Below are 144179 nucleotides of genomic sequence, written 5' to 3' on the forward strand. Positions count from 1 at the left end.
CAGACTCCAGACGGGAATTTCCATGCTAACTGCCCAAGTTGCTTGGCTCCGGCAGGAAGTGAAGCAACTTTCCTCATCCGCGGCCCATCAGCGGGCCAGAGCAGGCCTTTCACCTTTTACCTGGTCCGTGCGCCCAGGCCCCTGGGATTCTCCGTGGGAGACAAGGGCAGGGCGGGTCGCAGTCTTACAACACAACATGGCTCTCCCGATTGTTTGTAAATCACTGTCCACTTCTCGGTTCTCCAGTCTCTCGACCAACCCCGCGTCCCCACCGAGGAAAATGACGTTTTTCCTGAGCAATCCTTTGTGCGGAGCACTTCTAAGGCAGATTCAGTGCGCTGGAGGTTAGGACCTACCGGCAGCCTTTGAAAAGCAGATGCTTAGAGGGGTCGGAGGGATAGGACCAGCCGATAGGGCTTTTTTTTTTTTGCCTTGTAGGCTGTCGACCCGGGTTCAATTTCAGATCCCCCGAGCACCGCCAGGGGTGAATCCTGAGCACAGAGCCAGGAACAACCCTCCCCCTTCCCCTCCGCCCTCCCCCCCAAAAAGTAGATAACAGAGTTATTATAGACTCTTTATTGGAGCCGTTGGTAATAAGCCAAAAGGACAATCTGGAGTATCCGACTTCCCAACATCATCATTTCCGATGATCATCTCCGTCTCGAATCCTCGGTTCTGCAGGGAATTGGTGCAAATAAAGCCGAGAAATGGGATGGGGGGGCGGGATAGAAAGTTGAGGGGCGTCCTCGGGCAGCACGCTCCGCAAACCTCTCCCAAGCAGATGCTCGCGCCACCGGAGGGAATCCCCCTCGGACCCAGGCCCTCTCCACCCATCCCCACCCCACCCCAAACCCTTCCCACCTCGCCGCGTCTCCCCGAGCCCGACCTGCCAGCCCGGAGCGCGCGGCGGAGCGAACCATCCCGGGGACCGCGCGGGGGTGGGCGTGCGGGCGGCGGGCGGCTGCACGGCGGGGCCTCGGGGTCCCGGGGATGCCGCCGATCCCTCCCTCCCCGAGTCCCCGAGGAGTCCTGCGTGGCGCAGCTGGACGCGAGGGGGGCACCTCGTCGCATCCCCGCATCCCCGCGGCGACGGGAGCGCCGCGCACCCCCGCGGCCGCGCGGGGGTGGTAGCGGCCCGAGCGCGAGTTTCCCGGGCCGCGCCGCTCGGCTCCCAGGCGCTGCGCGGCGCTGCCGGGGCGGGGGGCGGGTCGACGCCGCGGCGGGAGGAGGAGGGACAAAGGGGTGGGTCTCCGGGACCTGCCACCCCGACGCCCGCGGCCGCAGGTCCGAGACGGGGACCGATCGCGCGCGCCGGTGGCACGAGCGCGGGAACCGCGGCCGAGATGCCGGTGCGTGGAGACCGCGGCTTCGCCCCGCGGCGGGAGCTGTCAGGCTGGCTCCGCGTAAGTGCGCTGGGGAGCGGGGTCCGGGGGGCTGCGTGGAGGGCTGCGGGTCCCCGGAGCTGGGCTAGAGTTGGGGGGCAGGGGGCAGGTTTCACCCGATTGGTAGGAGGTGGGCTTTGTGGCCTCCTCCCGAGCGCGCGCGTCCTTTCCGCCGCGCTCCGGCAATCACACCTGGAGTTGCAACTAAGTTGCTAGTCGGGGCAACTGTTTCAAGAAACTTCCTCGGGCGCTTGGCCGGCTCCCGGGGGAGACGCGCTCCGGAGCCTGGTTTGCCGCCCGCTCGCGCCTTTGTGTGTTTTTTTCTTCCCTTTCCCACCAGCCGCGCGCGCTCTCTCTCGGCTCCTTGCAAAGTTTACAGGCATGTGCTCCCGAGACCGGCTGACAGTTCTGGGGGGTGGGGGTGGGGGCGGGGGTGGGGGGTGGGGAGCAGACAGAATCCTCCTTGCTCCCTTGAATCAGTTGCTTCTGCAGTGTCGGTAAAAGAAGTGACTTTCACTGGGCATCAGAGAGCGCAAAGTTTATTTATTTAGTTTTGAAGACGCTCCCAGGAAAAAGGGAGTGATGAATGAATGTTTTCTGCTCGGGTTGGTATCTTTTTACCTGTTGCCAGATTCTCTTCTTTGAGGTCTCCCGTGTGTTGACTTTCCACTTTCACACAGTAGTTGAAGTTATAAATAATCTGGGGTTTGACTTCGGGGTTTTTAACATTCTTCAAGTGTGGACGACGACGTCGGGGAGGAATACTCCAGGGCTTAGTAATGGAATACCTCCTCCCACACCTCTATTTTCGCTTCACTTCTTAGGAGAGCAGCTTCCCTGGCAGCTGTCTGGCCTGAGTAATGGCTGTGGTTTCCCCGAGTTCTCAGGACAGAGTCACCCCGTCATAGAAACTGCGCTCTGAGTCACGTACCCCGCCACGGGAGCCCTCGCCCAGGAGAGAACCTCTCCTCAGCTCTTAAGTGGTCTTTGCTGGGCGATTGGACTTCACTTTGGGAGAACAAGGGGGTTTTTTTGTTTGTTTATGAGGAATACTTTGGAGTATGACAGTGGGTGGTGAGAGCTACCTCACAGATTACGGAAAGAGATTTTTTAATTTTGTGGGATGGGGATGCCATTCTTGGTGGTGTGCAGGAATTAATTTCTTGGTGGTACTCTGGGGACTCTGGGGTGTTGGGGACCCACTAGGGGCCAGCCCCATGCAAGGGAAGGACCTCAACCCCTCAACTGTCTCTCTGCCTTGGAAAAAGAGCTTTTAAGCCAAGAGTTAAGTTTGAGAAATTGTATTTGCTGTGAAGGACCGTTGTAATATCCTGTAAAGAGAACGAAGCTGGAGCATTCATTACATTTTCATGAACTGCTGCATTTTATTGTGGACCATACAACTGGGTTAGAATGAACACTACCACCTAGTTTCTTAAACTGTGTAACTGAATGTGGAGGTTGTGAAAAACTTGTCAACGTGAAAGTTTCTGGACGAAGCAGTGGGTAAAATTTAATTCAGAATCAACCTTGTGGTGAATCTGAGGTGTTTTTGGCAGTGCTCGTCCATTCGTCTTGCATTTCTTGGGAGAAAAAGTGGGAAAAGTTACTGTCACTGTCCTCCCGTTCATCCATTTGCTCGAGCAGGCACCAGTAATACCTCCATTGTGGGACTTGTTGTTATGGTTTTTTGCGTATCAAATACATCACGGTAGCTTGCCAGGCTTTGCTGCGCAGGCGAAATACTCTTGGTAGCTTGCCGGGCTCTCGGAGAGGGGCAGAGGAATCGAACCTGGGTCGGCTGTGTGCAAGGCGAACACCCTACCCGCTGTGCTATCGCTCCAGCCCACAAAGTTAAAAAGAAAAAAAACCCACTTCTATCACGTAGACTTCTTTTTTTTTCTTTTTCTGCGGGGGGGGGGCCATACCTGGCAATGCACAGGGGTTACTCCTGCCTCTACACTCAGGAATCACTCCTTGTGGTGCTCGGGGGACCATATGGGATGCTGGGAATCGAACCCGGGTCAGCCACTTGCAAGGCAGTTGCCCTACCTCCTGTGCTATCACTCCAGCCCTTATCACATAGACTTCTTGAGGAATTTTGCACATAATTAAGAATCTGTTAGTCTCCGGTTAGCAATGTGAACAAGATACAGCTTTCCCTCTCCTGGAAGCAGAGAACAGAGGAAGTTTTACTTTGAGGAAAGAGTTTTGTGGATTATTTTAAGGGACACACCCATTTGTGCTGGCTGGGGGGGGGGGGGGGAGGGGGGGGCTACTCCTGGTGATGGAGGCAGAAGCTTCAAGCTCAGGTATTCTGAATGCAAAGCGTTTGCTCCAACCCTTTGCGTCATCTCCTTTGCTTGGAAAAGTAGCTGTCAAGCAGTTTCTTGAGATCTTTGCTTTGTCTTGGGGCCACACCCGGCTGTGTTCAGGTCTTACTCCAAGAGTTTACTCCTGGTGGACTTGGGGGACCATGGGCAATGCTGGCACTCGAATTAAGGCTTGCCCCACGAAAGGCCAGCGCCCTGCCTCTCTCCACTGTCTCTAAAGCCTTTTTCTTGAGATTTTTCAGAGCTGCTGTCTGAGATGATTGATGAAGGAAGATTACCTCCCCCACGTCCTGAAAGGCAGCTGTTGCTGTTTCATGTTAGGAAACTGGCAAAAGGACTTTATCTACTCTGGGTGCTGTGAACTGGGTACTTTGAGCCTGTTTTGGATTTGCAAACTCACTGGAGGTTCTGGGGTTAGAGGCAGAAGTATATAAGACACAAGTGTTCAGGGTGGGATTGCCTGAGAGGTAACTCCCTTCCGGGGATTCTTCTCTGTGCGGGATGGGTTGGCATTGCACAGAGAGCTCACCATGTAAGGCAGCGTAGAAAATGAAGCGAGTGGCATGCCCAGCAGCTCGGTTGAGTGAAGACTGAGTGAGATGATGGCGGATGTCTGGCATGCAGTGAGCTATTAAGTGGAAGCTGGTACTGCAGGTCCTTTGAATAACATCCTGTCCAATGGGGAAGAGAAACATTTGAGAACCTGGCTTGGGTAGATGTCATTTCACTGGAAGTTGCGGTTTCCAAAACGCTGTGGCCTGTGTTTTTTTGTTTGTTTTTTTTTTTTGGGGGTCCTTACCCCATGATGTTCAGGGTTTACTCCTGGCTCTGTGCTCAGGGATCATTCCTGGTGGGATTCTTGGGGTCATATGTGGTGCTGGGGGGTTGAACTCAGGTCAACAGTGTGCAAGGCAAGTGCCCCACCCACTGTTTGATTGCTCTAGTCCCCTCTGTGGACCGTGTTGAGGGAAGATTTGCTGGAATGGTGAACTGATATTTTCTAAGTGGGTAAATGCAATGGAGGCTAGAAGTGAGGTTGCAAGTACTTTCCAAAGGTGTCGAGGCAGGAACTGGGAGAAGGAGAAAGAGTTATTCATGCTCTTGGATGGCCGTGGATGCCACTTAGACAATTGGGGATGGTGTGCTTTTATTGAGGTACTTTTATTGATGATTCATAATAAGGTAGGGCTTCCTAAGTCCCTCCCCTTCTTCAGTGGGAAATTGTTGAGGTCAGGGGATGCCCAGCGTGTTAGGTGATTGGTTGGATTGGAGGCAGCAGCTGAGGACACCTCTCTTTAGGGCACTTGCTGCAGCCAGTAGCCTGCTTGGAGAACTTGGAGTAAGTGAGAACCAGTATCGAAGCTCCTTGTCTTACTTACCAGGACCCAGAACTTTGAGGGACAAAAAAGTCAGAGGAATTCCTAAGGTGAGAGTGACCTGATTTTCCCTTCAAAGAAGAGAATTAGCAATTCTAAGATCAGTTTCCCAGCAAATAGTCTGTCCCCCACCACCCTAACCCGGGGAAACTTTACCTTATTCAAGACTGTTAGACTTAAGACTGCATTTTTTGCATCACTCCCCGGGGGATCCTATTTGCAAGAACTTCTCTGTCCATTTGTTTAGAGATATCCAGTTCTTTTGAGATATCCAGTTCTTTGTCTGTTGGATCACAAAAGGTCCGCCCAGCCAAACATTTATCTGCTGGGAGATAAGTGTCTGGGAATGCGAGGGAGAGGATGGAAACCCCCGACAGTCACTTCAGGGTTTAGCCAGGCTTGCTGTCCCTAAGAAAGATTTCTTTATAAATGACAGGTACATCCTCCAAGCGAGGCAGGACTAGGCAGGGCCGCTTTGGTCATTGTGGTGTGCGAGTGAGTCGCTGGTAGTTTATAAAGAGTCACGTGGGCCTGGAGGAGTGCGGGGAGCGTGGGAGTGGCGGGGGTGGGGTGAATGGCATGGAAGGGTTGGTAATCACTGCTGAAACTTTCAGTCTCTTTCAACATCCTTCCTCCCAGGATATCTGCCATTGGAGAATTCAGTGCCTAATCCCTAAAACAAATCCCATTAAGGAGATGTGGCTACAGATTAATTTATTCCCTTTGTGAGCAGACTCCCTCATTGATTAGACTCTGAACCATCCTCGGGGACCCAACCTCTGACTGGATCCAGCCAGACTTAGTGTTGAGAGACATTAACAGCACCAAGGTGATTTGGGATGGGAAAAGGTATGAAGGTGTAATTGCAGGCATGATGTGTTGTGACTCTGTGTGTGTGTGTGTGTGTGTGTGTGTGTGTGTGTGTGTGTGTGTGTGTGCGCGCGCGTGCATGTGCAGAATGATTATCTTGGGTTTTTTACAGAGTTAGTATCTTGATCTTAAGCACGTGAGTCAGGGTCAGAAACCTCCACAGAGGTAAGGTCTAGCATCAATTTAGTGAGTTGAAAGACTTCAGTGTTTAGGGGTGGGATAGTCGAGTGTTTACCTTGCATGCAGCCCACCTGGGTTTCAACCCGGGCATCTCACCCTTAGCCCCTCCAGGAGTGATTCCTGAGTGCAGAGCGAGGAATCACTCTGAGTTGGGTGTGACACCCTTCCCCCCACCAAAAAAAAAAAATAGTGTTAAAAAGTGTTTACATGAACATTCTTAGAATTTCAAAAAGAAAACTTTCCTAAATTTATTTGGAGCCTATTCTGCTCTTTTAGGAATTTCTGTGGTGATCGATCACCTTGAATTTGGAGATTTAGGAGAGTCTGGGGTGTCTTTGCCATAACAATTTTTTTCCCTTCTGCTAACCTTCAAATGAACTGTCTTGCAAAACAACAAAAACAACAACAACAACATATATTTAGGCATTCAAGTCTAGAACCTCTAGTACTGGCAAAAGCTAGCTCTAGGTTTGAATGTACCTCAGAAAGTTGTAGGGGCCAGTCAGCTTGCTGTCTGCATATTGTATGAGAGACTGGGTTCCCAGCTGGATAGTGCCTGGGTAGGAAATGATGCTTAGACCTTAGCACTTGCCTGCTGCAGCCCTGGTGAGCCAGCAGGGACCCTCTGTGGCTTCACAGTTTCATTCTGGTCCTAGGAGGACCGGTGTGGTCATCATCTAATGAATGGCATTGCACTCAGCATTTCATCAGCCTTGGTGATCTCTGAGCTCAGGAGACTGGAGACCAGTGGTTTTCAGCCACCCATTTCCTGGACCAGTCTCAACCATAGGCATACGAAGGTTGGATACTGGGCCAGAGAGATCGAATGGGGATGTGGTGCTGGCCTTGCCCCTTGGGTTTAATCTCGATATCCCATAAGGTCCCTGAGAACCACCAAGAGTAAGCCACTGAGCATGGCCAGGTGTGGCCCCCAAACAAAACATTAAATTAAAAATTGGTTGGAAACAGCTGGTCTGCCACAGTGGTTATTAACTGCGGGCTTGAGGACCATCTTCATAGGACCTTTGTGCAGCCCACTGGTTGAAAATGATCGCTGTTGAAAATGGTGGCCATTAAGAGTACCAGATGTATCCATGAGGCATGTTGTCTGCCATTTTGCTGATCTCCACCAAACAGCATTTTCCAAAGTGTGTTTGCAGGCTTAGGAGGGACATAGTTCTGTATTTCAGTGACTGAATATGAATACTATGTGTCTGGAATTGAAAAACAACAAAGCCAGTTGTCAACTCATGTACTTCTTGGACAGATTGCTCAGAATGAATAAAAGAGAAGATTGAAGAGAAAAGGAATTCGGTGTATTAAATTTATTTTTGGTTTGGGGGCCACATCCTGTAGGAGTCAGGGCTCTCTCCTGGCTCTGCACTCAGAGATCACTCCTGGTGAGGCTCAATCGCAATCACAACCATCCTGTTATTCGTCGATTGCCTCGAGCAGGCCCCAGTAACGTCTCCTTCGTCCTAGCCCTGAGATTTTTTTTTAAAAAGCGCCATATTCAAGGCTCTTTCAGAGTTAGGAGAATGACACCCTTCATTGTTACTGGTATTTGGCATGTTGGGTATGCCACGGGGAGTTTGCCAGACTCTGCCATGTGGGCAGGTTACATTCGGTAGCCTGCCAGTTTGTCCAAAGTAGGAATGAGATGGTAAGATGTCGCGCAGCCGCGAATGCGGCCGCACGCTTCGGGAGCTGGGTTTTATAGTCTCTGAGTCTTGGCCATTGATGGGATTACACGGGCGCCAGGGGGCCTGTTGGTGGGTGTGACCCCCCCACCACACCTACTGGAATTTGGAGGATCTGGGTGGAGGATGCTCACCTTTTTGGTGAGGCTCAGGGGGAGTATATATTGTTCCAGAGATCCAACCTGGGTCAGCCACATGCCAAGCAAGTACTCTACCCGCTCTCTGTCTCTCCGTCCTGACGTAATGATCGTAACTATGATTGGAGGTAGTATAGTTAGGAAGCTCTCTGTGGCTTGCCAGTTTCTCGTTCTTTTCTTCCTCTGAGCCATTCTGTAGTTTTGAAGGCCTGGTTGGTGCGTCATCCCAGATAAGAGAGAGTGAAAGGAAAGAACTTTTGGCATATCACTGGGGGATATCATTGCTGGTGCGTCTCACCTTGTGACACATAAGAGCGGAGGGAGAGTCTGAGCCCAAAGGCAGGTCAATGCGTTTTTACTTTGCGGGGAGGGGAGAGGGATGGTGGTGTGCGTCTAGGCCATACCTGGTAGTGTTTGGGGGAACCATATGCCATGTCAGAAACTCATTTTTGGAGTGAGCAGTTTGCAAGGCAAGTGCCTTAACCCCCGTACTATCTTTCCAGTCCTTGAATTTCACTTCTTGTAAAATGGCCAGGAGCCGGAGAGATAGTATGGGGGGGGGGGGTTAAGTCATTTGTCTTGCGTTCAGACTACCTCAGTTTGTTCCCTGGTACCTCAGTAACCCCCAGAGCACTGCTAAGTATGAACTGAGCTCCCACCACACCCAAACGACAAAAAGTTCTATAATGGTTGTGGCCAACCTGAGATTATTTTTCCAAATGTAGCATTTGTTGGTCTAAGACTGATATTAATTAGGACTCTCTTAGGAAATGAAAGTCTTTTGGTGGGGTGGGGGAGGAAGCCACACCCAGCTGTGCTCAAGGATTACAGAGAGAGAGAGAGAGAGAGAGAGTATGCTTATGGGACCACATGTGGCACCTTGATTGAACTGGGGTTGGATGCATGCAAGGCAAGCACCTTAACCTCTGTGATATCTCTCTGGCCCTGGAATTGGAAGTCTTTTGTGTTTAGGCTTTTGTTTGTCTGTTTGCTATTTTTTGGGGTCACACCCAGCAGTGCTCAGGGCATACTCCTAGCTCTGAACTTAGGGATCACTCCTGGCCAGGCTCTGGAGACGAGGTGGGATGTTAGGGATTGAACCCGGGTCTGTTGTGTGCAAGGCAAGAGCTCTGGCCTTGAAATTGAAAGTCTTGAGGTGGAACAAATTGTACACCTGTCTTGGTCTAGAAAGATGCCTTCTTGAAGTTCAAGGTAGGTAAATAAAAATCTAAATGGAGAACACTTTGTTTCAGTCACCAAAATTGCCATGTGTTATGAGCTCCCAGTGTTCATGAGGAATCCTAAGCCTGTCGTTAGTAACTTGTACTTTAGTCTTTTTAAGTCAGTACAGATATTTGTTTACTGCTTGTGCCAGAGAGTTAAAGTTAAATCAGGGCTTTCACCTTGAAAGAACAATGTATCTTTTTCTTAAATCACTTAACCCACTGCCCGTGTACTATACAGACTGTAGTAAGACATATTTTAGTGTTTTTATAGGAATGTTAATTTTAACTTTCAGACCAGGATTTGGTCTGGTTAGAATATTTGTGGATTATAGTTTCTACTGGTGTTTCTCTTCCCCAGTTGCTGTGTGTGTGTGTGTGTGTGTGTGTGTGTGTGTGTGTGTGTGTTGGGGAAATACTGGAATGACAGTGCTGTAGTTTGAGATCATCCTCTTGAGAAAGCAAGCTATGTTTGTTTTAGGAAGTTGGACTGACCCCAGCATTTCAAATTGCACCATTAGTCACAGCAAAGATCTTCGGTCCCATCTTGAAATTTTACCTGTATGGATGCGTAAGTGTGGGCTTCAAAATTAACTCACATGGTGATTATTGTTTCTTTTGCAAACTTTGATCAGCTTTGTAAGATAAATGCATCAAGTTGGGCGGGGGGGGGGATGGCATCTTTCAAATCCTTAAATTATAGTGTGCCTCATCTGATTGATACCCTCTCGAAGCTTAAATATAGAGCTTCCCATTTCTCGTTAGTGACATTTTGGCTCGTGCGTAGTCTGAGGTGTTGGGGAGGGGAATCCATTATGAGAGAGGTTTATTGGGATAGTGATTCTTGCTGGGAGAAAACAGTTCTTTGTACTTAATAATAAAATCCAGTTAAAGCTTTACCAGTGTGTGCAAGCAGAGCTGTGATGCGTATGAGATGCTTTGAGTGGAAGGTGAACAGAGGGAACCGTGCTTTCTCAGAGTGCGGAGTAAAGTGAATGAACTGTTTCAGGGCTTGCAGCACCTTTGTTCTGAGGAGGAGGAGGAAATGTGCCTCAGATGTAGCTGTTTGTTTCTATCCTTTGAGGGCCATTTATTAGCAAGTCTTACGGGAAAGTGGCCTAAGTTCCAGGTTACTGGTTTTGATTTTGTTTCTTTCCTCTTGGAGCTATACCCAGGGGTGCTCAAGGATTACTCCCGACTCAGCTTGGCGCTGCCCCTGGCAGTGCTCTGGGGGCTTTATAGGGAGGTAGGGGTTGGCTCTGGGCCTCCCACATGCAAAGCATGTGCTCAGGCTGCCTAGGTGCCTCCTGCTTGTGATTGTGGGGGTTCTGCTTTTATTTTCATGGCTTCTGTCACAAAGAGACCTTGGGGGGGGGGGTCGGTTTACTGTGGCTGGAGTCTACCTTTCGTGGTGGATATTCAAGTTGCCCATTTTCAACACCTGGAAGACTTGCTGGATATAACTGGCCCAGCAGAATGAAATTATTTGCGGGATTGGGGGAATTCACGAGCAAAACAACCCGTAGCTGTTTTTTGAACAGATAACGAATGAATCGTTCAGAAGGAACTTCCTGGTGAGCTCATTTTTAGAAACCTGGTTCCTCCCTTACCCTTCTTCACTCTGGCTGAATCAGCCCTCTTCCCTGTGATTGGGCACCGGGCACATGCCAACATTTATTAGAGCCCTTATCACGTCTACTCCATGCCAGTCACTTCCTGGCAGCCTCTGCCCCTCCCGGCCTGAGTCATGCTCCCAGTCCCAGGAGCTGGCTGGGCATCACACACACACACGTCCACTAGTGTTTCCCTCGCTCAACTTCTAGGTGGGGGCCGGACTTCTTGTGTGAACCCATAAGAACGGAAGACTCATTGAGAATTCAGAATTGTGGATTCCTGGTACTGATATTTGCAGAGTGGGTGATTTTGTTTGGGTAAGGGAAGGGCATTGTGGCTTTCCAGATGGACCGTTTTGCTGCACCACTCCTGAATGAGGCGTTAGCTAAGCCATGCAGTCCTTGTTCTCTGTGTCTTGTAAGGCAATGAATAATACCTAACTCTGAAGTCTTTGATGGTATTTAAGATGTGAGGGTTCCAAATGTCTTGATAGCGCCTTGATAGCATTCTAAGCAATTTCTACTGGCTCTTGGCATCTGGTCATGTGCTAGAAGTTCTATAACAACTTAACTGCTTGCTTTCTCTTTCTTCCCCTTTCCTCTTTCTTTCTTTCTTTCTTTCTTTCTTTCTTTCTTTCTTTCTTTCTTTTTGGGTCACACCCCGCGATGCACAGGGGTTACTCCTGGTTCACACACTCAGGTATTGCTCCTGGCGGTGCTTGGGGGACCATGTGGGATGCTGGGAATCGAACCTGGGTCGGCCGCGTGCAAGGCAAACGCCCTACCTGCTGTGCTATCTCTCCAGCCCCTCTTTTCAAAAAAGATCCAGTTGGTTCTCTCTGCAAGGCAAACGGAGCCCCAAAGTTCCTGATAGTTGTTTAACTCATGAAACGGTAGACAGATGTATTATTCAGTTGCCGTTTAAATAATGCACCGGTGCTGGGTTCCCTGCTCTGCTCTCTAACCCAAGCCAGCAGCCACAACCAGCTTCCAGAGTTGCTTGAGAATTATTCCTCTTCCGTTTTGCCTTTTGCAGCCAAAGCTGCGGAGTGGGACCTTCTTGCAGCCTCATTCCCGTGGGCTTCTCTCCCAAGAGTGCAGTGCTGGGTAGTACAGTCTGGAAGGCAAGGTGGCCCTTTCTGCTTGGTTCTTCACAAAGGGGCTGCTGGGTAACCCCCCCCACAGCAAGTTCCCGGTCTCCCACAGTCCCCCTGAGTTTCAGCGTCCCTGGAGGCACGTCTGAGTTTGTCAGTCTCCCTCCGGGCAGGAGAGCACTTTGCCTGCGTCAGGCTCCTCTGTTTCGTGTCTGGGTGAGTTTTAAGAGGTTGAGTGAGATTTGTGGCATCTCAGACGCCCGTTGAAGTTTTCCAGATATGGAACCGGGAACACTTGATCTTTTCCTTCTGGTGTTATTGCTAAGAGTCCAGAAAAAAAAAAGACAAGTGGTGGGGACACATTGAAACGAAGAGGCTCCGAGTTCATTGTGGAGATCTGTGGTTCCCTTTCCAGCAGAATCCAAGTGTCAGTTTGAATCAAAGGTCTAGGGGATAGGCCGGAGAGATGGTACAGTGGCAGGACACTTGCCTTGCCTGGGTGGACTCAGGTTCGATCCCCAAGCACAAACCTGGGAACAACCTCCGAGCACCACTGGCTGAGATTCCCCGGGGCACCAAGAAGTCTGGGAGAATATTAGTTTGCACAATTTTAGTCCATGCACAAACTTGCACCTTGCAGGTGTCTTTTCTCAAAAGGCTGGAAGAAGCAAGGGAGGGAGACTTAATTTACAAGAGAACGGTGGTAAAACTTGTCCCTTTCCTGTCTTTCTTTATTTTGGGGTAGGGGCCACACCCTGTGGTGCTCAGGGCTGACTCCTGACCCTGAGTTCAGGAATCGCTCCTAGCAGGGCGCAGGAATTCTGTGTTAGGCAAGTACTCTATCCTAATGCTATCTCTTGGTCCTTCCATGAAGCACTTTCTGCCTGAAACAAACAAAAGAAAACATTTGGTAACTTTCTAGCTATTTCAAAGTTTTTTTTTGGTTTTGTTTTGCTTTTTTGGGTCACACCCAGCGATGCTCAGGGGTTACTCCTGGCTCTGCAAACTCAGGAATTACCCCTGGCGGTGCTCAGGGGACCATATGGGATGCTGGGGATTGAACCTGGGTTGGCCGCATGCGGTGCTCAGGGGACCACATGGGATGCTGGGGATTGAACCTGGGTTGGCCGCATGCAAGGCTAACGCCCTACCTGCTGTGCTATCGCTCCAGCCCCTATGTCAATTTTTTTTTTTTTTTTTGCTTTTTTGGGTCACAGCCAGCGATGCTCAGAGCTTACTCCTGGCTCTGCACTCAGGAATTACCCCTGGCAGTGCCCACGGGACCATGTGGGATGCCAGGGTTTGAACCTGGGTCGGCTGCGTGCAAGGCAAACGCCCTACCCGCTGTGCTGTTGCTCCAGCCCCTATTTCAAAGTTTTAATTGGAAGATTTAGGTGGCTGATGCCGACTCCCTGGCAGAAGAAGGAAGCCCTTCCTTGGTCCCCCTATTTGTGTGCGTCTGCCTGCCCACAGGAAGTTGGGAAGCCGTTCCCAGACCTCAGAGCTCTCAGACATCCGGGAGACTCACTTCCTCGACTCAGGTCTGTGGCCCCGGAAATGCCAGGGAGCTGGAGTGCTGGAATGACCGGTGCCACTTGCAGCTTCTGGTAGAGCGGAAGGAAAACAGAAGGCATTTGCCGCCTTCCTCTGCCTGCCCCCTTCCAGACTTCAGGGGCTTCCAGCAAGCAGGGGAACCGGGGGGCTTCTGTTATCTGGAAGAAGGGAGCACTGTGTCCTAGCCTGAGCCACAGTATAGAGGGGAGGGCACTTGCCTGGCATGTGGCTGACCTCGGTTTGATCCCCGGCCTCCCGTATGGTCCCCTGAGCACAGCCAGGAATGATTCCTGAGTGCGGAGCTAGTACGTGTCCCTGAGCACAGCCAGGTGTGAGCCTAAAACAAAAACACAGTACCTGCCGCTCCCCGTGCATGTCCCTGTCCCTGCTTCCCCAGGGGTCTCGCTTTTTCCACCTTCTGCTCTGCCATCCTGGGTACTTCTCCAGAGGAGGGAGCCCGAGGAAATTCCCACACGCCTGTGAATGAATGTCCAGGCTGAAAGGGACCTTCATTCTAGGAACTGCTGCTTCCATGTACGACTCCATGAAATGGGGGGAGTGTTTTCTTTTCTGAGATCAACCTAATTTATTGGTTTTTAAGAGCGTCAAACATAATGCATTGAAATTTACATACAAGTGGTACAATATGGAAAGTATCATGCTAAGCGAAATGAGTCAGAAAGAGAGGGATAGACATAGAAAGATTGCATTCATCTGGGGGATATAAAGTAACAAAGTATGAGATTAATACCCAAGAATAGCTGAGATCAGCACCAGGAGGATTACTCCATAACTTAGAGGCCAGCCGGGTATCCTAGAGGAAAGGGCAGTTCAGATAGAGAAGGGAGCACCAAATAAAGGGTGTTTGGAGGATCCTCCCAGGAGGGGAGATGCATGTCGAAAGTAGACTATGGACTGAACATGTTTGCCACTCAATGCCTCTTTTGCAGACCACAACACCCGAAAGGAGAGAGAGAACACAGGGGATTGCCCTGCCACAGAGACAGGGGGGATGGGGGGATGGGGGTGGGAGGGATATTATCCATGGTGGTGGAAAATGGGCACTGGTGGAGGGATGGGTATCTGATCATTGTATAATTGAAACCAAAGCACAAAAAATTGTAAATCTACAACTTTAAAAAAAAATAAAATACAATAAAGGGAAAAAAAAACATAATGCATGGGTCTGAGTTATGTATAAAAAGGGTATCAAAGGGTCGAAGAAGATGGTCTCCTGACCGGTCAGTGGTTGGAATCAACCACAAGTATGTGTGGGACGGAGGATAGGTAAGGTAGAGAAGAGACCAGTATGACAGTAATAGCTGGGAATGAGCACGCTGGACATTAACTGAGTTTGAAAAGCAGATAAAGGGATATACCTGATGACCTTTCAGTATCTGTATTGCAAAGCACAAAAGGAGAGAGAGGGGCCGGAGCGACGGCACAGCGGGTAGGGTGTGTGCCTCGCATGTGGCCGATCTGGATTCGATCCCCGACATCCCATATAGTCCGCCAAGCATCGCTAGGAGTAATTCCTGAGTGTAGAGCCAGGATTAACCCCTGAGCATCGCTGGGTGTGACCCAAAAAGAAAAAACAAACAAACAAAAAAAACCAAAAGGAGAGAGAGTCAGAGACAGAGACAGGGACAGAGAAAGACAGAGACAGAGAGAGACCGAGACAGAGAGACAGAGAGAGACAGAGACAGAGGGAGACAAAGGGAGAGAAAAAGAAAAGGGTCTGCCATAGAGTCAGGCTGGAGTGGGTGGGGGGTGATGGGAGGGAACCTGGGGACACTGGTGCTGCGAAATGTACCCTGGTGGGGGGACGGGTGTTAGTTAGAACACCGTATGACTGAAATCTAATCATGAACAGCTTTGGATGGGTCTATGTCGCAGGGATTTAATTAAAAAGTCTTAAAAAAGAAGGTACTCTCCTCCCCCGAGTCTTTAACTTTATAATCTTCTATTTATTTATTTTGGTAGTGAGTGGTGGGGTTTTGGGGCCACACTCAGGGCTGAGGGGCTTCCTCCTGGCTCGGCTCTCATGGGTCACTCCTGGCACTGCTCAGGGACCCTACTGGATGCTGGGGTTCAAACCAACATCAGCCACATGCAAGGCAAGCACTCTCCCCACTGTGCTGTCTATCTCTCTGGTTCCCTTCCTTTGTATTTTGCCAAATATATTGGAAAGAGATTAGACTTTTTTTTTCTTTCACTGTTATTCTGTCAATCTCATCCTGTTATTTGGCACTGGTGCTTTTATTTCTTGCTTCTGTCATGAAATACGGCCTATAATGTACCGTTCCTGAGACATTTAAAAACCTTGAATTGATTTTGGCAGAAGTCTCCCTAGAAAGGGGAAAGATGTGGCAAGGATCTTTTTTACTCTAAGATGCCAGAAGACTCCATCTCATGCATATCATCATCCCAATAACCACGATCCACTTGATTTCCAGTGACGTTAGTGTTCTTTGGAGGCAAGCATCTAGAAACAGTCTCAACAAGTGATTTGTTGGGCTAGAGCAATAATAATACAGTGGGGAAGGCACTTGCCTTGTATCTGGCTGACCCAAGTTTGATCCCTGGCATCCCATCTGGACTCCCAAGCAGTGCCAGGAATAACCGCTAAGCATTGCTGGGTGTGACCCCCAAACCAAACAAAAAAAAAAAAGAAGGAAAGAAAGAAAGAAAAAAACAAAATACTTCCAAACCAGCGATTTGTTGATTCACATTTTATTTTAGGTGTATATTTTTTTGCCACTTCCGAACGTCCTTTTTACAGGGAGAAATTTGAAGCAACAAAGAAAACAAGGGCTGAGTATTGAGATAAATGCAACCAGTAACTTCATTTTGGCCCCCGGGTTAGCAGCTAGAGTCAGCTGGTTCTCTGCGAAGCCTGCTTAAACTAGAATGTGCTAGAAATATATTGACAGAACCCCCTTCTTTATCTCTCTTTTTTTTTTTTCTCCCCAGACTTCTCCAGTCGGCAGGGACTAACAATGGGTGTCCAAACAGTTTACAGTGGCTAATACAATGGACAAAGGCCTTCACTGTGTGGAGAGTAGAAAATAGAACTAACTGGGAGCTTCCGAAGGGCATTGCCCTAATTCATAGCTGTGGCAAAGTGATTGGTGTTCACGTCTATGTTGTGTTTCTCTTGGGGGTGCCTATAAATAGCCCAGTTTGTATGGCCCAGCTTGAAGAGTCGACATGTGGAGCCACTTTGTATATTTTTAAAAATATACTCTTTATTTGACAGTTTCATTTGAAATGAAAGGAGGGAAAAATAGGACCCATGTTCCAGCATGAACTGACTGTCTACAGCAGTTAGAAAATAAAGAAAGACAGGTGGCTGAAATTGTGTTGTGCCCTTTGTTCCCTTTCTGGGACCCCCTTGCCTGCAGGAATTGGTCAGGAATCCCCTTTTGTAAAGGTAAGGAACCCAGTTGAATGGCTCCATGGCTCCAGAATACCTGATTTGCAAACATATGGCCTCAAGTTTAAACCCCTGGTGTCCCACATGCACCGAGAGCAATCCTGGCCACTCATGCCACAAGTGATTTCTGGCTACACTGAAGATTATGTGACACTGGGAGCAACCCACAGGGAGCACTACATCTTTAAAAAGATAGCGAGCATCATGGCTAAGAATGTATGAGACCACTACATTGAGCCCTGCTGAGTCTCACAGCCATGACTGTTTTTGGGTGGGGGACATCCAGCAGTGCTCAGGGTTTACTCTAGGCTCTGTGCTCAGGGATCACTCCTGGCAGGGCCCAGAAACCATATGTGGTGTGGGTTGTGGGGTGGGGGGAGTGGATTTGAACCATAGTTGGCTGCATGCAAGGTTGCACACTGTGCTGTCACTCCAGAACTCCATGACTTCTGGTAATCACCTGTAAGTGTGACTCTGGGTGAGCATTTGTGTGGTCCCCAGGGACCACAGTAAGAGTGAGGAGAACAGGTAGTGAGGGAATTAAAGAAAAAAAAAATCAGTGGAGTTCATGCACAATTCAATCAGCTAATCAGTGACTGAATAAATAGCAGTACTCCTACATTAAAAAAAAAATCTTACTTTCTATTATAAATAATAAATTAATTTTTTTTGTTTTTTTTTTTTTTGCTTTTTGGGTCACACCCGGCGATGCACAGGGGTTACTCTTGGCTCTGCACTCAGGAATTAACTCCTGGCAGTGCTCAGGGGACCATATGGGATGCTCGGAATTGAACCCGGGTCGACCGCGTGCAAGGCAAACGCCCTTCCCGCTGTGCTATCGCTCCAGCTCCATAAATTAAAATTTTTGATCAGAAAAAAAAATCGACTTTCTCTCTGGTCTTCTAGAAAATGTGGGGAAGTCAAACTGAGCTCAAACTATAGGTGGTTACAGGCGTTGTATTGCTGAGTTTCTAAGTATCGTGTTTGTGACTGGCTTTGTCCTGGTAATGCGTTTGCAATTTCTTGTTGCCACTGAGGGAATATTTGCATTGCCCCCTCTTTTGCCTGTTTGGAAGTTGGGAGCACAGGGGAGCAACATTTGTCTCTTGTCATCATGAAGATGGAACTCACACGGCCTCTGAGCTCGCTCCAAGGAAGTGTTGGTGTTGCTCTGCGTTGTATTAGAGCCGGGGCTGGATGATTAAATATAAATGCTGTCCTGGCTGGATGACATCCCAACAGTGGGCTGTCCTGTAGAAGCAGCAGGAGCCTCTCACTGCCTGTTCTTTGACTCGCTGGGATAATGATTTATGCAGCGGGGTGCCCTGGAGACCGGGGTGCTATCATTCTGATCTGCCTCTGGTCTGTTCCAGCTTGTATCTATCTATTCGCTTCATTTGTGAGATTTGCTGCTTGGCACGGGTCTATACTGGGGACACGGAGTGCGTCATAGGTGGGTTTTACTTATTTATTTATTTAATTTTTTTTTTTTTTGCTTTTTGGGTCACACCCAGCAATGCACAGAGGTTACTCCTGGCTCTGTGCTCAGGAATTACCCCTGATGGTGCTCAGGGGACCATATGGGATGCTGGGAATTGAACCCGGGTTGGCCACGTGCAAGGCAAACGCCCTACCACTGTGCTGTCGCTCCAGTTTTTATTTATTTATTTTTGCTTTTGGGGTCACAGCCGGCATTGCACAGGGGTTCCTCCTGGCTCTTGCACTCAGGAATTACCCCTGGCGGTGCTCAGGGGACCATATGGGATGCTGGGAATCGAACCCGGGTTGGTCATGTGCAAGGCAAATGCCCTACCTCCTATACTATTGCTCCAGCCCCCATAGGTGGGTTTTAAACCTGAGTTTTGGTTTGCTGGGTTTGGGGCCACACCCAGAGGTGCAGTGCTCTTGAACTATTGCCAGCATCAGCTTGGGGGTTGCTCCCTGCAGGAATTGGGGTGCTCCTGGGAGTGACCTCCAAGCACTGAGCTAGGAGGAGCGCCTGAGCACTGATGGGTGGGATGTGAAGACCCAAACAGAAGAGGGGGGAGGGTTTGCATCTCAGTGACATCGCATGTGCATTTATCAGTGAGGCTCTCGGATCTGCCGGTGGCTCAGCGCGGTCCTGTGGGGGAGGAGATTTTACGCCTGGCTTCAAAAATACTAGAATCATGTCTCATGAGAGTCTGTTGGGGCATCCACCGCCTCTGGTCACACATGCCGTGTTGGCCTTCCATATCCTTCCTCCTTCCGCCACACCCAAACCTTTTTTCCTATGGTTTTGTTTCTTAAGGCCACACCCCGCAGTGTTCAGGGCTTACTCCTGGCTCTGCACTCAGGGATTACTCCGGGACAACTTGGGGAAACATGAGAGTATCAGGGATCAAACCCAGGCCAGCTCTGAGGCAAATGCTCTACCCCCTGTACTATTACTCTGTAACATCCACCCCCATCCCGTTGGGAGATCAGAGACTCAAAGCTTTTCTAATTTATTTTTTGTTTAAGGACAACACGTGCTTCCTCCTGGCCCTGTACTCAGGGATCATCCTGAAAGATCTCAGGAGACCGTCTGGGGTGCTGGGAATCGAACCCAGGTCAGCCGCATGCAGTGAAAATGCCCAACCTGCTGTACGATCACCCTAGCCCCTAGAAACCATAGTTTTGATGTGGCTTCCCTGTTCTTTTCTTTGCCAATGCGCGTGGTGATGAGATTCGCATGGAGTTGAAGATTGGCTCTGGGATCCTCTGAAGCAGGCTGTGAGCCCAGGCCGGGAGTGAATGGCCACTGTGAACGTTCAGGCTTCAGTTCGGTCAGCTGTCACCAGAGCAGGCCCAGGGTGACCCAAACCAAATGCCGTCCACTTTGAATTGAACTGCTTTGGGAAAACAGACGTATGAACTTGGGAATCTTGGTGATTGAGATAAAGACAACAGGCATAGGGCGTAGCATTATCCCCTGCAGGGAGACCTCACAACCCACTGAACAGAGTCAGCCGCTGCTGCTTCCCCACAAGTTTGCATTAGAGGTTGGCAGGTCACACGACCAAGAAACAGGCGGGCATTTTCAGAGATAGGAGGAAGGACCCCCCCGGTTTATTTATTTATTTATTTATGATTTAAAAAAAATTTTTTTTGGCTTTTTGGGTCACACCTGGCAATGCTCAGGGTTTATTCCTGGCTCTGCACTCAGGAATTACTCCTGGCAGTGCTCAGAGGACCATATGGGATGCTGGGAATTGAACCCAGGTCGGCCGCGTGCAAGGCAAACGCCCTACCGGTTGTGCTATTGCTCCAGCCCCCCCCCAGTTTATTTTTGCATGCGGACTTGACCTGACTTAACACCAGCACCCCAATGCTGTTCATTCAGAGCTTTTATAACTTGTTGGAAAAAAAGAAGCATCATTCAGCATCTGTTATGGTCGCTAACCTGTACAGTAATTGGTACAATCTGCTTTAAGTTCCATACAAGCATTTATGAATTGTTTCTGGGACCTTGTTCCTGATCAAGCCACCTAATCAAACTCGCTTCCTCTGTGATGATGGTCGTACATTGGTGATTTACGACCGATTCATCTTTGCTCAGCTCCTAGAATGGGTTATACAGAGTTCCTGCTCCTAATTTTTCTGCTTTATAAGCACCCATTTTTTTTTTATAAGCAGATACAGCCAATGAATTAATAATGCCTGTTTGGTATTTTGATGGTAGCATTTTCTTTTAATGTCTACCGGCTAAAATTGTCCTTACCTTTAAAAATAGTTTTATTAGATCATATGAGTACAGGGGTTAGGTTTTGGTCTAATAATAGTTTTATTAGACCGCTAGTACGGGGGTTAAGGTACTTAACTTGCACGTAGTTGACCCAGGTTGGTCCCTGTAGCACATATGGTCCCTTGAGCATTTCCTGTAGTGATCCCTGAGCACAGAGCCAGGGGTAAGTTCTGTGCACCGCTGGGTGTGACCACAAAACAAAACAAAATCTTAACTGTGTTGTGAAAATCTCTATATAATGGTCATCAGCAAGCCTAACTATATATGCAAGGAAAATACCCTGCTTGCTATACCTTAGCCCCTAAAACCATAGTGCTCTCTCTCCCTCTTTTCTTCCCTCTCTCTCTCTTTCCCTCCCTCTCTCCTTCTCTTCCTCCCTCCCTTCCTCTTTCTCTCTACTCTCTCTCTTTACCTCTTTTCTCTCTCTCTTCTCTCTCTCTCTCTCTCTCTCTCTCTGTCTGTCTGTCTCTCCACCTCATGGATATATTTATTTGAATTCTCCATGGTTGACTAGCTTAGTTCCAAACAACTGGTGTTTTACTTACTGCCTGGGAAAAGTTGAAAAAAAATTTGAGATTTCCCATATAATCCACGGTCATCGTTTCAACGTTTTTAGAGAGGTGAAGCAGAGGAATTTATGATGTGCCTTTGTTTTGTTTACCTTTGGGGCACATGGGCACACTCTGGTGGAGAGGGGCCACTCCTGGCAGTGCTCAGGGGACAGATGGTTCCAGGGATGAATCTGGGGCCCCACTTGTGAGGCACATGCCAGCTTCCTGGCTTCCCACTGATGTTCCTTTGGCTCAAGGCTTTGGGCTGATGTCAGATACTGGGGTGACTGCTCCCCCAGCTCATGCTCTTTAACTGCTTTTGTTCCCTGGACTATTCCAGACTTCTCTATCCTAAACACAGGGCCCTTTGAGGGAGGAAACTGTCCTGTGTCTATTCGTCTTCATCTTAGAAGTCTGACTAGGTGCATAAATGCAGACCAAATGCAACCTGGTTGCTGGATTTTTTTTTTTTTTTGGGTGGGGAGTTGGGGGTGGGGTGCACCAGGTGAATTTCAGGGGTGACTTCTGGTTCTGCACTCAGGAATTCCTCCTGGCAATTCTCAGGGGACCATAGGGGATGCCAGGGATGGAACCTGGGTCCGCCGCTTGCGAGGCAAACAGCCCACCCTCCGTACTGTGACTTAAGCCCCATGGTTTTAAAATTTTATTTATTTATTTTATTTTTTTGTTTGTTTTATTTGGGGACTGCAGCCTGTGGTCCTCAGGGCTTACCCTGGTCTCTGTGCTCAAGAAATCTCTTCTGGTGAAGCTCGGAGGATCTTCTGCAGGGCCGGGATTCGAACCGGGGTTGGCGAAGGGCATGGCTAATAACTTGGTCTTATTTCTCTGCCCCTCCTCCTTTCTCCCCTCCCCACCCCCGCTGCCTTGTTTTTCTGGGGCTGATCTAATAAAGGGGGGAGGCCCCTCCACCCCCGCTCTTTGCAGCACTTCAGAGCTTAGAAATACCTTAGTGTACACAGGCTTCCTTGATCATCACCAGAAACTTCGATGTTTAGAGGATGTACGTGTGGGAGCGCAGGTCGGGGACGGAATGGGTGGAGAGGGCTTGGCGTGTGGGGTTCTCGCCTGGCACCGTCCCAGCTCCTCCGGGGGAGCTGGGGGCTGATTCATCCTGGCACAGGCCGGGCAAGTCCTTCCTGCTTCTTCCTTCAGTGCACAAGCGGGTGGTTGTTCCTCTCAGAGGAGCCCGTAGGACAACCTCTCAGCCCTGTGACTCACCCTGTCTTTCTAGAATGTTTGGTAAACATGCCACAGGCAAGGTGCCCACAAGGCCCAGATGGGTTACTTATCTGCTCCCCAGGAATGGGCTGCCAGGAATGGAACCTGCCTTGCCAGGGAGGTCCCTGAGAAAGACCCCCCTAAAAGGGCATCCGTGTGCACCACCGGGAGTGATCCCTGAGTGCAGAGCCAAGGGTCGGCCCTGAGCATGCTTGGATGTCTCTCAGCCACTCCCCCCTCTGAAAAAAGGTGGGACCCAGTGCCAGGGGTCCCCTCTTCCTTCCTCCCAGCCAGTGTCCAATAGACTGTGAACCCTGGTCCGCATTTCTCCCCTCTTCTTAGGAAAGTGAGGGATTGCGACTCACATATCAAAGGAGGGGACTGATTTATGTTTGAGGAAATACCTGCTCATTTCTTCTTTCCATTTTTTTCTTTCTTTCTACGGGGGCAGCAGTTTGCATCATGCCTGGTGATGCTCAGGGGTTATTACTAGCTCTGTACTCTGTACATCACTCCTGGTGGTGCTTTGGGGACTATATCGGATGCCAGGGATCGAACCCCGGTTAGCCATGTGCAAGGCAAATGCCCTACCAGCTGTGCTATTGTTCTGGCCTCATCTTCTTCCCATTTCCTTTTTTTTTCCCCATTTTTTAATTTCTTTATTTGGGGGGCAAACCTGGCTGCACCTCACATCCTAAAATATCTTTTAAGCCCCAGATGTAATTTTACTTGTACTGGTTTATATATTCAAATGTTTAAATTATTTGAATTTTTTTAAAAAAATTAAATCACCGTGAGATACACAGTTACAAAGCTGTTCATGGTCAGGTTTCAGTCATGCAGTGTTCCAACACCCGTCCCTCCACCAGTGTATATTTCCCACCACCAAGATTCCCTCCCCTGACCCACCCCTCCTCCTCTCTCTGTCTCTCTGTCTCTCTTGGTCTTTCTTTCTCTCTCTCTATTTTCCTCTCTGTCTCTGTCTCTCTCCTTTTGCGCTTCCTGTTTGTTTTTTTCTTTTTTCTTTCTTTTTTTTTTGCTTTTTTCACACCCGGAGACGCACAGGGCTTACTCCTGGCTCTGTACTCAGGAGTTACTCCTGGCGGTGCTCAGGGGATCATATGGGATGCTGGGAATCGAACGTGGGTCGGCCGCGTGTAAGGCAAACACCCTACCCGCTGTGCTATCCTCCAGCCCCGCTTCCTGTTTCTTGATGGTAATTTGTTGCTGTTGTTGAGGGTTGAGAATTCTTTAGGTATCTTGGATGTTAACCCTTTAGTGTATGATGTGCAAATATCTTCTCCCAATCTTTTATTGACTTTATTCCTTTTCAGTGCAGTGTTTTAGTTTGATATAGTCCTGTTTGTTTCTTTCCGCTTTTGTTTTCTTCGTCAGCGGGTGCATTTCATGGAAGATTCCTGATGTCAAGGTCCTGGAGAGTTTTCCTCTGTATGTTTTACAGAGAAATTTGAAATCAAGGTCTTCAACCCAATTTGAATTGACTTTTGTGTATGGTGTGGGTTTTATTTATTTATTTATTTTTGGCTTGTGACCAGTTTCCCCAGCACTGTTCTTTTCTTCAAAAGGGAAAAATGTGTTTAAAAAAATTAGTTTATTTTGGAGGCCATACCTGGTGATGTTCAGCGCTGATTCTTTGCTCTGCACTAATGGTGGTGCTCAAGGGACCCTATGGTTACTGGTGATTGAACTAGTGATTGAACTGGTGATTGAACCCTGCAAGGGAAACACCACACCCACTGCTAACCGTTTCCTCATAAGCCAGTGGTCCATGCATTTGAAGGTGTTATCTCTGGGCCCTCAGTCCTGTTCCGTGTTCTGAGAGTCTGTCTCTGATTCTTTATCTTCAGAGATTGAAGTAGACAGGGAGATGGCCTACAGGCACAGGAAAAAAATGTGCATCGTTACCGAGTACCAGGGAAATGTAAATCAAAATGACACAAGATATCACCACCTTACGGAGCGATAGCACAGCGGTAGGGCGTTTGCCTTGCACGCAGCCAACATGGCCGACCCGAGTTCGATTCCTCCACCCCTCTCGGAGAGCCCGGCAAGCTACCGAGAGTATCTCGCCCGCACGGCAGAGCCTGGCAAGCTCCCCGTGACGTATTCGATATGCCAGACACAGTAACAACAAGTCTCAAAAATGGAGACGTTACTGGGCCCGCTCGAGCAAATCGATGATCAACGGGAAGGACTTTACCTTTACCTTTACATCAGTGAGAATGGTTTCTATGAAAAGAAAGGGAGAGGCTGGAGTGATAGCACAGCGGGTACGGCATTTGCCTTGCATGCGGCCAAACTGGATTCGATTCCCAGCATCCCACATGGTCCCCTGAGCACTGCCAGGAGTGATTCCTGAGTGCAGAGCCAGGAGTAACTTCTGTGCATTGCCGGGTGTGACCCAAAAAGAAAAAAAAAAAAAAGAAAGGGAAAACAATGAATTCTGGCAGAGATGTGTGAAGGAACTACATTCACTGCTGTGGTGACTGCTGTATGCTTTAGATACTTTGGAAAATAATGTGGAGAGTTTTAAAAAATATTACAAATAAAACTGGCATATAACCCAGTCATTCTGTCCTGGGCAGATATCTACCCCAAGTGCCCCAAGAACATGTTTATTCGCAAGGACATTTGCACACCTGTTCATTATAGCACTCTGTGGTGGCCAGGGTCTGGAACCAAGCCAGGTGCCCAACAGATGAATGAGTCAAGAAATGGGTACATCTAGACGTGATGGGATGGAGAAAACATGAAAGTCATTGCAACTTGGATGGAATTGGAGGATGTTAGGTTTAAGTGCAGTGTGTCCAGAATGTAAGAGGTAAATGCTGTGGCTCAAAGGATCATCTCCAAAGCCAGCAAACCCTGAGATGTGACCCATAGATCTAGGAGCTGGGTGGGGGGGAAGGGAAGTCCGTGGGATAATGATGATTGGTGTCATAAGTCTGCAGCTGTAAAACAGTGGAGTTCAGTGGTATTATAAACTATGATACAATAATAATAATAGTAACGAACCCACTTGTTCTACTGGCTTGCATCTTTCTTTTTTCTTTTTCCCTCCCTTCCTTCCTTCCTTCCTTCCTTCCTTCCTTCCTTCCTTCCTTCCTTCCTTCCTTCCTTCCTTCCTCTCTCTCTCTCTTTCTTTCTTTCTTTCTTTCTTTCTTTCTTTCTTTCTTTCTTTCTTTCTTTTCTTTCTTTCGCTACACCTGGCCATGCTCAGGGTCCATTCCTAACCGCGCCATTTGGGAATTATTCCTGGAAGTGCCCGGGGGACGATACGGGATGCTGGGCCAGTGAACCCGGGTCAGCCTTACCTGCTGTTCTGTCTCTTCCAACCTGTTGCAACACACTTTTCTTACTTTTCCTCACAGCAGAGACCAAGGAGCCTGCCTGAGAAGACCCCCCACCCGCCTCCCCCTTCCTTCAAGATAAAGTCTGACTGTATCTTGCTTCTTACGAAAACAGCCCCCTCTGTGCCAACCGGTCCGTTCCTCCCCAGTGCACTGCATTTCCGGTTCCCACGGGCCTCTGAGAGGGAGACTTTCCCCACTCTGTCCAAGGAGACCAGCCTTTCTGCTCTCCCTCACCTCTCCCGTTCCCTTCACAGCAGGCTCTTAGTTCTGCACTTGAAGGCGGCCTCCTTCATTTATGGCTTTGTGCTCTCTGGAGGCAGTGGCCATTATTTATTATGTGCAAGGCTTAATCTGCTGCGCTCAGTATAGAGCCTGGCACCCCAGAGGTGCTTCATAAATATTTATTGAATGAACCGATGCCAGCCAGATTCCACCTGCTGTGTGGAATCTTGACCCCTGGAACTCTGGCTTCTTAAAGCATTGCTCTGCCTTGCTACCGAGGGCCAGTGCCCCTTGCTTTCAACAGCGGTGCCTTCCGGTTTCCAGGTCCTTCTCAACGCCTTTGAAAGTCCCACCATGCCCAGAGCAGGGGTCGATGACCTTCTCCCGTGTTCAGTGATTGATTGTACCATGTTGTGGTTTTCCTTCTGCCATTGACCAAGTGTCCTTTCCTGCTTGCAGTCTCTCCTTGAGCTTTATGCTGTTTGAAACGGCACCTCGCTTCTTACAAGAGCTATAAAGGCAGGGTTTTGTTGTCCTTGTTTAGGCTCTTTTCCGATTTCCTCCACATGACATTTGTGAAGTTTCTCAGGCTGAAAGGAAACCAGCGTTTTCCATTTCTGCATCCTCCCGCCACCTAGTGGACGATATCAGTTACTCGGCAGTGATCTGGGCTGATTCCTGAGAAGCAGAAGTTCCACTGGGTGGAATGAATTGGCGGACGCCGGACTGGAGATGGTGTACAAGTTCTGACATTTTATTAAAAATTTTTATTAGTGAAACACCATTTAGGTACAGTTGTAGATTTACAAATTTTTGTGCTTGGGTTTCGATTATACAATGATCAAGTACCCATCCCTCCACCAGTGCCCATTTTCCACCACCATGGATAATATCCCTCCCACCCCCATCCCTCCCATCCCACCCTGCCTCTGTGGCAGGGCAATCCCTTGTGTTCTCTCTCTCCTTTTGGGTGTTGTGGTCTTCAAAAGAGGCATTGAGTGGCAATCATGTTCAGTCCATAGTCTACTTTCAACATACATCTCCCCTCCTGGGAGGATCCTCCAAACACCCTTTATTTGGTGCTCCCTTCTCTATCTGAGCTGCCCTTTCCCCTAGAGTGCCCGGTTGGCCTCTAAGCTATGGAGTAATCCTCCTCTGACATTGTTTTATTAGGTTAAAAAAAATTTTTTTTTTGAGCGAGACGTTCCAACATTGTTGAATTCATAATAATAATAAAAAAAAACTCACGTGTTGAACCACGGGCTGGAGCGATAGTACAGAAGATAGGGCTTTTTCCTTGCACGTGGCCCACCTGAGTTCGATTCCTCCTTCCCTCTTGGAAAGCCTGGCAAGCTACTAAGAGTATCCGCCCACACGGCAGAGCCTGGCAAGCTCCCCGTGGTGTATTCGATATGCCAAACACAGTAACAGCAAGTCTTACAATGGAGATGTTACTGGTGCCTGCTCCAGCAAATCGATGAACAACGGGAGGACAGTGCTACTGTGGTACAGTTGAACCATCCCTGAAATTTCCCAAGTCACCAGAGAAGGGAGCATGGTGCAAGAAATGGGGGAGGGGCAGAGCGTCTTCCACACCCTCTCTGGGCAGTCAGTCAGTTTAGCTCAGTTTATTTAATAATGACATGCTGGATACCTGATCAAAGAATGAGCACTTCTCAGTCCAGAAACAAGACTGCTCCAAGTACCTGGAATTTTTTTCTTTAAGTGTTATTGTGAGGGCCAGAGAGAAAGCTCAGGCGTTCAAGTTCTTGCTTTGCATGTGGCTGACCTGGGTTTAATCCCTGGCACCACATCAACCCCCAGACATAGAGCCACGATTAACCTCTTGGTAGGGCTGACACACAACCCCCCCGAAAAATGTCACGAGGGACCAGAGAGATAGCTCACAGGGCTGGTCCACATTCTTTGCATGTTGGCAGGACCAGGTTTGACCCCGACATTGCAGTCTCCTGAGAACCGTTGGGAGTGACTCCCATGCACAGAACTAGGAGTAGCACTGTAGCTCTGTCCTCCCATTGTTCATCGATTTGCTCGAGCGGGCCCAATAACGTCTCCATTGTGAGACTTGTTGTTATCGTGTTTGGCATATCAAATACATCACAGGTAGCTTGCCAGGCTTTGCCGTGCGGGCGAGGTACTCTCGCTTACCTTGGTAGCTTGCCGGGCTCTCCGAAAGGGACAGAAGAATTGAACCCAGTCGGCCAGGTCTGCCGTGTGCAAGGCAAACACCCTACCTGCTGTGCTATCGCTCCAGCCCAGAACTAGGAGTAGCCGTTAAATATTACTAGGTGGGGGGCTGGAGCAATAGCACAGCGGGTAGGGCGTTTGCCTTGCACACGGTTGACCCGAGTTCAGTTCCCAGCATCCCATATGGTCCCCTGAGCACCGCCAGGAGTAATTCCTGAGTGCATGAGCCAGGAGTAAGCCCTGTGCATCATTGGGTGTGACCCAAAAAGTAAAAAAATAAAATAAAAATAAAAAGTGTGAATATTTTAAAAAATAAATAAATATTAGGTGGAACGACCCTCCCCCTCACCCCACCCCCCCACCCCGCATTTAGAAGACTAACTTTGGGTGTAACTCTCATCGGGTTTGTTGTTGGTTTGGTTTTGAGGCACACCCAGTTGTGCTCAGGGCTTAGCTCCTGGCTCTGAATTCGGGGATGACTCCAGGTGGGTACCTGGGGACCCTTCGGGACACTAGGGACTGACCCTGGGTTGACCGTGTGCCCAACAAAGCCTTTTTTCCCTCTGTACTCTCTGGCCCCTGCACATTCAAAGCATCTTCATGTTCCATGTCAGGTGCATAGCCTAACCCGACATAGCCCCACCTCAAGCTGGGATGTGGGGGCTTTGCTAGACAGGCCCCCTGCTTCCCTTATGGAAATCTCAGCTTCCCTGTGCGAAATCACAGGCCACTTGAGCTCCAAAGTCTATCAGTGGATCCCAGGAAGAGGCTGGCCGTTCTCAGGAGAACTGGTACTGGCAGCCCAGTAGCCCAGGGCAAGGTGCTTTCAACTGCTGCATCTGTCCCCTGGCTCTGATAGGAAGGGCACATCTTTATTTATTTTTTTTCATTTTGGGTCACACCAGGGGTTCCTCCTGGCTCTGCACTCAGGAGTTACTCCTGGCGGTGCTCAGGGGACCATACGGGATGCTGGGAATCAAACCCGGGTCGGCCGCGTGCAAGGCAAACGCCCTACCAGCTGTGCTGTCGCTCCAGCCCCAGGAAGGGCACATCTTTGAGGCTCAGGAACTCCTGGTGTTCTGGGGCTGAACCAGGCACCTGAAATAATAGGGCCACGTCCAGTGTGAAGCATCCTCTGATGGTGCCCTTGGGTCTGGGGTGGGACAGTTTGACCCTCTGTGTCTCACCCTGCTATGACCAATCCCGCTGCCAGGATTTGGCTGAGCTGCTCTTGATAATTGGTTTCCCACCTTGCTTTTTGACAGAGCAGCTTATTATTTTCTTTATCTTGGGACCCATCATGGGGCAGTGGCTGGTTTGCATGTTTGTTTTTTTCAAAGGGAAGCTCTGTTTCGAATGTGCTGTGGGCTTGGTCACTTTAAAATCACAGACGGGAGGGAGGTGTCTGGGTGGCCAAATTAGCACCTTCCTTTTTGGCTTATTAATGGTGCCTTTGTAATTGCGAATAAGAATGACCTGTTTTAAATGATAATTATACTTGATGGTATAAAGCGCACCTGAACTGTAAACATAGAGGTCTTAAATATAATTATCACTGGTTTTTTTTTTTTGCTTCATATCTTATGAAAATAGACATGTGGTGATTCAGATTCAGGCTGTGAGGAGCTGTGGCCTCCGTGTAAAGTTCAGTTCCTCAGTCCTGTACCAGGCCATATATGTATTTGGGGGTAGTTTGGGCCACACCTGGTGGTGCTCAGCACCTTTGAGGGAGCGCCTTATTTTACTTTATTTTAATTAGTGAAACACCATGAGGTACCGTTGTAGAGTTACAAATTTTTGTGCTTGGGTTTCAGTTATACAATGATCAAATACCCATCCCTCCACCAGCGCCCATCCTCCACCACCACGGGTCCCAGCATCCCTCCCACCCCCCATCCCCCCATCCCACCCTTTCTCTGCGGTAGGGCATTCCCTTTTGTTCTCTCTCTCCTTTTGGGTCCTGTGGTTTGCAAGAGAGGCATTGAGTGGCAATCATGTTCGGTCTTTAGTCTACTTTCAGCATGCTTCTCCCATCCTGGGAGGATCCTCCCAACACCCTTTATTTGGTGCTGAGGGAGCACCTTTTGAGAGAGATACACAGTTGACTGCGTGGATTGACTTTGTGCAAAACAAGCGTCCTAACCCCTCTCCTGTCTCTCCATCTCACTCTTTCTCTGAAGACCTGTTTTGTTTTGGGCCATACCCGGTGGTGCTCAGGGCTTCCTCCTGGCTCTGAGTTCAGGAATCATTCCTGGAAGGACTCAGGAGAGCTTATGCAGTGCCAGGATCAAAACTGGATCAGTCGCATGCAAGGCAAGCACCTTACCCTTCTGCACTATCGCTCTGGCCCCAGAAAACTTCCTCGTGTTTTGAGCAGCTTCTAATGTTCACAGCACCCTTGACTGGCTGAGGCCCAGTATGTATCCAGCTGGGCCCTGCCCTGGGCGTGCTAAGGTTCTGCCAGCATCAGCACTTTCCATGTGAGCAGCACGCTTGTGTCCCCAGGATCGAACGACTCTGGCATCATGGTAGTCTGAGGCTGTGCTGTGCAGTGGGTGCAATTCCCACTCCTGTGGGCTTGGGCAGATGTGTGGTGACCTGGAGCTTTAGTAAGTCGCTTTGTTCAACTTTTTCTTTTTTCTTTTTGGGTCATACTCGGCAATGCACAGGGGTTACTCCTGGTTCATGCACTCAGGTATTTCTCCTGGCAGTGCTCAGGGGACCATATGGGACGCTGGAAATCGAACCCAGGTTGGCCGCATGCAAGGCAAACACCCTACCCACTGTGCTATCACTCCAGCCCCCTCAACTTTTTTTTTTTAAGTAAAACAAATTTTATTGGAGATTTTTGGAAAGGAGGAGGAGGAGAGAGAGAGAGAGAGAGAGAGAGAGAGAGAGAGAGAGAGAGAGAGAGAGAAACTCAAGGAGAGAAGAACATGGTGGAGCGGGGTGGGGGGAAGTGCTTGGAGTGATAGTACAGTGAGTTGGGCATTTGCCTTGCATGCAGCTGACCTGAGTTGGATCCCCTGCATCCCCTATGGTCTCCCAAGTGCAGAGCCAGCAGTAAGCCCTGAGCACCTCTGGGTATGTCCCCCAAACCAAAATAAATAAATATTTTAAAAAAGAAAAAGATAAAACACAGGCTTCTCCAGATGACTGGTTAAAGAAACTTTGGTACATTTACACAATGGAGTACTATGTAGCTGTTAGAAAAGACGAAGTCATGAAATTTATATACAAGTGGTACAATATGGAAAGTATCATGTTAAGCGAAATGAGTCAGAAAGAGAGGGATAGACATAGAAAGATTGCATTCATCTGGGGAACATAAAGTAACAAAATAGGAGACTAACACCCAAGAATGGCCAAGATTAGTACCAGGAATTTTACTCCATGGCTTGGAGGCCAGCCACACATGCTAGGGGAAGAGGGAGCTCAGATAGAGAAGGGAGCACCAAATAAAGGGTGTTGGGAGGATCCTCCCAGGATGGGAGAAGCATGCTGAAAGTAAACTATAGACCAAACATGATTGTCAACCCATTGCCTCTTTTGCAAACCACAGTACCCAAAAGGAGAGAGAGAACAAAAGGGAATGCCCTGCCACAGAGGCAGGGTGGGATGGGGGGGGATGGGGGTGGGAGGGATACTGGGATCCTTGATGGTGGGAAATGGGCACTGGTGGAGGGATGGGTACTTGATCATTGTATAATCAAAACCCAAGCACAAAAATTTGTAAGTCTACAACTGTACCTCATGGTGTCTCACTAATAAAAATTTTTTTAAAAAAAGAGAAAAAAAACACACAGTCTTCTCCAAAGGCAGAGAGGGTCTCCTACACACACCCCAGCATTACATATGAAGCATGAAAGTCCACCTCTCAAGAGGGGAGATGCGGGCGCCACATGTACCCTGCCACGTGGGCACAAGCAGCACATGGGCTCAGGCAGCATATGCACCAACATGTGTTTTTATTTTCGGGGTCTCCCAAGCAATGCTCCGGAGACCTGGGCATTCTTGACCAACTGGGCTGTCAGCTCCAAGCACAGGTTTGAGGACATGGTGTTGCTTGGACCCTGTGGTGCCAGGAGTTACCCAGGCCACCCTGGCAGTGCTTGTGGGCCTCCAAGGGCCACACTGGTGATGCTTGAAACACCATATGGTGCTGGGATTGAATTGGGCTCAGCGACATGCAGGACATGCACCTTGACCCTTGGACTATCTCTTCGGCCCTTGCAGGTTTACAATTTCCTCTTTGCACTCACGTATCTCTCCCTCCCTCTAACTCAGGCACCCCCTGACCTTGCCATTGTCTTCAGAGTTTTGCCTTCCCAGACCTTCATTTAGAATCAGAATCAGACAGTGGGATGCCCGGATGTCCACATGTGGGTCTGGTGTGAACAGGCATTAACTCCGCTGGCCAAACACTGGGGGCCCACTGGCTGGCCCCTTGCTAAGACCAGGTGAATTCTCGAAGAATTGGCCAGACTGTTGTCCAACTGTGCAGGCGCAGTTTTCCATTCTCACCGGCAGTCGGTGTGTTCAGTGTTCTGATTTGGGCTCTACTAGCTGTGTAAGACATCTCACGGTGCTGTCCCATCATGGTTCTCTGGGACTGGAGTGCAGCACGTAAAACACTTGTCTTGCATGTAGCCAACCTGAGTTTGATCCCTGGCACCTTCCAGCCCTAACACAGAGCCAGCAGGATGCCCTGAGCACCAACAGGTGTGACCCCTCTAGCTCCCTAAAACAAACAAACAAACAAAAAAGTAAATTGAAGTCAAGCAACTTTTGTGTACGCGGGGCAGGGATTTTGGCCAGATCAAAACAGGAGGATCCTCCCAGGATGGGAGATGCATGTTGAAAGTAGACTATGGACCGAACATGATTGCCACACAATGCCTCTTTTGCAGACCACAACACCCAAAAGGAGAGAGAGAACAAAAGGGAATGCCCTGCCACAGAGGCAGGGTGGGATGGGGGGGGGGGTGGGAGGGGTACTGGGATCCGTGGTGGTGGGAAATGGGCACTGGTGGAGGGATGGATCTGATCATTGTATAATTGAAACCCAAGCACAAAAATTTGTAAGTCTACAGCTGTACCTCATGGTGTTTTTACTAATAATATATATATATATATATATATATATATATATATATATATATATATAAAACCAGGTGGGAATGCAGATTGATGGTGTGGCCCGGGGGTGCTGGTGGTGCCACAGGGCTACGACCAGCCCTGCATGGGGTGGGGCTGGGATCTCACCTGCAGAGTCTGGTCTTAGCCTATGAGCCTCCCCTGGCCCTTTATGTCCCTGTATGTCTGCCTTATATACCTGCTTTCTTGAGAACCCAAATCACATTATTATCATTCTTTGGGGGTGCTCCCAAGCAGAGCTCAGGAAGTTGGGGGCCACAGGCATGATTCTCAGCCAGCTGGGTTGTGCCCAGTAATACCCCGGGACCATGTGCTGCTGGGACTTGAGCCGAGAGCCAGCCAAATTCCAGCTCCCAGCATGCACCCTCACCATAGTTCTGTCTGCCGATCTGATTATTACTATTATTATTTAATTATTATTATTATTATTTTTGCTTTTTGGTTCACACCTGGCGATGCACAGGAGTTACTCCTGGCTCTGCAGTCAGGAGTTACTCCTGGCGGTGCTCAGGGGACCCTATGGGATGCTGGGAATCGAACTTGGGTCAGCCGCATGCAAGGCAAACGCCCTACCCCCTGATTATTATTGTTTTTAATGGGGCCACACCCAGGGTGGGTAGAAAATGGGCGGCCTGCATTGTTGGGGCGCAAACTCTGAACTTGACCCTGCTTGGTGTGTGCTCTACCCCTAGAGCTATCTTGCCTCCAGCCCTGCTTATGCCTTCTCAGGAGAAAAGTCTGTGAAGGTTTTTTTTGTTATTTTTGAAACTGGGTAGTTGTTGTGGTTATCGTTTTTCTTTCTTTCTTTTTTCTTTTCTTTTTTTAAAATAGCATTCTCTGTTATTTTGGATTAATTCTTTATCTACTGTATCCGTATAACTATTTTCTTCTAGTCTATGGTTCCCCCCTTTCTCTTTTCCTCTCTCCCTCTTCTCTCTCCCTCTCTTTCTCCCTCTCTCTCCCTCTCTGTCTCTGTCTTCCTCTCTCTCTCTCTCTCTCTCTCTCTCAGCTTTTTTGGGTCACACCCAATGATGCTCAGGGGTTACTCCTGGCCCTGCACTCAGGAATTAGTCCTGGCGGTCCTCAGGGGACCAGATGGGATGCCGGGGATCGAACCTGGGTGGGCCATGTACAAGGCAAATGCCCTACCCGCTGCACTCTCTCTCTGCCCCCTCCTCTCCTTCTCTTGCTATTGTTGTTCACAGAGCAGAATTAACAATTTTCACTAGTCTTATTTGGTTTGTCAAGATTGCGTGGCTTATATTTTCAAGGTGTAAAAAGGGAATGAATTGGGCCAAAGAATACAGTGGATAGGGTGCCTATCTTGCATGCATCTGACCAGGGTTCAATCCCCAGCACCCAGTACACTCCCCTGAGCACTGCCAGAAGCGATTCCTGAACACAGAGCCAGGGGAGTTACTCCCTGAGCACAGCTGGGGATGGCCCAAAAACAAAAATGGGAAAGAATCATCTAGGGTTTGGGACAGGCTTAGGGTCAAAGCATTTATGTATCTGACAATTTTGACAGTTGTCAGTGGTGATGTGATTTATTTATTATGGGGAGGGTGGGCTATATCTGGGTGTCCCCAGGGGCTGTTCCTGGCTTTGTGTTCAGGAGTGACCCCTTTTGGTCAGGATTTGAACCACAACCTACAGGGTCTGTGGGATGTAAGACAAGCTCCATTATGCCCTGTCATGTAATAGCTCTCCAGCAAATGTATTTTTCTTTTTCTGGAGGTGGGGGAGGGGGGGAGGTACCCCCACCAATGCACGGGGCTATTCCTGGCCCTGCTCAGCAGTGACTCCTCCTGGTGGTCAGCGTTGGGGATCCAACCAGGGTCTGGCACGTGCAGGGCAAGTGCCTTCTTCTGCCCTGTGCAGGGATGCACCGTGGGCCTTCCTTTCTTAGCGCGTTCACACAGACGCGGTTATTAGGGAGCCTTTGCCTAACTGGTTCTGGAAGAGCCAGAAATAAAAATGCAACCAGATTCCCTCTTCTCATTAGAGAAGATTTCCGATTAGGTTGGCGGAACCCAACCCCACGGAAATGGCCTTGCTTAACAAGCAGTCCTGAGTTGTCGCGTGATTAGATCCTTTGCTGGTCTGGATCCAAGCCCCAGCCACCTTGCTTGTTTGTGAAGGCTGGGCAGGGTCGTGGGGAGACTTTTGGGACCACACCCAGTGGTGCTCGGGGCTTACTCCTGTGCTCACTTTTTTTTTTTTGCTTTTGGTTTTTGGGTCACACCTGGTGTGCCTGGCTCTGCACTCAGGAATTACTCCTGGCGGTGTTTGGAGGACAATATGGGATGCTGGGAATCGAACCGGGGTTGGCCACGTGTAAGGCAAATGCCCTACCCGCTGTGCTATCGCTTCAACCCCTCAGTGATCACTCTTAGTGGGGCTTGGAAGTAGTGCCAGGGACTGAACCCGAGTTTGCTGTGTGCAAGGCGAGTGCCTTTAACCCCTGTACTGTCTCCCCTGCTATTGCCCTTTCTAGTGGACAGTGTACTTGTGATGACCCGGGTCACATAGGCATGCACCCGGCTGGGCTGACGGCAGATTGTGTCGTGGCCTGCTCAGGGATGTCTGCTGGCATGTTCAGCGGGGGCGCTGGATGTGGTTCACAGACACCCCCTCCCCCCCCCCAACTTTTAGCTGCTGTTCTCATCAGATCACACTCCCTTGTGGTGGTACTGTTTGGAATTGGTTTTGCAGTGCTGGAGAGGTGTTTTTTTTTTTTAAAAAAAACTATTATTATTATTATTATTATTATTATTATTATTTGCTTTTTGGGTCACACCTGGCGATGCTCAGGGGTTACTCCTGGCTTTGCACTCAGGAATCACTCCTGGCAGTGCTCAGGAGACCATATGGGATGCTGGGAATCGAACCCGGGTTGGCCGCATGCGAGGCAAACACCCTACCCACTGTGCTATCACTCCAGCCCCTATTATTATTTTTAATTAAAAATTTTTTTATTGAATCCCTATGAGATAGACCCTTACAGATTACCCTTCATGATTAGGTTTCAATCATACAGTGTTCCAGCACCCATCTCTCCAACCAGTGTACCCAGTGTACCCAGCACTCGTGTACCCACGTTCCTTCCCATCACCGCCCTTCATTCGTGGTATATAAAAGTATATAGTAGAAGACAGCTACCCAAGGCCAGGGAAAACAAGGGCTAAAAGGACTGGTCAGCAAACATGATTGCCACCCATTGCCTCTTTTGCAAACCACAACACCCAAAAGGAGAGAGAGAACAAAAGGGAATGCCCTGCCACAGAGGCAGGGTGGGATGGTGGGGTTGGGGGTTGGGAGGGATACTGGGATCCGTGGTGGTGGGAAATGGGCACTGGTGGAGGGATGGGTGTTCGATCATTGTATAATTGAAACCCAAGCACAAAAATTTGTAAGTCTACAACTGAACCTTATGGTGCCTCACTAATAAAAATTAAAAAAAAAAAAGGACCGGTCAGTGGTTGGACTCTTATCAAAAGTGTGTGTGGGTTGCAGGGTAGATAAGATAGAGAAGGGAACAGCATGACAGTGATAGTCGGGGGCGGGGGGGATGGGGGAGTCCTCAAGTCACTCCTTTGAGGACAGAGCCACATTGCCTCATGGTAGAGTCTGTGTACACCTGGCACTTGTGTGGTACAGTACAGGGAGTAGGGTGCTTGCCTTGCATGTGGCTCACCTGGGTTCAAACCTTGGCTCCCACATGTTCCCGCAAGCACCACCAGGAGAGATTCCTGAGCACAGAGCCTGGAGTAAATCCCTAGCACCACTGGATGTGGACACCCCCAACCAAAATAAACAAATAATGAAAACTCAGGACCTTCACTAAAGGAGACTTCACAGAGCCTCAGGGTGCAGTTCTCAGAGTGTCTTCCCTGCCTCTGAGTGGCGCTCAGCTGTGATGCCTGTTATTCAGTCTGCACATTGATGTCCGTGGCCGTGGATGCCCGTGCTGAGGTCAGCTCTGTTGGACCCCACGATGCGTTGGCAGTGATAACTGGTGCTCTCTTAGCAGGAAGCACAAAGGTCGCACGGAGTGGAGTCCTGATTAACTTGGCAGCAGTGACTCTCAGCAGTGATGTCAGGGCCAGGAGGGGGCCACCCTGTTTGCAGAAGAGGGTCGTCAAGGTGATTGGCTCAAGGACGTAGAGCTTTCAGAAATGTCTAGAGAGCTGACCCGCACCCCGGTGTGAGAGATGGCCTGTGGGAGCTTTGGGCATTTCAGATTTCAGTCCTCCCCCAACCCCACCACAACACAGACACACAATCACACAGTCACAGACACACAGAGACAGACAGTCACAGACTCACAGACAGACAGACAGACAGACAGACACACACACACATGCACACACACACACACACGCACACACAGGTTTCTGGGCCGGGATTCTGCAGGCTGTTCTGATGGGAGTTTGCCCATGTAGCTTGTAAAGCAGCCCCAGTCTCCTTGTTTTCATCTAGCCCTGGAATTGAGTGGGTGCCCAAGGTCAGGCAGAGCAGGGAGGGTAGAGCCTTGGCAAGAAGGCTGTTCTTGGAGTGCCACTGCCTTTGCATTTCAGCACAGCTATTTCAAAACTACAGATTGTGTTTTTTTGCTTTTTGGGTCACACCTGGCAATGCACAGCGGTCACTCCTGGCTCTGCACTCAGGAATTACCCCTGGCGGTGGTCAGGGGTTCAGGCGACCATATGGGATGCTGGGAATTGAACTCGGGTCGGCGGTGTGCAAGGCAAACACCCTCCCCGCTTTGCAGTCGCTCCAGCCCCATGCATCTCACTGTCTTTGTCCAGAGAAAGCTCCATGGGCCAAGGGCCTGCAGTGTGCAGAGACCCAGGTTCGAGCCCTGACCCCACTTGTTGGTTCTCCAACATTGCCGAGAGCCACCGCAGGGCGCAGGGCCAGGAGCAGTCTGGTATGGCCTCCAACATACCCTTTGTCCCCCAAGTCAAGACAAAAACCATGTGGTGTCTGCTCTGTGATAGCGGGCCCAGTCTCCACATTCACTCTCCTCTGCGGGTGCCGTGGTGCTATGTGATGTGAATGAGCGAACGCTCTCTGCTTCCTGGGTGCCACTCTGCCCCCCCTCCCCTCCCGCCACCCCACACATATGCCCACCCCCTCCAGCATGCAAGGCGAACACCTTAACTCCCGTTATTTGCTTTCTTTCCAGATTTTTCAGAAACTGGCTTCTCATACCCCCTCGCTCCCCAGCCCTGCAGGGGTAAAAAGTCAAGACCGCAAGGGACAGAGGGCTCTTTGTTCTTTTATCTGCTGAGTTTACAAAGAGGTTCGAGAAGCCAGTCCTGTCCAGGTCACGTCTCTGTCCACTGTTATGAGCTCCTTATCTCCTGGGCTGCAAGATCTTTTTTATCCTCCTGTGTGTTTAACAGCAGTTCTCTTCACCTGAAGCACTGTCAGCTGGCTTATACTTTGTGTGTGTGTGTGTGCGCGCGCGCGTGTGTGTGTGTGTGTGTGTGTGTGTGTGTGTGCGCGCGTGTGTTTATGTATATGTACATGGAGGTATTATCTATGCCTGTCTATGTGTGTGCTCATGCATATTCATCTGTGTGTGTGTGTGTGTGTGTGTGTGTGTGTGTGTGTGTGTGTGTGATAGTCTTTATGAATATCCCTTCTCTAAGTGTTCTTCCCCATAGTCCTGCTCTGGAATGCCTTACTAAGTTAAGTCTCTTGAACTTAGCTCCTGAAACATCCCTCCTCGTTCTGTGTCCATGGCGTTGCTGTGGGGGTACTTTCTCGCGCAGTTCTCTTTCTCTGTCCTGGGAGGGCGGGCAGAGCCGTCGCTGTGCGTTGGTGCTACCCCAGAGTGCTTTCCCCCTGCTTTTCAAAGGACTCAGCGTGCTCGCAGCAAGGATGTGTCACTGCCTAGATGACAACAGGGCTTGCCAGGAATGTGGGCCACTATTGTATCCGCCTTATGTAACCACGTGGACCGAGGGCCGTGGGTGAGCTACGGGGTGTGGGCAGTGGCCCGGCGGCTGATCTCCAGAGGCCATGAAGACGGCTCAGGCCCTGCAGAGGCTGTGGAGGCAGGCGGTCAGGAAGTTGGGGAGATTCAAAGACCATGTGAGTGCCCCTGCCGGCTCTCCCCTTTCCTTCCCCAGCCTCTCTGCAGGGTGGGCGGAGGCAGCCAAGCCCTCGTACAGGACCCCTTCCTCCTCAGATGGCATTTTGCTCCTGGCAGCTTTCCACGCACTACTCCGGGGGCCAGATGAAAGGAAAATTTTTTTTTTTTAAATATGCGACTTATTTTTAGCAGACGTGTAGAACGGGTCATCTCTGAGGGAACTGGTGACTCGAAGGCTGTCATGTTCCAGGTATCAGCAACCTGTAAGCACCATAAGCTCTAGTGTAATAAGAGGGGCGGGGTTGGGGGCAGGGGTGTTGTATGCAGGAACAATTTTGGCTTCCTGGCAGTTCAGAAATCTCTCTTCTTAACCCTGCATGCAGGCTTCCTTTTTTTTTTTTTTTTTTTTTTTTTGCTTTTTGGGTCACCCCCAGCGATGCTCAGGGGTTCCCCCTGGCTCTGCACTCAGGAATCACTCCTGCTGGTGCTCGAGGGATTATATGGGATGCTGGGGATCGAACCCGGGTCGACCACGTGCAAGGCAAATGCCCTACCCGCTGTGCTATCACTCCAGCCCCCAGGCTTCTGACTTAAAGAACTTTCTCTGCACATTTTCTTTCCTTCCCTCCCTCCCTTCCTCCCTCCCTCCCTCCCTCCCTCCTCCCTTGTAAATTGGACAAATGTAACATGTAACACTGTGGCATGGACAAGTGCTTGTTTTAAATTTGTTTTGTTTTTGTTTTTTTTGGGGGGGGAGGGGGCACACCTGGAGGTACTCAGGGCTCACTCCTGAACTCCTGGCTCTGTGCCCAGAGATCACTCCTGATAGTGCTTGGGGGACCATATAGGTATCGGGAATTGAACTCAGGTCAGCCACATGTAGGCAAGCTGCCTACTTGCTGTACAATCTCTGAGTCCCCAGTTTTTTTTTCTTCTCCTTCTTTTTTTAATTGAAAGAAATTGAAGAGATGTGGGGGGGTGGGATGAGGAGGGTGGAGAGACAAAGAAACAGAGACAGAGAGAGAAGTGTTTAAGAGGAGAGAACATGATCTTCTTCAGATGGGGAAAAAAAGCAGGCGGAGAGAAAAATTCAGATTCAAAAGAAAACACAGACTTGGAGGAAGAGTCTGACTTGGGATCTTTATCAAGAATGTCCCTCACTGACAGATTCTGATTAAACTTTAGCTTTAAGACTGTCTGGCCTTCCTCACTGAGATGAAGCAGCACTTTGTGGACCTCAAAAACTGCCTATTAGGAGAGGGAGGATCACGAAGAGGGGCTTTAAAACTAGTTGGGGGGTTGGAGAGATAGTTCGGTGGGTTGCTTTGCGTGTGGCCTTGCAGGAACTTGGTGGTTCAGTTGCTTGCATGTGACTGACCTGGGTTTGATCCCTGGCATCCTGTACAGTGCCCTGAACACCACCAGGAGTAATTCCTGAGTGTTGAGTAAGGAGAAAGCCTTGAGCATCGCTGGTGCAACCCAAAAACAACAAAAAAAAGCTGGTTGGCTTTAACATGCTTTCATAGTTTTTATGTGAAGTGCTGGGTTTTTACCCATTTGACTAAGCTCTTTCAAAAGAAGGGAATTTTTTAACAAATATTTTTGGGAAAAGATGAAATAATTGTTTTTGTCTTTTCCACATCCTTCTTGTCAAAAAGTGCTGGGGAGGGGGGCTGAAGCAATAGTACAGTGGATAGGGGGTTTGCCTTGCACGCAACCGACCTGGGTTCGATTCCCAGCATCCCATATGGTCTCCCGAGCACCGCCAGGAGTAGTTCCTGAGTGCATGAACCAGGAGTAATTCCTGTGCATTGCTGCGTGTGACCCAAAAAGCAAAAAAAAAAAAAAAAAAAAAAAGTGCTGGGGATGGAACCCAGGTGTCATGATGCAAGACCCTCCCTTCAACCACCAGCCACATCCCTGGCCCTGTAGGCCCTTTAGAGTTTTGTCGAATATACACACATGTACATTGAAACTGTATTTAGACTTCTAAATAAAATACTAATTTTGTGGTTTAAAAACATAACAATTTGTTATTTTAACTTTTTGTCGTTGCTGTTTTTGGACCATACCAGTCAGTGTTTAGGACTTACTCCTGGCTTTGGCTCAGGGTTCACCTTCGGTGGGGTTTGGGGCCCATATGGGGTCCCCCCAAGAAGATCAAACTAGGTCAGGTGCGTGAGGTAAGCACCCTACCCTCTCTGCTAAGTAGTCCTACTAGCGTGTTTTCCATTCAACACTGTGTTTGACATGCATCTGTCTGATGGAACCTGTGACCACAGTTGGTTTTCATTGTGGTATGTCTTTATGGAGGAGTGTGGTGCAGTACCTGGCTCTGAGCTCAGGGATCATGCCTTGTCAGGCCAGCTGTCTTATGTGCAGTGGTGCACATGTCCAGGTGGGCAAGAACGTCTCTTAGCTACTGTGCTATCTCTCCCACCCTGTAACAGTGATCTTAATAGTCAATATTTCATGCTTGGCCCAGAGCCATCGTACAGTGGGTAGGGCACTTTAGATGGTCACTTGAGCTCAGCCAGAAGTAAGCCTTTAGCATCACCGGATGTGGCAAAACCAAACCGAAACAAGAAGAAGAATATTTCATGATCTACTTGTCCATTCTTCTCCAGATAGCTACTCGGTTGCTTCCAGGTTCAGGCTAATAAAGACTATGAATTCTCATGGTGTGTGACCCCGTGCACACATTCATGTTTCTCCAGGGCCTCTGCCCCGTGAGGCTTTGCTGCAGCATGGCATGGGACATGCATATTTGAGCTCTGACTTACGTAGTCTTTTTGCAGCTGCAGAGAACCTGAAGATTGACAGCAGCTATCTGCTGGGTATTCAGCCCGGCCCAGTTCAACCCAGCCTGGCCCAATCCAACCCACTGGGACCGAGTGTGGTGGCCTAGTTGGAAAGGCAGGTGCTCAAGCTTTCAGCTTGTCCTGGAGCTGATATTCTCAGGAATGTGTGATTACGTGGAGTTCTGTGTTTCTGAGAAAATAATACAATCATCAGTGAGGACAGACATTACTGGGCCCGCTTGAGCAAATTGATGAACAACGGGAGGACCGACCGACCGATCAGTGAGGACGGTCAGCAGTTTGCTTCTGGGACACACTTGTGGTTGGTAAACAGGACTTTGGCTCTTTTATTCACCAGCATATCTCAAGTGTGTTACACAACACTTGGCACTTTGTGGATACTCAGGAACATTTTAAAATTATTTTTGGTTTGGGGGTTGGAGCGATAGCACAGTGGGTAGGGCGTTTGCCTTGCACGCAGCCGACCCGGGTTTGATTCCTCCGTCCATCTCAGAGAGCCTGGCAAGCCACCAAGAGTATCCTGCCCGCACGCACGGCAGAGCCTAGCAAGCTCCCCGTGGCGTATTTGATATGCTAAAAAAAGTAACGAGTCTCACAATGGAGACGTTACTGGTGCCCACTTGAGCAAATTGATGAACAACGGGAGGACAGTGCTACAGTGCTTTGGGGGTCACACCTGGCAGTGCTCAGGGCCCACCATCCTGGCTCTGTGCTCAGTCCTCCAGCAGTGCTGGGGATCACCCCAGGGTCATCTGTGTGCAAAGCAAGTGCCTTAATTAACTCTTGCTATTTCTCTGGCCCCTTCAGGAAATACTATCGAATGAGTGAGTGAATAAATGGTTATTTGAGACCTCTACAACGTGTATCAGCTCTATGGACAAAATACAAGTCATGGTGTTTTGTAAATAACTCTCAAAAGAGTTGTACTTACTTTTACTTACTTACTTTTATGACAGTTTTCTTTCTCTTTTTTTGTTTTTTTTTTGTTTTTGGTGGGAGACACACCCGGCAGTGCTCAGGTCTTACTCCTGGCTCTGCACTCAGGAATCACTCCTGGTAGTGCTGGGGAACTTGATGGATTACCAGGGATTGAATTTGGGTCTGCCGCATGTAAGGCAAAAGCTTTACCCACTGTATTACTGCTCCGGCTGTAAGGACGTGTGTGTGTGTGTGTGTGTGTGTGTGTGTGTGTGTGTGCGCGCGTGCGCGCGCGTGCGTGTGTGTGTGTGTGTGTGTGTGTGTGTGTGTGTGTACGCATGCGCGCTTCCTGGTAGGGTTTGAAGATCAAACCCTGGGCCTCACATGTGTGAGACATGTGCTTGACTGTGTAGCTCCCTCTCCCACCGAAATCAAGATTTTTAATTTATCATTTGTTTTGGCAGAACAGCTGTTCTTTTCAAAGGATGATGTTGATGTTAAAAGTTTATGCCACAGCTGATGAAGCAGGGGTTAGAAGAAGCCGCTTATATTCTGACGGTTTTCATCTCAGTCAGGGACATCTTTTGGCTTAAGATCCGTTGATTGAAAATGTGATTCAGTTCTATTGTCCTGGTAGCCAGAGGATTAGGGGATTAATTTGCTCTTACAAATCTAGCTTAAATTATTCCTATTGGCATCCCAGGGGTATTTAAAGACCATATAATTGCATTTTGGAAGAATAATGAATTTTATAAACCAGGTTCATTCTACTCAACACCTCTTTTTCTTTTTCTTTTTCTTTTTTTTTTTCCTTTATGGGTCACACCCGGTGATGCACAGGGGTTACTCCTGGCTCTGCACTCAGGAATTATTGAGCGGTGCTCAGGGGACCCAGGGGACCATATGGGATGCTGGGAATCGAACCTGGGTTGGCCATGTGCAAGGCAAACACCCTACCCGCTGTGCTATGGCCCCAGCCCCTGCTCAATACCTCTTTTTGTGGCTAACTGGTAAATTTCTAAAAGGTTTTATTTATTTTGCTGTTTTAAATTTATTTTTTGTTGTGTTTTGTTTGTTTTGGGGCCACATTTGGCAATTCTCAGGGGTTACTCCTGGCTTTGTATTCAAGAAACTCTCCTGGTGGTGCTCAGGGATCGATCATATGGGATGCTGGGGATTGAACCGAGGTCAGCACCTGCAAGACAAGTGCTTTTGCTGCTATACTATCTCTCCTATCTATCTATTTATCTATCTATCTGTCTGTCTGTCTGTCTGTTTTTCTGTCTATCTATTTTGGGGATGTGCCCTGGGCTTCAGACATACAAAGCATACACTTTAGCCCATGACTGTCTTTGTTTTATTTATTTTATTAAAATTTTTTTTTCACTCCTAGTGGGGGCAGATATGACATCCAGCAGTGCTCAGGGCCCACTCCTTGCTCTGCTAGGGGCTCATTCATGGCAGGGCTTAGTGCTGGAATCGAACCCTGAGCCAGCCATGGGCAAGGCAAGCCGCCCTACTTGCTGTGCTATCACTCTGCAGTCCCCCCCTCCTTTATTTTTAAAATTAAAACAGCTTCTAAATGTAATGTGCTCACGTGAAAATGTTCTCTCTGTCACACAGCTCCAGGGTAGATGTTTTGGGGGACGGGGTTTGGCGCACTGAATGCTGGTGCTGATGCAGTGCTGGTTTGGCACGCTGAGGATGCAGTGTGGCTCAGCCTTCAGTGCTGGGATGCTTAGGTCACTCTGCACGTGCTGGGGACCTCCAGGGCTGCACCCAGCAATGCTGAGGGACCATGTGTCGCTGAGAGTAAAACTCTGGGTCGGGAGCCTGCTAACATGGTCTCTAATCACTGTCCTCTCTCCTGACCCTGCTCTGGGAAAATTTAGCATTGTTTCATAGTTATTCTAACAATCCTCCCTTCCTCCCTCCCTCCCTCTCTCCCTCACCTCCCCAACCTCTATGAGAGCCGGGATGTTTTGTTGTTTTTTTTTTTTTTTCTCTTTTGGGTCACACCCAGCGATGCACAGGGGTTACTCCTGGCTCTGCATTCAGGAATTACCCCTGGTGGTGCTGGGGCGTGGGGAGGGGGGGGAGACACACGACACCATATAGGATGCTGGGAATCAAACCAGGGTCTGTCAAGTGCAAGGCAAACGCCCTACCCACTGTGCTATCGCTCCAGCCTCTTGTTTCATTTTACCCCCAGTGGTACTGTATATGTATGTGGCTAATCTCTTACTGTCATTTCAACAATTAGAAGCAGCTGTAAACATATTTATGCATGTATCTTTATGTTGCTTTGCTGATAGAGATTAATCAATTCCTAGAAGTGGAATTGATTGATCCGGGGGCATGTAACTTGTACACCCTGGCATATTAACTGCTGATTGGTCACCTGGGAAGCTTGTACTAATTTTTATTCCTACTTCTTCCACCAACCTGGAGACTTGTTCTCTCTCTCTCTCTCTCTCTCATCAAAAACAGTCATTGTGATTGGAAAAAAAAACTGGAATGAAATTGACAGAACCTTAATTATTTTGGATACCTGAATATTTCATTGTGTCAATTCATTTAACCTAGCTGTCACTCCATTTTGAACATTTGTATATCCTTCCAATTTTTGATAATACTCAGTCCTATGGGCGATTGTCCTGGTATTATTTAATTCCTTCTTGATCATTTTAAAAGATAATTTTGGTGGGAGGGTTCTGTGTAATGTTCTTTAGCATGTGGGCATGCTATAGCTTTATTCAAAAAGAGTTGGAAACTCTTTAATAGCATCCAGATTAATTCACTGTTGAAAGATGCTAGATATTGACCAAAGAGACAGTTCAACATGGGCCTGGAGCGATAGCACAGCAGATAGGGCGTTTGCCTTGCACGCGGCCGACTGGGGTTCGATTCGCAGCATCCCATATGGTCCCCTGAGCACCGCCAGGAGTAATTCCTGAGTGCAGAGCCAGGAGGAACCCCTGTGCATCACTGGGTGTGACCCAAAAAGAAAAAGAAAAAGAAAAGAGACAGTTCAGCAGGCTGAGTGCACACTTTGCACGCACAAACCTTGGGATTTGATCCCAGGCAACCATTCTGAGCATGATCCCCGAGCACTGAGTCAGGAGTAGCCCCAGAGACATGCCTATCATGACCCAACACAAATCTAAACAAAACATAAAACAACCAGAAAAGAAGGGGAAAAAAAAGATGCTGAGTTTATGGTATAGTAAGATAACTGAGAGGTTGAGCTTGGAAGCCAGGCATGTGTGTGTATTTGTGTGTGGGTGTGTGTGGGGGGGGGGCGGGGGTGTGGGTGTGGGTGTGTGGTAGGAGGGCGTATATTTATTTTTCTAAGGCCACATTGAAAAGGAAGTGTGTGAAAAATCAGGAGGTGTTTCCCAAATAAAGGATGTTTGGAGGATCCTCCCAGGAGGGGAGATGCATGTCGAAAGTAGACTATGGACTGAACATGTTTGCCACTCAATGCCTCTTTTGCAGACCACAACACCCAAACGGAGAGAGAGAACACAGGGGATTGCCCTGCCACAAAGACTGGGGGGATGGGGGGATGGGGGTGGGAGGAATATTATCCATGGTGGTGGAAAATGGGCACTGGTGGAGGGATGGGTATCTGATCATTGTATAATTGAAACCAAAGCACAAAAAATTGTAAATCTACAACTTTAAAAAAAATAAAATAAAATAAAATAAAGGGAAAAAAAAAAAGAAAAATCAGGAGGTGTTTCATAGGAATGAACCAGGATGATCAAGTCTGGTTCCTAAGAAAATTCAGCTGGGTGTGTGTTTACTACACTCCTGTGGGGGGGGGGGGGGACCTTCTTATTTTTATTTTTTAAATTTAATTAATCTTTATTTTGCTTATTTGGGGGGGTCACACCTGGTGATGCACAGGAGAGAGAGAGAGAGAGAGAGAGAGAGAGAGAGAGAGAGAGAGAGAGAGAGAGAGAGAGAGAGAGAACGAGGACAGATCTCCTGTTGTGGAAGAAGTAGGAATAAAAATTAGTACAAGCTTCCCAGGTGAAAAATCAGCATGTTAATATGCCAGGGTGTACAAATTACATGCCCCCTAAATCAGTCAGTTCCACTTCTAGGAATTGATTAACTTCTATCAGCAAAGCAGCATAAAGATGGACACACAAATATGGATACAGTACCACTGCCGGTAAAATGAAACAACAAAACATCAGGGCTCTCATAGAAGAAGGGGGGGGGTGGAATGAGAAGAATAAATATGAAACAATGTTACCTTTTCCCAGAGCAGGGTCAGGAGAGAGGACCCTGATTAGAGACCATGTCAGCAGCTCCTGACCCAGGTTATAGCAGTGCTCGGGAGGCCATATGGGATGCTGGGACTCGAACCTGGGTTGGCTGTGTGCAAGGCAAACGACCTACCCATTGAGCTATCGCTCCAGCCCTGCCGGTTGTTATTCTAAATGTTGTTTTTCTGTAATTTAATCTCTCTCTCCCTGTTCTCAGTGTTTCTTTCTCTGCAGTGATAAAATTCCATAGACTTTTCTTTTTCTTCTGATTATCTCATCCTTCTTGAAATTTGGAAATCTTTCAGTTCTGGAGGTGTTATTGTCTCCTTGGATATTACATTTCTCCACCTACAGTTTGTTTTTAATTTTAAATTTTTTTCAGGAACTCTTAAGTGTACATTTTACGATTTTCTTACTCTTTTTTTTTTTTTTTTTTTTTTTTTGCTTTTTTGGGTCACACCCAGCGATGCACAGGGGTTACTCCTGGCTCTGCACTCAGGAATTACTCCTGGCGGCACTCAGGGGACCATATGGGATGCTGGGAATCGAACCTGGGTCAGCCGTGTGCAAGGCAAACGCCCTACCCGCTGTGCTATGGCTCCAGCCCTGATTTTCTTACTCTTAACTTCGCTTTCTTATTTCCCGTTTAAAAGAAATGTTGTATGCTACATTCTTGGTAATTCCTTCTTCACGTCTTTTTTTTTTTTTCCAGATCACTACATAGTATCTTCATTTGTATGTAGTATTTAGTTAAGACCTTTTTTGGGGGGTGGGGGTGGTTGGACCACTCCCAGAGGTGCTCAGGGGTAACTCCTGGCTCTATATTCAGAAACCACTCTTGGCAGGCTCAGAGACCATATTGTGTGCCAGAGATGGAACCCAGGTTAGCTGCATGCAAAGCAAGTACCTTACCTCATTCTACTTTCTCGCTAGTGCCCAGTTAAAGCCTTTAAGAAAAAAAAATTATGTCATTATATTTTAGGAAACAGGGTTATAATAGTGTTAATGTTTAGGCATACCAGGTAATTGTACCTCCTCGACACCACTGTGTCAGTTCAGACCTGGTCCATCTTATCATCCCCCCACACCCCTCCTTACTCCCCTTCATCCACCCCTTGCCCCTGTATATCACGCTGCACCCCGCCCCCCAACCCCACACTGTTTTATAAGCTGAGTTTTATAATTTAGGGTCCAGGGGTTGTCACTGATACTGTCGGTTTCTTGTTTTGTCTCTGTATATGCCATAGTTGAGTGAAATCACCTAGTATTTGTCCTTCCTCGACTTACTTTGCTTAATGTGATGCCCTCCAATTCCATCCTCACTGTCACAAACTGCGTGATTTCATCTTTTCTTACAGTCGTTTAGTTCCCCATCATGTATGTATATCACAGGTTTTTTTTTTTAATTTTTATTAGTGAGACACCATGAGGTACAGTTGCAGACTTACAAGTTGTTGTGCTTGGGTTTCAATTATACAGTGATCAAATACCCATCCCTCGACCAGTGCCCATTTCCCACCACCATTAATCCCAGTATCCCTCCCTCCCCCCACCCCCCGCCCCCAATCCCACCCTGCCTCTGTGGCAGGGCACTCCCTTTTGTTCTCTCTCTCCTGTTGGATGCTGTGGTGTGCAAAAGAGGCATTGAGTGGCAATCATGTTTGGTCTATAGTCTACTTTCCGCATGTTTCTCCCATCCTGGGAGGATCCTCCCAACACCCTTTATTTGGTGCTCCCTTCTCTATCTGAGCTGCCTTTTCCCCTAGCGTATCACAGTTTCTTTATTTTAAATCTCCACTCTTCTGTTACTGGACCTTTGGGTTCTTTCTATATCCTGGCTATTGTACTAAGTGCCTCAATGAACGTAGGTATACATACATAGTTTTGAATGAAAAGCCATTATTTATTCATCTTTAAAAATTTAATTTCCTTTTTGTTAGATTGGTTTGGTCTATTTTCATGTTCTTATGCTTTCTCATCTTAATTTCTTGTGATAAACAGTGTACATTGCACGTTGGGGGGGGGGCGACGACTCTAACATATTTCCACTATTTACAGTTTTTGATTTTGTACTTTCTGTTTGTGACAGTATCGAAAATGCCATTTATTGAAAAGTGAAAGTGTTTGAGAATTGCTAGCATAAAATTCCTAACAAAAATGTCAACTTATTTTGGTATATGGAATACGTGAGTTGGACTTGATATCATGGCAATTTCCATTGTGCTAGATTTGAAATCTAGCTTGTGGCTTTCTCTAACCTGGTTTTGCTTGTTTTCAAACAGACTCCCGGCATGGAAGAGCTGATTTGGGAGCAGTATACTGTCACCCTACAGAAGGTGAGTGCTTCCTGTCTGTGGGGGGACTGCACTAGTGTCCTGGAACTTTCAGAGCTACAGCATGTAATTTCTTTCTTTCTTTTGAGGGGAGGTGGTGTTCCTGGTGATACTCAGGGCTTACTCCTGGTCCTGCACTCAGGAATCACTCCTGGCAGTGTACGGGTTACCGTATGGGGTGCTGGGGATTGAACTGGGGCAACCGCATGCAAGGCAAATGCTCTGTCCTCTGTATTCAGGCACTTCCCATTCTGTAGGATGTCTTTATTCCCCGCTCCCCCCCGGACAATATAAATTATAACTGGCAACTACTGGCAAGCTCCCCGTGACGTATTCGATATGCCAAACACAGTAACAACAAAGTCTCCAATGGAGACGTTACTGGGCCCGCTCGAGCAAATCGATGATCAACGGGAGGGCCTTTACCTTTTACCTTTACTAAAGTGATAACAAAAATTTGTCTCCTGTGGTTTTTTTCTGGTTCACCTATGCATACGATCGGCGGTTTTGGAGGTTCTATACTGGCTTACCCATCTAGATAAAGCAGGTTATGGAAAAAAAGAATAAAGATGGAGAGAAATGAAAATATTCTGTACTGTTTTAGGACATTGAGGCAGCATCTCCAAGTTTTATCTTTCTGTTTTTTGGGCCACATCTTGCTTTGTTGAGGATTTATTTATTCCTGGCTCTGTGCTAAGGAATCAGTCCTGGTACTCTGGGGCCCATATTAGGTGCTGGGGATCAAACCTGAATTGGCCGCATGCAAGGCAAGCACCTGACCTGCTATACTATTGCTCTGGCCTTGCATTTTCCACACTAAAACCAACCTTATAGGATAAATATAGTTTTATAGGCCTATTCAAGTTCTCCTTTATTTAATTAATTAATTAATTAATTAATTTTGCTTTTTGGGTCACACCCGGCAAGGCACAGGGGTTACTCCTGGTTCGTGTACTCAGGAATTACTCCTGGCGGTGCTCAGGGGACCTTATGGGATGCTGGGAATCGAACCCGGGTCAGCCGCGTGCAAGGCAAATGCCCTACCCGCTGTACTATCACTCCAGCCCCTCTCCTTTAATTTTAATTTATTTTTTTCCTTTAATTTTTTAAAAATATTCTTCCCTCCTCACTCTTGCTAAATTGTATATTTGTAGGATTTATCTAATTCATACACTCTGCCCACTGTACTATCTCTCCTGGCCTTCTATTTCCTTTCTGATTTGCAGGTAGAAAAGAGTTTAATGCTTTGTTTTGTCAGGAGATCTTAGAATTATAAGTTTATAGTCCAGATTTGGCTTTAATATTCAAAATCAACTTTTAATTTTTTTGGCACTATATTAAAACAAACGCCCCTCCCTCCCCCACCTCCAGCCTACTTGAAGTTAGAGGTAGCACTGCCCTCCCGTGGTTCATCGATTTTGCTCGAGCGGGCACCAGTAACGTCTCCCAACAAAGTGTGAGATTTGTTGTTATTGTTTTTGGCATATCGAATATGTCATGGGGAGCTTGCCGGGCTTTGCTGTACGGGCGGGTAGCTTGCTGGGCTCCCCGAGAGGGGCGGAGGAATCGAACCCGGGTCGGCCATGTGCAAGGGAAATGCCCTACCCACTGTGCTGTCGCTCCAGCCCAGCTGAAGTTATAGGTATACCTTAAAAATAGACTGTTAGCACAGGTGTGTGTGTGTGTGTGTGTGTGTGTGTGTGTGTGTGTCCCCTAAAACAGTCTGAGCAGAAGAGGTTCTGACTGGTGATGGGAGTGAGTACGGGAACCCTGTTTCCCAGCCCCGTGTTAACGTCATTCTCTGCTCTCTGACTTACTCGGCTCACACAGGCTTTGAGGTAGGGCATTTCCCTGTCAGCTCTGTGAGTGTTTGTTTTTGTTTCTCCTTTGTCTCTGGCAACTTTTGCTTCTGTGATACCTCTGGTTCGTTCTTTATCAAATGCTTGTAATAAATCCTGAAAGCCACTTACATTTTTTTTTTCTTCTCCTCCCTCCCATGAACAGGATTCCAAGAAAGGATTTGGAATTGCAGTGTCTGGAGGCAGAGACAACCCCCACTTTGAAAATGGGGAGACGTCCATCGTCATTTCTGACGTGCTCCCGGGCGGGCCTGCCGCTGGGCTTCTGCAGTGAGTGTTCTTTCCCCTCTAATCCCAGTTCCTCCCACAATGCTTGTTTGACCAAGGACAGGCTACTTTGGGTGATGTGCACTTTTTATTTTATTTTATCTTATCTTGGGGCGGGAGGCACACCAACGATTCTTAGGGTTACTCCTGGCTCTGCACAGAAATTACTCCTGGTGATGCTCAGGGCACCATATGGGATGCTGGGGATTTTAGGAAGGTGTACGTGGTACTGAGGATTGAACCCAGGCCTCATGCTTGTAAGGCATTCACATTCTCTTTTAGGAGAGATGGGTGGCCATTGCACCCAGAGGTGTTGGGGGCTGCTTCTGGAAGTGCTTGGACCTCATGGTGCTGGGGATCCAACTCAGGGTTCTCACATGCATTGCACATGCTCCAAATCTTTGAACCCTCTTCTCCCTGACCCCAAACCAATCTTTAGAACAGCAGAAGTGGGAGGAGGGTGGGCAGAAAGCTGGCCCAGGGGGGCAAGTACATGTGGGGGTCCAGTGTTTGATCCCGGCACTCTGTGGGCTCTCAAGCATTGCCAGGAGTGAGTCCCAGAGCACAAAGCTGGGAGTAGACCCCTCCCTGAGTACTGCTTAGTGTGTCCCAACCCACCTACCCCTGATAAAAAGAAAATAAAAAATAAAGGGAGTGGAAGTGCCAGGGTGGTGCCTGTCACCTGCATGACAACAGAAATTTGAACTCATATCTGTCTGCCTATCTGGTGGCAAGGCAGGCACCAGTCCAGTAGACCCTGCACCGTTAACATTCATTTTAATTTATGATATCTAAGAGTTTAATGTGGATACTGTGCCTCGGTGTTTTCCGAAGTGGACAGTACCACCCTACCTCCTGCGAGGGTGCTGGAACAATCGGGGGGGAGGGGGTGTAGTAATGACCTTGGGTGCAGTAGGGATGGGGAGCAGGGCGATGGGTCATTCACTTAAAGAAGGTCGATTTCCCATGAGATGCAGATTTTTTAATTAATTAATTAATTAATTTTTATTAGTGAAAGACCATGAGGTACAGTTGTAGACTTACAAATTTTTGTGCTTGGGTTTCAACTATACAATGATCAAATACCCATCCCTCCACCAGTGCCCATTTCCCACCACCACGGATCCCAGTATTCCTCCCACCCCCGAAACCCCCCTCTGTGGCAGGGCATTCCCTTTTGTTCTCTCTCTCTCCTTTTGGGTTCTGTGGTTTGCAAGAGAGGCCTTGAGTGGCAATCATGTTTGGTCTATAGTCTACTTACAGCATACTTCTCCCATCCTGGGAGGATCCTCCAAACACCCTTTGTTTGGTGCTCCCTTCTCTATCTGAGCTGCCCTTTCCCCTAGAATGCTTGGCTGGCCTCTAAGCCATGGAGTAATCCTCCTGGTAAGAGATGCGGATTTTTTTTTTATCTGAAAACAAGCAGCCAGTCAAATACAGTTTGACACCCCCCCGCCTCCCACCTTCCTAGCTTAATGATGATCTGATTCATTGGAGGGTTGTGAAAGTTTAGAGAAATGTACTCCACAGGAACCCAGGTTTTTCAGGTGCTGGCCTTCCGGTATGAAGAGAGCATCCCATTTTATTTCTTTAAATAAATGAAATAATTTGGGAGGTTTGTGTTTGGTGTGGAAGCCACGCCAAGCTCTGTGCCAGGGGACCATGTGGTGCTAGGGCTCACACCAGGGCTTCCCACATGCAGTATCTGCATTTGTGCAGCTATTGTGTGGATTTTTGGCTTGGAGATATTAATTAACATTTTAAAAGATGCTCCCTGGGGAGATAGTACAATGGGTTGGGTACAATGGGTTGGGCACTAGCCTTGCTCGCAGGCCACCCAAGTTCAACCCCCAGCATTATATATGGTTCCCTGAACCCTGCCAGAAATGATGCCTAAGCACAGAGCCAGTAAGTAAGTAAGTGCTCAGAGTTAAGTCCTGAGCACTGTTATGTGTTGCCCCTCTGACCCCAAAAAGATCCATGTCTGCCTCCTTTCAAGTTACTTTCTCAGAGCAGAATCTAATGTTGATTATGAGTTTTCTTGGTCAGGATTTAAGTTATCTCTGTTCTTTCATGAAAGTCACTGATCTTTTCGACAGAGGAAAGCAATATAGAATTACAAAATAATTTTTGATCGATTTCTTGGGGAGGGGGCCACACCCAGCAATGCTCAGGACTTACTCCTGGCTCTGTATTCAGGACTCACTCCTGGCAGGGATCGTCCAGGTTGACTGCATGCAAGTCAAGAGCTTTGCCTGCTCTAGTATCGCTCTAGTCCCTTAATATAATCTTTTTGTGTTCACCTTAAACCTGGCTAATCTATCTCCAGCACCCCATATGGTCCCCTGAGGCCATCGGGAATGAACCCTGATTGCAGAGCAAGGAGTAAGCCTTGAGCACTGCTGGGCATGACCCAAAAACAAACAAAGAAACAAACAAACAAAAAAAAAAAACCCCAAACAATAATCTAATTTTGAAATCGGGTAAAGTAAGAGTTAGGTTTCTGTGACTCTTCCCTTCTGCTTCCAGATTTCTTTCAGAATCTTAGATGAAGGCCAGGTATGTAGCTCGATGCTAGGTACTTTACCTGGGTTCAATCCCTGGCAGCACAGATAATATAAAACAACATTAAACCGAGTGCCTTCAGAGCCTGAGGCAAACCTGGGATCTCTTCTCCTCTAAACATACAAGGGAATAAACATGCATGCAGTGGGTATTTCTGTGCTTCCTGCCAGGCACCTTGTATAAAGAGGGCGGGAGTTGTTTCTGTGCCTAGTCTTTGACTGTGACAAGCCACCTTGGGGTCCCCTGTACTCTGGCGGTCTCCCCTGATGGTTTCCTGTAAGCTGTCAAAAATCCATCTATAACACTAAAAGGTCTACCCAGGGGGCTCCTGTACCCCTTCCTGAGATGGAACACACAAAATATAAGGTCATCCCATATGGAACACAGTCACTCTACCACTAAGTCTACTGCAGAATCCACCATTGAATCTACCACTGAGACAGAGTTCAGGCCAGCTTCTTGACTGATTAAGCCTTGGAGGCATCCAACATCAAACGTTGCAGTTCATTTCGCTGCTTCTTTTCCTTCCCCCAAGACACGGTTTCCAGCGAGGAGATGGTGGTGCCTCACGTCTCTCTCCTTTCATTGTTTGCAGGGAAAATGACAGGGTGGTCATGGTGAATGGCACCCCCATGGAGGACGTGCTACATTCGTTCGCCGTCCAGCAGCTGAGAAACAGTGGGAAGATTGCTGCCATCGTAAGTGCTCGAGGGCTCAGCTTCTGTCTTCTGGTGCCACGCGCTTCCGTGCCCGGATGAAAGCCATCACGTGCTTTGATGCACATGTGACACAGTCCTGTGGTCGAGAGGCCAGTTCCCTCCTCAATGTTTTTGGAGGTGTCATGACATGACGTCAACACCCCCCATCCCAGTGCCTTTCCGGTCCTACGGATTGCCCTCCCCTTTCCCATCTTTGTTGCTGTTGTGATGGGAATTGGAGAGGGGTGAAGGGAACATCCATTATATTAGTTCTCACCCAGGTCCCACATGGGGTTTCAGGGCTTCTACACTCCACTGTGTTGCCCTGGGGGGGTGGCGCACTTTCGAGGTACTGCATCACTGTGTGCTCGCTGTGGCTTGCATTCTGGGAAGTTGCAAACTCAGTTTGTGAGCCCCTAGACATGGAGGTGCCAGAACCAAACCCAGGGCGTGTGGGTGGTACTAGGTTTGGAGCTCTCAGCCTCATGCTGGCATGGCAGATGCTTGGGCCACTGACCCATCCCTGAGCCCCTTTGAACTGTGCAAGACAGTGATTCTCGCTAGTATTTATTTATTTTTTTATTGTTTGTTTTTTTGGGCTGGAGCGATACACAGAGGTAATATGTTTGCCTTGCAAGCGGCCGGCCCGGCCGAGCTGGGTTCTGTTCCTCCGCCCCTCTCGGAGAGCCTGGCAAGCTACCCAGAGTATCTCGCCTTCACGGCCAAAGCCTGGCAAGTTCCCCGTGACGTATTCGATCTGCCAAACACAGTAACAACAAGTCTCACGATGGAGATGTTACTGGGCCTTTGTTCATTGAGCAAATTGATGAACAATGGGAGGACAGTGCTACAGTGTTACAGTTTCTTTGGGGGGGCCATACTAGGCAGTGCTGAGGAGCTACTCTCGAATCATTGAATTCAAGAATTCAAGTGCTCAGGAATCATTCCTGGTGGTTCTGAGGGGTGGGAGAGGGACTGGGAATACCTGGGGTAGAACCAGGGTTGAACCCATGCAGCATAAGTGCCAGACCTGCTGTATTATCTCTCCAGCAACACCCCCACCCTGAACCTTTTTTTTTTTTTTTTGTAAAGATCTCCATTCTAGTAAAATTTCCTAGGAGACAGTGACGGTCTAGTTTTCTTTGACTTCATCACTCATCAGATCTCGGTTGAGAGGGGCTGGAGCCATAGCACAGCAAGTAGGGCGTTTGCTTTGCAAGTGGCCGACCTGGGTTCAATTCCCAGTAGCATCCCATATGGTCCCCCGAACAACTGTCACTGTATATCACTGTCCTCCCGTTGTTCATTTATTTGCTCGAGCGGGCCCAGTAACATTGTGAGACTTGTTACTGTCTTTGGCATATCAAATACGTCACGGGGAGCTTGTCAGGCTTTGCCGTGCGGGCAAGATCCTCTCGGTAGCTTGCCGGACTCTCCAAGAGGGGCGGAGGAATCGAACTCGGGTCAGCCATGTTGGCTGTGTGCAAGGCAAATGCCCTACCCGCTGTGCTATCGCTCCAGCCCCCCCTGCACAACACCAGGAGTAATTCCTAAGTGCATGAACCAGGAGTAACCCCTGTGCAGTTGCCAGGTGTGACAAAGAAAGAAAGAAAGAAAGAAAGAAAGAAAGAAAGAAAGAAAGAAAGATAGATCTCGATTGAGAATCAAAGATGTGCCAGACACTATTTATCCCCCAAACCAGTGAGGGCTGCAAGGAGTGTGTGTGCCCTGGGGTGGAGTGTGAGAGGACAAACAGAGAAGAAGTTGCAGTTCAGGGTAGTGAAGGGCAGTGCCAGGGGGGTGCACCAGCTGTGTGGTATTTATTTTCCAGCTTGGCATGATGAACATTTTTCAAATGAAAGTTCCAGTACGAGTGCAATACGCTCTTCTCCTCCATGCTCTGCACTGTTAATGTCCTGCCACTTTGGTCTCTGGGCTTAGACACACCCACACCCATTTGCAGTGAGCGCTGGAAGTGAGTTGCAGTCCCAAATGCCCGGTTTTTCTTTGGTCTGCTCTTTTTTTTTTTTTCTTTTTTTGGGTCACACCCGGCAATGCACAGGGGTTACTCCTGGCTCGTGCGCTCAGGAATTACCCCTGGCGGTGCTCAGGGGACCATATGGGATGCTGGGAATCGAACCTGGGTCATCCCCGTGCAAGGCAAACGCCTTACCCGCTGTGCTATTGCTCCAGCCCCATGGTCCGCTCTTTAATGAGGGCATTCCGCCTGTATGTGATTCTGGTGCTGATCCCTTGGCCATGGGTGACAGCCCCTTTCCTTCTTCCCACTCTGGGTTTTCTGCGCCCCGCCTAGTGGTGCTTAGGGCTGACTCCCGGCTCTGTGCTCAGGAATCACTCCTGGCCGTGCACGGAGTGGGGGGTGGGGGACGGGAGATCCAACGCGCGAACCCCCTACCCACTGAACTGGATTGCTCATCCCACCTCTTGCTGGCTTGTGTTTGCTGACAGGTGGTCAAGCGTCCCCGGAAGGTGCAGGTGGCCCCCCGGCAGGGCAGCCCTCCGGGCCACGATGACGACCGCACCTTCGAGGCGATGGACGAGTTCGACGGGCGGAGCGTGCGCAGCGGCTACAGCGAGCAGAGCCCACGCAGCAGCAGCCGCGGGGGTCGCAGCCACAGCTGGGAGGACAGTCCCGAGCGGGGGCGGCCGCACAGCCGCGCGCGCAGCCGGGAGCGGGAGCGCAGCCGCGGCCGCAGCCTGGAGCGCGGCCTGGACCAGGAGGATCATCGCTACGGGCGGGCCCGCGACAGCAGCCGCGGCCGCAGCCTGGAGCGCGGCCTGGACCACCACTACCACGACGATGACGACCACGACCACCGCTACGGGCGAGCCCGCGACAGCAGCCGCGGCCGCAGCCTGGATGAGCCCTGGGAGCGCGCCTACAGCCCCGACGGCCGCCGCGCCAAGCCCCAGGCCCGCTACGGGGAGGGGGCGTCCCGCAGCCGTAGCCGTGAGCATCTGCACTCCCGCAGCCCCAGTGCGGAGCGTCGGGGGCGGCCCGGCCACGCCGCCGACCCCCAGGATGCCGCCGACAGGCCCATCGGGGTCCTGCTGACGAAGAGCAAAGCCAACGAAGGTACGAGGCTTGGTGATGCGCGCGCGCGCGCGTGATGCGGTGACTGTCGCCTACTCCTACCCACCCTTCCCTCCCGGGGGTCGTCATGGTGCTTGTGCCAGAGCGTGCACTCGTGGCAGTCCAGCCTCGATTGCCACGACTGGGGCTGGAGAGAGAGATGGCACACAGCGGGTAGGGTGTTAGCCTTGCACGCGGCCAACCCGGGGTTCGGTTCCCAGCATCCCATAGGGTCCCCTGAGCACCGCCAGGAGTAACTCCTGAGTGTATAGCCAGGAGTAACCCCTGCGCATTGCTGGGTGTGACCCAAAAAGCAAAATAAATAAATCGATTGCCACGGCTGGCTGCTGGGGCCCTAACTACCCAGCAGGCAGGTGCTCTGCCACTGCCCTCTCACGGGCACCTGCTATTGATTTATTTATCTATTTACTTATGGAGGGGGTGTGATGCGTGCATCATCAGCATACGTGAATGGGTGCATAGTTGCAGTCCTATGTGCTATAGGCACTTGTATATGTTTGTGAGGAGTACAGAAGCTCGCCCGGCACCCAGATTTATTACAAGACCACCAGCATCTGACAAAACGCCAAGTGATTGCAACGTCTTCCGTTTTGTAGTGCCAGAGACGGAATCTATAATGGACACTACCCTTGTGTTTTGTTCTTTTCCTTTTTCTTCTGATTGGTGGGTCACTCCCAGCAATGCTCAGGGCATAATCCTGGTTCTTGCACTCAGGGATCACCCCTGGTGATGCTAGGGATCATATGTGCTGCAGGAAATAGAACTAGGGTCTGCTGCACACATACAAGGCATACAAGGCACCGTGCCTTAACCCCTGTGCTACCTCTAGCACAGTGTGTGTGTGTGTGTGTGTGTGTGTGTGTTGCTGTGGGGGAGGTGTTACAGGGTTGGGCCACCCCTGGTAAATTCCACTGAATAAATTCCTCTCATTTAGTCTTCACCAGGAACCCATATGACAGGTAGGACATGTGGCTTTTATTTTACAGGTGGGGATACTGAGTTGCAGTGAGTTTTTTGGTAGGAATTGATGAAGTGGGTGCCAGCCCAGGCTGCCATGTCTCCTACAAATTCTTGAGTTGTTTTTTTTTTTTTTTTTAAATACAAATGTTTATTGGAAAGTAAAAGGAGAGGGAAAAATCTCCCTAGCTGGGGAGGAACTTAGAATAGGAGAAAGTTGTTGATTTGATATTTTTGGTAAGTCCATCCCAGTGGTCACAGAACATCCTACATGCAAAATTTATTTTTCATATGTATTTTTCAAATGATATGAAAACCAGACCACATGTTTTTAGGTAATTTGTTGGTTTATGTGTTTGTTCTCTAGAGTATGGTCTCCGGCTCGGGAGCCAGATCTTCATCAAAGAAATGACACGAACGGGTCTTGCGACTAAAGATGGTAACCTGCATGAAGGAGACATCATTCTCAAGGTAGGAGGCCTGGCAGAGGACAGCCTGTGGGCCTCATATGGAGCTTTATAGGGCTGCAAAGAGTGGACAGACAGAGAGAAGAAACAAAACAAAACAAAAAGTTAGTCTTGTAATCTGTGTTTCCTTCTTCCGATATTAACACAGTGAAACTTTTTGCCAATCAGAAGACAGAGACTGGAAAAAACATTTGCGTGAGAAAACTTTTTTTTTTCCCTTTTTGGGGTCACACCCGGCGATGCACAGGAATACTCCTGGCTCATGCAATCAGGAATTACTCCAGGCAGTGCTCGGGGGACCATATGGGATGCTGGGAATCGAACCCGGGTCAGCTGCATGCAAGGCAAACGCCCTACTCATTGTGCTATCACTCCAGCCCCTTGAGTGAGAAAATTTTAGAGAAAAACTAGACTTGAAAATTTTGAATTATGTTAATTTATTTCTTGGGGATTTTGGACCACACCGACAGTGCTTGGGGGCTATTCCTGGCTCTGTGCTTAGTGATCACTCATGGGTGTGCTTAGGGGACCATATGGAAAGTGGGGGATTGAACCCTGGTCGGCCATGTATAGGCAAGTTCCCTATCTGCTGTACTATCGCTCCTGCCCAATTTTAATATTTAAAAAAGAAATTTCAATGAGTGTTTCTTTTCATTCTTGTTTCTTTAAGGCTTATGAGTTAAGGAAAAATAGAAGGTGCTGTTGGTGACACATGAATGCTATTTAATACTTTTTTTTGATCTTATTTAATCTTATTTAATATTTTTATAAAGCTGTTTAGTGTGGGAAGTAAGTGAATATCTCTCACACAGATGCCATATATATATATATATATATTTTTTTTGGCTTTTTGGGTCACACCTGGCGGTGCACAGGGGTTATTCCTGGCTCTGCACCCAGGAATTACCCCTGGCGGTGCTCGGGGAACCATATGGGATGCTGGGAATTGAACCCGGGTTGGCCGCGTGCAAGGCAAACACCCTACCCTCTGTGCTATTGCTCCAGCCCCGATACCATATTTTTGGGGGTCTCTGTGGCCAATTCCCGACATCCCTTTTCACCTTCTCTAATTTTTAGTGGCCTGAGATCAGATCTAAACTTTAGCTAAGTTAATTAATCGTTCAAAGCATCATCTTGAGCTTGGAATTTAAATAAGTTATCAGAGTGACATAATACTCTGTAGCTCTCTCACGTCGGTATCTGGGATCCAAAGTTAAAGGAGGATTCCTTTTTATTCATTCCGAGAGACTCTATCTGTTTGAAGAGCGGAGCAAAACTTTCAACTTTAGGAGGGGAATAAACTTGTTTTCTGTTTAACTGCGAGTAGAATCACAGTATCCCAAAAGTTGTCGCTGCCTTTCATAAACACAGATCAATGGAACTGTAACTGAGAACATGTCTCTAACGGATGCTCGGAAACTGATAGAGAAGTCCAGAGGGAAACTTCAGCTGGTCGTGTTGAGAGACAGCAGGCAGACCCTCATCAACATTCCGTCTTTAAACGACAGCGACTCCGAAATAGAAGGTAAGGAGAGAGAGGAGCGGCAAGCTCAGCGGAAGTGACGAAGGCCATCACTTCTCTGTCCCCTCTGTTGAGCGTCGCCGTCTCGCTGGAAGTTGTTTCCATCAAAAGCCCTTCTTTTATTTTTTTAATATTTATTTATTTTTTTATTGCTTTTTTGGGTCACACCAGGTGATGCACAGGGGTTACTCCTGGCTCATGCACTCAGGAATTACTCCTGGCGGTACTTGGGGGACCATATGGGATGCTGGGAATCGAACCCAGGTCAGCTGCATGCAAGGCAAACGCCGTACCTGCTGTGCTATCGCTCCAGCCCCCAAAGCCCCTCTTTTACACTTGAATTCCAATAGGGAAATATCTGGTTGCCATTTCAAAAAGGCAGGGTTTTTTTTTCTTTTTTTTCTTTTTCTTTTTTTTTTTTTTCTTTTTGGGTCACACCTGGCGATACACAGGGGTGACTCCTGGCTCTGCACTCAGGAGTTACTCCTGGTGGTGCTCAGGGGACCATATGGGATGCTGGGAATTGAACCCAGGTCAGCTGCATGCGAGGCAAACGCCCTACCCATGTGCTATCTCTCCAGCCCCAAAAGGCAGTTTTTTTCAACATGAAATTTTGGTACAGTTGTGAGGGCCCTCTAAACTCTCTTTTTCTTTATTTTTGGTTTGGGGGCCACACCTGGGTATGTTCAAGGATCGTTCCTGGTGGTGCTCGGGGGAGTACGTATGGTGCTGGGGATCAAACCCGAGTTCAGCCACCTGCCAGGCAAGCACCATACCTGCTGTACTATTTCTCCGACCCCCAATTTCATTTTAATTTTTTTTTGTATTGGGATCACAGCTAGTGGTGCTCGGGACTTTGTCCTAGCTCTGTGCTCAGGGATCACTCCTGGCAGAACTCAGGGTACCATATGCGGTGCTGAGGATTGAACCTGGGTTGGCTGCATGCAAGGCAAGCACCCTACGTGCTGTATTATCTCTCAGGCCCATAGTTAATATTCTTGCTTTTCAAGGTGTACTCCTCAGCACTGGTGGCATCTGGAAGCCTGGTAGACTTGCAGAATCTCTGTCCCTGCCCAGCACATCAACATTATCTAAGTGCAGGGGGCTGGAGCGATAGCACAGCGGGTAGGGTGTTTGCCTTGCACACAGCCGACCTGGGTTCGATTCCCAGCATCCCATATGGTTCCCCAAGCACCGCCAGGAGTAATTCCTGAGTGCATGAGCCAGGCATGACCCCTATGTGTAGCCGGGTGTAACCCAAAAAGCAAAAAAAAAAAAAAAAAACAACCAACAAAGACCAAAATTCTCACTGCAGGCAGTTCATAACCACCATCCAGTGTGAGAAACACTGGGCAGTGGTGTGAAAGTGAGCTCATTCATAGGGCATCATTTTGACTGTGTCATAGCAGTTTTGTTGGAAAGTGTAATCAAAGAGCGACATCCAACTCTGAAGCCGACTTCCTCTTTATTAATTCATGCTGTCCCTTTAGACTCCGACTTCGTTCCCTCATGCCCCCCTGTGGGAAGACAATCAGACAGATAGTCCATTACCCCTCTTCCGTTTCCCACCTTCCCTCCTCAGAGAAGAGCTTCGTCTCAGGCACAGGCTTTCAATATTTTATAGAGAAGGCTTTCCTTATGTTTCTCCCCAGATGTCTCCGAAATAGAGTCCATCCGATCATTTTCTCCAGAAGAGAGACGGCAGCAGTATTCCGATTATGACTATCATTCTTCCAACGAGAAGCTGAAGGAAAGGCCAGAGTAAGATGCTGTTCATTTCCTCTGCACACCCCGTTGTGTGCACATGAACCCACGTTTGCACATTCGGGACCTGCGCAAACACTAATAACACTGTGTGTGTGTTTAAGTTCCAGAGAGGGCAGATGGTCCCGGATGGGCGCCACCCCCACTCCGTTCAAATCTGGGGATCTCGCGGCTGCAGCGGGGCCCGACGGCAGCCGGGAGCCCCGACACCATGAGGAAGTCGCAGGTGAGGTGTGGCGGACTCCCGAGACTGGCAGCGGGGAAAGGGAACAATGATTTTTGAGCCATTCTCAGAAAGAGAAGCGGGATTCCTCTCTCATCCACTGTGTATTTGTGTCCCCGTCTCTGAAATTGAACCCTGGGACACACCCAGGGGAAGTATGTATTCTGCCGTGGAGCTCCACCCCGACTCTATTTTTTCCCCTTGATCACTTGATCACTTGATCCCCCTGTTATTCATCGATTTACTCGAGCGGATGCCAGTAACGTCTCCATTCATCCCTGTTGTGTGCTAGCTAGCGTAGCCCAATGGCATCTGCTCATTCTAGGAACATGCAGAGCCTCAAACCGATCATTCAGGGTCTTGACGAAGAAGTCTGACCATCTTGTAGGTGGGCGTCCACGCGATCTTTTGACGTACCGTGGAATCCAGTCAGTAATGGCTCTAGTCCAGCGGTCCTCTCTAAACCTCCATTACGTGTCCAGCCCATCTGATTTTTGATGCCTTGGCAAATGAGACAGTGTCCCTGATTCTTGAGCGTTGACGGAGATCAGAACTCCGGATTCTCTCATTTGAGTGAAGCGTGATACTCCAATCATAGCTCTTTCCAAGTATTTTTTTCCTCTAACATTGAAAAAATAGATACCAAAGAACAGGGGTTCGAGAGATAGTGCAGGTGGAAGGGTGCTTGCCTCACTCGCAGATGACTCTGGCTCTGTCCTGGCCCCATGTATGATCTCCGAAGCTCCGTTGGCGTCAGTCCAGAGCATAGAGGCAGGAATAGCCCATGAGCTCCACTGAATATAGCCCCTCCTCCCTAAAAAACTAACAAAACAAACAAGATCACAAACCCCCCTGGTAATTTATTTTATTTTTTTTGTTTTTGTTTTTGTTTTTTTGCTTTTTGGGTCATGCCCAGGGATGCACAGGGGTTACTCCTGGCTCTGCACTCAGGAATTACCCCTGGCGGTGCTCAGGGGACCATATGGGATGCTGGGAATCAAACCTGGGTTGGCCGCGTGCAAGGCAAACGCCCTCCCCGCTGTGCTAATACTCCAGTCCCCTCCTCCAGTAATTTCTAAACATTTCTAATCACACCAGGTTGATTCCATCGTGTTACTTTTTTGTTTTGTTTTGTTTTGTTGTGGGGCCACACCTAGCAGTGCTCAGGGCTGACTCCTGGCTGTACCCTCAGGGGGCTCACTCCTTGCAGTGCTCAGGGGACCATATCGGGCGCTGGAAATCCAACCACGGCTGATTGAGTGCCAGGCAAATGCCCTACCCGCTCTACTATTGCTCTGGTCCCCGACTTGTTACTTTCTGACCAGCTGTGGACCTTTTGACCCTTCCCTTGACCTAGCCTGAACCGTTCCCAGCTTGGTGTTCTGTGCTTCACTCCAGATCTGACACCGGTGACCTGGAGATCCCGTGGGTTCAGGGCCTCCCACTTCAGGGGGCAGCCGTAAGCCCCAAGTGTCTCCTCAGTTCCCGCGGGGCCAGCCTTAGGTCAGGAGTGCCGCTGACCTCCTGCTCAGGTCTGGCAGCACTGGGACAGCTGGTAGAAGTAGAACTCAGTAGTAAGAGGAGAAGGAGCTTTGCTTACTTATGATTGCCTTTTTTGTTTTTTTTTTCCAGAAGAGGGCATGATTTAGAAACAACCAAAAGAAAGGAAAGGACTTGGGGAAGGGGTTGAGGGCTTGCCTGTCTTCTCAGGGTACACCAGCACCCCGATGTATTCGACAGCCCAGAAGCTGTCATTTAGGAGGGGCTTAATGGCAACTTCAGTATGCAGGCATGTGTGATTAAGTCATTAATCAATCATTAACTCACTGGGGATTGAACGCGATCCCTGCCCCCAGAATTGGGTGGGGCGGAGAGTTCCAGCCTTCTGATTTTGCTCCGGTTCTCAGGCAGCCTGATCCCCTCCTATACCATCCTGAAGCTTTCTCAGCATCCCCACCGTCACCTTCCAGCCAGCTCTCTGTGCAGGATTTTTGAAATCCCGTAGAATTTATGGGGCTAGAGCGAGAGCACACTGGGTAGGGCATTTGCCTTGCACCTGGCCAACCCGGGTTCAATTCCCAGCATCCCATATGGTCCCTTGAGCACCGCCAGGAGTGATTCCTGAGTGCAGAGACAGGAATAACCCCTGAGCATCACCGGGTGTGACCCAAAAAAAGCAAAAAAAAAAAATCCTTGCATAGAATTTAGGGGGCCTGGTGCCAGGAACCCTGAGGTGCAGTTGTCCCCCACTCCTTCCTCTTAACTCTGTCCATTACCTCGAGTGCTGATCAGACTTTCAGGTGCATTCTGGGAAAAACCAGCATGATAAGAAGGTTTTATTTTATTTATTCATTTATTTATTTATTTTGCTTTTTGGGTCATATCCGGCGATGCTCAGGGGTTACTCCTGGCTCATGCACTCAGGAATTGCTCCTGGCAGTGCTTGGGGGACCATATGGGGTGCTGGGAATCGAACCTGTGTCGGCCATGTTAGCTGCATGCAAGGCAAACACCCTACCCGCTGTGCTATCGCTCCAGCCCCAAGGTTTCATTTTTTTAGGTTCTCAAAAAGACTCATTTTTGATCTTTGGTAACACATGTGGTGTAAGGTGAAGATTTAAGTTTTCTGTGGATTTTCACAGCAGAGCCTGGCAAGCTCCCCGTGGTGTATTCGATATGCCAAAAATAGTAACAATAACAGGTCTCATTCCTCTGACCCTGAAAGATCCTCCAATACAGTTGGGAAAGATGAATAAGGAGAAGCTGCTAAAAATCTCAGGGCTGGGATGAATGGAGACGTTACTGGCGCCCGCTCGAGTAAATCCCTAAACAACGGGATGACAGTGATACAGTATTTGGACATAAACTCCAATCATTGTGATTTTTTTTTCTTTTCTTGAATCCTTAGCTCCTCAACCAAAAGCAGCTCCGAGAAGTTTTCTTCGTCCTAGTCCTGAAGATGAAGCCATATATGGGTGTGTATTTCAGTCTCCTTCCCAGCCCTTTCTTTGTCCATAAGGGCTCGCTCTCCTTACCTGAAATCTGAAGAGTGTATTTTGTTAACTACCCCGGGTGATTTCGCAGAGTTGGGCACCTTTTAACCAACTCCCGTTCTTAGTGTGTCTGAAAAAAAAAAAAAAGAAATTACGAGTAGGAAAAGTTGGAGTGTGGGTGTGAGTGCTCTTTGTGATACTCTCTGCGTCTGCTCGTCTCCTCTGATGCCTTGTCCAGAATATTTGTCCAGAATATGCCTGTCCTAGCATATTTGCTCTGAAACGTAGCTCTGAAATGTTTGCTGTATCTGGAGCTCATGGATCAGTGAAGCATCGTTTAACTCTGTGCCCTGCGGGACTGCGGTGATGTAAGCATCCCAACACGTAGTGTGGGGAGTGTCACAGTGACCTGCACATGACAGGATCCTGCATTGGGGGCCTCAGCCCCTGGATCAAGGTCCAGCATTCCCTTGGAGCAGCCTTCCATTAGAAACCTAACCCGTGCTTTGCTTTCTGATCCCAAGTGAGCTTACATGAGGAAATACTCTGTATTTTTTCCTCTTCATCGGTACAGTGGACCAGCTCCCACTCATGCCCCAGCCTCCAGAAAGAGAAAAATCTCTAGATTGGGAAAAACAAAAGAGGTTTTTTGTTTTGTTTTGTTTTGTTTTAATTTTTATTAGTGAGACATCATGAGGTACAGTTGTGGACTTACAAATTTTTGTGCTTGGGTTTCGATTATACAGTGATCAAATACCCATCCCTCCACCAGTGCCCATTTCCCACCACCACGGATCCCAGTATCCCTCCCACCCCCAAATCCCCCCCACCCCACCCTGCCTCTGTGTCAGGGCATTCTCCTCTGTTCTCTCTCTCCTTTTGGGTGCTGTGGTTTGCAAAAGAGGCATTGAGTGGCAATCATATTTGGTCTATAGTCTGCTTTCAGCTTAAAGTACTAATCATTCTAGAGAAAGAAGAAGATGGATCTCGGGATGGGGGATGGGGGAATGGGGTGGTGGCGAGAGGAATACTAGGGACATTGGTGGTGGGAAAAGTACACTGATGAAGGGTTGGGTGTTGAAACATTGTATCACTGAAACCCAATCATGAACAACCTTGTAACTGTGTATCTCAAGACGTGTCAATTTAAAAAAAATTCTTTTTTTTTTTTAAACATGGATTGCCCGGATTTTGAGTGTAAGTCCATGCTTTTTTTTTCAGATACACATACATTCTTTAAACATTCTTGTGGTCTAATTGCTCATATTTACATAAATGTTTAAGTTAGAAAATCCTAATATGTAACATTAGGAAGTGATTTCTGTATATTAGGTTCTATTCCCCCATACCCTACCTTTGTGAGTTTATTGGGTAATAAAAGTGAAATGCTCACGAGTGGAATTGGTGTTCTTTAAAGTTTTTTTTTTTATTATAGCACCGTGATTCACTAAGTTGTTCATAATACAGTTGTTTCAGGTGTTAAATGTTCCAACGTCAATCCCACCATCAGTGTGCCTATTTTTCTACCCACCACCGAGCCTGCTCCCTTAGCCGGTGCAAAAACTTAACTTCTGATGTTTATTACAACACTAAGGTGAATAGGGTCAGGTGAATGAGACCAGTTGTAGTTGTAGTTACTGGATAGAATTATCAAACTCAGACCAATACGAGCCCACTAGTGATAGTTGTTATATGGCAAAAAAGAAAAGGAAAGAAAAGGAAAAAGGTCAAGGACAAATCACTCTCTCTTGAGAGAAGAAAATCCATCTTTAATGGCTCATTTTGGTTCTTCCCTTACCGTAAAACAAAACAATCTGTGTTCTTTCTTTCCTGGAATGGAACCCATTGCAGCCCTAATACCAAAATGGTGAGGTTCAAGAAAGGCGATAGCGTGGGCCTCCGTCTGGCCGGTGGCAATGACGTGGGGATATTTGTGGCTGGCATCCAGGAGGGCACCTCGGCGGAACAGGAAGGCCTTCAAGAAGGGGACCAGATTCTGAAGGTAACAAAAGCCTCGCCCTGCTTTTAGCAGGAACTGGGAAAGAGTGGGGCTTGCTAGATTTTCTTGCAAAAGGGCTGGGGGTCGGGGTTCAGCTTGTGAAAATTGACCAGCCTGAGGTCTGTTGGTGCGCAGTAGTGAGATCTCTGAATTGCTCAGTCCTGTGAAGCCTGTCTTACAGAAGTACCTCACATCCCCTAAAACCATCCCGGTGTCTGTGGGCATGTGTGGTATGTTAAGACCCGGGCAAAGAGTCCTGTTAATTCACTTAACGAAAAACAATGGAACCCTGTGGCCGGAGGGATGGTCCAGCAGGTTAGGTGCTTGCCTTTCGCTAGGCTGATCCAGGTTTGATCCCCGGCATCCTGTATGGTTCCCTGAGACTACCAGAAGTGATTCCTGAGTGTAGAACCAGGAGTAACTTCTGAGCGTCTCCAGTTGTGGCCACAAAAACCCAAAATAAAAGAATCAATGGAACTGTAACTGAAGGCCTAGAGGGAGTATCTTTTATTTTTTAATTTTTTTTTTTTTTATGTAGGAGTACTGCTATTTATTCAGCCACTGATTAGGCTGATTGAATTGGGCATGAACTCCACTGTTTTTAAATTATTATTATTATTATTATTATTATTATTATTTTGCTTTTTGGGTCACACCTGGTGATGCACAGGGGTTCCTCCTGGCTCTGCACTGAGGAATTACCCCTGGCAGTGCTCAGGGGACCATATGGGATGCTGGGACTCGAACCTTGGGTTGGCTGCGTGCAAGGCAGACGCCCTCCCCGCTGTGCTATTGCTCCAGCCCAGGAGTATCTTTTAAAAGTCCTGCTTAACACTTGGCTCTTGATTCATTTTCCTGGCAGGTTGTGTGCCAGCCTTGCCACCCATTTCCTTTGTTGTGATGTACTGGGGTCACCCGGATTTAGTTGCAGTACTTGCCACAGATCACGCTTCTATTGGTGATGCTCGCACACGTGGCCTCGGTACTCCCTGCTGGGCAGCGTGGCCCCGCACTCAAGTGTGGTGCTTGCTTGTTTTCATTTAGCTGTTCTCACACTTGACTGGAGTGCTCTTGGGCATGGCTCTGTTCTGCCAAAGTGCTCACAGGGTTTCAGGTGTGGTGTTTGCAGGGGTGGAGGATCCACTTGTGGGGGGTGGGGGCTCTCGCACTCACCTGGCTGTGCATTGGAGCCCTCCTGCCCTGTCTTGGTCCTGGGGGGCCCAGACAGCAGAGTCAGTGCGATGGTCCTTGGCACATGTGGGAGCCTCCGAGGACCAGACTCACGGCCTCGCTCTCACAGGGCAGGTCTTTGTCGCTCCTGGTTGTGACTGACGGAGCAAAGGCAGCTGCGGCATCAGGTTGCTCTGAGCCCTCTCGCAGCCTTCGAGCAGATCAGTGAGTCTGGCTTCACCTCCGACTCAGGTTTCTGTGTCGGTTCAGTGGGGGGTAATAGTACCCGCCTCGGGAAGATTAGAACGGATCACGCTCCCAAGGCACCCAGCAAAATTCCTGGCACAGAGCAGGCAAGTCCACAGGAGTGCTGCTTTTCACCTCGGAGGCACCAGGTTGCAGCTCTCCATTGTTATTTGCACCCAGAACTTTCCGCGATAGAATTCCTGGTTCATCTAATATCAGTACTCTTAATCCCTGTGAGTGTGCGCACAGGCACGCGCTCAGAGTGTGTGTGTGTGTGTGTGTGTGTGTGTGTGTGTGTGTGTGTGTGTCCTGGCTTAGGGGACTAGAAGCCATACCCACTGATGTTTGACCGAGGTGGGCCTGAGGGTACGGTGCTGTGGCTGAGGATGCAGTGATGCTTGGGTCCTAGATAGTTCAGATACTCATCTGAACCTTCCAGGCCAGACCTGTTAGTGCATGGGGGCTAGGCAGTGTTGGCCATCAAACTTAGGGCCTAGATTTGGCAAAGCCCTTTGAGCTATTTCTTTCGCCCAGCCAAACTCTCTCTGTTCCCTCCCTCCCTCCCTCCCTCCCTCCCTCCCTCCCTCCCTCCCTCCCTCCCTCCCTCCCTCCCTTCCTTCCTTCCTTCCTTCCTTATTTCCTTCACCTCCCTCCTTTCCCTCCCTCCCTCCCTTCCTCCCTCCCTCCCTCCTTCCCTCCCTCCCTCCCTCCCTCCCTCCCTCCCTCCTCCCTTCTTCCCTTCTCTTTTTCTCTTTCTTTTTTTTTTCCCTAGTTTTTGGTTTGGGGGCTACACTCAGCAGTGCTCAGGGCCTACTCAATTCTGCACTCCTTGGCAGGCTCGGGGTTCATATCGTTGCTGCATATTGAACCTGAGTTATGGTGTGCAAGGCCTTACCCTCTGTACTATATCACTCAGGCCCCTTAAAATTTAATTTTTGTATACATTTAAAATGACCAAATTTAAAAAACTTTATTATGGAGTAATGTATTGATTAATGTTGACTGTTGGTTTTAGGAGTGTCCCATGAGTGACGACCAGAGAGATCGTGCAGAGGGCAAGGCACTTGCATCGCATGTGGTGTGACCAGACCGCGATCCATGGCACCCCACAGGGTTCCCTGAGCAATGTTAGGGGTGACCCCATAGCAGAGCCAGGAGTAAGCATGAGAACTGCCAGGTGTGGCCCAACAAACCAAAAAAAATTTTTTTTAAATAAAATATAAAGATTACAGTAACTTGAAAATTACAATATTTAAAAAAAATTAAAGTTTATTGGGGGGTCTTTTGGGTGACACCCAGCAGTGCTCAAGGCTCACTTCTACCTCTGTGCTCAGGGAGCCGTAAGCAGTGCTGGGTATTTGAACAGGAGTCAACCTTGTGCAAGGCAAGTGCCCTTACCACTCTCTCTCCAGTCCCATATGTCTTTTTTAAATCAACTGTTATTTTCAGAAAGTCAATAAATACTACCAGCTCAGTTATCACATGAGGTACAGCCAATGTTCTTTTTTTTTTTTTTTTTTTTTTTTTGCTTTTTGGGGTCACACCCGGGAATTGCACAGGGGTTACTCCTGACTCTGCACTCAGGAATCACTCCTGGTGGTGCTCGGGGGACCATACAGGATGCTGGGAATCGAACCCAGATTAGCCACATGCAAGGCAAACGCCCTTATCACTGTGCTATATCGCTCCAGCCCCCACAGCCAATGTTCTTTGCATTGATTCAGAAGCAGCACTGGGAACATTGGCACTTTTTTGTTGTTGTTGTTTTTGCTTTTGTTTTTGTTTTGGGGGGATCATTTCTGGCAATACTCAGGGGTTACTCCTGGCTCTGCATTCAGGGAATTACTTCTGCCGGTGTTTGGGGGACCATATCGGATGCCAGGAATTGAACCCGCGTCTGCCCTGTGCAAGGCAAACACCCTCCCCACTGTGCTAGCGCTCTGCCCCTCTTAGCACTGTGTTGACTGTGGAAACAGAATGCTTGGGAACTGTCCTCCCCGTGTGTGTGTGTGTGTGTGTGTGTGTGTGTGTGTGTGTGTGTGTGTGTGTGTGTTTTAAATCCTAGCTTCAGCTGGAGTAGAAAATCCACGTGGAGTGAACCGTTGCATCTGTGTGGGTTCTGGTCAGAGCACTGAGTGCAGAACAGGGGAGAGAGCAAGGTGGCAGAATGCGGGAGGCAGAGCCGGAGAGACCTCTCCTCCACTTCTTCCGGAGCTGTGTCTCCTTCCCTCCGTGGAGGCCGCTCGCATTTCCTTTCTGGAGAAGATGAAGGACAGTGCTTGCTCATGAGCCTTGCCGAAGCTTTCCAGTGACATTCTAGAACCTCTTTGGCTCTGCGCGGGATCCTGGAAGACTCGGTGTACCCGAGTGAGCCTCCTGGGACCGCCTGGGCAGCCTTGCTTACCAAGGCTGCTGGGAACATCCCCTGCCAGCTTCCTCCTGGGCTGATGCAAAGAGGATACGTCCTCCCACTGGTGTGGGGCCATGGGTCCCCTGTGAGGAATGTGGACAACTTTGCCCTTGGAAGCTCAAAGAGAAAACGTTTTTGTGTCTTGGGAGGCTCAAGGATAGGAAGGTTTTGTGGTTTTTGTTTTGGTGTCATGGGGGAGGAAAAAGGATTGTTTTGCATATTCGTGAAGAAAAGTAGTGAATTCACCGAGGACACTTTCTGTGACCTAAGAGTATAGTTAGGCCCTTTGTTTCTTCTTTGAAATATCTTATTTAGTTTGAGATTTGGAGGCCACAAGTAGATGGTCCTCAAGGCTCCCCCCCGCTCCTCATCCCCGTCCTTGGCTCTGTACTTAGGGTAGTTACTAGTGGAGCCCAGTGAACCACGTGGTACAGGGGATCTAACCAGGGTTGATGATATACAAGGCAAGCACACTAACCCCTCTATTATTAGAAATCTCCCTGACCCCTAGAGGTGAGTCTTTTCTGCCAGCAAAAGCACTCAACAGTTAATATCTAAGAAAGTGTTTTTTTCCTTGTTTTGTTCCTTAACCGCAATTCTTTGTCTCTTTCTGTAATACATTATTAAAATATTAGGGGATTTTTTTTCCTTACTTTTAACTTATTTGTAAATATTCTGTTATGCCAGGTATATCATTTTGGGTTTTTTTGTTTTGTTTTGTTTTGTTTATGTGTTGGTGTGGGGAGGAGATTGGGGGATGGAGATTTGGGGCCATTCCTGGTGGTGCTTTCCTGACTCGGTGCTCAGGAATGACCCCTAGTGCTCAGGAGATCATATGTGCTGCCAGGAATTTGAACCATGGTTGTAGCTGCAGCCACATTCAAAGCAAGTGCCTTCCCTCCTGTACCATCACTCTGCCCCTGTACCCATGGCTTTAGTGTTTTTTTTTTGTTGTTGTTGTTTTGCTTCTTGGGTCACACCTGCGATGCACAGGGGTTATTCCTGGCTCTGCACTCAGGAATTACTCCTGGCATTGCTTGGGGGATCATATAGGATGCTGGGGATCGAACCCAGGTCGGCCACGTGAAAGGCAAGTGCCATACCCACGTGCTATCACTCCAGCCCCAGTACCCACGGCTTTAAAGGTACAGAAGACTTCAAAGTTTTTCTTGGTGCCATATTTTGGTGTTATTTGCATTCTCCATCATCTTCTGGAAGCAACAGTGTCCTTTACTCAGTTGATGAGGGATGAATCTTTTTTTTTTCTTTTTTAAAAATTTTTTTATCAGTGCAATACCATGAGGTACAGTTGTAGATTTACAAGTTTTGTGCTTGGGTTTCAGTTATACAGTGATCAAGTACCCATCCCTTCACCAGTGCCCATTCTCCGCCACCACGGGTCCCAGCATCCCTCCCCACCCCCCATCCCATCCTGCCTCTGTGGCCGGGCATTCCCATTTGTTCGATGAGGGATGAATCTTAATATATGTGAAGCTGGACTGGCATGTTCACTTGTCATAGTTCCTCCCACTCCTCCCATAGCCTTGCTTCAGAATAGTCCATTGCCTCTCTGGCTACTTCTTTGGGACACTCAAAGGAGAGGAGAAATAGAAGCATAAGAAAGTCTAGTTTGTTCCAGTGACAGAGCCTTGAATGATGTCTGGTCCTCAGGGGAGGCCGAGAGCGTGGGGAGGCAGGTGGGGCAGAGGTCCAGCCCAGCCCCCCAGCAGGACACTCGGGAACACCATTGCTCTAGGCATCTGCGTGCTCCTCTGGCAAACCCAGATGAAGACAGAGAAGGGGCCCGAGTGTCAGCACAGCAGGAAGGCACTTGCGTTGCACGCAGCTGACTCCAGTTTGATCCCCGGCATCACTTATGGTCCCCTGAGCTCCTCCAGGAGTGAGTCCTGAGCACAGCCAGCTGTGGCACCACAGCCAAGCCAAGGGAGCTCAGGGGGTCTCAGTCTGAACGACCACCTGTGCCCCATTTGCCCTCCTCCAGGTGAACACGCAAGATTTCCGAGGGCTGGTTCGGGAGGATGCTGTCCTCTACCTGTTAGAGATTCCCAAGGGTGAAACTGTGACCATTTTGGCGCAGAGCCGAGCTGATGGTGAGTGGATCTGGTCCTTATTTGTATGGGGGAGATGGGAAGAGGGAGATGGGCCCAGAGGGAGGGCGTGGGGACCAGAAGAGGCACATCTGAGCATCACCGAGTTGAAATGAATCTGGAACCCTCATGTCTGGCTCACTGGTGTGTGCAGATGTTGGGGTTCCATTGAACTTTCTAAGAGAAGTGTCTTCTGCACACTCACAGAACACCAGGAGTTCTTTCCACGCAAAGTAGAACTGCTCCTGTGAACAGTGATTCCCTCTGCATGAGTGGGACTGTCACAGCCCGACCCGCAACCCCGACAAGTTCCCTCACCTTTCCCGCCTCTTTCCAATCTGGGGCTTGAGAGTCCTTCCTCTGTGTGCCCCCAGAAGGTTGCTTTGTGAACTGGTTTAGAATTCTGCAGAGGAAAAGAACAAAATAGCACTGTCACACTGTCCTCCCATTGTTCCTCGATTTGCTCAAGCGGGCACCAGTAACGTCTCCATTGTGAGACTTGTTGTTACTGTGTTTGGCATATCGATTTCGCCACGGGAAGCTTGCCAGGTTCTGCTGTGCAGGCGAGATACTCTCGGTAGCTTGCTGGGCTCTCCGAGAGGGGCGGAGGAATCGAACCCGGGTCATCCACATGCAAGGTAAACACCCTACCCGCTGCGCTTATTGCTCCAGTCCTAGATCAAAATAAAAAGCCAAAAATCCACTCCCTGAAACATTTTGTGATGTGTTGGACCTACTATCTGGATGTCCCATTCCCCAGTCAAGTTGATAACATAAATGAAGGCATCTCAGAAATGTAGGAACTAGGAAAGAAAAAAAAAATATATATATATATATAAAAGTGGTTGTCGAGATAGCACAGCGGGTAGGGTGTTTGCCTTGCACGCGACTGACCCGGGTTCGATTCCCAGCATCCCATATGGTCCCCTGAACACCGCCAGGAGTAACTCCTGAGTGCAGAGCCAGGAGTCACCCCTGTGCATCGTCGGGTGTGACCCCCCCAAAAAATGTAGGAAGTAGGGCCTGTGTGAGCTGTAGTTCCCAGCAGGAGCAAAGGCGATGGAGTGAGCAGGGGGAGAGGCTGGCAGCCCCTCGGACCCTCAGCACCCAGAGCTGATGCACCAATGCTGCTGTGCCTTCCAGTGTACAGAGACATCCTGGCCTGCGGCCGAGGGGACTCGTTCTTTATCCGGAGTCACTTTGAGTGTGAGAAGGAGACCCCGCAGAGCCTGTCCTTCACGCGCGGGGAGGTCTTCCGCGTGGTGGACACGTTGTACGACGGCAAGCTGGGCCACTGGCTGGCCGTGAGGATCGGAAACGAGCTGGAAAAGGGCTTAATCCCCAACAAAAGCAGGTACCGGAGATGCTGTTGGCTCCCCCCATGCCCTTTCCCTGCCCCCCAGTGTCCCCCCCACCCCCACAAACAGACCAGGCCATGCCCCCCACCCCACCCCTGCTCACCACATCCTGCAAACCTCCTTCCTCCTCTCCTGGGCGTTGACAAGGAACTTAGCCAGTGTCCACCTTCGTTTGGGCGGGAGGCTTATGTACCATCCCCCTGGCCAACTTATGGGGCTACGTAAGAAAAGTGACTTTTTTTTTGCTTTTTTTGGGTCACATCTGGCAATGCTCAGGGGTTCCTCCTGGCTCTGCACTCAGGAATTACTCCTGGCGGTGCTCGGGGGACCATATGGGATGCTGGGAATCGAACCTGGGAATCGCCCTCCCCACTGTGCTATCGCTCCAGCCCCGAAAAGTGACTTTTTATTTATTTATTTATTTTAATTTTGTGGGGGGGAGGGGGAACACCTGCTGTTCTTAGGGTTTACTCCTGTTCCTAGGGTTTCGGTGCATGGAATCATTCCTGAGGGTGTTTGGGGAGGAAACACATGGGATACTGGGGGTGAAACGGAGATCGGCCGTGTGCAAGGCAAGTACCCTACCTGCCGTCCTGTCTCTGCAGTCTCCCTAAGGTGACTATGGCAGGGGGTGCATTGACTCTGCCTTTCAGCACAAGCCGTCTTGGACTTGGAGGGTCTGAGCTCCTTTTGGGGGACCTTGTACCCCCTACCACCCTCAAGAAGAGAGCGCCCCCATGTTCTCCACGCTTACTGGCCGAGCTGCGGCTTCTTCCAGCCCCAGCTGAGCGGCAGAGGGTCCTGATGTGGGGAAGGACAGGCCCTGTGTGTCCCCCGCAACACACACACACACCAGAGGGTCAGTGCTTCCCTTGCTTGCTTCTCCCAGAGCCGAACAGATGGCCAGTGTTCAGAATGCCCAGAGGGACAATGCTGGGGACAGGGCAGACTTCTGGAGGATGCGTGGCCAGAGGTCAGGCATGAAGAAGAACTTACGGAAGAGTCGGGAAGACCTCACTGCAGCGGTGTCGGTCAGCACCAAGTTCCCCGCCTACGAGAGGGTGTTGCTACGAGAAGGTGAGGGAGCCCTGGGTGGGCGTCACGCATCGGTGGAGCACACGGTTTCTTTCCTTGAGTCTTGTGAGCAGTAACCTGTAAGATGCTTTTGTCTGTTTCCAGCTCAGGAAGTAGACATTGTTTTCATGGCCTTTTTCCTTTCATTTCATCTGATATCAAGAGGCCCTCGGTTTTATTTGGTCCCATATCCGTCAGGGCTCTGTACCCCCTTTTTTTTTTTTCAGGTTCAGGCTCTGAATGGTTAAATGCAAGTGTGTGTGTGTGTGTGTGTGTGTGTGTGTGTGTGTGTGTGTGTTGCCTAGAGCAAAGCCCGGTATAAGAGCTGGGAATCGTAACCAATCATGAGATTTGAACGAAGCGAGCTGTGTGTACTTCTCAATGCACGCGTGATTTTTTTTTTCCTCCCATTTTACTCTTTTTGTTTGTTTTGTTTTGGGGGGCCACACCCGGTGTTGCACAGGGCTTATTCCTGCCTCTGTACTCAGGGATCACTCCTGGTGGGCCTCGGTGGGCCATATAGGCTAATCCAAATCCGTGAGTAGGCAAGTACCCTACCCGCCGTACTATTACTTCAGCTCTATCACTTACCTTTTTTTGTTGTTGTTGTTGTTCGTTGTTTTGTTGGTTTTCTCTTGGGGGCCACACCTGGCTGTGCTCAGGAGTTACTCCTGGATGTGCATGGGGGGGCATGGGATGCCGGGGATCAAACCTGGGTCTGCCACTTGCAAGGCTAGCGCCCTCCCCGCTGTACTATCACCATGGCTCCATCCCATATCTTTTTGATAATCATTCGAAGTGTCTTCTACATGATCTGTCATGACATTTAGCATTTGTGATGGACGAGGAAGTGAAGCCAAATAAAGAACCAGAGTGTAGAGTTGGGACAGCAGAGCACACGATTTCTTTCCTTTAGTCTCGTGATCGATAACCTGGACGGTGCTTTTGTCTGTTTCCAGCTCAGGAAGTAGACACTGTTTTCACGGCCTTTCTCCTTTCATTTCAGCTGGGTTCAAGAGGCCTGTGGTCTTATTTGGCCCCATCGCAGATATTGCACTGGAAAAGTTGGCAAACGAGTTACCTGACCTGTTCCAAACTGCTAGTATGTAAGATTTTCCTTCTCTAGTTTTTATTTTGGAAGATGACTCATACCGAAGATTGAAAAAATAATGAACAGTCACAGAAACTTTACCCGATGATCATTCATTGTTATTATTTTGCTATATTTACCAGCCCACTGTATCCACACATATTATACTCTTTTGGGGGGGGGGGTTGGGGGCCACACGCTGGGGTGCTCTAAAGCTGTTCCTGTTGTTGTGCTCTGGGCTCGCTCCTGGTAGTGATCAGGAGACCGTGCAGTGGTGGGGATTAATCCCTGGGCTCTTGCATACAAAACATGTGCTCAGCCATTTGAACTATTTCTCTGGCTCTGAGACAAACTCCTTTTGTACAGTACAAGACAGGAGTCCCATGCATGTTTTTCCACTGAACTGTTATATTCTGACCTATTGCTTCTGGGTGAGATTTTGGTTAGACAGGAAGTGTGGCTTCTGCTTATTGCTTTTCAGTGGAAGCCTCTGATGGCAGGTGTTCCATCATTGCTGATGCAAGGCTGAGTATTTGATTATCTCTGATTTTCCAGATATTAATTAGCTCTTGTGTGTACTTTCACTTTTCCAGAAACAGAGCCAAAAGATGCGGGATCAGAGAAATCCAGTGGTGTGGTGAGGTTAAATACTGTGAGACAAATTATTGAGCAGGTGAGGAGAAAACAATTTTTTTGGAGTTGGTGGTGCTTGAAAGTCATTTCTGCCTGTTTGCCATAGAGGTCACTCCCAGCAGTGCTCAGAGGACCATGGGGTGGTGCCAGGGAATGAATCCGGGTTTCCCACGTGCAGGGCAGGTGCTCAGCCTTGAGCTAGCTCTCCAATCCCCGTGTGAGAAAATTTACCCCAAGACCGCATCACAAGCATTGGAGCAGAATTTGCTGACATCTCTTTCAGAATTTGCTCGAGCGGGCCCAGTAACGTCTCCATTGGAGACTTTGTTGTTACTGTGTCTGGCATATCGAATACTCTCGGTAGCTTGCCGGGCTCTCCGAGAGGGGCGGAGGAATCGAACTCGGGTCGGCCATGTCGGCCGCTTGTAAGGCGAACGCCCTACCCGCTGTGCTAGAATCTTTATTTTAATAGGCACTAAATGTTCATGAGAAAAATAAATATAAATGCATTGATTTGCTACTGGTTCTTACCATGATACACCCCCCCCCCCAAAAAAAAAAAAACTTGTTCAATACATTTCCAGAATTTCTAACAGGTTGATTATATTAATGTAGATGGGATGTGGAGAGAAATGTCTTCTGTATTGTTCCAGTTTTCTGTTTATTTTTTGGTTTGGGGGCCCTACCTGCTCAGGGGACAGTATGATGCTGGGAATCACACCCAAGTGTCCTGCTCAACCCATTTTGTTGCTGTGGTTTTGATTTTCCCCATAATCTCTCGTTACTCCTCCATACCCATTCAATTTTTACCTATTTATCTGGGGAGGTGTTTTTTTTTTGTTTTGTTTTTTTTTTCCACGATCAGGATCAGGACCATCCTGTTGTTTGTCGATTGCCTCAAGCAGGCCCCAGTAATGTCTCCTTCGTCCTAGCCCTGAGATTTTTTTTTTTTTTAAAGTGCCATATCAAAGTTCATTCAGAGTTAGGAGAATGAGACCCGTCATTGTTACTGGTATTTGGCATATTGGTTACTCCACGGGGAGCTTGCTAGACTCTGCCATGTGGGCAGGTTACATTCAGTAGCCTGCCAGGTTGTCCAAAGTAAGAATGAGATAATAAGATGTCGCGCGGCTGCGAATGGGGAGGATGCTCAGCCCTGATCTGAGCTGGCTTGGAGATCTCTGCCCCGGGACCCGCATGCCTTTGTTCCTCTGCTGGTACCTTCATGCATGTGGAGAGTGGTCTGAGCATGGTGGTGGCTGGTTCTGGAGGTCTTTGGCTGCAGGAGCCCTGGTCGGGGCGGGGAGGGAAACTCAACCCGCTCCCCTCCAAGGGGCCCCCCGCGAGGACAGCCAGGTGCGGGGGCGTAATTTAATTAAATTAATTAATTAATTAATTTTGCTATTTGGGCCACACCCGGTGATGCACAGGGGTTACTCCTGGCTCTTGCACTCAGGAGTTACTCCTGGCGGTGCTCGGGTGACCATATGGGATTCTGGACTTGAACCCGGGTCGACTGCGTGCAAGGCAAACGCCCTATCCGCTGTTCTATCACTCCAGACCCAGGAGGGGGGGAGTTTAAGTGATGGAGGGCTAAGAGCTCTATGACCAAGCCAATAAGCTTAAGAAAACTGTAGGGGAGTCCCTACAGTGGTTCTTGGCTATTGTGGCCAGTGGATCAATATGAGAACCAGACATCAGGCCCTGCGGTCTGGGTGCTTGAGGACAACACTGATTGGTGCTGGGGGCGGGGGGGGGGGGGGGCTCAATGGTGAAAGGAATTGAAGCCAAGCGTGGGAATCATTTAACTAATTTAATTTTGGTGGAGCAATGCTCAGGACTTACTCCTAGCTCTGTGCTCCCAGATCACTCCTAGTGACTAGGGGAATTCCAGGCAGTTCCAGAATCAAAACCAAAGCCAGCTGTGTGCAAGGCGACATTCTTTTATGTTGTGTGACTTCGGGCACACACTAATGTCCCTTTCCCCTCTCTCTGCAGGACAAGCATGCGTTACTGGATGTGACTCCCAAAGCCGTGGACCTGTTGAATTATACTCAGTGGTTCCCAATTGTGATTTTTTTCAACCCTGACTCGAGGCAGGGTGTCAAGACCATGCGCCAGAGGTTGAATCCAACGTCCAACAAAAGTTCCCGAAAGCTCTATGACCAAGCCAATAAGTTCAAGAAAACTTGTGCCCATCTTTTCACAGGCAAGTGACAATTTAAAATGCAGTCTCTCTTCTCAAAACTAGAGAAATGGAGAATGGGAGAAATGAAAAAGTAATCTGAATGGAGGGCTGGAGTGATAGCACAGCAGGTAGGGCGTTTGCCTTACACGCAGCCAACATGACCGGCACAGGTTCGATTCCCAGTACCCCATATGGTCCCCTGAGCACCGCCAGGAGCAATTCCTGAGTGCATGAACCAGGAGTAACCCCTGAGCATCGCCGGGTGTGACCCAAAAAGCAAAAAAAAAAAAAAAAAAAAGTAATCCGAATGGAGAACAGCAACCTAGCAACCTGCAGCCCTAATCAGGACTCCCTGAGAAGTAGTTAATCCTATAAAAATGGTGGCAATGTTGGGTGAGTGACAGGGAGCTTACGCCTGACTCTTCCTGGCTCTTCGCTAAGGAACTGCTCCCGGTGGTGCTCGGGGGACCATATGGGATGCCAGGAAAGAACCTGGGTTAGCCATGTGTAAGACAAGGGCTGTACTATTATTCCAGCCCTCATTTAGTCTATTTTAACTGTTTGAAAAGGACCATTAAGGTCTGTGACATTGGTCCTTGAGATGAAGGTCAGGGGTGTGTATGTGTTGGGGTAGAGTAGGGGGGTGGTGCTGGTAGGCCTTACACTCTAATTTTTTTTTAAGTTTTGTTTTTTTTTAAATTTTATTTAATTTTATTTTTTTATATAAAAATTTTTTAATAGTGAGACATCATGAGGTACAGTTGCAGACTGTACACATTTTTGTGCTTGGGTTTCAATTATACAATGATCCAGTACCCATCCCTCCACCAGTGCCCATTTCCTACCACCACGGATCCCAGTATCCCTCCTACCCCCCTATCCCACCCTGCTTCTGTGGCAGGGCATTCCCTTTTATTCTCTCTCTCCTTTTGGGTGTTGTGGTTTGCAAAAGAGGTATTGAGTGTCAATCATGTTTGGTCTATAATCTACTCTTAGCATGCTTCTCCCATCCTGGGAGGATCCTCCCAACACCTTTATTTGGTGTTCCTCCCAACACCTTTATTTGGTGTTCCCTATCAAGATGATTCTTTGGGCTGGAGCGATAGCACAGCGGGTAGGGCGTCCGCCTTACAAGCGGCCAACATGGCCGACCCGAGTTCGATTCCTCCGCCCCTCTCGGAGAGCCCGGCAAGCTACCGAGAGTATTCGATATGCCAGACACAGTAACAACAAAGTCTCCAATGGAGACGTTACTGGGTCCGCTCGAGCAAATCGACGATCAACGGGAGGGCCCTTCTCTGAGCTCCCTTTCCCCCTAGCATGTGTGGTTGGCCTCCAAGCCATGGAGCAAAATTCCTGGTACTAATCTCGGCCATTCTTGGGTGTTAGTCTCCTATTTTGTTACTTTATGTTCCCCAGATGAATGCAATCTTTCTATGTCTATCCCTTTCTTCCTGGACACTCTAATTTTTTGACCACAGTCTGCAAGCATAGAAAAATTGAAGACTGCTGCACTAACTTCCAGTGGTTTTGTCATTTAAATGTCCAAGTTAGGTACTTGTCACTCCCCTCTCTCCCCCACTGTGCATGAGCCTTTTATTAATGCTTGTCACTTTGGATACTAGATTATATTAAGGATATATTATACTATGTTTCTTATTATGTTTAAAAAATAAGAATCCTTGGGGCTGGAGCAATAGCACAGCATGTAGGGCGTTTGCCTTGCATGCAGCCAACCCCAATTCAATTCCCAGAATCCCATATGGTCCCCTGAGCACCGCCAGGGGTGATTCCTGAGTGCATGAACCAGGAGTAACCCCTGTGCATCACCGGATGTGACCCAAAAAAGGAAAAAAAGTCCCTTAAGAATGTATACTAGGGGCTGGAGTGATAGCACAGCGGATAGGGCGTTTGCCTTGCATGCAGCCAACATGGCCAACACAGGTTCGATTCCCAGCATCCCATATGGTCCCCCGAGCACCGCCAGGAGCAATTCCTGAGTGCATGAGCCAGGAGTAACCCCTGAGCATCGCTGGGTGTGACCCAAAAAGCAAAAAAAAAAAAGAATGTATACTAAATAAGATTTATAGATGGCTTAGGATACATTTTTATTAGTGACCTATTGTATTTGGAACAGCTTAAATACTCCTCAGGGAGGAGAGCCTGTGGGCCATTCAACAAAGACATCCGAGTTGTTAGTTGGCAAAGCCGGGAGTAGTGTCTATGGGCATTCATGAAGTAGTCTCTGCTTTTGTCTTTTCACAAATTTCCGTGGTAAATTTTTAAGTTTCTGAAATGAAGACCTACTGCTACCCTGGCTCAGGAAAATGGGCCATTTAAGAATGGGATGTGTTTTGGTAACAATATCTGCATTACCTAAATCATGATTGGTTTTGTGGATATGGTCCAGTGAAGGGCTTCAGGGTTATAGAGTTCTTGTGGCATTCTCAGCCCGTCAGACAGGACGAGGGGGAATGAGTGAATAAATGTGTGTCCACACCGGACTCCTTGATGGGTGTGTGTGGGACCCACCGTTGATTCTTGGCCAGCTGGGTCAGTAGTTCAGGGAAAAGGCCCTGGCTGTGGGGCTGCTCAGACCCTACCCATATCCACAGCTGCCCTGGTGGTGCTCAGGGCCCTCCAGTGATGTCTGTGGTGCCAGGAACGGGGCCTGGGTAACAAAACAAAAAAGAATTGCAGCGCAAAAATATCTAAAATATAAAATCTTCATATTGTTTTAGATTTATTATTTTGGTGTCTGAAAGCATGCTATTTATTTTATTTTGGTTTGGGGGCCATACCCAGTAGTGTTCAGGGTTGACTTCTGGCTCAGTGCTCAGGGAGCACTCCTGGCAGCGTCAAGTGGACTATATGTGGTGTGGGGATTGAACCCAGGTCAGCTATGTGCAAGCAAGTGACCTGCCCACTGTCCTGGCTGTCCAGCATCTGAAAAGCACACTTTTCATTTATTTATTTATTTAATTTATTTATTCATTTGCCCCTAGCATGAAAGCACATTCTTTATTTTTTTTTAAATTTATTTATTTATTTATTGAATCACCATGGGAAAGGTTACAAAGCTTTCAGGTTTAGGTCTCAGTCATGCAAATATCAAGCACATTTCCCTTTACCAAAACTTATTTTTTACCATGAAGAACCCCAATAAAACCCCACCCCCCACCCCTCCCAGTCCCTGTGGGGCAGATGAATTCTAGTTAACACTCTATCTGCTTTGATTAGATTCATTGTTTCAGTAAAAGATTCACCACTATTATTTAGAGTTTACCCCCCCCCCCGCCCCCGAATCAGACATGCTGACAAAGCATTGTGAAGTGATTTGCTTTCTACAGCTGGGTTCAAGAATTATATGTTGGTTTTGGATTTCTGCTATTTTACTTATTGACTCTGGAAGTATTTCTACTGAAAGTCAGATAGTTAAGAAATTGGCTTCTGTGCTCTGGAGTCGTGGCCGGAAAGCACATTCTTTAAAAAACAATTTTTTCACAGTAATTTTTCTGAAAAATATATTCTCAGTAGAAATGACAGTTGTCCTCTCTGTGGGGGTGGGGAATTTATTCCAAGAACTTCCCTCACCTATCAAAATTCAAGGATGTTCAAGATCATTCTGTAAAATATTTTAGTGGTTGTAGGGAATTCACGTACATTCTCTCTCTCTCTCTCTCTCTCTCTCTCTCTCTCTCTCTCTCTTTCTCTCCCTCTCTAATTTTTATTAAATCCCTGCGAGATACAGTTACAAAGCTTTCATATTTAAGTTTCAGCCACACAGTGATCGAACACCCATCCCTCCACCAGTGCACATCTTCCACCACCAATGTCTCGTGTACATTCTCCTGTTCAGTTTATCACCAGATTATGTATAATACCTAGTACAGTGCTAGTGCCATATAGCTTTTGTGCTTATGGTATCGGGAGTAGTGACAAGGTAAATACAGTCTGTCATGTTCAGTTCACCCCTTATCACAGGCGTAACTAGGTCGCATGTACCTTTCTGCTTTGGTTGAATCCAAAAACACAGAACCGTGGACACAGAAAGCCAGATGTCGTCATTTCTTAGCACGGAAACACTCATCTCTGGACTCCAGCAGCTAGCTTTTATTGTTCTCCACTAAAGGGCTTTCGTGTTCCAATAGTTCAAATAGTTTGTCTCACATTTGCTTGTTTTTCTTTAGCTCTGCCCGCAATTAGTTACGTGACTCCCGGTAGCATTTTCCACAAGCACTCGCTCAAGTGATTGACACAGTTCTTTTTTTTATTTGCCACAGCTACCATCAACCTGAATTCCGCCAACGATGGCTGGTTTGGTAGCTTGAAGGACACAATCCAGCAACAGCAAGGAGAAGCAGTATGGGTCTCCGAAGGAAAGGTATGTGGCACGCTACTCTGTTAGAGGTGAGAGTCCGTGCTTTGAATCTTCTCTCAAGAGGGTAGTGAATGTAGTAAACCCAGGCCCATTGGACATGATTCCAACATGCGTGCACATTGATGTGAAATTTGATCGATTCACTGGCCATGAATGGGTCTACTGAAGGGAAAGCAGTGTGCCATCCACACTCTACATTCACTCCCCTTCTCCTTTTGATGTAGTTACTAGTGTTGTATTCCAGCCACACTAATCAGAGCTTACAAGATCTCATGCTGAGCTCCACAGCCTACTAAGATGTGGCCAACTCAGAGTGGAGGGGCGAGGCCAGTTGGAAGAGCAAGGGAAGCAGGGGTCAACAGGAATAGAAAGAGGAAAAGCCAAACCGGAAGACGGTTGCAGAGTACGACTTGTAGGCATTCGACTCAGTGACCAGAGGGCGCTGGGAAGCTTGTGGGCTTCTACAGTGGTCTTGTCTCCGCTGGCTGTGTATACACAGCCCCACTGCGCTTCCTCCCTCTAGAGCAGCAAGTAACAGTGCCTGTGATTCCTGCAGCCTTGGCTGCTAGTCTACTTTGGTCCCACGGAACTGAGTTGGTTTGTGAGACACCAGCTCTCTGATCTTGCTGTGGAAGGGACGCAGTTTCCAATCTCACAGTTCCATCCTAGTTTTTCCTCTTTAGGGCAGTGATGAGGGCATCTCCCATCTGAGGGTCTCAGACTTTGCCCACCTCTGAGGGAGAACAAATTGAACAGGACTGTAGTTGCTACCTTGCTGCAAGGACTAAGGAATCCTATGACAAGTTAGCATCCCAGGGGATAAATGTGCGTTTACTCCTAGTAAGAGGAGGAAAAAGGTGGACAGGAGCAAAATTCTGGAAGAAAAGTGCAACTTGATGAACGGGCGTGGCTCCCAGGTGGCACCTAGGTGGATTTCCAGGGCACAGGGGTTCTTCAGGACTGTTCCCTGCGCACCAAGGAATAGTCATTTAAAGCCAAGTGCTCCCAGGAAAATTAGAGTGCACCCCCTTTCTAGAACACAGCAAGGTCCCTGGGGACCTAGGCTGTGCCCTTGGGAGAGTTCTCCAGTCCCCATTCCCTGGGGTCCTGGCCGACTCAACTGACCCTGCAAACAAATTCCTCTAGATGGAAGGGATGGATGATGATCCTGAAGACCGAATGTCCTACTTAACCGCCATGGGTGCGGACTATCTGAGTTGCGACAGCCGCCTCATCAGTGACTTTGAGGACACCGATGGTGAAGGAGGTGCCTACACCGACAATGAGCTGGATGAGCCAGCCGAGGAGCCCACGGTGTCTTCCATCACCCGCTCCTCGGAGCCGGTGCAGCATGAGGAGGTGAGGCAAGGCGAGGCCCTGCAGGAAAAGGAGGTTCCGTCTTCACTGGAATTCCTCCGGATGGCTGTTGTTGTCGGGTTGGAGTCCGTGACTTCTAGGCAGCCTCTCGCCCGAGTCAGTGCCGACTGATGGCAGCTGCTGTCCCTGGGGGAGTGGGTCAGGGATGGACAAAGCACTGGGGGAGATGGAGCAGCACTGGCTCCTCACCCCTATTCCCCCCGACCCCCAGGCCCACACACCTGCTTCTAGATGACTGTGTGTGCTGGCTGTCCAAATTCCAAGTGCCGCATCCCTGTTGGATGCAGTTCTGCTGGATTCACTTGTAACCTTTGATTAGGTCTCTGGACTCTCAGTCTCCTCGCTTGTTCCTCTCTACCTCTAATCTGTCTAATCTTGCTGAAACCCCCGAGTATTTCCCCATCAGTTTCCTTCTCTCTTGTATTTCAATATTTTTTAATTGGATTTAATTGACCATGATTAGTTTTGCGTCCAATCATGTGTACCCCACAGGGAAACCGTTTCTGATCCCAGAAATCTCACTGAAGGCTGGGGGAGGGGTGTAGCTCAATAGTCCCACGCTTAGCTGGTGTGTGTTAGATCTAGCCCCAGCACTGCAAAAATATATGGAAATCTCTGGTCCACTAGAAATCTCCTCAAGAGCCACAAAACTAGCATCAGAGCAATTAAAGTGGCACCTTGGAGAACACTAGAGTCACGATCTGCATTAGCGAGACTGTCCACTTCTGTAGATCATTATTACCTTTTAGCAATTTAGCTCATTTTAGTGACTAATATTATTCTTTGTGCAAGAGAAGGACCAAGAAAACAAGCTGATAAGTACCAAGAAAGTGTCACCATGACCTCCCCCCACCAATAAATTAGTATACACTGCCAGACACGTTATAAAGAATAAATTAACTCATTCCAGAATGTCTATAGATAGAGGTGAGCTCATGCTGAAAACATTCTCGTAAACAGCTCTTAGTGAAGAGAGACGAAATTTCAAGAGGTTCTTTTTATTTGGTTGTATTTTAAGGAGAAGACTACTACAGTGGATGCAGCCACGTTTGGGATTTTTATGGTTTGGGGTTCCCCCCTCATGTCTCTTAAGCATTTCTGTTCATTGGGAATCCTCCTGGCATTTGCCTTTTCAGTAAAGAAGCACTGGGTCAGGGGTTGGAGTGATAGCACAGAGGGTAGGGCGTTTGCCTTGCACACAGCTGACCTGGGTTCCAGTCCCAGCATCCCATATGGTCCCCTGAGCATCGCCAGGGGTAATTCCTGAGTGCAGAGCCAGGAGTAACCCCTGTGCATTGCTGGGTGTGACCTAAGAAGCAAAAAAAAAAGGGGGAAAAAAAGAAGCACTGGGTCAGAACTTCAACTTTGGACTGTGTTCAAGTTGGTAGACCTTCAGCAAGCAGATGAGGATTCTCTTCTCTCTGCTGGCCTGTTCTTCTTGTGAATGAACCTTTATGTCTTGTAGAGCATAAAGAAATCCAGCCCAGAGCCACGAGCTCAGATGAGGAGGGCTGCTAGCAGAGACCAACTTAGGGACACTAGTCCGCCCCCCGCATTCAAGCCAGATCCACCCAAGGTACGTGGCTCGGGAGACCAGGCTGGGAAGGCAAAGGACACAGAACCTTCTGGAGTTCCCTACAGGCCAGAGGAGACAACTAGGTTGAATTATATGTTGGGGTTTTTTGTTTGTTTGTTTGTTTGTTTGTTTTCAGGGTTTTTTTTTTGTTTTCTTTTTTCTTTTCTTGCTTGTTTGGTTCTTAATTTTTTTTCTTTTTTGATTATGTTTTTGAGTTACTATGCACCGTACTTGAGCCCATATTTTGGCGGCTTGTTGGTTGAATTCAAAATAAGAAAGGGATGAAAAGACATAAACAGGAGGCAGTTTTAGGAAAATATAAGATTTCAGGACTGGTAGTGTTTATTAATTGGCCTTTTTTGAGAGGAAGGGGGGTAAAAAGGATGAAAATTGAACAAATACTGCATGGCCCAGATCACCAGTCTTAGAATCTGTTTTTTTCTTTTTCTGTCCACTGTCCAATCAATCTTTTCTGCCTGATTTAAATACACCAGAAAAATCCTTCCTGGTGATTAAATAAATCTGGTGATCCATGCTCTCACTGTGAGATTTTCAAACTAAAGCATTACTCAGAACCGAATCATGATATTGACACCTGACTCAGATGTTAATGATTTTTCCCCCTCTCTACATCAAAGCTTTGGCTGCAGACTTCCTTAGAAGTCTGTCCCCGCTCCACCCCGTTTCTGTTAATTCAGTATTTCCTGAGAAGAAAGTAACAAGGAGTTTGTATACATGTCACAAGCAGACATGAGAAAGATGTCAGTGAACATCGAATCCACGTAGGAGGAAGTATTCAGTAGGAGCATGGTGGGCTGTCCTAGTGGATTACCCATCCCAGCCTCTACCACCTCTGGCCGGGCATAGGCCTCACCCACAGGCCAGGGCCTGCACCCTCCGTGTGGGATAAACCCAGCATCCTACTTCCTTGTCCTGAAATCTGCCTGATATCCTGAAATATCCCGGCATCTTCTTCAAGACTCAGGCTCCCCCGAACATGAAAGCTCATAACTATCTCACGGTTATTCAATAAAATTAATTTAAAAAATTTAAAAAAGAAAAAAGTAAAAAAGAAATATTGAAATTCCCATACTGTCCAATGCTGTCTATTAACGCAGTGCGATTCCTATCAAAATTCTGTCAATAGTTTCCAAAATACCTAACTGTACACTTGTGTTCATTAGAGTATAATTCATATTACTCAGATATTACAGGTGCCGGTAATAGTGGTAGGGAGGCAGGAGAGAAGCTGGGGGCATTGGTGGTAGGAAATATACACTGGTGAAGGGTTTTAAAATATTGTATGACTGAATCCCAATCATAAACAACTTTGTAACTGTGTCACTCATGGTGATTCAATTAAAAAAATTTTTTTAAATTTTTTTAATTGAATCCAATTAAAAAAATTTTTTTAATTTTTTTAATTTTTAAAATTGAATCCAATTAAAAAAAATTTAAAACCAATGGGGGGGAAAAAAGATTCAGGCTCTCGTAGTAGGAAATGAGGGCTGAGCTTCTTCCCATGCCCCCAGCCTCCCTGCTGTGACCCAGTACCTGCTCTGCTTCCTGGAGCTCTTACCTCCCCTTGGGTAGGAAGCCAGGGTAGGAATCCGGGTGCCCCCAGGTAGCAGTTGGTCCGTCTCACTCAGTTCTTTGTCCACCTGGCATTTGTCGAGGACCTTTGGAAACTGATCAGGAAATTGTGTGTATTAAATCACTAACAGACATGAAAAAAGAAGCCGCAAGACCAGGCTTAAATAAATAAATAAATAAATAAATATGTGCTTGTTCTGCAGGCCAAAACGCAAGCCAAAGAAGATGCCTTTGATCTCTCCAGATCCCACGAGTACAAGTCAGCCCCCTCCGTCGCCGCTGGGAATGAAATTCCTGGGGCATCCACCAAAGGGCACCCCCCTCCCGTGGCGGCGAAACCTGTCTTAGGACGGTCTATTCTGAAGCCGTCCACTCCCGTCCCTCCTCCGGAGAGTGAGGAGGGCGGAGAGGGCAGCGAGGAGCAAGACAACACCCCTAAATCTGTCCTGGGCAAAGTGAAAATCTTCGAGAAGATGGATCACAAGGCACGGCTGCAGAGGATGCAGGAGCTCCAGGAAGCGCAGAATGCAAGGGTAATGACTATATAAAAATAAACTATAAAGGCCCTCCCGTTGATCGTCGATTTGCTGGAGCGGGCCCAGTAATGTCTCCATTGGAGACTTTGTTGTTACTGTGTCTGGCATATCGAATACTCTCGGTAGCTTGCCGGGCTCTCCGAGAGGGGCGGAGGAATCGAACTTGGGTCGGCCAGGTTGGCCGCGTGTAAGGCGAACGCCCTACCCGCTGTGCTATCGCTCCAGCCCGCAAGGGTAATAAAGGTGTTTATTATTTGGTAAGGGAGCCACACCCAGAAGTGCTGGAGAGGCGTTTTATTCCCGGCTCTGTGCTCAGGGGTGACTCTTGGGGGTCTTTGGGGGACCATCTGCAGTGCCTGGAGAATTCAAACCTGAATTAGCAAGCACCGTAATCCCCAGTGCTGTCTCTCTAGCCCCCAGGGTAATTGTTTTTATTATTATTGCTTTTTGGGTCACACCCGGCGATGCACAGGGGTTACTCCTGGCTCATGCACTCAGGAATTACTCCTGGCGGTGCTCAGGGGACCATATGGGATGCCGGGAATTGAACCCAGGTTGGCGGCATGCAAGGCAATTGCCCTACCTGCTGTGCTATCACTCCAGCCCTCCCAGGGTAATTGTTTTTAAACCACTAGTCTGTTTAATGGGTTGTTTTGTTTCGTTGTTACACCTGGTAGAGCTCATGGCTTACTCCTGGCTCTGTGAAGGAATCTTTCCTGGCAGGCTCTGGGGACCATATGGCATACCTGGGACCAAACCTTGGTCTGTCCTGTGTACGGCAAATGCCCTTACTGTCACTCTGGCCCTAGGCTGTATTATGTCAACAATAAGAACTTGATTTCAGTTCATTTTTTGTATTTGTGTATGTCTGTGCACCAGGGGTTGAACTCGGGATCTTATCCACGCGAGGCCTGTCCTCTTACCACTGAACCACATTTCCTGCTCTCAGTAATAAGAACTTAAAGTGATTTTTACTTCGGCCTAATGACTCACAGTTCTTTTCCCACTGCTACATAGCAGGCAAGATATTCACACACGTGACACCAAAGCCCTGCTGAATGTCATTTCTTGGTCATCAGCTCTCTGCCCCCTTTTTCTTCTAGTCAAGAAAACGGAATGGTAGCACTTGTAGCACTGTCCTCCCGTTGTTCATCGATTTGCTCGAGCAGTCTCCATTGTGAGACTTGTTACTGTTTTTGGCATATCGAATACATCACAGGGAGCTTGCCAGGCTTTGCCGCGTGGGCGAGATACTCTCTGTAGCTTGCCGGGCTCTCTGTCTGAGAGGGGTGAAGGAGTCGAACCTGGCTCAGCCAGGTGGGCTGCATGCAAGGCAAACGCCCTACCGCTGTGCTATTGCTCCAGCCTACAGAACAATATCGGAGAGCCCGGCAAGCTACCGAGAGTATTCGATATGCCAGACACAGTAACAACAAAGTCTCCAATGGAGACGTTACTGGGCCCGCTCGAGCAAATCGACGATCAACGGGAGGGCCTTTACCTTTACCTTTACCTTACAGAACAATATAGGGGGAAAATTCTACTCTCCATATTTTGAGGCTGTGACTCAGGGGCGGAAGTGGCAAGTGTGACAAGAGAATGAGTATTGTCAAGAGTTATTTAATTATCTTTAGCTTTATTGGAGGTGGGGCTTTGGGAACACACCCCCTTTGCTCTGGGCTTACCCCTGGCTCTGTGCTCAGGGATCATTCCTGGAGGGGCCTGGAGGATCATGTGCAGTGCTGGGTTTTGAACATGGGTTGGCCAAGTGCTAGGCAAACACCCTACCCACTGTATTATCTCTCCAGCCTGATGAATTCTTGTTTATTTGAAATGTTTGGTGACATGGTTTAAAATGTCTTCCAGATCTGTCATAAAAAACAACCAAAATGTGGATTTTTTTTTTTCTTTTTGGGTTGCACCCGGCGATGCTCAGGGGTTACCCCTGGCTTTGCACTCAGGAATCACTCCTGGTGGTGCTCGGGGGACCATATGGGATGCTGGGAATCAAACCTGGGTTGGCTGCATGCAAGGCAAACGCCCTAAACGCTGTGCTATTGCTCCAGCCCCCAAAATGTGGATTTTATCATTGAAAAAATTGTACTTGATTCTTTATTTTATTTATTTTTGTTTGTTTGTTTTGGATCACATCTGGTGGTGCTCAGAGCTTACTCCTGTCTCTGTGCTAGGGATCACTCTTGGAGGGCTCGCGGAATTATTTGGGGTGCCAGGGATTGAACCCAGGTCAGCTGTGAGCAAGGCAAGCCCGTACCCACTGTAGTATCCCCCTGGCCCCGATCTGTTTGAATTATTGTACCATGTGCACTGAGAACTTTTAAAAAGTCACTGTCACTGTCCCCCTGTTGCTCATTGATTTTCTTGCGTGGGCCCAGTAACGTCTCCATTGTGAGACTTTGTTGTCACTGTGCTTGACATATGGAATACGTCACGGGGAGCTTGCCAGGCTTTGCCATGCGGGCGAGATACTCTTAGTAGCTTGCTGGGCTCTCCGAGAGGGGCGGAAGAATCAAACCTGGCTTGGCCAGGCTGGCCACGTGCAAGGCAAATGCCCTACCCATGTTCTATCACTCCAGCCCTTTAAAAAGTCAGAGAATTTAAGTCAAGTTCGTTGACTAAGCCTGGACACCAGCCCTGTGACCTCTCTCCAGCTTCATTTACCCTGGGATGGGAAAAGGTGGGGCCAGCCAGAGCCTGGAGTCAATTATTGTTGTCATAATTAATTCTTTCCTTCTTTTTTTTTTTTTGGTGTGTGTGTTTGTGCACTTAATCACCACAGTTGGAAATTGCTCAGAAGCACCCTGATATCTATGCAGTTCCAATCAAAACCCACAAACCAGACCCTGGCTCTCCGCAGTACACAAGGTAAGAGCTTTGGCATGAATGTTAAAAGGGGACTTGTCTGGGATTTGTACTCCTCAGGGAGGATCCTTACATTTCAAAGGAACAAGATTTTCCCCTTTACACGGCAATTTACTGTTCATATTCATTTAAATCTCATGGTAAAAATTACAGGGTCCTTTTGCACACAGAAATAAAGTGTGATCAGTGACATTTCAAGTATGTCTCTTGGATGTATTAGAGAACTGTTAGGTTAGTGCGTGTGTGTGTGTGTGGGGGGAGAACAGAACCCAGGTTGTATCCCTGGGACCTCGTTGATAATATTTTATGGCTTTTAGCCAAATTTGCTAATTACTTTATGCCACATAGCCAGATCAGGCCAATGGGACCTGTGGTCTGAAGGAGAGTGACTATCACAGTTGAGCAGTTAAAATGCTACACAACCACCGTGTCTTATTGTGGAGGTTTTTATACAGGCTTACTTTCTGCTTTGCAGAATACACATACACACACACACACACACACACCCCACATACTCACCACACATACTCACACACACTCATCTTCTGTGGCAGCCATTGTGACTAGAAGCTCAACTTTAGTTAGTTCTATTGCCATGGAAAATGAAAGACAAATGTTTGCTTTGCCAGTTGACTGGTGGCACAATCAACCAAGTCATCCTTGGTAACAAGGAAGCTTTGGTGTAACTGACCAAAATTGACAGCAAACTTCCTGCTGGGTGAGGCCATGACTGGGAAGCTTTGGGGGTGGGCTGTAGAGAAGGCAGCCCCTGACTTCGCTGGAGCAGGAAGACTTTATTTTTGTTTGTTTGGGGACCACAACTGCTGGCATTCCTGGGCGAGCCTCTCTTCTCGGTGCTCAGGAGTCAGAGATAGAACCAAGTCCTCCTACATGCAGAGGATGCTCTCATGCACGGAGCTCTCTCCATCCCGGGTGGGGAATTCTTAGTTCATGGAGTACCGGGTGCGCTTCCTCCCTCTCTACCCAAGTGGCAGATGTTTCGCACATCTCTACCCTGGGACTCAGAACCTGGGGTGGGGCCAGGAGCTGGGCTATACATGGTATAGCTCAAAGAGGCTCTGGTCTGGCTTACAGGTGCCCAGAATAGGGTAGTCTGGCTTAAAGGTGTCCAGAGGGGTGTGGTGTGGCTTCAAGATACCCACAGGGGCATGGTCTGCCTTAAAGGTGCCCAGAGGAATTCTGATCTGGCTTAGAGGTACCCAGAATGGGGTGGTCTGGCTTAGAGTTGTCCAGAGGGGTGTGGTCTGGCTTAGAGGTACCCAGAAGGGCATGGTGTGGCTTCAAGGTACCCACAGGGGCATGGTCTGGTTTAGAGGTGCCCAGAGAAGCGTGACCTGGCTTTGAGGTGCCCATAGGAGCAGTGGTCTGGCTTGAAGATGCTCAGTGGAGTATGGTCTGGCTTAGAGGTGCCCAGAGTTCAGTGGTCTGGCTTAAAGGTGCCCAGAGGAACTCTGATCTGGCTTAGAGGTGCCCAGAATGGGGTGGTCTGGCTTAGAGGTGTCCAGAGGGGTGTGGTGTGGCTTAGAGGTACCCACAGGGGCATGGTCTGGCTTAGAGGTACCCAGAAGGGCCTGGTGTGGCTTCAAGATACCCACAGGGGCATGGTCTGGCTTAGAGGTGCCCATAGGAGCAGTGGTCTGGCTTGGAGATGCTCGGTAGAGCATGGTTTGTCTTAGAGGTGCCCAGAGGGACTCTGATCTGGCTTAGAGGTGCCCAGAATGGGGTGGTCTGGCTTAGAGGTGTCCAGAGGGGTGTGGTACCCAGAAGGGCCTGGTGTGGCTTCAAGATACCCACAGCAGCATGGTCTGGCTTAGAGATGCCCAGAGGAACGTGCCCTGGCTTTGAGGTGCCCACAGGAGCAGTGGTGTGGCTTGGAGATGCTCAGTGAAGCATGATCTGGCCTAGAAGTGCCCAGAAGATTGTAGTCTGACTTAGAGATGTCCAGAGGAGCGTGGCCTGGCTTAGAGATGCTCAGAGCAGCCCAAAGGAGCAGTGGTCTGGCTTAGAGATGCCCAGAGGAGCCAGCCTGGCTTTGGGTGCCCAGAGGAGCCTGGTCTGGCTTAGAGGTACCTAGTGGGATGTGGTCTGACTTGGGCTGCTCACCTCCTGGTGGTCAGCGGCCAGGATGTGCCTTGCAGCGTGCAATGGCCCTTACCGCTCTCCCTTTGTTAGTTCCAGAGCCCCGGAGCCGCAGAAAGTCCCTTCCCGACTGTACCAGGAGCCCCGGGGCAGCTACGGCAGTGACCCGGAGGAGGAAGAGTACCGCCAGCAGCTGTCGGAGCACTCAAAGCGCGGCTACTACGGCCAGGCGGCCCGCTACCGGGACACTGAGTTGTAGCTGTGTCGGGAGTGACTTCTGGTGTCCTGCTTGGCCACCGCGGAACCGCACTGCCGCTGAGCCACGGACTGCTTCTTCCGGTCACTGCGGAGGGCCTGGACCTCTCGCCTGGTCCCGCGGGGTTCGGGGCCAGCCCGTGCGGATGAAGGACTGGGCTGGGTGGGGGGACTGGGTGCGGGAGGGGCTGGCTCTGTGCCGAGAACGGAGAGAAGCTCTGTGGTCTGATAACTGTTACCTGCTTCAGTGGACCAACCTCTGTGTTTATTCTGTTTGTGGATTTTTAACTTGTCTATCGAGAAGTGATAACTATTTTTTTTCACCCTCATTAATAGTCGCCTTCAAGCACAATGTGAAAAAAAAAGGAATAAAAAAATAACTGTCAGACTCGACTAAATTCCAGGAAGTATTTTATTACAGTTCTAAGTGCCTTTCACGAGAAGTGTCTTCAGATTTTTTCCCCCCTCAAAGCCTTATGCAGAGCCATGATGGACTAAAACCATTTGGACTAAATTTTTACACCAGTTTGATAGCTCTGGTTTCCTTTGCACTGTGTCGACTCTTCAAGACATTTCTCTTCGTAATATTTTCCCATAAATTCTAACTATATATATGACTATATGTATATGAATATATACATATATATAGTTTTATATAGTTATATCTGGTAACTTGGCTACCAGTGCTAAATAGCTTGAAGATCAAGAAGTTGATCTTGAAATTTATTTGGTGAAAACCATGTATTCCATAAAAACAAATACTCGGGAAAAAAAAAAGAAACCACACATTTTATTTCCTAAAGTGTATGTTATTGATCACTGTTTTGTAATTTAATAAAGAGGATATTGCAATCAACAGCTTGTTTTGTTTATTTCTACACTACTCTTTTTTTTTTCTTCTTCTTGGTTTTGAGGACATCCCGGTTGTGTTCAGAGTTTACTCCTAACTCTGTACCTTGGTGGTGCTGGGGACCATGTGGGATGCTGGGGATGAAGTTCAGGTCAGCCATATACAAGGCAAATGCCCTACCCACTGGACTTTAACTCTGGTCCTACATTCTCTGCTTTTTTTTTTTTTAATTATTTTTATAAATTTGCACAATAATTTGTTACATTTATTATTCCAACATCAATCCCACTGCCAGTATACCTTCCCACCACCGTATTTTGAGTATTTCCACTCCAACCCCCAAACCCTGCCCCCAAAGCAGGATGTAAGTCATTTATTTTGTATTGCTTGTTATAAATAATCCGCTAAAAATGATCCCAAAATTTTCCTTTAGAGGAAAGTGTGTGAAGGTTGTATTTCACCCTGGAGCCAGTAAGCTCTTGTATAAGAGATTACTAACATATTATTAAAAGTTTACACTCCCTATTTTTATTTATTTATTTATTTTTTTCCCATACACAAAAATGAATTTTTTTTTTTTACACTTATAGACTTATAAATTTTTGTGCTTGGGTTTCAGTTATACAATGATCAAGTACCCATCCCTCCACCAGTGCCCATCCTCCTCCACCACGGGTCCTAGCATCCCTCCCACCCCCCATCCTCCCTGTTCTCTCTCTCTTCTTTTGGGTACTGTGTTTTGCCAGAGAGGCATTGAGTGGCAGTCATGTTTGGTCTATAGACCACTTTTAGCATGTCTCTCCCACCCTGGGAGGGTCTTCACAACACCCTTTATTTGGTGCTCTCTTCTCTATCTGAGCTTCCTTTTCCCCTAGCACGTGTGGCTGGCCTTCAAGTCATGGAGCAAAATTCCTGGTACTAATCTGAGCCCTTCCTGGGTGTTAGTCTCCCGTTTTGTTGCTTTATGTTCCCCAGATGAATGCAATCTTTCTGTGTCTATCCCGCTCTTTCTGACTCATTTCGCTTAACATGATACTTTCCATGTAGTACCACTTGTATGTAAATTTCATAACTTCATCTTTTCTAACAGCTACATAGTACTCCATTTACACTCCCTATTTTTAAATGGATCTTTTATTTCAGTTATAGATCATGAAAGTTGGAAAATGCTTTCTGCCGAATATTAAACATGAAGACATCATTGAAAAGCATAAAAGATATGAGTTCCCATAATACCACCTAGTGGATGATTATTTCCAGTTGTGTGTACTACTTAGGAAGCTATGTGCTGTATTCACGGGTTCTGTCTCCCACTTTAAAAATTTTTTTACTTTGGAACAATACCTAACAGTTTTGAGGGGTGATTCTTAACACAGTGCTCAGGGGTCATTTCTGGGGAAGAGGTGACTAAACCCAGGCCTCTCAAATACAAAGATTGTACTCTACCATTTCTACTTCGTCCGCCATTTATTTATTTGGCTATAACCAGGGGTGCTCAAGGCTTACTCCTGGCTCTGTGCTCTGGGGTCATTCTTGGTAAGGCTCAGAAACCATATGGGGTGTTGTGGATTTAATCTGGGTGGGTTATGTGCAAAGCAAGAACCCTACCCACTCCGGCACCTAAACACACTCTTTAAAAACGAAAAATAGGGACTGGAGTGGTAGCACAGTGGGTAGAGCATTTGCCTTGCACATGGCTCACCCAGGTTCAATTCCCAGCACCCCATATGGTCCCCCGAGCACCGACAGGAGTAATTTCTGAGTGCATGAGCCAGGAGTAGTCCCTGTGCATCACCGGGTGTAAACCAAAAAGAAAAAAATTTTTTTTTTTAAATTTTTATTAGTGAGACACCATGAGGTACAGTTGTAGACTTACAAATTTTGTGCTTGGGTTTCGATTATACAATGATCAAATCCCCATCCCTCCACCAGTGCCCATTTCCCACCACCACGGATCCCAGTATCCCTCCTACCATTCCATCCCCCCTGCCTCTGTGGCAGGGCATTCCCCTCTGTTCTCTCCTTTTGGGTGTTGTGGTTTGCAAAAGAGGCATTGAGTGGCAATCGATAAAACATATTTTAGCTTTTAAAAAAGGCTAAAAATAAAGCATAATAATAATAATAATAATTAAACTAGACAGCCAAGATATTTAGGCTTGTAGGAGTTAAAAGGCTATTAATTTAGAAATAGAAAAGGAGAAAAGAGTCTTGGAACAATTTAAGGCCCTTTTTTGGTGAGCATTGATAGAAAGATATTAAGTTTCTTATGTATTAAGTTTGAAGTTCAGCTTACCCATAGTTGAATTTATTTATTTATATGATTACTGGCTTTGGGGCCACGCCCACTGGTATTCCACCCGTACTCCTGACTCTGCTCAGGGATAACTCCTGGCAGTGGTTGGAGAACCACATGCAGTGTCTAGGATTGAACCCAGCTCAAATGTGTGTAGGGTAAGTATCCTACTCTCAGTGCTATGTCTTCAATTACCTGAATATTATATATATATATATATATATATACACATATCTATCTATCATCTATCTATCTATACAGTCATGTTTTTTTCTTTTGGTTTTTAGGTCTCATACCCAGCAGTGCTCAGGACTTACTCCAGGCTCTGCAATCAGAGATTTATACCTGGTGGGCTCAGGGGACCATAGGTGGTACCAAGAATCGAATTCAGGTCAGCCACGGTCACGGTCCTCCCGTTGTTCATCGATTTGCTCAAGTGGGCCCAGTAACGTCTCCATCATGAGACTTGTTACTGTGTTTGGCACATCGAATACATCACGAGTAGCTTGCCAGGCTCTGCTGTGTGGGCGAGATACTCTTGGTAGCTTGCCGGGCTCTCCGAGAGGGGCGGAGGAATCGAACTCGGGTCAGCCATGTTGGCTGCGTGCAAGGCAAACGCCCTACCGCTGTGCTATCGCTCCAGCCCAGGTCAGCCACGTGCCTTAACCACTATACTACCTCTCTGGCTCTTCCCTCCCCACCTCCAATTATATTTGAAATATGCCCTTGGGCCTCTACAACTTGGGTGCTGTAATTCATAAATAATTTTATGTAGCACCTTGAAATTCCTTCAGATGCTCACTCCAACCTGCATATTCCGTAAATCAGAGGCACTTTGTGGCGAGAGAGACGGGGTAAGAGGCAGGTTAACTAGATGATGACATTTTGCTCACGTGTTTTGTTTTTGTCTTTGCAGAAACAGAACCCAGGGCCTCATATATGCACGGCAAGTGCTCTGCACACTGAACCACACCCTCTACCTGCTCTTGTGTTTTAAGTACAGAGGCCAGAGAGAACACACCTCAGCTTTGTTCTCTGAGTAAACCGGAAAAAGAGGCAATCATGTACACTTACACATAGGACTAGATTATATATATTGGTATACTTGACGTGTATATGTTACACATATTTGTCTTAAAGAGAATGAATTTAACTTTACTAAGTTGAAAGTCAAGATGTTTCAAGTAATAGAATTGAAGACCAACACATGCAAAATAAACTGTTAATAATAGTGAATAGTGAGATTTTACATAGAAAGCAGAATGGCAATAGAAAGTATGTAAGTTGGGGGGAATCTCCCAAGCAGTGCTCTCAACAATTCTTGGCCCATCTGATCAGTAGTTCAAGGCTAGGGTCTGAGGTGTAGTTCTAAGAATTATCTCACCCGCACCTCCCAGCCCTGGTGGTGCTCGGGCCTCCGGGACTGCCCCCAGTGATGCTTGGGGACCGTGTGATGCCAGGGATAGAATGAGGGTTCCTCATATTTATAAGCGCCCTAGTCCTTAAACTATCTCTCCAGACCCGGTGTATGTGCTTGTTTTGTTTGCTCTTGGGGGAAAGTGGAGCCGGGGGGGGGGGGACAAGCGGATATATGGGGGACACAGTGTGCTCAGAGCTCACTCTAGCAGGCTCGGGGGACTCTATGTGGTGGCGGGAATTGAATCTGGCTTGGCTGCATGCAAAGCAATTGCCTGTACTGTTATTCCCTGCCTGTAGATGTACTCTTACAGAAAAATATAGCAGGTCCTAGGATAATTTTGTTATGATTTGAATAGAAAAATCCTGTGATCAACAGGCACATGAAAAAGTGCTTATTGTCACAGGTTTTCCGGGAAATGCAAATGAAAATGAGGCTGAGCGATCACTTTGCCACTTAGAGACTGGCAAATTCACAGACACAACTGGGACTGGCAGAGATGCGATGGGAAAGGAAACTCATTCTCTGTCAGTGGGACACTGTCAACTAGTTCAGCCTCTATGGAAAGTGGTATGAAGACGTCTCCAAAAAATTAATATAGAATTTTCCTATGACTGAGTGATCCCTCTCTTGGGCATCTCTCCCAAGAACACAAATACATTCACCTGAAAGGACTTGTCCAGGCCTATTTTTATTGCAGCTTTATTTACAGTCGCCAAGATCTTGGAGACAACCCAAGTGCCAACCACAAATGAGTGCGAAAAGAAACTGGAGCGTGTCAACACAATGGAATACTGGTCATCGATGAGGAAAGATCAAGTCTTGCATTTCACTTCAATTTGGATGGACCTGGAGAATGGCATGCAAAGTGAAATGAGGCAGAAGAAGAGCGAGAAATAAATGTTCTGACTCATGTGTGAGTATAAAGAAACAAAGCAGGGGAACAGACGATGCCTGGTGGAAATACACCCTGAGGTCTTGCCAGCAGAACTGAGAACTGAGCATCTAATACAGTGGCTGGAGATAGGGCATTTGCCTAAAATGCCGCTGACCCAGTTTTGATCCTCAGTACCCCATATGGCCCCCCAAACCCACCAGGAGTGGTCCCTGAGCACAGAGCCAGGATTAAGCCCTGAGCATTGCCACACACACACACACACACACACACACACACACGAACTGAGAGGTGGCATTGACTGGGCTGAGGTGGGTGAGGGGTTTGAGGACAGGGATAGCGGGATATTGACACTGGTGGTGGTATGACACAGTAACACTTGTTAATACTATTCTTATATTTAACTATCTGAACCATAGAACCAACGAAACTGAAAGCAGGAGATTCAAACTACAATAACTAAGCTTAAAGATGTACCTGGCAGGGAGGGAGGCTGGGCGGGGGGTGGGAGGATAAATGGGGACATTAGTGGGGTGAAGTTGATGGTGGTGGTGGAATAAATGTTGAAAAAGTGTACGCCTGAAATCCAACTGTGAGTAACTTTGTAAATCACAGTGCCTGAATAAAATAATCTTAAAAATACTACTTTTTTTTTCTTTTTGGGTCACACCCAGCGATGCTCAGGGGTTATTCCTGGCTCTGCACTCAGCAATTATTCCTGGCGGTGCTTGGGGGACCATATGGGATGCTGGGGATTGAACCCAGGTTGGCCGCATGCAAGGCAAATGCCCTACCCGCTGTGCTATCACTCCGGCCCCCAAAATACTACTATTTTAAACCATGATACATCGATTACAAAAGAAGGAAAAAGGGAGGAAAAGTCCTGACTTGTATTCAAAAAAAGGATGCCATTGGAGGGCCGACTTCACTTACTTGTATTTGGAGAGATGAGGACAGGAACTGAGGAGAAACCCAGGGACTGAGGCCAAATCCCCCTTCCTCCCCATCATGAGCCAAGAACTCTCTTTTCTTCACCATCTGCCATTCTAAATCTGCTTCATTAGGAGCAGCAGCAAGTACTGAAGGGTTCAAAGGACCTGTAGGAAATGAATAATGAGTTAACCACACACTTTGTTAGCTGGCAAGGAAATAGCAGATGGGGCCAGAGAGATAGCACAGATAAGTAGGGCACCTGCCTTGCATGTAGCCGACCCCTGTTCAATCACCATCACTCTGAACCCCACTAGGACTGACTGAGCAGAGAGCGAGGAGTAAGCCCTGAGCTTTGTGTGAGCCAAAAACTAAAAGTCGAGCAAGCAGAAAATAGGAATGCATTAGCAAGGTACTTGAGAAGGGTTTTTTGGTGTGGTTTGGGGGAGGTTGGGGCGTTACCTAGCAGTACTCAGCGCTTACCCCGGCTCCATGCTTGTGGGACCAGATGCGGCACAATTAATCAAACCAGGGTCAGACACATGCAAGGCAAGTGCTTTAACCTCTGTACTCTCTCCTCTCCAGCCCCTCAGAAGGGTTTTGAGGCAGGCAGACAGGTCTTGGGTCGGGGAGGGGCAGGGGCAGGGAGGAAACTGAAGGAGGACTGGGCAATTATTTTCGAGAAGCCATAAAACCAAGATATGATCTAAGAAGGAGATCCTGCTGGATTGAGGATGTGGCTGAAACCCTGCGGCTATTATCATGCCATGAAAAATCAATGGCAGCATTAGGTTACTGGTTTAACCCGATTTTATGAGTGGCGGGAGAGGTGGGAGGAGAGTGGGAATACTTAAAACAGTTGACAATTTCCTGAATTTCTGAGCAGACTGGGGTTTGGATGTGCATCGCTTTGATTCCAGAATCTGATTCCAGCATCTCTTTGTGTTGTCTTACCGGGAAAGTGATGACAAGGGAACCAACTCTCAATTTTGTTTCCCTCCCCAGTGGAGAAACTAGCACGACAGGCAGACGATTTTTACAATAACAGCTGATGCAAAGTGAAAGCTGAATTAAAGGAGCTGGTATTATTATCTCTGTCAATGATTTCACCAGGCCCATTTAGAAACCCGAGAGGCGTTGCTGATGTTCTTACTCTTCTTTCAAATGTTGACCTACTTTATTGTATTTAACATCTATTTTTAACTTGTCCAACTCTCCCTCTCCCCCCACAACCACTACTCCAGCTTGGTTGTAAGCACACTAATTGTCCACCCAGCCAGCAGGCTGAATCATCTTTCTGACATAGATCTGAGAAAGTCTGGTTTTTACTTTAAAATCCATGACAAGTTCCCTTTACTGGGAATGTTTCTTTTTTCTTTTTCTATGGAGGTTTAATAGACATATAACATTGTGTAACTTTAAAGTGTATGACCTGTTGATGTCGTACATTTGTAGGTTGCGAAATGATTGCCAGCTTGGAACTAGCTGATATAGCTACCGCATCTTATAATTTCCCTTTTGTGGTGAGGACAAATTAGACCCTGTCTCCTAGCGACCAAGTTTTATTCTGTCATGTCTTTCAAGATTTTCTACTGTCTGTCCTGGAGCTCTCTTGCACCCTTGATTCCAGTCTTCTTCCTGCTCTGTACAATGTCCCTTGCTGTATGGCTTTACAGTACCTTACGCTGAAAGGTCAGAATCTATTTCCTCACCACTTGGCTTTAGACTGACATGTGACTTGTTCTTTTGCCCCGGCCATCCCGTGAGAGGAAACTCCTCAGACTACCTGCTATTTCTGAAGCAGAAGGAGAGGGACGTGGACACCAAACACCCTAACTGAACTCAGCCTAAATCAGTGGGTCCTGGGATGTATGAGAAATAATAAGTGCTTTTGACGATTTGGTTTGGGGACAGTTTGCCAAACAGTAGATCCCCCAAGTTCTTTTTCAAGTCACTTTCTCTTGCCAAGCCTGTCTATATTCTAATTTCATGAAATGTGTTGTCCTCCATACATTGTTATGTCCCCAGCAGTGCTCTAGGGCCAGGGGACCATTTCTGGGGTGTTAGGGACCACAGGGCTGCTCGGGAGGACCTGTGGAGTCATGCATCAAACTCTAGGGTTTTTGTGTCAGGCATCCATCCAGTCCTTTTAAATATCTCCCCACCCACCCCAACTCCCAATTCCTTTTTTAAAATCTGCTGTTGGGGCTGGAGCGATAGCACAGCGGGTAGGGCGTTTGCCTTGTACGCAGCCAATATGGCCAACACAGGTTCAATTCCCAGCATCCCATATGGTCCCCTGAGCACCGCCAGGAGTAATTCCTGAGTTCATGAGCCAGGAGTATCCCCTGAGCATCGCCAGGTGTGACCCAAAAAGCAAATAAATAAATAATAAATAAATAAAATCTGCTGTTTCCTTTGCTGAAATACCTTTCCTTTTTCTTCATCACCTTTTTTGTGTGTGTGGGAATTGGATTGGGGCCATACCTAGCTGTACTTGGAGCTTACTCCTGGCTCTGTACTCGGGAATCAGTCCTTGCCAGCTTCAAGGAATGCCAGAGATTGAACGTGGGTTGACCTCATGCAAGGCGAGTGCCTTATTTGCTCTATTAGCTCTCTGACCCTCTTTCTTCATCATCTTTGAAAAGTCTATTCATCCTTAGATTTCCCTCAAATAGTGGGTGGGGGGGTTCTTTGGCCTTTAAAAAATTCTTTTAGGGGGTATTTTGGGGCCACTCCCAGCAATGCTCAGGGGTTACTCCTGGCTCTGCACTCAGGAATTACTCCTTGCGGTGCTCGGGGACTATATAGGATGCCAGGGATTGAATCCGGGTCAGCTACATGCAAGGTAAATGCCATAGCCACTGTACTATCTCTCCAGCCCCTTTCTAGCCTTCTATTAAAGAAGGAGTCCCCCAATTCATCACTAACGCTTTTTTTTTCATTTTTATAATTTTATTTATTGAATCACTGTGAGAGTATTTACAAAGCTTTCAGGTTTAAATCTCTGTCATACAATGAAACACCCATACCTTCACCAGTGCCATTCTCCACCACCAGAAACCCCAGTATACTCCTATCCCAAGCCCTCCCCCTACCTGTGGGGCAGATGATTTCCACATTACTGTCTCTCTACTTTGATTACATTCAATATTTTGATACCATACCCACCATTATTATTTAGGATTTTTTTTCCCTTTATTTTATTTTATTTTTTTTTAAAGTTGTAGATTTACAATTTTTTGTGCTTGGGTTTCAATTATACAATGATCAGATACCCATCCCTCCACCAGTGCCCATTTTCCACCACCATGGATAATATCCCTCCCACCCCCATCCCCCCATCCCCCCTGTCTCTGTGGCAGGGCAATCCCCTGTGTTCTCTCTCTCCTTTTGGGTGTTGAATCACTAACGCTTTAAATAAGCAACCAGAACCTTACTGTATAGACTTGACCCTCACTTCTAAACTTCTTTAAAATGAGTGGGCAGGGGAGGGGGGAAGGGGGTTGTGGGTAGGGGTGTGTCTGTGAATAAATGTCACTCATCTTTGTATTTTCTTACATGTCCCTGCACATATTCCAAAAATGTTTGTTGGGAAAACGGAACGAATGAGTGGAGAAATACAATGCTTGTCTTTTATCAGAAAAGAATGTCAGTGATGTAATGATTTTCTGATATTGTGCCCAGTTTAAACTTCAACGCAGATACCGTTGACAGAAGCGGAAGAACAAGTTGTAGGAGAAGTCAAGACAGACAGTTTGTCTAGGAACTGAATTTGGCCAGGAAAAGGGGCCAATCTTAAAGTTTCAAAAGAATAAAACGATCTTTACGTGAGTATAAAATGAATGCAGCAAGGATTTAATTTTTAATTTGTGGGGAGGGGGCACCTTTGGGTCACACCCAATGGTGCTCAGGTGCTACTCTGTGCTCTGTACTCATTTGGGGACCATGCAGTGCCTGGACGGAACAGTACTTCCAGCCCTCCAGCATGCAGAGCCTGTCCTCATCCCGCTCCCTGATCAAGGCTTTCTTCGTTCTACTTCAGAGGCCTGAGCTAAGGGGGAAGAGTGTTGGGAGTCAGTGGCGACAGAGTCTCCTCCATCCTTTGGCTTAGAGTCAGCGCCAGCATCTCAGCTGCTCTGGCTGTGATCACTCCCTGCTCTGTGACCTGGAGTAAGTAGCTTGACCTTCCCGAACCTCAAACACTTATCTGAAGAATGTCCATAGCTGTAGTTCTTTCTGCAAAGTGCTGTGTGGGAAGAAAATGAGCAATCCAAGAAATCTAGTATCTGACCCTGTGTATGTGCTATCAGAAACTAGAGCCCATCCCAACCACCAGTAGATATCGTCTTGCTTTCTTGAACAAAGCTTAGGGAGTAGAACTCCTCAGAGAAGATTAAGGAATGTGGGCTTTGAGCAAACCACCAATGTTTGAGTCCCCTCTGAAAGCTACTGATAATGCGTTTTGGGGCCAACTATCTAATATCAGAAGATTCAGTGTCCTCATCTATAATAAAAATATAAAAACTGCAGCTATTAGACAACAGGTAAGGTGTTTGCTCTGCTCACATCTGACCCTGGCTCAATCCCTGGCATGCCATTATATCCCCTGGCACCACCAGGACTGAACCTTGAACATCACAGGGTCTTACTCCGAAACTGAACATGTAAATAAATAAAATAAATTGCGCTTTTCTTAGAGGGTTGATAGTGTGGACTCCATGGTTTTTGTTGGTTTGTTTGTTTGTTTGCATCATGTGGTTTATGAAACTTTTAATGGTGGGGTTCATGCATAAATCATCCCACCAGACTGTTGGCTTCCCTCCACCACTGTCCCAGTGCTGTGTGGCACCACCCCTCATCGCTTTGTGGTAAGCGTCCTACTAAAGACCAGTTCTCAGTTTCAGTTGTCTTTGGGCATTTGCTATACTCCTGAGATATATATATATCTCAGTATATATATATATGGGCTGGAGTGATAGCACAGCGGGTAGGGCGTTTGCCTTGCATGCAGCCAACATGGCCGACCCGAGTTCGATTCCTCTGCCCCTCTTGGAGAGCCTGGCAAGCTCCCGAGAGTATCTCGCCCGAAGGGCAAAGCCTGGCAAGCTACCCATGACGTACTCGATATGCCAAACACAGTAACAACAAGTCTCACGAAGGAGATGTTACTGGGCCCACTGGAGCAAATCGAAGAACAACGGGAGGACCGTGACTGATATGTATATATGTGTATGTATATGTATATGTATATATATATTTTTTTTTGGCGGGGGCGGGGGGGACTGGAGCAATAGCACAGCAGATAGCGCGGTTACCTTGCACTCAGTCATCTGGTCGACCCAGGTTCGATTCCTCCGTCCCTCTCAGAGAGCCCGGCAAGCTACCAAGAGTATCTTGCCTGCACGGCAAAGCCTGGCAAGCTCCCCGTGACATATTCAATATGCCTAAAACAGTAACAATATGCCTAAAACAGTAACAATATGCCTAAAACAGTGTCATAATGGAGATGTTACTGGGCCTGCTCGAGCAAATCGATGAACAACGGGAGGACAGTAATAGTGATATATGTGTGTGTGGGTATGTATATATTTATGTCCCGCATATGAGAGAGACCTTTCTGTGTTCCCTCTCCTTCTAACCAACTTCACTTAACATGATACTCTGCAGATCCATCCACAAAGCAGAAAATTAAATTACATGCATTGTTAGGGCTATGTAAGCACTGAACACAGGGCTGGTACAGAGTAGGTATTTAAAAAAATAAAAAAACAGTAAGTATTTAAAAAACCCTAGATGCCTGGGGCCAGTACACAAGCAGGACACTTGCCTTGAACACGGCTGTCCCTGGTTTGATCCCCAGTCTCTCCACTAAGCCCTGCCAGGAGTGAGCCCTGAGTGCAGAGCCAGAAGTAAGCTCTGAACACAGCTGGATGTGTGTGTGTAGGGGGCGGGGGGGAACCAAACTTATATGTCAATGCTCTTTTAAAAACAGAGGTATTGAAGTCAACGTGTATGGCATTTGCCTTACATGCTGCCAAGTTGGGTTTAATCGCTGGCACTCCATATGGTCTCCTGAGTCCTGCTAGGAGTGATTCCTGAGCATATCACCAGAAGAAACCCTGAGTACTGCCACCCAAACCTCACTTCTCTCACGCCACCTCCTCCCCAAAATATCCAAAAGCAAAGTAGCATAAAAATAGAGGTATAAGGCCAGAAAAACAATACGGGGGGATGTGGGGGGGTAGGTCTCTGGTCTTGCATGCAACAGACCAGGGTTCAATCTTCAGCACTGCATAGTATTCTCTGAGTAATCCCTGAGCATAGAACCTGGAGTAAGCCCTGAGCTCGGCTGGGCGTGGCCCCTAAACCAAAATAAATAAAATATACATAATAGAAGTAACCCTTTACGTGTACAATTTCATGGCAGTTAGTATGCTTACAATGTTGTTTATTTTTTTTTTGTGATTTTTGTGCATTTTATTTTCATAAAGTAGTTCACAATGATTCATTACAGATAATATTCAACACCCACCCAACCAGCAAGCATCTTCCCACCACAATAAGAGGGAAGCGTGCAAAGGTTGTTGATTACATTCTGGGGCCATTTAAGCCCATAAATAAGAGAATACAAGCAACTATGTTAAAACCAAACACATGTGTGCTGCTTTAGGTACATAAGTGGGCTAGAACATAAGAGGTTGCGCGGCCGTGAATGCAGTCTCACACGCTTCAGGAAATACTGCATTGCTTTCTTCTGGGACCTTTATTTTATAGTCTCTGGATCTTGGCCATTGATGAGATTACCTGGTGGCCAGGAGGCAGGTGGGGCAGTTTGTGAGTGTGACTGCCAAGGTACTGGAAAACTGGGGAGCTGGGTGGAAGAGCCCAGTCCCGTTCCGAGCAGGCTTGGACATGAGAGGCCCCGAGTCCTGCATACCTGGGTTCCTCTGTCTTCATGGGTGAGGTGTGTCTGAGCGTGTGGAGAATGGCCTTGAGCATGGCTGTGGCTGGGTTCTGGAGATTTTGAGTCACCAGGGCTCTGCTTGAGGCCGGAAGGGAAACTCAACTTGTCCCCACCCCACCCCCCACCCCCCTGCCCCAATCTGAAGGGGCCTCAGTGAAGACAGCCTGGCATGGGGGCAGGAGATTCTGCCTACAATGTTGTTTAGTTCCAAGGCTTTTTCATCACCCCACAGAAACCCTGTAGCCATCAGGTAACTGCTCCTTCCCTGGGCCCTGGAAGCCACTAGTCTGTTTTCTGTTCTATAGAATTTCCTTTTCTAGATATTTTACACATACAACATTAATTAATTGGCCACCATTTATTTGACGTCTCATTTTCAGGGCGCCAGAAGCCATTGTTTTGGGCTGAGTGCATGCTTTGTGTGTGTGAAGCCTAGGTTCTATCCATGGCCCCGTAAGGTCTCCTGAGCACTTCTGGAAATACTCCAAAACAGATAGCTGGGAGCAGTCCCCAAGCACTGTGTGTGATGCCCCCAGCCCAGGCCCCAAACAGAAAAAAAGCTACTGGAGGGCTTGGACCACTGCATTGCTAAGGGGCATTTCCTGTTCTGTGCTCAAGTTGTATAAGGAGACCAAATGTGGTGCTAAGGCCGATTTTCATGCTGAGAACTTGAACCGGGATGTGCAAGGTACCAGGCAAGTCAGAACTTGAACCCCTCTGCTATCTCTTCTGGCCTCCAGAGCTGTTATTTTATCTCTCACTCCTCTCTGGGATTGCCTGGTTAACATTCCAGAATTATGAGAATTCTTTTTTGGGAATCTAAACCAAGTCAATGGTTTAAACGCTCTTCCATGACCTTTGAAATTCTCTGCATGATTAGGAGGTATATTTGGGGTTAAGCAGGAGACTCAGGTCACTGTAGCCCCACAGAGGTCCCAGGCAAGGCCCTGGTGCACCTGCCTTGAGGTAGGAAGGCTGAGGGAGGGTCAGGGCTGGGTCATTCCTTACCCACAGGTTTTGTTTGCTGGGAGCAAATACCAACAGTTTGAAGAACTGTGTCCACGCAGCTGGCTCTCAGGCAGGTTCTTGGTGCAGTAACAGGCACAGAAGGATCAAGCAGCTCCCTGGCAGGCCTGGAGGAGAAGAAGATCAGGGATGAAAGCCCAGAGCCCCTGTGAGAGGGGGAACTGCTAAGGAGAGTTGGCAGAAACTTCCACTGGCACTTGAAGGTCAGAGAGACACACAGTGAAGGGCCGGCAGAGCGTTTTATTGACAACACACTGGCAGCTCAAGCCAGGATGGGCTCTTGTCTGCTCGGGCAAAGAAAGGAGGGTTTCAGCGAAAAAGAGAAGAGGGAGGTACACTATTAGGAGAGGGTTTCAGACACGGGTACCAGAATCAACAGTAACATCCCTTCCTGGGCACATTACTTGGTACAAGGTATCATGGTGAGGAGGCACTAGCTGTTTTATTTGCAAACCTAAACAAAGTCAGGGAGAATGGGCGGACTGAGACAAATGTCTTTATCCTTCAATTGCCTTTAGTTGAAAACCTTTATCATTACTTGAAGGAAGGGAAAACTAAGGAAAAGCGTTGGGGCAAAGACATATGTCCGGGTCTGATACTGATCTTTTGGCTCAGTCCCAATGAGACTCACTTGAACTTCACAGCCTGAGAACGGGTCCATCCCTGTCCCCACCCCTGGTGTTTGGGAGTTACAGTTCTCATACTGGAGTAGAGTTTTATACTTTGGTGGGAATGGGAAATTCCGCCCTGACCCCCCACCTAGCAACTTGAGGTTTCTTGGTTAGTCTGGCAGAAAGGAATTTCAGGAGAAGACAAAGAGTGAAGACAGGAAATGTTATTAAAAGGAGGGGGAGAAAAAAATGTGTCTAGGAGAGACTGTGGGCTTCTCTAGCATGGAGAGAGTCCCACAAAACTACAGAAAGGAATGCAAACCCTAAGTAGGGTTTGAATGAGTCTAGAACAGCTCTTCCATTCACAAAGTTTGCTTTATAGGCCTCTTCCAGTTTTGTTTTTTCTTTTTTTCTTTTCTTATTTTTGTTTTGGAAGGCAGGTGGTTGGGTCACATAGTGGTACTCAGACCTTACTACTGGCTCTGCGCTCAGGGGTCACTCTGGTTGGGCTTGGGGGACCATATGTGATGCAAGGATTGAACATCGTCTGTCATGTGGAAGGCAAGTTTCTTACATGCTATACTATTTCTTTGACCCTCTAGGTCTTTTCCAAACTGCTTAGCGTGGGGTTATCTGTGTAGAAAAGAGTCTCTTGCTCGGGCCTTGGCAAGAGAAAGAGACTTTGAACTTTTTTTATTTTCTTTTTGGGTCACACCTGGTGATGCACAGGAATTACTCCTGGTTCTGCACTCAGGAATTACTCCTGGTGGTGCTCAGGGGACCATATGGGATGCTAGGAATCGAACCTGGGTCAGCCTTGTGCAAGGCAAACGCCCTACCACTGTGCTATCACTCCAGCTCCAAGGCTTTGAAATTTGAGGGGTGTTCTTACCTTTTATCTCAGTTACTAACCCCCTCCCCCCAAACATCTCCCCATCTGAGAGGCCCTGTCTTTATGCTTTGATGCTGACGACAGAATGACTCCTTTTTTTTTTTTTTATTAGTGAAACCCCATGAGGTACAGTTGTAGATTTAGAAATTTTTGTGCTTGGATCTCGGTCACACCATGCTCAAACACCCATCCCTCCACCAGTGCCCATCTTCCACCACCAGGATAATATCCCTCCCTCTCCATCCCCCCCCATCCCCCCCTGCCACTGTGGCAGGGCAGAATGACTCCTTTTTAGACCACAATTTGATTTTATTCCCAAGACTCACTGTCAGGGGAATCCTCCACCTGTCTACTTACTTTGCATTCCTGGCCCCGGGGAGAAAGGCCATCAGGGTTCCATTTCTGAAAGGCCCATAAATTTTCAGTATTCTTTGGCTTTTGTTATTCTGATTGTAGTGTGTCTAGGATTTTTTTTTTTTTGAGTCTGTTTTCACTGGGAACTTTCTGGCCTCTTGAATCTTGATGCATGAGCTCTCAAGTCTAGGGCATTCTTTTTTTTTTTTTTGCTTGAGAGTGATTTTATTTTTTTATTATTAGTGAAACACCATGAAATCTACAGTTGTAGATTCACAATTTTTTGTGCTTGGGTTTCGATTATACAATGATCAAGTACCCATCCCTCCACCAGTGCCCATTTTCCACCACCATGGATAATATCCCTCCCATCCCCATCCCCCCATCCCACCCTGCCTCTGTGGCAGGGCAACCCCCTGTGTTCTCTCTCTCCTTTTGGGTGTTGTGGTCTGCAAAAGAGGCATTGAGTGGCAAACATGTTCAGTCCAGAGTCTACTTTCAGCATGCATCTCCCCTCCTGGGAGGATCCTCCAAATATCCTTTATTTGGTGCTCCCTTCTCTATCTGAGCTGCCCTTTCAGTCTGGGGCATTCTTGACTATTATTTCTTTAGCTATATGATTCTTCATGAAATTTGCTTTTATATTCTTCAGAGATGTCTATGGCTCTTTTTTGTTTGTTCGTTTTTGTTTTGGGGGCCACACCCAACAATACTCAGGAGTTACTCCTGGCACTATACCTGGGAATTGGTCCTCGTGGTTCTTAGGGACTGTATGCTCGAGTAAAAAGTAAAGGCCCTCCCGTTGTTCATCGATTTGCTTGAGCGGGCCCAGTAACGTCTCCATTGGAAACTTTGTTGTTACTGTGTCTGGCATTTCGAATACATCATGGGGAGCTTGCCAGGCTCTAGGGACTGTATGGGATGTTTATAGTCCACTTTGAATCAAAAAAGTCCTTGGGATGTCAGTTGAAAGCTTAAACTCACCTTATGGGGTCAGAAGAGCAAGCAAGGTTCAGGAGATGTTCAGGAGCTGAGTAAATGGCAGAGGGGTTGAGGTTTGGAGCAGAGAGGGTCTCACTCTTTTTCACTTTCTTTATTTTGTTATTATTTGTTTTAAGGCCACGTCCCATGAGGCTCAAGGCTTACTCTTGTCTCAATGTTCAGGAATTACTACGGTTGGTGCTTGGGAGGCCGTATGGAATATCGAGGCTCAAACCAGATTGGCCACATGCCAGGTAACACCCTATTCACTGTTGTACTATTTTTCCAGCCCTTCTTTCTTTTTATTCAATTTTTTGAAAAGGGAGTTTATCGGTTAGATATTAGTGACATAAGAAAAAAATGTGTGTATGTATGTATGTATGTGTATATATATCAATGAACAACGGGAGGACCGTGACCGTGATATATATATATACACATATATATATATATACACACATACATACATATCATGGTCACGGTCCTCCCGTTGTTCATCGATTTGCTCGAGCGGGCCCAGTAACATCTCCACCATGAGACTTGTTACTATGTTTGGCATGTTGAATACGCCACGGGGAGCTTGCCAGGCTCTGCCGTGCGGGTGAGATACTCTCGGTAGCTTGCCGGGCTCTCCGAGAGGGGCGGAGGAAACGAACTCGAGTGGGCCATGTTGGCTGCGTGCAAGGCAAACGCCCTACCGCTGTGCTATTGCTCCAGCCCATACATACATATAGGCACACACATACACAAACACAGATAAACATATTAAAACTGGGTCATGTAATGCTGTGATGAAAATGAAAAGAACAGAGTGATAGTGACTAGGAGGCTAGAGAAATGCACAGCAGGCTGACTTTACACTCAGTCAACCCTGATTTGATCCTGGCACTGTGCATGTCCCCCCAAGCACTGTCAATGTGATCACAGAGAATAGGGTAAGGAATAAGATTTGAGCATTTCCTGGTATGCCTCTACCTCTGCCACCCTCCTCCACGCCCCCCTTCCCTGAAACAAGACAAAGAAAAGTGACTAGAGAACTATAGATAAAATACATCAGGAAAGAAAACTTTTTTTTTTTTTTGCTTTCTGGGTCACACCCAGCGATGCACAGGGGTTACTCCTGGCTCTGCACTCAGGAATCACTCCTGGTGGTGCTCAGGGGACCATATGCGATGCTGGGAATTGAATCCGGGTTGGCCGCATGCAAGGCAAACGCCCTACCCGCTGTGCTATCTCTCCAGCCCCAGGAAAGAAATCTTAAGGAACATGGAGGAAAGCACAGGCAGAACTCTCCATGATATTGAAGCTATAGGCATCTACACACACACACACACAGACACACACACACACACACATACATATCTCTATATATGTATATGTATATAGTTTCCTATGAAAGGCCACTGACCAAGCAAGTCGAAGCAAATATAAACCAATGGGACTATGTTAAACTAAGAAGCTTCTGCACCTCAAAAGAAATGGTGACCAAGATACAAGGATAGTCCTCAAAATGGGAAAAATTATTTACCCAATATCCATCTGATAAGTGGCTAATATCAAAGATATACAAGGCACTGGTAGAACGTTACAAGGGAAAAACATCTAACACCATCAAAAAATGGGAAGAAGAAATGAACAGAAATACAAATGGCCAAAAGAGACATGAAAAGGTGCTCTAAATCACTTCTTAATCATCAGAGAGATGCAAATCAAAACGGTCATGGTCACTGTCCTCCCGTTGTTCATCAATTGGCTCGAGTGGGCCCAATAACATTGTGAGACTTGTTACTGTGTTTGACATATCGAATACATCACGGGTAGCTTGCTTGCCAGGCTTTGCCGTGAGATATCATCTCACACCACATAGACTGGCACACATCAAATAGAACAAGAACAACCAGTGCTGGTGTGGGTATGAGAAGAAAGTGACTCTCCTTCATTGTTGGTGGGAATGTCGACTGGACCAGCCTTTTTTGGAAAACAATATTGGCATTCCTCAAAAAACTAGAAACTGAGCTTCCATATGACCCAACAAAACCACTTCTGGGAATATACCTTGGGTACCCAAAAACACACAGCAGAAACAATCACCTGCGTTCCTATGTTCATTGCAGCACTATTCACCAGAGCCAGAATCTGGAAACAACCTGAGTGCCCAAGAACAGACATGAATAAAGAAACTATGGTACATCTTATGTGGGCAGGCAGGCAGCTAGGGAAGGCCCCCCTCCCAAGGCAATGGCAGTAAGTTTCCTGGGAATTAATAGCTCTGAAGTTGCAAAGGCCAACCTTGCAGAAAACAGGAACTAAGGCCTGATAAGACGCTCACCTATCTCCAGCAACAGACCCAGACAAGTTCCAGCAGAAACAAAAGGTCAGAAAGGGAATTTCAAAGAAGACCAACCCCCTTGATAAGCAACTTAGCAACAGACCTTGACCTAGGTAGAAGCCCCTAGGGGGCAGGTTGGAGAAACCCTATAAAAGACACCTTGAACAAAGGAAGGGCGCGCATATGCTGCCTGAGCCCATGTGCTGCCCTCTTGGTATGTGGACTTTCCTGCTTTCATGTCTAACGCTGGGATGTGTGTAGGGGCTCTCTCTGCCCTTGGGGAAGCCTGGGTTACCCTCTTTAGCATGTTATTCTCCACTCTTTCCCACTTTCTCTTCTTCCTCTCCTTCAAAAACCACCAAATAAAATCTGTTTACTTCACTGTTTGTCTACTCCTGAAATTCTTTTCTGTGAGGTGAGACAAGAACCCTGTTGCCCTGGGTGGCCCCTGTGACAGAGGCAGATGGGGAGAAAGTGACCCTCTTTCTCCTCCCCGCTTCACATAAGTTACCTGTAGGACCCACTGACATCACAATGGAATACTATGCATCCAGCAGGAATAATGAAGTCATGAAATTTGCTTATAAATGAATGGACATGGAGGGTATCATGCTGAGTGAAATGAACCAAAAGGAGAGAAATAGAATGATCGCACCCATTTGTGGAATATCACTTAATCACTTAACTTCCCGTTAGTCGTCGATTTGCTCGAGTGGGCGCCAATAACGTCTCCATTTGTCCCTGTCGCGTGCTAGTGTAGCCCAATGGCATCTGTTCGCTCTGGGAACACGAAGAGCCTCAAACCGATCGTTCATGATCTTGATGAAGAAGTCTGACCATCTGGTAGGTGGGCAGCCATGCGGTCTTTTGACGTCCCGTGGAATCCAGCCGGTAATGGCTCTAGTCCAGAGGTCGTCTTTAAATCTCCTTATGTGACCAGCCCATCTGATTTTTGACACCTTGGCAAATGAGACAGCGTCCCTGATTCTTGATCGTCGACGGATGTCAGAACTCCGGATTCTTTCTCTCATTTGAGTGAAACGTGATATTCCAAGCATAGCTCTTTCAATTTTTCTTTGGGAGACCTGAATAGCGTGCTCATCCTGTTTGCGTAGGGCCCAGGTCTCTGAGGCGTATGTTAATGCAGGAAGAACAGTGGAATCAAAGAGATGTGCCTGGAGCTGGAGGTTCTTCGTCCTCTTGGCTATTTCTTCGACGTTCTTGAACCTGACCCTTGTGGAATATAACAAAGCATAATATGAGACTAAATCCTACGAACAGTAAAACCAGGGACCAGAAAGACTGGTCCATGGATGGAAGCTTGCTACAAGTGGCAAACAGGAAGGGCAGATATGATCGATAGTTGGAAATGATCTCTCTGAGCAAGCAGTGAGTGCTGAAAGGAGGTAAAGAGATATACATGATAATCTCTCGGTATCTTTATCCAATAGTCCCCAGGAGACCATTGCAAACCATAATGCCCAGCTCAGATAGAGAAGGGAGCGCCAAATAAAGGGTGCTGGGAAGATCCGCCCAGGATGGGAGATGCATGCTCAAAGTAGTCTATAGACCGAACATGATTGCCACTCAATGTCTCTTCTGCAGACCACAGCACCCAAAAGGAGAGAGATAACAAAAGGGAGTGCCCTGCCACAGAAGCAGGGTGGGATGGAGGGGATGGGGGATGGGAGGGATACTGGGATTGGTGGGGGTGGAGAATGGGCACTGGTGGTTTGATGGGTACTCGACCATTGTATAACTGAAACCCAAGCACAACAACTTGTAAGTCTACAACTGTACCTCATGGTGTTTCACTAATAAAACAAAACAATACAAAACAAAACAAAAACCATAATGCCCAGCAGGAAGAAATGAGAGAGAAAAAGAAGGAAAGTGCCTGCCATAGAGGTGGGCTGGGGGTGCGGAGTGGGGGTGGGGCTGGAGGAGAAAGATGGGGAAGAGGGTGGGAGGGCAACTAGGAACATTGGTGGTGGGAAATGTAGACTGGTGAAGGGGTGGGTATTGGAATATTGTATGACTGAAACCTGATCAGGAACCACTTTGTAACTGTGTATCTAACAGAGATTCAACTTTAAAAATATATTAATGTATATTAAAACATAGATTACTGTATATCAGGAAAGTCTGGCAGAGAAGCTGATATTTGAGTTGAGACTTAAATGGCAAGAAGAACATAAAACTTATTATAATAATACATCATTATTATATAGACATTTTTACATAGGTGTGCTTAGGGTTTACTCCTGGTTTTGGCTCAGGGATCACTCCTGATGGTGCTTGGGGGACCCTAGGGCTCCGAGGATCAAACCCAGGCGGGCTGTGTACAAGGTAAAATGTCCTACCTGCTTCACTATCACTGTGGCCCTAGGCCTTTTATTTTTTTTTCTCTCGTTTGCTTTTTGGGTCACACCTGGCTTAGGGCTCACAGCTTACTACTAGCTTTGTACTCAGGAATCACTCCTGTCGGTGCTCAGGGGACCCATCATATGGGTTGCTGGGAATAGAACCTGGGTCGGCCGCGTGCAAGGCAAACACCCTACCCACTGTGCTCTCGCTCCAGCCCCTAGGCCTGTATTTTTTGACATGAACAGATATTATGAAACTTATCTGTTCATAAAATCATATATTAGAAAAATATATTAGAAAGAAGCCTGAAATTGCTGTTCTTGATTAGAATACTTTCCCAGCTATTAGTAACTGAACATCTGACTCAATGCTGAATCACTAGAAAAGTTATTGATTCCTGAAACAGGAAAGGTAGTTTCTTGGGTCTTAATAAAAGCCCCAGGGGGCCTGATTGCTCTCGGGCCCCTCCTTCTGCAGTGGATAAAGTTGCATTGTTTCCACAATTCCACAAGGCAGCCAATAGTCCCCAGGGCTTCTCACTTCCTCCTTCATTTCAGGTAAGAAGTACACAGCAACTTGGTTTCATAAATTTCCCAGAAAAAGTCTCCAACTTTACTCTGATTGGTGGTTCTGGTCACATGCCTTGTCCTAGACCAAATTCCTTAAACTCTGGGCGGTCTAATGATCGGAGGAAGCCAAATAATTAGCAACAATGGAGCAGAGTGAAACAGTCCCTCAACGTCTGGGCTGAATAATAGGGACAGAGAATCTGTCCTGAAGGAAATTAGGCAGAACCTTTCAAAGACAGTTCTGGGTAGCAGGTATTACTGAATATAGAAAAACCACAAAGTAAACAGTCTTGGTTTCTTTGAGCTTCGGATAATGGAGTAACTGGTGACTTTTATTTTCTTTTGTGTATGCCTGACTTTTTTCTAAAAAAGGGAAAACATATTAATTTTAAACTACAACCACTTCTTTCTATTTTCTAAATCTGGTGAAATGAATAGAAAGAAAGAAATGAATAGACTATTTTTTTTTAGCGCTGTGTGTAATAGCTTTTTTCTTTGAATTGCTTCTCCTCCTCTCAGCATTATTCTTGCAACAAAACCTGCTATTCTGACCTTTTCCCTAAATTAAAAAAAAAAAAAGCCCTGTTCCAGGCAGGCTCTCCAGATCCTGGGTATTCACAGAATCTCCTTCCCGCACTCCCAGTTTCACTTAATTTAGCAGTGCCTGCCAACGGGGCCCCCAACCCCCACCCCAAGTGCTATTCTGAGCCTCTGCAATTATTCAGTCCGTCGAGCGCTCTGTACGGTGACAACTGAGATACCTCAAACTAAGAATAGGTCTCTGACTGATGAAGGAAGGCGACAGCAGCGGGACCAGGAGAAGCACCCTCTGTCAGGGCATTTCCACAAGACCTCAACCCTAGTTGTGCTCTTGGTGCCCAGGCTGGCCTGTTCCCTTCTGTTAATGTGAGAGCTGGTTGGCTGCATTCACTGCACAAATGATCTGTGTCGAGGAGAGCTGGCCCAGGGGCCCCCTCCCCGGAGAATGCAGAGCCTGGCCTCCCGGAGGTCTGAGGCTACAGGACAATGCTCCATTGTGCTTTGGGGGATTCTTTCCTTAGGCATTTGGAGTTGAGGTCAAAGGACACTTGTGCCGTTTCTGAGAGCTACTTCGGAGAGAAACCACTGGAACCCTTGGCCTCCCCGGGACACGAGGTGCTTTGTGGAGTGGAAGAGGTACCACCAACTTGCTCTGCAGCCTGGGGCAGTTTCAGCTTTTTGTGTTTTAACCCCTCCCCTCCATTTCACTCCTCTGGGCTGTGTTTGCCACCCTGAGGGTGGGAACTGGAATTGGGAGGGGCAGGAAGGGAATGTGTATCCTCTCAGCTCTGGTGTTCGAGCTCATTATGGTTGTCAGGCTTGGGGGTGGGGGACTAGGGGGACAGGGGGTGTCACCCACTTCAGCTGCAGTGTTTATACACACCTGACTGTGGAGTTGTGGCCCTCATGGGAGGTGGCCCTGAGCCACACACGGTGGCCCTGTGGCCTCACGCTGGCAAGACAGGTACTTGCTGCTGAGTCATTTCTGGGCCTCTGTGTAAGCTTTTAAAGTTGGGCCTGAAGGGGCTGGAGCTATAAATAGCAGGTAGGGCATTTGCCTTGCACCCGGGTTCGATTCCCAGCATCCCATATGGTTCCCTGAGCACTGCCAGGAGGAATTCCTGAGTGCAGGAGCTAGGAGTAACCCCTGTGCATCGTCGGGTGTGACCAATAAATGAATAAATAAACTTGGGGCCGAAGCTATAGTACAGTGGGTAAGGTGTTTGCCTTGCATGAAGCTGACCTGGCTGCAATCCCCGGCACAAGATCTGGTCCCCTGAGCATAGAGTCAGGAGGAGTAAACCCTGAGCACCACTGGATATGGGCCCCAAACAAACGAAACATAACATAACAAAGCTCAGTGTTGTCATCTATAAAATAGGGGGCCTGAAAACCTATCACACAGTGTTGCTCTCAAGAGAGGAAAGATCCAGCCAATTATTATCGTATAGTAGAGACATTCCATATATACTTGTCAGGAAATTCCATGGAATGAACATGATGCAGAGACAGGAAGCCACCTTGAAAAAGACGTCCCCCGGCTACATGCAAAAAAATGGGCTCAGAACTCTGCCTAACACCATGTACAAAAGTAAGATCAAAATGGATTAAAGACCTCAACATCAGACCAGAAACCATAAGGTACATTGAAGACAAAGTTGGCAAAACCCTCCATGACATTGAAGCTAATGGTATCTTCAAAGATGCCACGCCACTGGTCGAGCAAGTGAAAACAGAGATAGATAAATGGGACTATCTTAAACTAAGAAGCTTCTGCACCTCCTAAGAAACAGTGACCAAAATACAAAGACAGTCTATAGAATGGGAAAGGATATTCGCCAAATACACATCTGACAAGGGGTTGATATCCAGGATATACAAAATACTGGTCAAACTCCACAAGAAGAAAACATCCAACCCCATCCAAAAATGGGGCAATGAAATGAACAGAAACTTTCTCAAAGAAGAAATCTGAATGGCAAAAAAACACATGAGAAAATGCTCTACATCATTAATCATCAGGGAGATGCAGATCAAAACCACAATGAGATACCATCTCACACCTCAGAGACTGGGCCACATTCAAAAGAACAAAAGCAACCGATGCTGGCGATGTGCCGAGAAAGGGACACTCCTTCACTGTTGGTGGGAATGCCGACTAGTTCAGCCCTTTTGGAAAACACTATGGACGTTTCTCAAAAAATTAGAAATTGAGCTCCCATTTGACCCAGAGATACCACTCCTGGGAATATATCCCAGAGAGGCAAAAATGTGTAGTCGAAGTGACATCTGCACTTGTTTGTTCATTGCAGCACTCTTTACAATAGCCAGAAACTGGAAGAAACCTGAATGCCCAAGAACAGATGACTGGTTAAAGAAACTTTGGTACATCTACACAATGGAGTACTATGTAGCTCTTAGAAAAGATGAAGCCATGAAATTTACATACAAATGGTACAATATGGAAAGTATCATGCTAAGCGAAATGAGTCAGAAAGAGCAGGATAGACACAGAAAGATTGCATTCATCTGGGGAACATAAAGTAACAAAATATGAGATTAATACCCAAGAATAGCTGAGATCAACACCAGGAGGATTACTCCATAGCTTAGAGGCCAGCCGGGTATTCTAGGGGAAAGGGCAGTTCAGATAGAGAAGGGAGCACCAAATGGAGGGTGTTTGGAGGATCCTCCCAGGAGGGGAGATGCATGTCGAAAGTGGACTATGAACTGAACATGTTTGCCACTCAATGCCTCTTTTGCAGACCACAACACCCAAAAGGAGAGAGAGAACAAAAGGGAATGCCCTGCCACAGTGGCAGGGGGGGATGGGGGGGATGGGTGAAGGGATATTGTCCTGGTGGTGGAAAATGGGCACTGGTGGTGGGATGGGTATTTGACCATTGTATAACTGAAACCCAAGCACAAAGATTTGTAAATCTACAACTGTACCTCATGGTGCTTCACTAATAAAAAAAAAAAGAAAAAGACGTCCCCTTGTATTGGGTTCCTTTTCCTGGAGTTCATTTTCTCCTTGCTCTTTCTTCATATAAAACGTGAAATCCCTGGGATCATCTCTTGGGCTACTTTACTAGGTTCATCTTCTTGGGTTACTCTTTTCATTAGATGAAGCTTCTTTTTGGTCATACCAACCTTTCTGAAAACAACAACATTGGTTGTGCTTATAGTGGTTTGGGATTGTTCGCGGAAGGAGGAGGCGCTGATGAGGCCCTTCTTTTTTGGTATTCAATTTACAGTAGTCCACAAATTCTCTATTTATTTATTTATTTATTTTTTGCTTTTTGGGTCACACCCAGCGATGCATAGGGGTTACTCCTGGTTCTGCACTCAGGAATTACCCCTGGCAGTACTCAGGGGATCATATGGGATGCTGGGAATCAAACCTGGGTTGGCCGTGTGCAAGGCAAACGCCCTACCCGCTGTGCTATCGCTCCAGCCCCCAAATTCTGTTTTTAGCAAAAAAAAAAAAAAAGAAAGAAAAGAAAAAAAGAAAAAAAAAAGGAAGAAACAGAAGGGTGTCAACTGGGAAGAGGCCTTGAAGGAAATACATCGATCCAAACCCTCACCTTCTGCATATCTATTCTTGCTCGATTTTTGCTCGAGCGGGCCCAGTAACGTCTCCATTGGAGACTTTGTTGTTACTGTGTCTGGCATATCGAATACTCTCGGTAGCTTGCCGGGCTCTCCGAGAGGGGCGGAGGAATCGAACTCGGGTCGGCCATGTTGGCCGCTTGTAAGGCGAACGCCCTACCCGCTGTGCTATCGCTATTCTTATTTCTTAAAAACGAAAAAAAGTGGGAAAGTACTTGTTATGCTGGCGCAAGTCGCAAGTCGCAAATGAACAGAGAGAGACACACACAGCTCAGGATAGGATAATGAATTTATTAGCGGCTCAGCGCTGAGGACCCCAGTCAGAAGAGAAAGAGACTTGGAGCCCCGTTTGCTGAGAGGATCTCTCTTTTATTCTCTAATGGTGGGCTTCAAACCACTTACACCTTATCGGTGAAACAGGGTGTACAGAGCAAAAGAAAAACAATCAATGCATCTTCCCAGCATGGTGTGGCTTGCAGGCGCCCACAACAAAAACAGTGTCAGTAAATCCTGCCCATTTTGGCGCGGCCTTCAAGTGCCGTCTCCCAGGAACTCCCATCAGTCTGGAGGGTCCAGTGCACTCCTATAAATCGGTGGGCTGGTGGGCCCTTAACTCGGTTGATTGGGGTCATAAAAAGAACGCTTCTTCCTCCCTTCTCTTGATTAAGCCAGGGGGTCATTTTCAGTTTCCCAGTCCCAGTCACATTTTCTTCACGATCATGACATCCTGTTGTTCGTCGATTGCCTCAAGCAGGCACCAGTAACGTCTCCTTCGCCCTAGCCCTGAGATTTTATTTTTTAATTTTTTATTTTTTTAAATTTATTTTTGTTTGCTTTTTTTTATTAAAATTTTTTTTAATAGTGAGACATCATGTGGTACAGTTGCAGACTTACACATTTTTGTGCTTGGGTTTCAATTATACAATGATCAAATACCCATCCCTCCACCAGTGCCCATTTCCCACCACCGAGAATCCCTCACACCTCCCATCCCCCCCAGCCCACCCTGCCTCTGTGGCAGGGCATTCCCCTCTGTTCTCTCTCTCCTTTTGGGTGTTGTGATTTGCAAAAGAAACATTGAGTTAGCCCTGAGATTTTAAAAGGTGCTATATTTAAGGCTCTTTCAGGGTTAGGAGAATGAGACCCATCATTGTTACTGGTATTTGGCATATTGGGTATGCCAATATTGGGAGTTTGCCAGACTCTGCTGTGTGGGCAGGTTACATTCGGTAGCCTGCCAGGTTGTCCAGAGTAAAAATGAGGTAACAAGAAGTCGTGGCCGCGCGCTTCCGGGAATACACATATAGGATGCTGTGTGTTGAACCCGGCTTGGCTGTGTGCAAGGCAAGACCCCTACCCACTGTATTGTTTCACATTTTCTTAGTTCTCATTAAAGTTCTGGGCTGGAGCGATAGCACAGTGGTAGGGGGCTTGCCTTGCACGAAGCCAACATGGCCAACCTGAGTTCGATTCCTCTGCCCCTCTTGGAGAGCCCGGCAAGCTACCGAGAGTATCTCGCCTGCACAGCAAAGCCTGGCAAGCTACCCATGACGTATTCGATATGCCAAACACAGTAACAACAAAGTATCACAATGGAGACGTTACTGGGCCCGCTCGAGAAAATCAATGAACAGTGGGAGGACAGTGACATTACAGTTCCATAATCCTCATTACATACAGCTTCTTACTTGTCATTACAGTGCTAATGTTAAAGGAGCAACAGCACAGTGGGCAGGGCATTTGCCTGCACGTGACTCACCCGGGTTCTATCCCCAGCATCCCATATGGTCCCCAAGCACCACCAGAAGTAATTCCTGAGTGCAGAGCCAGGAGTAACCCCTGAGCATTGCTGGGTGTGACCCAAAAAGCAATAAATAAATAAATAAAATTCAAGCAGGTACACATAAAGGTTAAAAATGATTAGTGTTGTACTGGAGGGATTGCATATGCCTGATTCAGGATCCCATATGATGTCCTGAGCACAGTCAGGAGTAATTCCTGAGTGCAGAGCAAGGAGTATGACTCCAAAAATAAAGTAAATAAATAAATAAATAGCACTGTAGCACTGTCCTCCCATTGTTCATCGATTTGCTCAAGCAGACCCAGTAACGTCTCCATCGTGAGACTTGTTGTTACTGTGTTTGGCATATTGAATACATCGCGGGTAGCTTGCCAGGCTTTGCTGTGCGGGCGAGATGCTCTCGGTAGCTTGCTGGGCTCTCCGAGAGGGACGGAGGAATCGAACTTGGCTCAGCCGGGCCGGCTGCGCGCAAGGCAAACGCCCTAGTGAGTGGTCGCTAGGTCAACCTAAAGTCAACCTGCAGCAAACTATAAACTAACTAAATAATAATAATTAATGTTGGACAAGTAACATTCTATGTACGGGAAATTAGTTTCCAGTAACTCTCTTATTTGTTTTGGGAGGAGGGGATGTCACACCCAGTAGTACTCAGAGTTTACTTATGGCTCTGTGCTCAGGGATTATTCCTGCTGGTGCCTAGGGGACCCCATGTGGCACTGGTGATCAGACCAGGGTGAGATATGTGCAAAGAAAGTGCTGCAATTCCTATAGTATCTCTTTGGTCCCAAATATTTTTAATTTTTTTATTTTTAAAAAAATTATATTTGTATATATTATAGGGCTGGAGCGATAGCACAAAAAATATAAAAAAATTATATTTTTTAAATTATATTTTAAAAATATAATTTAAAAAAAAATTATATTTATATAAATTATAGGGCTGGAGCGATAGCACAGCGGGTAGGGCGTCTGCCTTGCACGCAGCCAACATGGCCGACCCGAGTTCGATTCCTCTGCCCCTCTCGGAGAGCCCGGCAAGCTACCGAGAGTATCTCGCCCACACGGCAGAGCCTGGCAAGCTCCCCGTGACGTACTCGATATGCCAGACACAGTAACAACAAGGTCTCCAATGGAGACGTTACTGGGCCCGCTCGAGCAAATCGATGATCAACGGGAGGGCCTTTACTTTACTTTACTTTTATTTTTTAAATTTTTGAGCCATAGGCTCAGGGGTTACTCCTGGCTCTGCACTCAAATGACTCCTGGTAGGTTCAGGGACACATATAGGATGTTGTGCATTGAATCCAGCTTGGCTGTGTGCAAGGCAAGACCCCTACCCACTGTATTGTTTCTCTGGCTCTGGTACCAAATCTTGAGCCCCCCTCTCTAGAAATTTCATCCTTTGTTTAAGTTTTGGGAGATGTGGTGGTTTGGGCCACACCAGGCTGTGCTCAGAGCTTCTCCTGGTTCTGTGCTGATTTTTTTTTTATTAAAAAAATTTTTAATAATGAGACATCATGAGGTACAGTTGCAGACTTACACATTTTTGTGCTTGGGTTTCAATTATACAATGATCAAATACCCATCCCTCCACCAGTGCTCCTTTCCCAACACCATGGATCCCAGTATCCCTCCCACCCCCCATCCCCTCTGTGCTGATTTTTAACTATTTTTATGCTTCTGCAAGTCTCTTCCAGTTTATGTTTATTTACTTCCTTCAAGGTTAGTTGACTATCACAGCAGAATCCTCTCTTGTTTGTCCCTCTAGTCTTAGAAGGAGTCTGCAGATACCACAAGCAAAGAAGGGACCTGGGGTGGTTTCACATTGTACACTTGGTTTGCTCTTCTGATCACGATGACTGTCTTGAAGATAACCCCAAACTGAGCAATGGAATGACTTTATTAAGTCAGAAAGTACACAGGGCACCCCTGGGACAGTCTGTTACTCTTCTACGATGCCTGGGAGTTCACTAGATTTGCTTGAGCAAGACTAGGACTGGAACCATGTGAGTTTGTTCAAGTGTCTATCTGACAGTCAGCGCCATTGTTGGCATTGTATCTGTGGGCTTTGCTGCATGGTTTCTCTGTGAGAGTTGATTTGAACTCACAAATCACAATCACAAATCATCCTGTTATTCGTCGATTGCCTCGAGCAGGCCCCAGTAACGTCTCCTTCATCCTAGTCCTGAGATTATATTCAAGGCTCTTTAGGAGAATGAGACCCATCATTGTTACTGGTATTTGGCATATTGGGTACGCCAAGGGGAGTTTGCCAGGCTCTGCCCTGTGGGCAGGCTACATTCGGTAGCCTGCCAGTTTGTCCAAAGTAGGAATGAGATAATAAGATGTTATATAAGAGGATGCTCGGCCCAAATCCGGGTAGGCTTGGAGATCTCGGCCCCGGAACCCACGTGGATTTGTCCCTCTGCCAGTACCTTCATGTGTGCAGAGAGTGGCCTCAGCATGGTGGTGGCTGATCCTGGAGGTCTTTGGCTGCCGAAGCCCTGGTCGGGGCGGGGAGGAAAGCTCAACCCGCTCCCCTCCAAGGGGTCCCGGTGAGCGAGGACAGTCAGGCGCGGGGGCAGGAGACTGCACTGTTCTCTTCCGGGAGCTGGTTTTTATAGTCTCTGAGTCTTGGCCGCTGATGGGATTACACGGCGCCAGGGGGCCAGTTGGTGGGTGTGACCCCCACCTACTGGAATTTGGAGGATCTGGGTGAAGGATGCTCGGCCCAAATCCGGGTAGGCTTAGAGATCTCGGCCCTGGAACCCGCGTGACTTTGTCCCTCTGCCAGTACCTTCATGTGTGCGGTTTCGATTTGAACTCACAGAATTCAATAATCAGGAGGGATTTAGAATTCCTTCTCCTACCTGGCTGCCAAATCACGTATCATTATTTCCAATGTGTTCAACTCTTTGAAGTAGTCACAAGTTTCATTCAGGTTCAAGGGAAGGCTAAAGAGAACCAACGTCCCTTTAGATGGAGAGAGACAAGGCTCTAAAAGAATGTGGAATTGGAAATTTTGCTGGGATAGTTTCGGAAAATCAAATAATTGATCACATTTATTATGGCACACTGACAGAGTCTACAAAGACTCTGAAATATAATTTGAGTTGTTCTGTTGTATTTCTGTTTGGGGGTTAAACCAGGTGGTACTCAGAGATTACACCTGGCTCTGCACTCAGGGATTGCTCCTGATGGTGATACTCAGGGCACTATAGGTGGTACCAGGAATTGAACCAGGGTCAGTTGCATTTAAGTCATGCATCTTGTCTCTGAAATATAATTTTTTTAAATTTTTTTGATCCTTCATGTTCCATGTTCCAGTAGGCGGGGGTCACACCCACCAACTGGGCCCCTGGCGCCGTGTGGTCCCATCAATGGCCAAGACCCAGAGACTATAAAACCCAGCTCCTGGAAAATGACATTTTATCTCATTCTTACTTTGGACAAACTGGCAGGCTACCGAATGTAACCTGCTCACATGGCAGAGTCTGACAAACTCCCCGTGGCATACCCAATATGCCAAATACCAGTAACAATGATGGGTCTCATTCTCCTAACCCTGAAAGAGCCTTGAATATGGCACTTTTAAAAAAATCTCAGGGCTAGGATGAAGGAGACATTACTGGGGCCTGCTCGAGGCAATCGACGAACAACAGGATGGTTGTGATCATGCTTTTTTTTGTGTCACTCCTGGAGATCGATGCACAGGGGTTACTCCTGGCTCATGCACTCAGGAATTATTCCTGGTGGTGCTCAGGGGACCATATGGGATGCTGGGAATTGAACCCAGGTCGGCCGCGTGCAAGGCAAACGCCCTACCCGCTGTGCTATCACTCCAGCCCTGAAATATAATTTGAAGTAAAAAAAATAATCCCTACAATTTGCAATAAAGGGTGATGGTGAGATGGGAGAACAGCCAGGGCAAATGTGGTATATAACTGACTCAGATGTGGAGATAATCAGAAAACTTGGTATCATATGGAAAAATATTCCCTTGTGAAGGCATTGCAAAGATAAGCAACCACAACACGATTACTCCCTCAGGCTTATTTAGGGACTCTCTCTCTCTCTCTCTCTCTGCTGCTCTATCCACTTCTGCCACTAGGTCTCTTGAACAGAATTCCATTGATAATAGTATTTTTATTTTTATTATTTTTTACTTATTTATTTATTTTTGCTTCTTGGGTCACACCCGGCGATGCACAGGGGTTACTCCTGGCTCTGCACTCAGGAGTTATTCCTGGCGGTGCTCAGGGGACCATATGGGATGCTGGGAATCGAACCCTGGTTGGCCGCGTGCAAGGCAAACGCCCTACCCGCTCTGCTATCTCTCTAGCCCGATAATAGTATTTTTAATCAAGTTTCCAGTATCTGCTTTCTTTTTCTTTCTTCCTTTTTTCCTTCCTTCCTTCCTTCCTTCCTTCCTTCCTTCCTCTCTTCTTTTTTCACGTTCTTTCCTTCCTTCCTTTTTTCTTCTCTCTCTCTCTCTCTGAAAAAAATTAGCTGTGGATTTATTTAGAAAACAAGATTCCAAAATAAGTTCTAGTTAAATTATTGAGCCCTGCAGCCATTATCTTAGCACATGAATAGTGATTCTTTTGCACACATCTCAGTTACAAAATTTAGCACAAAATCACTTATCCCCTTTCTTAAGTCTAGCCAAATACAGCTCTTCAAGGAAATATATAATCAAGATCACTTCTCAAAGAATGGACACACATTTTAGTAATGTCATTTTCTACCTAATTTCCCGGGTCAAGCTTTCTGGATACAAATACCTTTTCATTTCCATGCTCAAATATAATGCAATCTTTTAGACAATTGCTTAACTAAACACATGCAGATAACAATGCGCACGATTCAACTAAAGAAATGAAACTGTGGAAAGCCTTGTCAAGTTCAGTTTTTTAAGGGCAACAACAAAAATGCAATGGCTATTGTCTGGGGAAGAGAAATTTGACAAGGTCTATAGATTACTAGGTCTTTGCAGACTAACTTCAAAGTTAATAAAACATGCCTTAGAATCAATGACATAGAATAAGTGTTGATAGTCAATAGGGAAAAACCCTTCCATCTTTATTATAATTGTTTTCAGCCACTAAATTTGGTGGTGATGGTGGGGGGGTGGGATTTGTTATGCAACAAAGGCTTAGTGATACAATCATTTATAAAAAATAACCCAAAAAACCATCTGTTTCTAAAATTATACAATTTCTCCGTTAAATACAAAGACATCTGTACAGCATCAATTCTTGGCTGCACATTTTCTGTGCTTATGATAAAAGGAAAAATAACTTCTTTGCTCTTGCCTTTATTTAAATGTCAGCTTGTTCTTTCTGTAAATAACCATCTAGGATGTGAAAGCTGAAAGTCACCCGAACAGCCCAAGGAGGAAAGATAAGTGAGCTCAGAAAAACCACGAATCACATTTGTGGTTGAGGACTCAGATCTTTACGAGCAGTTCCAGCACAGACTCAATACCTTAAATATATATATACATATGTATATATATATATACACACTTTCAGTAATGAACAATGAACTTTTCCAAAATTGAATGGGTTCTTCCATCCCTCAACTCCATCTAGTCACTATTCCTTCCCCTTGAGGAATAAAGAATCATTTAAGAAATTTAATGTTTACATCTTAAAAAGATACATACGCCTCAGAGACCTGGGCCCTACGCAAACAGGATGAGAATGCTATTCGGATCTCCCAAAGAGGAATTGAAAGAGCTATGCTTGGAATATCACGTTTCACTCAAATGAGAGAAAGAATCCGGAGTTCCGACATCCATCGACGATCAAGAATCAGGGACACTGTCTCGTTTGCCAAGGCATCAAAAATCAGATGGGCTGGTCACGTAAGGAGATTTAAAGACGACCTCTGGACTAGAGCCATTACCAGCTGGATTCCACGGGACGTCAAAAGACCGCGTGGCTGCCCACCTACCAGATGGTCAGACTTCATCAAGATCATGAACGATCGGTTTGAGACTCTTCGTGTTCCTAGAGTGAACAGACGCCATTGGGCTACACTAGCATGCGACAGGGACAAATGGACATGTTACTGGCACCCGCTCGAGCAAATCAACAATTAACGGGAAGTCAAGTCAAGTGATCAAGTGATCTTAAAAAGAGATAGTATTTTGCTATTGATAGCCATTGAATCTAGGCTATGGACACATGGGGGCTAATTTTCTCTCCAGGTAGTATGCTTGAAATATTTTTAAGAATACATCTTTTGATAATGCTCTAAACAGCAATTAATAGTCAATGATCATTTACTCATATCGGTATCTAATAATTAATTACTCCCATTGTACTCTAGTCTCTAAGGAATATCTGGAGTGTTTTGGCTACAAGTTGGATTAGGGGCTAAGGATGTGGATTTATATGCACATGTGTGAAGCCCTTGGTTCAACAGCACCAAAAAAGTTGGTTGAAATCTTATATGAATTTGTAATGATATGATGTCTAGGGTTTGTTTAAATCGACGCACAACGGGAAGACAAGTGATACAAGTGAAGTGATTTTTTTGTATTATAACACCATGACTTACCAGGTTGTTCATACTACAGTTGTTCCAGGTTTTAAATGTTCTAACACAAATCCCACCAACAGTATGACCTTTCTTTCATCAATGCCATCAGTCTCCCACCCACCAACTCAGGCTGTCCTCTTGCAAACACAAACAAATTTATTTCATATTTTTCGTTACAACGCAAAGGTAAATGAAATTATCAAAACTTAGATCAATAAGAGTCAATTTGTGGTAATTGTTAGACCTCACAATCATGTTACTAAAATCATTGTCTGAGGATCTACTATGCTGGTTAGTGCTCATTGAGCCTTCTGTGTTATTGTTTAGGTCATTGAGCTTGGTGGTCTTCTATGCAACATTTCCGCCAGATTTGCTAGCATCTTACTGGGCTGACAGTACTATAAAATTTTGAGGTGTGAGGTGTCCAGTTGGACAGTCCAGGATCTATAGATCTGGAACAATTTGGTGGCTTGGCATTTTGATGAAGTTCCGTTGTGGAACTGTACCACTTCTCTGTTGGAGGGTATTGGGTGTGATTCAGGCTGCTGGGTCTTAAGGCAGAAAAGGGAATCTGCCTTTCCCCTTCCGAGAGTTCTCAGCCCAGAACAGGCTACCCGGAAAGATTCAGTGCCATCATGTTCTTCTGGAGATTAGTTGTGGAGCTGGGTCATTTCTTGGCTGGCAAGATGTTGGGTTTTCCAGAGTTGGACAGTATGTCAACCTGTTCCCATGGTCACGGTCCGACCGTTGTTCATCGATTTGCTCAAGCAGGCCCAGTAACGTCTCCATCATGAGACTTGTTGTTACTGTGTTTTGGCATATCGAATACATCACATGTAGCTTGCCAGGCTCTGCCATGCGGGCGAGATACTCTCGGTAGCTTGCAGGGCTCTCCGAGAGGGGCAGAGGAATTGAACTTGAGTCGGTCATGTTGGCTGCGTGCAAGGCAAACGCCCTACCACTGTGCTATCGCTCCAGCCCAATTTGAGAATATGGGGTTTGTTTGAAAGGACTACGGTGCTCAGGGCTGGAGAGATAGTAAAGGTGTTAAGGTGCTTGCCTTGCATATGGTTAACCTTGGCTCCATCCCTGCACCAGGCATCTTCTCCTAGGAGTGACCCCCTGAGCACAGAGCCAGGAGTATCCCACCACCACCACTAAGTACTCCAGTGGCATGATTACCAGCTAGTAATGATTCAAACTGACACCAGGCTACTGCCCTACATTTGTAGATGCTAGAAATTTCCATAATAAAAAACATTTTGAAAGGAGACATATCTAAGTTCTGGGGGCTGGAGTGACAGTGTAGTGGGTAAGTCCCTTGCCTTGTATGCGGCCAAATCAGGCTTGATTTCCGGCATCCTATATGGTTCCCTGGGAACTCACTAGGATTGATCCTGAGTGCAGAGCTAGGAGTAAGTCCTGGGCATCCCTGGGTGTGACCCGAAAACAAACAAAACAAAACAAAAATAAGAAAGATATCTATGTTCTAATAATTCTACCTGTTGGTAGATTTGCTCGATACCTTATGGAACTGAAAGGAGAGGCTTACATGGATCTTTGCAGATCATGTTTACAGCAGCATGATTCACGATAGACAAAATGAACAAATGGCACCAACACCTGTTGATGAATGATCGGTTAAACACACATGTTTTCTATAGATGATGAAATGGTAACTGGCCTTAAAGTGGCAGAAAATTCTGATGCACATGACAACATGGAGGAAACTTGAAGATATTATGCTAACTGGAATAAGGCAGATACCAGAGGACAAACGGTCCAAGTACACTTGCTTGCAGTTTCTAGAGCAGTGAAGTTCATAGAGGCAGAAAGTATGATGGTGTTTATCTGGGACTCGGGGGGGGAGTGAGGCGTCACTGCTTCCTGAGTTTCCACGTGGGAGACAACATGAGCTGTAGAGATGGATGAAGGGGATGCTCGCACAGATGTGAACATGCTTTATGTCACCATAATACACTAATCTGGTAATTATTAGGTCCCATGTATTTAATCATGATTGAAGAAGTTTTTTTCTGCCAAAAGCCACTGGATTTTGAGATTTGTTTCTGAGTCTCTTGGATCATGACCATTAAGCAGCTTGATCAGGAGCCAGAGAGGCCATTCGTGGGTGATGACTTGGGGTCTCGTTGGGGTGGGGAGGACAGGACTGGCTCCACCCCCATCCCGTGAGGCCCAAAATGTCTCGTCTCTGCGGGCCCAAACCTGACTGTCCAATGGCCTCTGGAGAATGGTGGCCACAGAGCCGCCTGGGGAAAGCAGTCGGAGTGACAACACCCTTTCCCCCTGGGATGGCCTGGCGACAGTAACCTACTGCGTGGTCCAGACTCATTTCTGCCAAAAGCCGCTGGGTTTCGAGATTTGTTTCTGAGTCTCTGGGATCATGGCCATTAAGCAGTTCAATCAGCAACCAGAGAGGCCATGCCTCCAATTATATAGCTGAGCCGGAGGTGGTTTATGGGTGTGTCTCCCACATACCTAACTTTTGGCCATTTACTTTCTTGGTAAACTTGGCCCCAAGTTTTTGGGGTCTGGCCAAAGGCACAGCAGCAATTTTGGGGTATCTGAAAGTCTGACGTTGCCATCAGGCTGCTGATGCACTCACCTCACAGGTACAGATTGACCTGCTGGCGGCACCATACCCCCATAAAGAAGTTTTTAAAGATATGTCTAGTTTTTAAAATTATGCTATGAAAGAGAGAATTGAGAAAAAACAATGAAAAGTCTATGCAGAAGTGATAAACATGACTCCTCGCTCACTAAAAACTATTGTAATCCTTTCCTTTCTCACACGTGTCCACCAGCTTCTTCCATGGACCCTCTAGTGTCCTCACACCCTCCCTTGCTTTCCTCGGCATCAGCTTCCTTTCCAGTCAGGAGTTAAAGTGCCTCACAGAAATAGTTACAGACACACTTGCAAAGTGGAGAATTTTCCTCCGCTGTCTCTGCTCCTCTTTTGTTCACCTCTAGGATTTCTCTAACCCAAGAACTATCCTGCCAGAGAGTCCCCAGTGCTCTTCCTGTCTTTCTCTCTTCTTTAAAAAAAACAGGCAGCTCTCCTCCTCATCTTTCTGAGGCATAACCTGAGGCCCCGAGGAGAAGGAAGATCATCAACGATGGCCAGAGGAAGTGGGAAGAGACACTCAAATGGGACCCCTACTACCCCTTGACACGTAGAATTTCACACTCCAGGTTCTTCCACTGAGCTCCATGGATTGTCACCACCGCCCAGTTTTGCCAGTGCTCCCTAGGACTAGTGAAAAACCTGTTTTGTCTTCTAGCTACTTCTCCCAGACTGCTCTTGCAGAACTCAGTAGAAACTATTGATGGCAACTTATTTGGAAGAAACCACATAAATGGGAAGAAATCCATCAAAAATTAAGCATATAATTGGCCATTTGAAAATGCATTCAGTGGGGCTGGAGCAATAGCACAGCGGGTAGGGCGTTTGCCTTGCATGCAGCCGACCCGGGTTCGCTTCCCAGCATCCCACACGGTCCCCTGAGTACCAGGAGGAGTAATTCCTGAGTGCAGAGCCAGGAGTAACCCCTGCGCATAGCCAGGTGTGACCCCAAAAAGAAAAAAAAGAAAAAGAAAATACATTCAGCATAAAAGGGGCTGGTCTGTCAACTCAGCCACTGAAGGACCAATGAAGCAAGAGCACAAAAATACAAGTGGGGTAAATAATTTTTAAAATGAGTTTTTTCTGACAATTACCCAGTTTTATGCTTTATTTCTTCACTAGTGTTTAAAATAGGTTGAATAGGGATGAGAGAGAGAGAGAGAGAGAGAGAGAGAGAGAGAGAGAGAGAGAGAGAGAGAGAATGTTCAACAGTCTAAGGCTACATAAGAGGCCCAGGATTTGATCCCCAGCCCCACATGGTAACCCTAAGCACACTTGAGTGCAGAGCTGGCTGTGGCTCTTGAGCCCCACCAGATGTGGCCCCAAACCCAAAAAATAAAAATCAATGCTAATAACACAGTGTAATACAATACATCGATTTGCTTCAGTGGGCCCAGTAACGTCTCCGTTTTGAGACTTCTTGCTACTGTGTTTGGCATATCGAATACATCACGGGGAGCTTGCTAGGCTTTGCCATGCAGGCTAGATACTCTGGGTAGCTTGCCGGGCTCTCTGAGAGGGGTGGAGGAATTGAACCCAGCTCGGCCAGGCTGGCTGCGTGCAAGGCAAACGCCCTACCGCTGTGCTATCGCTCCAGCCCAGTACAATACATGATAAAACGTATTGCAGAGATATGTAAATGAAAATAGAATTTTAAAGAAAAGGCTGAGGCTGGAGTGATAGCACAGTGGGTAGGGCATTTGCCTTGCATGTGGCCTACCCGGGTTCGATTCCCAGCATTCCATATAGTCCCCTCAGCACCTCCAGAGGTAATTCCTGGGTGCAAAGCCAGGAGTACCCTCTGTGCATTGCCAGGTGTGACCCAAAAAGGAAAAAAAAATTTCACCCAAGAAAAGGCAGAGCTGGGTTAGGGAGATTGCTCAAAGGGTTAGAATGTACAAGTTCCAAAGCCTTTATTTGGTGCTCCTTTCTCTATCTGAGCTCCCTTTCCCCTAGCATGTGTGGCTGGCCTCCAAGCCATGGAGTGAAATTCCTGGTACTAATCTCGGCCATTCTTGGGTGTTAGTCTCCTATTTTGTTACTTTATGGGGAAGCAGAAGCTTTACTGGAACTTTCTGTCCTACAGCTCCCAGGAAGCGTTGGGTGACATTATGAACAATAGCCTCAAAGTCACCTCTACAATAGGACATCAGCAGGTTTCAAAGTGACTCTTTCTGAATATCTCCCAGTGAGAAAAGAGAAACCCAGAATTCATGAAGGAATATTCAGAAGAGACTGGAAAAGTTCAGTCCCAGCCCAGATCCCTCAGAAAACCAGTGCAGCTAAGAGAATAAATTTTAGACTAGACTCTAGGTGGACCACAGACAGACCAGTCATAAAGCTACTGCCTAATGACAGCTCTGGAGGTAACAGAAGGGCAAGGGTCAGGAGTCTTGGACTTGTTGGTGTCTCCTTGGACATGAGGTATCTGTATGTATCTAAATCACCAGAGCCAACACTATTGTAAGTTTAGGACTCAACCTACAATAATTCAGACTAAAAATGTGTCTGTTAAGGAAGCGGGCTGTGGGGTGGGGAAAAATATATGACTGCAGTGGAGGAAAATTGACTCCGGTGGTGGTACTGGAGTTGGAACATTGTTTTCCTGAAACTGATCTTAACAGCTTTGTAAATCATAGTCACTGTCACTGTCCTCATGTTGTTCATTGATTTGCTCGAGCGGACCCAGTAACGTCTCCATTGTGAGACTTGTTGTTACTGTGTTTGGCATATCGAATACATCACTGGTAGCTTGCCAGGCTTTGCCATGAGGGTGAGATACTCTTGGTAGCTTGCCTGGCTCTCCGAGAGGGGGCTGAGGAAACAAATCTGGGTCGGCTGCATGCAAGGCACACGCCCTACCCGCTGTGCTATCATAGTGCTCACTTTTTTTTAATGGCTACTCTTTAAAAATTTTTTTGATTATTTATTTTCATTTAATTCATTAGGGTTTTTTTAATTGAATTGGCTGGAGCGATAGCACAGCGGGTAGGGCGTTCGCCTTACAAGCAGCCAACATGGCCGACCCGAGTTCGATTCCTCCGCCCCTCTCGGAGAGCCCGGCAAGCTACCGAGAGTATTCGATATGCCAGACACAGTAACAACAAAGTCTCCAATGGAGACGTTACTGGGCCCGCTCGAGCAAATCGACGATCAACGGGAGGGCCTTTACCTTTACCTTTATCATGAGATAGAGCATTACAAAATTGTTCATGATTGCGTTTCAGTCATACAATGTTCCAACACCCATCCCTGCATTAGTGTAATTTTCCAGTGTCCCCAGTTTCCCCCCACCCCTGCAAGCCACCCCCTACCTCAACCTGCTTCTATGGCAGGCACATCTCTTCTCACTCTCTTTCTCCTTCTCTCTCTCATTTTAGGCGTTATGGTTTGTGATACAGATGCTGAACGGTTATCATGTCTATCCCTTCACCTGCTTTCAATACTCAATTCTTGTCCAGAGTGATCATTTCCAACTAGTATTGTCATAATGGAACTTCCTCTCTCTTAACTACCCTCCATCTCCCACACCATTGACCCACCTTTGACCAGTCCTCCTGGCCTGTTTCCCCTAGCCTTAGATATTAGTTTCATACTGTTTTTTTTAGGCCCTCCCGTTGATCGTCGATTTGCTCGAGCGGGCCCAGTAACGTCTCCATTGGAGACTTTGTTGTTACTGTGTCTGGCATATCGAATACTCTCGGTAGCTTGCCGGGCTCTCCGAGAGGGGTGGAGGAATCGAACTCGGGTCGGCCATGTTGGCCGCGTGCAAGGCAGACGCCCTACCCGCTGTGCTATCCCACAAATGAATGCAGTCATTCTGTATCTGCCCCCTCCTTCTGACTCATTTTACTCAGCATGATACTCTCCAAGTCTATCCATTTACAGACAAATTTCATGACCTGATTTTTTCCTAACAGCTGTGTAGTATTTCATTGTGTAGATATACTGTAGTTTCTAAAAATTTACTTAAAAAAAGCATAACTAGAAGCAGAAGATGTGACAACCTCACTCTATTATTTACTTTTCTAACTTATTTATTTATTTATTTATTGAATCACCGTGGGAAAGGTTACAACGCTTTCAGGTTTAGGTCTCAGTCATGTAAATATCAAACACATTTCCCTTTACCAAAACTTATTTTTTACCATGAAGAACCCCAATAAAACCCCACCCCCCACCCTCCCAGTCCCTGTGGGGCAGATGAATTCTAGTTAACACTCTATCTGCTTTGATTAGATTCATTGTTTCAATAAAAGATTCACCACTATTATTTAGAGTTTACCCCCCCCCCCCCAATCAGACATGCTGAAAAAGCATTGTGAAGTGATTTGCTTTCTACAGCTGGGTTCAAGAATTAAATGTTGGTTTTGGATTTCTGCTATTTTACTTATTGACCCTGGAAGTATTTCTACTGAAAGTCAGATAGTTAAGAAATTGGTTTCTGTGCTCTGGAGTCGTGGCCGTGCTGGAGAGCCGCTAGTGGGGGGCAACTGGTGGCCTCAGTAGGGCGTGAAGGGCGGACCGAAACGCCCCCCTCCCACGAGGCTCCAGTCGCCCCCAGTCCCCCGGCTCATACCTGCTGTCCACAAGGCTCCCATGTGGCCGCAACTTTTCTAACTTTTGATGTGAGCTCATTGATTTGGTTCTGGGCATCATCATCATTTAAGGAAGATTTTGTTAAGCTGCAATCCATAGAGTAAAGGTCATGAAGCATTTATAGTATAAATAGTATATTCAAGAGGGGAAAGCACAATATGTGAGTTGCTTGTGAAATTATTTCCTTGTGAAACACTTCTCTCCCTCCCACATCGCCTCAATCTCCCTTCACTTGTATTTTCTAAATAAAACTATGTCTATAAATATTGAGACTCCCCTGTTGTAGGACATCTCCAATATCTACAGTAGTAGTTGGATGAGATGTAATATTGAAACCAACATCTCAACTAACAAAAATGTTAACAACGGAAGGTCAGTTTACAACAACAGCTTTGTAAACCCTCAAGCAAAGACTTAATGTCCCCACAGTGAGATACAAAAAATTTCACAGATTTTCCTCCACAGAAACATTTTTTTAAATCATTCCATTAGCCATGTAGTAGTAACAAGCACTGTAGCATTGTAGCACTTTCCTCCCGTTGTTTATAGATCTGCTCGATCGGGCACCAATAACCTCTCCATTGTGAGACTTGTTACTGTTTCTGGCACATAGAATACAGCACAGTTAGCTTGCCAGGCTTTGCAAGAGGCGTGATACTCTCGGTAGCTTGCCGGGTTCTCCGAGAGGGTCAGAGAAATCGAACCAGGTTGGCTGCGTGCAAGACAAGCACCCTACCCACTGTAACAAGCAGTATAAAATAAACTATTGTGGGCCTGCTACAGGTTTGAGGGGTGATTGGGAAGATGGAGACTATGGTGGAAGGAAGGTGACAGTGATGATGGAATTGGCGTTGGAATATTGAATACAAATCGTCATGAACTACTTTGTAAACGATGTTTAAATAAAGTGAGGGGAAAATTTAGATTCCTCTGGCTCTCCCTCAGGAACCTGCTTTTGAAAGTCAGTCTGGTATTACTGTTTAATTTATTTATTATTTTATTTCTTTTTAATTTTTAAATTTTTGGGGGGCGTCAGTCATATAATGTTCCAATACCCATTTTTTTTACTAGTGTGCATTTCCCACCACTAATGTCCTCAGTTTCTCTCCCAGTCTCCACCCCACACCTCTATGGCAAGTAATTCTCTCTGTCTCTGTCTCTCTATCTCTGTCTCTATCTCTTATTCCATTTTATTATGTAATTAACTTTATTAGTCATGGTCATTTATTAGTCATGGGTGGTTCCAGGGGCCCTTTTATTGCCATTGAGGGAGACTTCTGGGTGTATTAGTCCCATCTGTGCACTTTGGGGGCAGGTTACACCTTTGGCCACCAGTCTCTCCCCAGCGCTATAATCCCACACAGACATGGAGCCCTACCTGACTTTTTTCCGCTTACACCATAACAGAATTGCCAGATTTATTTGGCTGCTTGCTCCCTTTTCAGAAAAAAAAATCTATCCAGAGTGACCCCCACTCCAATAAACAGAAAGCAACCCCCTCTCAGGCTCTCAGACTATTAGTGCCGAATCTCTCTGGATCAGTCCAATACCCCCCAAAAGATGGTTGGTTCCACTACTGGAAACCGCCTCAGAAGAACTGGCAGCAAACTGGGACCCCACTCCCACCCCCATGTCACCCAGCAGGTCCTTAAAAATTGCTGCAGAAGTTCCATTTTGAGAAGTTTCTGTTTTTTTTCCAAGATGTTCTTGTTTCTCCTACTTGTTGTTAATAAGAGACTATAAAACCCAGCTCCCAGAAGAGAACAGCGCAGTCTCCTGCCCCGTACCTGGCTGTCCTTGCCGGGGCCCCTTGGAGGGGAGCAGGTTGAGTTTCCCTCCCTGCCCCGACCAGGGCTCTGGCAGCCAAAGACCTCCAGAATCAGCCACCACCATGCTGAGACCACTCTCTGCAAACATGAAGGTACCGGCAGAGGAACAAAGGCACGCGGGTCCCGGGGCTGAGATCTCCAAGCCTACTTGGATTGGGGCTGAGCATCCTCCACCCAGATCCTTTAAATTCCAGTAGGCGGGGGTCACACCCACCAACTGGCCCCCTGGCGCCATGTAATCCCATCAACGGCCAAGACTCAGAGACTATAAAACCCAGCTCCCGGAAGTGACATCTTATCATCTCATTCCTACTTTGGACAAACTGGCAGGCTATCGAATGTAGCCTGCCCACACCGCAGAGTCTGGCAAACTCCCCGTGGCGTACCCAATATGCCAAATACCGGTAACAATGATGGGTCTCATTCTCCTAACTCTGAAAGAGCCTTGAATATGGCACTTTTTTAAAAAAGTCTCAGGGTTAGGAAGAAGGAGACATTACTGGGACCTGCTCGAGGCAATTGACGAATAACAGGATGGTTATGATTGATTGTTATTGTTGTTAATAAGCCCTTTGACTTGAAAACATAAACCTACTTTCCCTAAGACCAGCTTTGCTGTGTGATTCTTTTTGGTCTTACGAACCCAGAATCCACCTGCCAGGGAAGTTTTCCTCAGAACCATTCTCGTTTTCACAAATCCCAGATTCAGTTCTTGCTACCTTGTTCCCCTTCTGGCACATAATCCTGATCCAAGGTATCTATACCTTCCTGGGGGACATCACCCAGACTCAGTCTTGTTGCTGTGGTCTTTTTGGGACCAGCAGTTTTCACAACATGATGATGTTACTGTCGGCTAGATATTCAGACACTGCCCAGAGAAAGCTCAGCTCTGTCTCTCCCTTGATAAAATGGTCAGTGCCAAGGTCAAATCACCATCCCCCACTTGACTCCAGAGTGCTTTGTTATCTGCCAGGCAGCGGAAGAGATAAAAGGAAAGCATTAGGAATTGGTATTAGAGCACTATGTTCATGGCAGTGAAAAGCTATGGTAATTTCCCCCCGTCCTCTTCATTGTTTTTGACAAAAATATTCACATGCCAAATTCATATAGAAACAATAACTTCCTGCAGTTCTGGTTGAGTCTGTGATTTATAGATCAGCAGTCATAAAAGAAAGATCATGGAGCCAGAGTTGAACATTTTGCTCTGCCATATAGATTTCCTGTGTTTATGGTCTGATCCACTGTGTTCCTGTGGGAGTCACTATCACCTCTATGCAGGAACTCTCCAAACTAAGGACTCTCAGGTGCCAGGCATAGTGTAGAATTTTTTTGGAGAGAGGGGGGGTCACACCTGGCAATGCTGAGGGGTTACTCCTGGCCCTGTACTCAGGAATTACTTCTGGTGGTGCTGGGGGACCATATGAGATGCTGGGAATTGAACCTGGGTCAGCCATGTGCAAGGCAAACGCCGGACCCACTGTACTATTGCTCCAGCCTGGCATCATGTAGCTGGAGAATTATTTTCCCGCAGAGACCCCAAGTCTGCTTTTTATTTTTTAATTTGGAGGTGGAGGGATGAGGTCATACCCAGAAGTGCTTACTACTGGCTGTGTTCCCAGGGATCATTCCTGGTGTGCTTGCTTGGTGATCACTTGTGATGCTGGATATAAAACTGGGATCAGACATATGCAAGTTAAGTATTTGAGCCCTGGACTAACTCTCTGTCTTCATTTTTGATTCTTAAATAGCTTGACCCAGAGAATACTGGTCAGCAGAAGTTCAAACTGTTGGGGGCACTTCCAAGGGGTCTCATCTAATCATCCAATAAGTGTGATGGGGCCATAGCTAGTCAGTCACAGAGAGGGTGGTCTCAGTCCCAGTCCCACCTACCCCCACCCTAGTCCTTTGTTCTTCTTGAGGGCGGGGTGGGACAGTCAGGAGGCAGCTCTGCAGATCAGTTTGCATAGTTTTATTCATCTCTGTGCATGATCCTTTACTTAGATGTTTTCACTGTGGTTGCTACTCAAAACCACTATTTTATTTATTTATTTATCGAATCACCGTGAGATAGAGCATCACAAAGCTGTATATGATTGGGTTTCAGTCATAACAGTGTTCTAACACCCATCCCTCCACCAGTGTAATTTTCCAGCACGCCAATTTCCCTCCCACACCCCCCCACGCTCCCACATCCCAGCTTCCCTCTATGGCAGGCACCTCGTACCTCTTTCCCCTCTGTCTGTCTGTCTGTCTGTCTGTCTCTCTTTCTCATTTTGGGCATTATGGTTTGCTATAAAGATGCTGAAAGGTTATCATCATGTATATCCCTTTCCTTACTTTTAACAATCAGTTCTTGTCTTGAGTGATCATTTCCAACTACTGTTATAGTGGTAGGGCGTTTGCACAGCGGGTAGGGCGTTTGCCTTGTGCGCAGCCAGCCCGGCTGAGCCGGGTTCGATTCCTCTGCCCTCTCGAAGAGCCTAGCAAGCTACCGAGAGTATCTCACCCACACGGCAAAGCCTGGCAAGCTACCCAAGACGTACTCGATATGCCAAACACAGTAACAAGAAGTCTCAAAATGGAGACGTTACTAGGCCTGCTCAGGCAAAATCGATGAACAATGGGAGGACAGTGTTGTGTTGTTGTTGTTGTTATACTGGATATTCCTTTACCTTCACTACCCCCCACCTTTCCCTGGTCTTGGTTATTAGTCTCATACTATTTTTTTTTAATAACACACAAATGAATGCAGTCATCCTATATCTGTCCCTCTCCTTCTAACTCATTTCACTCAGCATGATACAAACCAAGTCCATTCATTTATAGGCAAATTTCATAACTTAATTTTTCCTAACAGATGTGTAGTATTCCACTGTGTAGGTGTATCGTGGTTTCTTTATCCAGTTGCCTGTTCTTGGGCACTCAGGTTGTTTCCAGATTCTGACTGTTGTGAATATAGAAGTGAATGAACATAGTAGTGCAGATGGTGTTTCTGCTGCTGTGTTTTTGGACCTCTTGGCTATATTCCCAGAAGTGAAAACCATTTATTTTATTTAATTTTATTTTTTTTAATTTTTATTAGTTAAACACCATGAGGTACAGTTGTAGACTTAAAGATTTTTGTGCTTGGGTTTCAGTTATACAATGATCCAGTACCCATCCCTTCACCAGTGCTCATTCTCCATCATTTACATTTTTTTTAAAAAATTTTGTTAGTGAAACACCATGATGTACAGTTGTAGATTTACAAATTTTTGTACTTGGGTTTCAACTGTACAATTATAAAACACCCATCCCTCCACCAGTGCCCATTTCCCACCACCACGGATCCCAGTATCCCTCCCACCCCCCCATCCCCCCCTCCCACTCTACCTCTGTGGCAGGGCATTCCCTTTTGTTCTCTCTCTCCTTTTGGGTGTTGTGGTTTGCAAAAGAGGCATTGAGTGGCAATCATGTTTGGTCTATAGTCCACTTTCAGCATGCTTCTCTCATCCTGGGAGGATCCTCCCAACACCCTTTATTTGGTGCTCCTTTCTCTATCTGAAAAACCTTTTCCCCTAGAGTGTCTGGCTGGCCTCCAAGCCATGGAGCAAAACTCCTGGTACTTATCTTGGCTATTCTTGGGTGTTAGTCTCCTATTTTGTTACTTTATGTTCCCCAGATGAATGCAATCTTTCTATGTCAATTCCTCTCTTTCTGACTCATTTCGCTTAACAAGATATTTTCCATGTAGTACCACTTGTATGTAAATTTCATGACTTCATCTTTTCTAACAGCTACATAGTACTCCACTGTGTAGATGTACCAAAGTTTCTTTAACCAGTCATCTGTTCTCGGGCACTCAGGTTTTTTCAGATTCTGGCTACTGTAAAGAGTGCTGCAATGAACAAACAATTACAGGTGTCACTTCGACTATACTTTTTTGCCTCTCTGGGATATATTCCCAGGAGTGGTATTGCTGGGCCAAATGGGAGCTCGATTTCTAATTTTTTGAGAATCATCCATACTGTTTTCCAGAAGGGCTGAACCAGTCGGCATTCCCACCAGCAGTGAAGGAGGGTCCCTTTCTCGCCACATCCACAACAGCACTGGTTGCTTTTGGAGAACCATTTATTTTAAAGAAAAAAAAAAACCATTGTTTTATTCTAGGGCTACACCCAGCAGAGCTCAAGGACTATTCCTACTATGTGCTCAAGTATGAGCTCTGGCAATGCTCAAGGGATCATCTGCGGTGCTGGGATTTGAACCAGGGTAACATCCACTGCTATCGCATGCAAGGCAAGCACCTTACCTCCTGTGCTACCTCTCCAGCACCCTCTTCACAGCCCTAAGATCTATTTGAACATGGGCAAATTTGATATGTTTACTTATACAACCTTTGGCAAATCAAAACTGATTCAGCTTCAATTAACTTCTTTAACGAAAAAGTTTGCTTTGTTAGGTATTTCATTGACATTTTCCCACTTAATTGAGGTATAAAAGAAAAACTACATATTTAGGTATAAAACTTAGTATATTGATAGGTATATTGATGAAATAGTCATGACAAACTAAGAAGCGTATTCATCACCTCATACAAGGAAACGTTTTATTCTGTTGACCACGCTTAAGATTATTGTTTCTAGCAAATTTCAAGTATATAATCTAGTATTTTGAACTATAGATACATGACTGTATGTCAGCCCTTTAGAATTTAATCATTTTGCATAGCTGAAGCTTTATATACTTTGATCAACATTTTCCCATATTCGCCTCCCGACAGCCCTTGGAAACTGCTATTTTATCCTTTGCTTCTGTGAGTTGGACTATTTTAGACACCACATGAAAGTCAAATCCTTCATCATTT

The 144179-nt window shown here is 47.3% G+C and overlaps 1 protein-coding gene across 2 annotated transcripts; it reads left to right on the forward strand.

Moving 5' to 3' along the window:
- The first annotated feature begins 1317 nt into the window (after nt 1-1317).
- Nucleotides 1318-96127, forward strand: TJP2 (tight junction protein 2). 2 transcript variants are annotated; one of them, XM_056106880.1, is made up of 23 exons: nt 1318-1403; nt 49824-49877; nt 51879-52003; nt 55161-55263; nt 57733-58360; nt 59703-59806; nt 61174-61327; nt 62977-63085; nt 63193-63314; nt 66220-66286; nt 68156-68306; nt 74132-74240; nt 75381-75591; nt 76485-76672; nt 77676-77771; nt 78353-78432; nt 80391-80601; nt 84864-84964; nt 86108-86320; nt 87804-87914; nt 89711-90040; nt 92841-92926; nt 95117-96127. In XM_056106880.1, exons 1-23 carry the CDS (start codon nt 1344-1346, stop codon nt 95280-95282), a joined length of 3579 nt encoding a protein of 1192 aa, XP_055962855.1. In that variant the 5' UTR covers nt 1318-1343; the 3' UTR covers nt 95283-96127. The 2 variants fall into 2 exon arrangements, with proteins under 2 accessions (XP_055962855.1, XP_055962856.1); XM_056106881.1 differs by lacking the exon at nt 87804-87914.
- Nucleotides 96128-144179: the final 48052 nt, after the last annotated feature.

Source organism: Sorex fumeus, unplaced genomic scaffold (assembly GCF_029834395.1).
Source record: "Sorex fumeus unplaced genomic scaffold, SorFum_2.1 ptg000149l, whole genome shotgun sequence".
NCBI classification, from domain to species: domain Eukaryota; kingdom Metazoa; phylum Chordata; class Mammalia; order Eulipotyphla; family Soricidae; genus Sorex; species Sorex fumeus.

What these genes read in the sequence shown, in the direction of transcription:
- TJP2 (XM_056106880.1), top strand. Translation starts at nt 1,344, where the DNA reads ATGCCGGTGCGTGGAGACCGCGGCTTCGCCCCGCGGCGGGAGCTGTCA. An exon ending in GAAGATGAAGCCATATATGG is followed by an intron (nt 66,287 to 68,155) that starts GTGTGTATTTCA and finishes AACCCATTGCAG; the next exon opens with CCCTAATACCAAAATGGTGA. An exon ending in AGGAAGCGCAGAATGCAAGG is followed by an intron (nt 90,041 to 92,840) that starts GTAATGACTATA and finishes TAATCACCACAG; the next exon opens with TTGGAAATTGCTCAGAAGCA.